General features: G+C 52.4%; 2 protein-coding genes across 6 annotated transcripts; both read right to left on the bottom strand.

The window, feature by feature from the left end:
* Positions 1-39,374: 39,374 nt before the first annotated feature.
* On the bottom strand, positions 39,375-52,634 carry SRRT (serrate, RNA effector molecule). 2 transcript variants are annotated; one of them, XM_069767531.1, is made up of 20 exons: positions 52,554-52,634; positions 50,491-50,612; positions 48,336-48,464; positions 47,931-48,077; positions 47,667-47,855; positions 44,490-44,659; positions 44,228-44,379; positions 44,037-44,153; positions 42,494-42,614; positions 42,270-42,409; positions 42,089-42,150; positions 41,939-42,017; positions 41,685-41,861; positions 41,009-41,182; positions 40,761-40,914; positions 40,360-40,553; positions 40,127-40,283; positions 39,955-40,044; positions 39,785-39,878; positions 39,375-39,719 (listed from the first exon to the last, which is right to left on the bottom strand). In XM_069767531.1, the coding sequence occupies exons 2-20, from the start codon at positions 50,607-50,609 to the stop codon at positions 39,644-39,646; spliced, it is 2,541 nt and encodes an 846-aa protein (XP_069623632.1). In that variant the 5' UTR covers positions 50,610-50,612; positions 52,554-52,634; the 3' UTR covers positions 39,375-39,643. The 2 variants fall into 2 exon arrangements, with proteins under 2 accessions (XP_069623632.1, XP_069623633.1); XM_069767532.1 differs by lacking the exons at positions 47,667-47,855; positions 47,931-48,077; positions 48,336-48,464; positions 50,491-50,612; positions 52,554-52,634 and adding an exon at positions 45,411-45,633.
* A 977-nt stretch (positions 52,635-53,611) lies between these two features.
* LOC138677421 (TSC22 domain family protein 4-like) lies at positions 53,612-133,803 on the bottom strand. Of its 4 annotated transcripts, none has more exons than XM_069767530.1 (5): positions 133,737-133,803; positions 122,636-123,064; positions 122,363-122,508; positions 121,980-122,028; positions 53,612-54,459 (listed from the first exon to the last, which is right to left on the bottom strand). In XM_069767530.1, exons 2-5 carry the CDS (start codon positions 123,050-123,052, stop codon positions 54,271-54,273), a joined length of 801 nt encoding a protein of 266 aa, XP_069623631.1. In that variant the 5' UTR covers positions 123,053-123,064; positions 133,737-133,803; the 3' UTR covers positions 53,612-54,270. The 4 variants fall into 4 exon arrangements, with proteins under 4 accessions (XP_069623631.1, XP_069623629.1, XP_069623628.1 ...); XM_069767528.1 differs by having other exon boundaries at positions 133,612-133,775; XM_069767527.1 differs by having other exon boundaries at positions 122,636-123,067; positions 133,612-133,745.
* Positions 133,804-142,229: the final 8,426 nt, after the last annotated feature.

Genomic DNA, 142,229 nt, shown 5'->3' with positions numbered 1-142,229 from the left:
TGTCAGTCTGTCTGTGTCCGTGTGCGCACGTAGGCCATCCGTGTGTATCGTCCGTGTGCTGTCCGTTTGTCAGTGTCCGTGTGCGCACGTAGGCCATCCGTGTGTATCGTTCATGTGCTGTCTGTCTGTGTCCGTGTGCGCACGTAGGCCATCCGTGTGTATCGTCCGTGTGCTGTCCATCTGTCTGTGTCCGTGTGCGCACGTAGGCCATCCGTGTGTATCGTCCATCTGTGTGTCCGTGTGCGCACGTAGGCCATCCGTGTGTATCGTTCATGTGCTGTCCGTCTGTCTGTGTCCGTGTGCGCACATAGGCCATCCGTGTGTATCGTTCATGTGCTGTATGTGTGTCCGTGTGCGCACGTAGGCCATCCGTGTGTATCGTCCATCTGTGTGTCCGTGTGCGCACGTAGGCCATCCGTGTGCATCGTTCATGTGCTGTCCGTCTGTCTGTGTCCGTGTGCGCACATAGGCCATCCCTGTGTATCGTTCATGTGCTGTCTGTGTGTCCGTGTGCGCACGTAGGCCATCCGTGTGTATCGTCCGTGTGCTGTCCGTCTGTCTGTGTCCGTGTGCGCACGTAGGCCATCCGTGTGTATCGTCCGTGTGCTGTCCGTCTGTCAGTGTCCGTGTGCGCACGTAGGCCATCCGTGTGTATCGTCCATCTGTCTGTGTCTGTGTGCGCACATAGGCCATCCGTGTGTATCGTTCATGTGCTGTCCGTCTGTCTGTGTCCGTGTGCGCACGTAGGCCATCCGTGTGTATCGTCCGTGTGCTGTCCGTCTGTCTGTGTCCGTGTGCGCACGTAGGCCATCCGTGTGTATCGTCCGTGTGCTGTCCGTCTGTCAGTGTCCGTGTGCGCACGTAGGCCATCCGTGTGTATCGTCCATCTGTCTGTGTCCGTGTGCGCACGTAGGCCATCCGTGTGTATCGTTCAAGTAACCCCCGGATAAGGCACGGAGGGTCCGAAAGGAGGGGGCCATGTGCGCACGTAGGCCATCCGTGTGTATCGTCCGTGTGCTGTCCGTCTGTCTGTGTCCGTGTGCGCACGTAGGCCATCCGTGTGTATCGTTCATGTGCTGTCCGTCTGTCTGTGTCCGTGTGCGCACGTAGGCCATCCGTGTGTATCGTCCGTGTGCTGTCCGTCTGTCTGTGTCCTTGTGCGCACGTAGGCCATCCGTGTGTATCGTCCGTGTGCTGTCCGTCTGTCAGTGTCCGTGTGCGCACGTAGGCCATCCGTGTGTATCGTCCATCTGTCTGTGTCCGTGTGCGCACGTAGGCCATCCGTGTGTATCGTTCATGTGCTGTCCGTCTGTCTGTGTCCGTGTGCGCACGTAGGCCATCCGTGTGTATCGTCCGTGTGCTGTCCGTCTGTCTGTGTCCGTGTGCGCACGTAGGCCATCCGTGTGTATCGTCCGTGTGCTGTCCGTCTGTCAGTGTCCGTGTGCGCACGTAGGCCATCCGTGTGTATCGTCCATCTGTCTGTGTCCGTGTGCGCACGTAGGCCATCCGTGTGTATCGTTCATGTGCTGTCCGTCTGTCTGTGTCCGTGTGCGCACGTAGGCCATCCGTGTGTATCGTCCGTGTGCTGTCCATCTGTCTGTGTCCGTGTGCGCACGTAGGCCATCCGTGTGTATCGTCCGTGTACTGTCCGTCAGTGTCCGTGTGCGCACATAGGCCATCCGTGTGTATCGTCAGTGTGCTGTCCGTCTGTATCGTTCATGTGCTGTCCGTCTGTCTGTGTCCGTGTGCGCACGTAGGCCATCCGTGTGTATCGTCCGTGTGCTGTCCGTCTGTCAGTGTCCATGTGCGCACGTAGGCCATCCGTGTGTATCGTCCGTGTGCTGTCAGTCTGTCTGTGTCCGTGTGCGCACGTAGGCCATCCGTGTGTATCGTCCGTGTGCTGTCCGTCTGTCAGTGTCCGTGTGCGCACGTAGGCCATCCGTGTGTATCGTTCATGTGCTGTCTGTCTGTGTCCGTGTGCGCACGTAGGCCATCCGTGTGTATCGTCCGTGTGCTGTCCATCTGTCTGTGTCCGTGTGCGCACGTAGGCCATCCGTGTGTATCGTCCGTGTGCTGTCCGTCTGTCAGTGTCCGTGTGCGCACGTAGGCCATCCGTGTGTATCGTCCATCTGTGTGTCCGTGTGCGCACGTAGGCCATCCGTGTGTATCGTTCATGTGCTGTCCGTCTGTCTGTGTCCGTGTGCGCACATAGGCCATCCGTGTGTATCGTTCATGTGCTGTCTGTGTGTCCGTGTGCGCACGTAGGCCATCCGTGTGTATCGTCCATCTGTGTGTCCGTGTGCGCACGTAGGCCATCCGTGTGCATCGTTCATGTGCTGTCCGTCTGTCTGTGTCCGTGTGCGCACATAGGCCATCCCTGTGTATCGTTCATGTGCTGTCTGTGTGTCCGTGTGCGCACGTAGGCCATCCGTGTGTATCGTCCGTGTGCTGTCCGTCTGTCTGTGTCCGTGTGCGCACGTAGGCCATCCGTGTGTATCGTCCGTGTGCTGTCCGTCTGTCAGTGTCCGTGCGCGCACGTAGGCCATCCGTGTGTATCGTCCATCTGTCTGTGTCTGTGTGCGCACATAGGCCATCCGTGTGTATCGTTCATGTGCTGTCCGTCTGTCTGTGTCCGTGTGCGCACGTAGGCCATCCGTGTGTATCGTCCGTGTGCTGTCCGTCCGTCTGTCTGTCTCCGTGTGCGCACGTAGGCCATCCGTGTGTATCGTCCGTGTGCTGTCCGTCTGTCAGTGTCCGTGTGCGCACGTAGGCCATCCGTGTGTATCGTCCGTGTGCTGTCCGTCAGTGTCCGTGTGCGCACATAGGCCATCCGTGTGTATCGTCCGTGTGCTGTCCGTCTGTATCGTTCATGTGCTGTCCGTCTGTCTGTGTCCGTGTGCGCACGTAGGCCATCCGTGTGTATCGTCCGTGTGCTGTCCGTCTGTCAGTGTCCATGTGCGCACGTAGGCCCCCGTGTGTATCGTCCGTGTGCTGTCCGTCTGTATCGTTCATGTGCTGTCCGTCTGTCTGTGTCCGTGTGCGCACGTAGGCCATCCGTGTGTATCGTCCGTGTGCTGTCCGTCTGTCAGTGTCCGTGTGCGCACATAGGCCATCCGTGTGTATCGTCCGTGTGCTGTCCATCTGTGTCCGTGTGCGCACGTAGGCCATCCGTGTGTATCGTCCGTGTGCTGTCCGTCTGTATCGTTCATGTGCTGTCCGTCTGTCTGTGTCCGTGTGCGCACGTAGGCCATCCGTGTGTATCGTCCGTGTGCTGTCCGTCTGTCAGTGTCCGTGTGCGCACGTAGGCCATCCGTGTGTATCGTCCATCTGTCTGTGTCCGTGTGCGCACGTAGGCCATCCGTGTGTATCGTTCATGTGCTGTCCGTCTGTCTGTGTCCGTGTGCGCACATAGGCCATCCGTGTGTATCGTCCGTGTGCTGTCCGTCTGTATCGTTCATGTGCTGTCCGTCTGTCTGTGTCCGTGTGCGCACGTAGGCCATCCGTGTGTATCGTCCGTGTGCTGTCCGTCTGTATCGTTCTTGTGCTGTCCGTCTGTGTCCGTGTGCGCACGTAGGCCATCCGTGTGTATCGTCCGTGTGCTGTCCGTCTGTCAGTGTCCGTGTGCGCACGTAGGCCATCCGTGTGTATCGTCCATCTGTCTGTATCGTTCATGTGCTGTCCGTCTGTCTGTGTCCGTGTGCGCACATAGGCCATCCGTGTGTATCGTCCGTGTGCTGTCCATCTGTCTGTGTCCGTGTGCGCACGTAGGCCATCCGTGTGTATCGTCCGTGTGCTGTCCGTCAGTGTCCGTGTGCGCACATAGGCCATCCGTGTGTATCGTCCGTGTGCTGTCCGTCTGTATCGTTCATGTGCTGTCCGTCTGTCTGTGTCCGTGTGCGCACGTAGGCCATCCGTGTGTATCGTCCGTGTGCTGTCCGTCAGTGTCCGTGTGCGCACATAGGCCATCCGTGTGTATCGTCCGTGTGCTGTCCGTCTGTCTGTGTCCGTGTGCGCACGTAGGCCGTCCGTGTGCTGTCCGTCTGTCATTGTCCGTGTGCGCACGTAGGCCATCCGTGTGTATCGTTCATGTGCTGTCAGTCTGTGTCCGTGTGCGCACGTAGGCCATCCGTGTGTATCGTCCGTGTGCTGTCCGTCTGTCGGTGTCCGTGTGCGCACATAGGCCATCCGTGTGTATCGTCCGTGTGCTGTCCATCTGTCTGTGTCCGTGTGCGCACGTAGGCCATCCGTGTGTATAGTCCGTGTGCTGTCCGTCAGTGTCCGTGTGCGCACATAGGCCATCCGTGTGTATCGTCCGTGTGCTGTCCGTCTGTCTGTGTCCGTGTGCGCACGTAGGCCATCTGTGTGTATCGTCCGTGTGCTGTCCGTCTGTCAGTGTCCATGTGCGCACGTAGGCCATCCGTGTGTATCGTCCGTGTGCTGTCCGTCTGTCAGTGTCCGTGTGCGCAAGTAGGCCATCCGTGTGTATCGTCCGTGTGCTGTCAGTCTGTGTCCGTGTGCGCACGTAGGCCATCCGTGTGTATCGTCCGTGTGCTGTCCGTCTGTCAGTGTCCGTGTGCGCACGTAGGCCATCCGTGTGTATCGTCCGTGTGCTGTCAGTGTCCGTGTGCGCACGTAGGCCATCCGTGTGTATCGTCCGTGTGCTGTCCGTCTGTCAGTGTCCGTGTGCGCACGTAGGCCATCCGTGTGTATCGTCCGTGTGCTGTCCGTCTGTCAGTGTCCGTGTGCGCACGTAGGCCATCCGTGTGTATCGTCCGTGTGCTGTCAGTCTGTGTCCGTGTGCGCACGTAGGCCATCCGTGTGTATCGTCCGTGTGCTGTCCGTCTGTATCGTTCATGTGCTGTCCGTCAATGTCCGTGTGCGCACGTAGGCCATCCGTGTGTATCGTCCATCTGTGTGTCCGTGTGCGCACGTAGGCCATCCGTGTGTATCGTTCATGTGCTGTCCGTCTGTCTGTGTCCGTGTGCGCACATAGGCCATCCGTGTGTATCGTTCATGTGCTGTCTGTGTGTCCGTGTGCGCACGTAGGCCATCCGTGTGTATCGTCCGTGTGCTGTCCGTCTGTCAGTGTCCGTGTGCGCACGTAGGCCATCCGTGTGTATCGTCCGTGTGCTGTCAGTCTGTCTGTGTCCGTGTGCGCACGTAGGCCATCCGTGTGTATCGTCCGTGTGCTGTCCGTCTGTCAGTGTCCGTGTGCGCACGTAGGCCATCCGTGTGTATCGTTCATGTGCTGTCTGTCTGTCTGTGTCCGTGTGCGCACGTAGGCCATCCGTGTGTATTGTCCGTGTGCTGTCCATCTGTCTGTGTCCGTGTGCGCACGTAGGCCATCCGTGTGTATCGTCCGTGTGCTGTCCGTCTGTCAGTGTCCGTGTGCGCACGTAGGCCATCCGTGTGTATCGTCCATCTGTGTGTCCGTGTGCGCACTTAGGCCATCCGTGTGTATCGTTCATGTGCTGTCCGTCTGTCTGTGTCCGTGTGCGCACGTAGGCCATCCGTGTGTATCGTCCGTGTGCTGTCCGTCTGTCAGTGTCCGTGTGCGCACGTAGGCCATCCGTGTGTATCGTCCATCTGTCGGTGTCTGTGTGCGCACATAGGCCATCCGTGTGTATCGTTCATGTGCTGTCCGTCTGTCTGTGTCCGTGTGCGCACGTAGGCCATCCGTGTGTATAGTCCGTGTGCTGTCCGTCAGTGTCCGTGTGCGCACATAGGCCATCCGTGTGTATCGTCCGTGTGCTGTCCGTCTGTCTGTGTCCGTGTGCGCACGTAGGCCATCTGTGTGTATCGTCCGTGTGCTGTCCGTCTGTCAGTGTCCATGTGCGCACGTAGGCCATCCGTGTGTATCGTCCGTGTGCTGTCCGTCTGTCAGTGTCCGTGTGCGCAAGTAGGCCATCCGTGTGTATCGTCCGTGTGCTGTCAGTCTGTGTCCGTGTGCGCACGTAGGCCATCCGTGTGTATCGTTCATGTGCTGTCCGTCTGTCTGTGTCCGTGTGCGCACGTAGGCCATCCGTGTGTATCGTCCGTGTGCTGTCCGTCAGTGTCCGTGTGCGCACATAGGCCATCCGTGTGTATCGTCCGTGTGCTGTCCGTCTGTATCGTTCATGTGCTGTCCGTCTGTCTGTGTCCGTGTGCGCACGTAGGCCATCCGTGTGTATCGTCCGTGTGCTGTCCGTCTGTCAGTGTCCATGTGCGCACGTAGGCCATCCGTGTGTATCGTCCGTGTGCTGTCCGTCTGTATCGTTCATGTGCTGTCCGTCTGTCTGTGTCCGTGTGCGCACGTAGGCCATCCGTGTGTATCGTCCGTGTGCTGTCCGTGTCCATGTGCGCACGTAGGCCATCCGTGTGTATCGTCCGTGTGCTGTCCGTCTGTCTGTGTCCGTGTGCGCACGTAGGCCATCCGTGTGTATCGTCCGTGTGCTGTCCGTCTGTCAGTGTCCGTGTGCGCACGTAGGCCATCCGTGTGTATCGTCCATCTGTGTGTCCGTGTGCGCACGTAGGCCATCCGTGTGTATCGTTCATGTGCTGTCTGTCTGTGTCCGTGTGCGCACGTAGGCCATCCGTGTGTATCGTCCATCTGTCTGTGTGCGCACGTAGGCCATCCGTGTGTATCGTCCATCTGTCTGTGTCTGTGTGCGCACGTAGGCCATCCGTGTGTATCGTTCATGTGCTGTCCGTCTGTCTGTGTCCGTGTGCGCACGTAGGCCATCCGTGTGTATCGTCTGTGTGCTGTCCATCTGTCTGTGTCCGCACGTAGGCCATCTGTGTGTATCGTCCGTGTGCTGTCCGTCAGTGTCCGTGTGCGCACATAGGCCATCCGTGTGTATCGTCCGTGTGCTGTCCGTCTGTATCGTTCATGTGCTGTCCGTCTGTCTGTGTCCGTGTGCGCACGTAGGCCATCCGTGTGTATCGTCCGTGTGCTGTCCGTCTGTCAGTGTCCGTGTGCGCACGTAGGCCATCCGTGTGTATCGTCCATCTGTGTGTCCGTGTGCGCACGTAGGCCATCCGTGTGTATCGTTCATGTGCTGTCTGTCTGTGTCCGTGTGCGCACGTAGGCCATCCGTGTGTATCGTCCGTGTGCTGTCCGTCAGTGTCCGTGTGCGCACATAGGCCATCCGTGTGTATCGTCCGTGTGCTGTCCGTCTGTCAGTGTCCATGTGCGCACGTAGGCCATCCGTGTGTATCGTCCGTGTGCTGTCAGTCTGTCTGTGTCCGTGTGCGCACGTAGGCCATCCGTGTGTATCGTCCGTGTGCTGTCCGTCTGTCAGTGTCCGTGTGCGCACGTAGGCCATCCGTGTGTATCGTTCATGTGCTGTCTGTCTGTGTCCGTGTGCGCATGTAGGCCATCCGTGTGTATTGTCCGTGTGCTGTCCATCTGTCTGTGTCCGTGTGCGCACGTAGGCCATCCGTGTGTATCGTCCGTGTGCTGTCCGTCTGTCAGTGTCCGTGTGCGCACGTAGGCCATCCGTGTGTATCGTCCATCTGTGTGTCCGTGTGCGCACGTAGGCCATCCGTGTGTATCGTTCATGTGCTGTCCGTCTGTCTGTGTCCGTGTGCGCACATAGGCCATCCGTGTGTATCGTTCATGTGCTGTCTGTGTGTCCGTGTGCGCACGTAGGCCATCCGTGTGTATCGTCCATCTGTGTGTCCGTGTGCGCACGTAGGCCATCCGTGTGTATCGTCCATCTGTCTGTGTCTGTGTGCGCACATAGGCCATCCGTGTGTATCGTTCATGTGCTGTCCGTCTGTCTGTGTCCGTGTGCGCACGTAGGCCATCCGTGTGTATCGTCTGTGTGCTGTCCATCTGTCTGTGTCCGTGTGCGCACGTAGGCCATCCGTGTGTATCGTCCGTGTGCTGTCCGTCAGTGTCCGTGTGCGCACATAGGCCATCCGTGTGTATCGTCCGTGTGCTGTCCGTCTGTATCATTCATGTGCTGTCCGTCTGTCAGTGTCCATGTGCGCACGTAGGCCATCCGTGTGTATCGTCCGTGTGCTGTCCGTCTGTCTGTGTCCGTGTGCGCACGTAGGCCATCCGTGTGTATCGTCCGTGTGCTGTCCGTCTGTCAGTGTCCGTGTGCGCACGTAGGCCATCCATGTGTATCGTCCATCTGTCTGTGTCCGTGTGCGCACGTAGGCCATCCGTGTGTATCGTTCATGTGCTGTCCGTCTGTCTGTGTCCGTGTGCGCACGTAGGCCATCCGTGTGTATCGTCCGTGTGCTGTCCATCTGTCTGTGTCCGTGTGCGCACGTAGGCCATCCGTGTGTATCGTCCGTGTGCTGTCCATCAGTGTCCGTGTGCGCACATAGGCCATCCGTGTGTATCGTCCGTGTGCTGTCCGTCTGTATCGTTCATGTGCTGTCCGTCTGTCTGTGTCCGGGTGCGCACGTAGGCCATCCGTGTGTATCGTCCGTGTGCTGTCCGTCTGTCAGTGTCCATGTGCGCACGTAGGCCATCCGTGTGTATCGTCCGTGTGCTGTCAGTCTGTCTGTGTCCGTGTGCGCACGTAGGCCATCCGTGTGTATCGTCCGTGTGCTGTCCGTCTGTCAGTGTCCGTGTGCGCACGTAGGCCATCCGTGTGTATCGTTCATGTGCTGTCTGTCTGTCTGTGTCCGTGTGCGCACGTAGGCCATCCGTGTGTATTGTCCGTGTGCTGTCCATCTGTCTGTGTCCGTGTGCGCACGTAGGCCATCCGTGTGTATCGTCCGTGTGCTGTCCGTCTGTCAGTGTCCGTGTGCGCACGTAGGCCATCCGTGTGTATCGTCCATCTGTGTGTCCGTGTGCGCACTTAGGCCATCCGTGTGTATCGTTCATGTGCTGTCCGTCTGTCTGTGTCCGTGTGCGCACATAGGCCATCCGTGTGTATCGTTCATGTGCTGTCTGTGTGTCCGTGTGCGCACGTAGGCCATCCGTGTGTATCGTCCATCTGTGTGTCCGTGTGCGCACGTAGGCCATCCGTGTGTATCGTTCATGTGCTGTCCGTCTGTCTGTGTCCGTGTGCGCACATAGGCCATCCCTGTGTATCGTTCATGTGCTGTCTGTGTGTCCGTGTGCGCACGTAGGCCATCCGTGTGTATCGTCCGTGTGCTGTCCGTCTGTCAGTGTCCGTGTGCGCACGTAGGCCATCCGTGTGTATCGTCCATCTGTCTGTGTCTGTGTGCGCACATAGGCCATCCGTGTGTATCGTTCATGTGCTGTCCGTCTGTCTGTGTCCGTGTGCGCACGTAGGCCATCCGTGTGTATCGTCCGTGTGCTGTCCGTCAGTGTCCGTGTGCGCACATAGGCCATCCGTGTGTATCGTCCGTGTGCTGTCCGTCTGTATCGTTCATGTGCTGTCCGTCTGTCTGTGTCCGTGTGCGCACGTAGGCCATCCGTGTGTATCGTCCGTGTGCTGTCCGTCTGTCAGTGTCCATGTGCGCACGTAGGCCATCCGTGTGTATCGTCCGTGTGCTGTCCGTCTGTATCGTTCATGTGCTGTCCGTCTGTCTGTGTCCGTGTGCGCACGTAGGCCATCCGTGTGTATCGTCCGTGTGCTGTCCGTGTCCATGTGCGCACGTAGGCCATCCGTGTGTATCGTCCGTGTGCTGTCCGTCTGTCTGTGTCCGTGTGCGCACGTAGGCCATCCGTGTGTATCGTCCGTGTGCTGTCCGTCTGTCAGTGTCCGTGTGCGCACGTAGGCCATCCGTGTGTATCGTCCATCTGTCTGTGTCCGTGTGCGCACGTAGGCCATCCGTGTGTATCGTTCATGTGCTGTCCGTCTGTCTGTGTCCGTGTGCGCACATAGGCCATCCGTGTGTATCGTCCGTGTGCTGTCCATCTGTCTGCGTCCGTGTGCGCACGTAGGCCATCCGTGTGTATCGTCCATCTGTCTGTGTCCGTGTGCGCACGTAGGCCATCCGTGTGTATCGTCCGTGTGCTGTCCGTCAGTGTCCGTGTGCGCACATAGGCCATCCGTGTGTATCGTCCGTGTGCTGTCCGTCTGTCTGTGTCCGTGTGCGCACGTAGGCCGTCCGTGTGCTGTCCGTCTGTCAGTGTCCGTGTGCGCACGTAGGCCATCTGTGTGTATCGTCCGTGTGCTGACCGTCTGTCAGTGTCCATGTGCGCACGTAGGCCATCCGTGTGTATCGTCCGTGTGCTGACCGTCTGTCAGTGTCCATGTGCGCACGTAGGCCATCCGTGTGTATCGTCCGTGTGCTGTCCGTCTGTCAGTGTCCGTGTGCGCACGTAGGCCATCCGTGTGTATCGTCCGTGTGCTGTCAGTCTGTGTCCGTGTGCGCACGTAGGCCATCCGTGTGTATCGTCCGTGTGCTGTCCGTCTGTCAGTGTCCGTGTGCGCACGTAGGCCATCCGTGTGTATCGTCCGTGTGCTGTCAGTCTGTGTCCGTGTGCGCACGTAGGCCATCCGTGTGTATCGTCCGTGTGCTGTCCGTCTGTCAGTGTCCGTGTGCGCACGTAGGCCATCCGTGTGTATCGTCCGTGTGCTGTCCGTCTGTCAGTGTCCGTGTGCGCACGTAGGCCATCCGTGTGTATCGTCCGTGTGCTGTCAGTCTGTGTCCGTGTGCGCACGTAGGCCATCCGTGTGTATCGTCCGTGTGCTGTCCGTCTGTCAGTGTCCGTGTGCGCACGTAGGCCATCCGTGTGTATCGTCCGTGTGCGCACGTAGGCCATCCGTGTGTATCGTCCGTGTGCTGTCCGTCAGTGTCCGTGTGCGCACATAGGCCATCCGTGTGTATCGTCCGTGTGCTGTCCGTCTGTATCATTCATGTGCTGTCCGTCTGTCTGTGTCCGTGTGTGCACGTAGGCCATCCGTGTGTATCGTCCGTGTGCTGTCAGTCTGTCTGTGTCCGTGTGCGCACGTAGGCCATCCGTGTGTATCGTCCGTGTGCTGTCCGTCTGTCAGTGTCCGTGTGCGCACGTAGGCCATCCGTGTGTATCGTTCATGTGCTGTCCATCTGTCTGTGTCCGTGTGCGCACGTAGGCCATCCGTGTGTATCGTCCATCTGTGTGTCCGTGTGCGCACGTAGGCCATCCGTGTGTATCGTCCGTGTGCTGTCCGTCTGTCTGTGTCCGTGTGCGCACGTAGGCCATCCGTGTGTATCGTCCGTGTGCTGTCCGTCTGTCAGTGTCCGTTTGCGCACGTAGGCCGTCCGTGTGCGCACGTAGGCCATCCGTGTGTATCGTTCATGTGCTGTCCGTCTGTCTGTGTCCGTGTGCGCACGTAGGCCATCCGTGTGTATCGTCCGTGTGCTGTCCGTCAGTGTCCGTGTGCGCACATAGGCCATCAGTGTGTATCGTCCGTGTGCTGTCCGTCTGTATCGTTCATGTGCTGTCCGTCTGTCTGTGTCCGTGTGCGCACGTAGGCCATCCGTGTGTATCGTCCGTGTGCTGTCCGCCTGTCAGTGTCCGTGTGCGCACATAGGCCATCCGTGTGTATCGTCCGTGTGCTGTCCGTCTGTCAGTGTCCGTGCGCGCACGTAGGCCATCCGTGTGTATCGTCCGTGTGCTGTCCGTCAGTGTCCGTGTGCGCACATAGGCCATCCGTGTGTATTGTCCGTGTGCTGTCCGTCTGTCTGTGTCCGTGTGCGCACGTAGGCCATCCGTGTGCATCGTCCGTGTGCTGTCCGTCTGTCTGTGTCCGTGTGCGCACGTAGGCCATCCGTGTGTATCGTCCGTGTGCTGTCCATCTGTCTGTGTCCGTGTGCGCACGTAGGCCATCCGTGTGTATCGTCCATCTGTGTGTCCGTGTGCGCACGTAGGCCATCCGTGTGTATCGTTCATGTGCTGTCCGTCTGTCTGTGTCCGTGTGCGCACATAGGCCATCCGTGTGTATCGTTCATGTGCTGTCTGTGTGTCCGTGAACGCACGTAGGCCATCCGTGTGTATCGTCCGTGTGCTGTCCGTCTGTCTGTGTCCGTGTGCGCACGTAAGCCATCCGTGTGCGCACGTAGGCCATCCGTGTGTATCGTCCGTGTGCTGTCCATCTGTATGTGTCCGTGTGCGCACGTAGGCCATCTGTGTGTATCGTCCGTGTGCTGTCCGTCAGTGTCCGTGTGCGCACATAGGCCATCCGTGTGTATCGTCCGTGTGCTGTCCGTCTGTATCGTTAATGTGCTGTCCGTCTGTCTGTGTCCGTGTGCGCACGTAGGCCATCCGTGTGTATCGTCCGTGTGCTGTCCATCTGTCTGTGTCCGTGTGCGCACGTAGGCCATCCGTGTGTATCGTCCGTGTGCTGTCCGTCAGTGTCCGTGTGCGCACATAGGCCATCCGTGTGTATCGTCCGTGTGCTGTCCGTCTGTCAGTGTCCATGTGCGCACGTAGGCCATCCGTGTGTATCGTCCGTGTGCGCACATAGGCCATCCATGTGTATCGTCCGTGTGCTGTCCGTCTGTCAGTGTCCGTGTGCGCACGTAGGCCATCCGTGTGTATCGTCCGTGTGCTGTCCATCTGTCTGTGTCCGTGTGCGCACGTAGGCCATCCGTGTGTATCGTCCGTGTGCTGTTTATCTGTCTGTGTCCGTGTGCGCACGTAGGCCATCCGTGTGTATCGTTCATGTGCTGTCCGTCTGTGTGTCCGTGTGCGCACGTAGGCCATCCGTATCGTCCGTGTGCTGTCCGTCTGTCAGTGTCCGTGTGCGCACATAGGCCATCCGTGTGTATCGTCCGTGTGCTGTCCGTCTGTCAGTGTCCATGTGCGCACGTAGGCCATCCGTGTGTATCGTCCGTGTGCGCACGTAGGCCATCCATGTGTATCGTCCGTGTGCTGTCCGTCTGTCAGTGTCCGTGTGCGCACGTAGGCCATCCGTGTGTATCGTCCATCTGTCTGTGTCCGTGTGCGCACGTAGGCCATCCGTGTGTATCGTTCATGTGCTGTCCGTCTGTCAGTGTCCGTGTGCGCACGTAGGCCATCTGTGTGTCATCCATGTGCTATCCATGTTTATCGTCCGTGTGCTGTCCGTCTGTCAGTGTCCGTGTGCGCACGTAGGCCATCCGTGTGTATCGTTCATGTGCTGTCCGTCTGTCTGTGTCCGTGTGCGCACGTAGGCCATCCGTGTGTATCGTCCGTGTGCTGTCCATCTGTCTGTGTCCGTGTGCGCACGTAGGCCATCCGTGTGTATCGTCCATGTGCTGTCCGTCAGTGTCCGTGTGCGCACATAGGCCATCCGTGTGTATCGTCCGTGTGCTGTCCGTCTGTATCGTTCATGTGCTGTCCGTCTGTCTGTGTCCGTGTGCGCACGTAGGCCATCCGTGTGTATCGTCCGTGTGCTGTCCGTCTGTCAGTGTCCATGTGCGCACGTAGGCCATCCGTGTGTATCGTCCGTGTTCTGTCCGTCTGTCAGTGTCCGTGTGCGCACGTAGGCCATCCGTGTGTATCGTTCATGTGCTGTCCGTCTGTCTGTGTCCGTGTGCGCACATAGGCCATCCGTGTGTATCGTTCATGTGCTGTCTGTGTGTCCGTGTGCGCACGTAGGCCATCCGTGTGTATCGTCCGTGTCCTGTCCGTCTGTCAGTGTCCGTGTGCACACGCAGGCCATCCGTGTGTATCGTCCATCTGTCTGTGTCTGTGTGCGCACATAGGCCATCCGTGTGTATCGTTCATGTGCTGTCCGTCTGTCTGTGTCCGTGTGCGCACGTAGGCCATCCGTGTGTATCGTCCGTGTGCTGTCCGTCTGTCTGTGTCCGTGTGCGCACGTAGGCCATCCGTGTGTATCGTCCATGTGCTGTCCGTCAGTGTCCGTGTGCGCACATAGGCCATCCGTGTGTATCGTCCGTGTGCTGTCCGTCTGTATCGTTCATGTGCTGTCCGTCTGTCTGTGTCCGTGTGCGCACGTAGGCCATCCGTGTGTATCGTCCGTGTGCTGTCCGTCTGTCAGTGTCCATGTGCGCACGTAGGCCATCCGTGTGTATCGTCCGTGTGCTGTCAGTCTGTCTGTGTCCGTGTGCGCACGTAGGCCATCCGTGTGTATCGTCCGTGTGCTGTCCGTCTGTCAGTGTCCGTGTGCGCACGTAGGCCATCCGTGTGTATCGTTCATGTGCTGTCTGTCTGTGTCCGTGTGCGCACGTAGGCCATCCGTGTGTATTGTCCGTGTGCTGTCCATCTGTCTGTGTCCGTGTGCGCACGTAGGCCATCCGTGTGTATCGTCCGTGTGCTGTCCGTCTGTCAGTGTCCGTGTGCGCACGTAGGCCATCCGTGTGTATCGTCCATCTGTGTGTCCGTGTGCGCACGTAGGCCATCCGTGTGTATCGTTCATGTGCTGTCCGTCTGTCTGTGTCCGTGTGCGCACATAGGCCATCCGTGTGTATCGTTCATGTGCTGTCTGTGTGTCCGTGTGCGCACGTAGGCCATCCGTGTGTATCGTCCGTGTGCTGTCCGTCTGTCAGTGTCCGTGTGCGCACGTAGGCCATCCGTGTGTATCGTCCATCTGTCTGTGTCTGTGTGCGCAAATAGGCCATCCGTGTGTATCGTTCATGTGCTGTCCGTCTGTGTGTCCGTGTGCGCACGTAGGCCATCCGTGTGTATCGTCCGTGTGCTGTCCGTCAGTGTCCGTGTGCGCACATAGGCCATCCGTGTGTATCGTCCGTGTGCTGTCCGTCTGTATCGTTCATGTGCTGTCCGTCTGTCTGTTTCCGTGTGCGCACGTAGGCCATCCGTGTGTATCGTCCGTGTGCTGTCAGTCTGTATCGTTCATGTGCTGTCCGTCTGTGTCCGTGTGCGCACGTAGGCCATCCGTGTGTATCGTCCGTGTGCTGTCCGTGTCCATTTGCGCACGTAGGCCATCCGTGTGTATCGTCCGTGTGCTGTCCGTCTGTCAGTGTCCGTGTGCGCACGTAGGCCATCCGTGTGTATCGTCCATCTGTCTGTGTCCGTGTGCGCACGTAGGCCATCCGTGTGTATCGTTCATGTGCTGTCCGTCTGTCTGTGTCCGTGTGCGCATAGGCCATCCGTGTGTATCGTCCGTGTGCTGTCCATCTGTCTGCGTCCGTGTGCGCACGTAGGCCATCCGTGTGTATCGTTCATGTGCTGTCTGTCTGTGTCCGTGTGCGCACGTAGGCCATCCGTGTGTATTGTCCGTGTGCTGTCCATCTGTCTGTGTCCGTGTGCGCACGTAGGCCATCCGTGTGTATCGTCCGTGTGCTGTCCGTCTGTCAGTGTCCGTGTGCGCACGTAGGCCATCCGTGTGTATCGTCCATCTGTGTGTCCGTGTGCGCACGTAGGCCATCCGTGTGTATCGTTCATGTGCTGTCCGTCTGTCTGTGTCCGTGTGCGCACATAGGCCATCCGTGTGTATCGTTCATGTGCTGTCTGTGTGTCCGTGTGCGCACGTAGGCCATCCGTGTGTATCGTCCGTGTGCTGTCCGTCTGTCAGTGTCCGTGTGCGCACGTAGGCCATCCGTGTGTATCGTCCATCTGTCTGTGTCTGTGTGCGCAAATAGGCCATCCGTGTGTATCGTTCATGTGCTGTCCGTCTGTGTGTCCGTGTGCGCACGTAGGCCATCCGTGTGTATCGTCCGTGTGCTGTCCGTCAGTGTCCGTGTGCGCACATAGGCCATCCGTGTGTATCGTCCGTGTGCTGTCCGTCTGTATCGTTCATGTGCTGTCCGTCTGTCTGTTTCCGTGTGCGCACGTAGGCCATCCGTGTGTATCGTCCGTGTGCTGTCAGTCTGTATCGTTCATGTGCTGTCCGTCTGTGTCCGTGTGCGCACGTAGGCCATCCGTGTGTATCGTCCGTGTGCTGTCCGTGTCCATGTGCGCACGTAGGCCATCCGTGTGTATCGTCCGTGTGCTGTCCGTCTGTCAGTGTCCGTGTGCGCACGTAGGCCATCCGTGTGTATCGTCCATCTGTCTGTGTCCGTGTGCGCACGTAGGCCATCCGTGTGTATCGTTCATGTGCTGTCCGTCTGTCTGTGTCCGTGTGCGCATAGGCCATCCGTGTGTATCGTCCGTGTGCTGTCCATCTGTCTGCGTCCGTGTGCGCACGTAGGCCATCCGTGTGTATCGTCCGTGTGCTGTCCGTCTGTATCGTTCATGTGCTGTCCGTCTGTCTGTGTCCGTGTGCGCACGTAGGCCATCCGTGTGTATCGTCCGTGTGCTGTCAGTCTGTGTCCGTGTGCGCACGTAGGCCATCCGTGTGTATCGTCCGTGTGCTGTCCGTCTGTCAGTGTCCGTGTGCGCACGTAGGCCATCCGTGTGTATCGTCCGTGTGCTGTCAGTCTGTGTCCGTGTGCGCACGTAGGCCATCCGTGTGTATCGTCCGTGTGCTGTCCGTCTGTCAGTGTCCGTGTGCGCACGTAGGCCATCCGTGTGTATCGTCCATCTGTCTGTGTCTGTGTGCGCACATAGGCCATCCGTGTGTATCGTTCATGTGCTGTCCGTCTGTCTGTGTCCGTGTGCGCACGTAGGCCATCCGTGTGTATCGTCCGTGTGCTGTCCATCTGTCTGTGTCCGTGTGCGCACGTAGGCCATCCGTGTGTATCGTCCGTGTGCTGTCCGTCAGTGTCCGTGTGCGCACATAGGCCATCCGTGTGTATCGTCCGTGTGCTGTCCGTCTGTATCATTCATGTGCTGTCCGTCTGTCAGTGTCCATGTGCGCACGTAGGCCATCCGTGTGTATCGTCCGTGTGCTGTCCGTCTGTCTTTGTCCGTGTGCGCACGTAGGCCATCCGTGTGTATCGTCCGTGTGCTGTCCGTCTGTCTTTGTCCGTGTGCGCACGTAGGCCATCCGTGTGTATCGTCCATCTGTCTGTGTCCGTGTGCGCACGTAGGCCATCCGTGTGTATCGTCCGTGTGCTGTCCATCTGTCTGTGTCCGTGTGCGCACGTAGGCCATCCGTGTTTATCGTCCGTGTGCTGTCCGTCAGTGTCCGTGTGCGCACATAGGCCATTCGTGTGTATCGTCCGTGTGCTGTCCGTCTGTATCGTTCATGTGCTGTCCGTCTGTCTGTGTCCGTGTGCGCACGTAGGCCATCCGTGTGTATCGTCCGTGTGCTGTCCGTCTGTCAGTGTCCATGTGCGCACGTAGGCCATCCGTGTGTATCGTCCGTGTGCTGTCAGTCTGTGTCCGTGTGCGCACGTAGGCCATCCGTGTGTATCGTCCGTGTGCTGTCCGTCTGTCAGTGTCCGTGTGCGCACGTAGGCCATCCGTGTGTATCGTCCGTGTGCTGTCCGTCTGTCAGTGTCCGTGTGCGCACGTAGGCCATCCGTGTGTATCGTTCATGTGCTGTCCGTCTGTCTGTGTCCGTGTGCGCACATAGGCCATCCGTGTGTATCGTTCATGTGCTGTCTGTGTGTCCGTGTGCGCACGTAGGCCATCCGTGTGTATCGTCCGTGTGCTGTCCGTCTGTCAGTGTCCGTGTGCGCACGTAGGCCATCCGTGTGTATCGTCCGTGTGCTGTCAGTCTGTGTCCGTGTGCGCACGTAGGCCATCCGTGTGTATCGTCCGTGTGCTGTCCGTCTGTCAGTGTCCGTGTGCGCACGTAGGCCATCCGTGTGTATCGTCCGTGTGCTGTCAGTCTGTGTCCGTGTGCGCACGTAGGCCATCCGTGTGTATCGTCCGTGTGCTGTCCGTCAGTGTCCGTGTGCGCACATAGGCCATCCGTGTGTATCGTCCGTGTGCTGTCCGTCTGTCTGTGTCCGTGTGCGCACGTAGGCCGTCCGTGTGCTGTCCGTCTGTCAGTGTCCGTGTGCGCACGTAGGCCATCCGTGTGTATCGTCCGTGTGCTGTCCGTCTGTCTGTGTCCATGTGCGCACGTAGGCCATCCGTGTGTATCGTCCGTGTGCTGTCCATCTGTCTGTGTCCATGTGCGCACGTAGGCCATCCGTGTGTATCGTCCGTGTGCTGTCCGTCAGTGTCCGTGTGCGCACATAGGCCATCCGTGTGTATCGTCCGTGTGCTGTCCGTCTGTCTGTGTCCGTGTGCGCACGTAGGCCATCTGTGTGTATCGTCCGTGTGCTGTCCGTCTGTCAGTGTCCATGTGCGCACGTAGGCCATCCGTGTGTATCGTCCGTGTGCTGTCCGTCTGTCAGTGTCCGTGTGCGCACGTAGGCCATCCGTGTGTATCGTCCGTGTGCTGTCCGTCAGTGTCCGTGTGCGCACATAGGCCATCCGTGTGTATCGTCCGTGTGCTGTCCGTCTGTATCATTCATGTGCTGTCCGTCTGTCTGTGTCCGTGTGCGCACGTAGGCCATCCGTGTGTATCGTTCATGTGCTGTCTGTCTGTGTCCGTGTGCGCACGTAGGCCATCCGTGTGTATCGTCCGTGTGCTGTCCATCTGTCTGTGTCCGTGTGCGCACGTAGGCCATCCGTGTGTATCGTCCATCTGTGTGTCCGTGTGCGCACGTAGGCCATCCGTGTGTATCGTTCATGTGCTGTCCGTCTGTCTGTGTCCGTGTGCGCACGTAGGCCATCCGTGTGTATCGTCCGTGTGCTGTCCATCTGTCTGTGTCCGTGTGCGCACGTAGGCCATCCGTGTGTATCGTCCGTGTGCTGTCCGTCAGTGTCCGTGTGCGCACATAGGCCATCAGTGTGTATCGTCCGTGTGCTGTCCGTCTGTATCGTTCATGTGCTGTCCGTCTGTCTGTGTCCGTGTGCGCACGTAGGCCATCCGTGTGTATTGTCCGTGTGCTGTCCGTCTGTCAGTGTCCATGTGCGCACGTAGGCCATCCGTGTGTATCGTCCGTGTGCTGTCAGTCTGTCTGTGTCCGTGTGCGCACGTAGGCCATCCGTGTGTATCGTCCGTGTGCTGTCCGTCTGTCAGTGTCCGTGTGCGCACGTAGGCCATCCGTGTGTATCGTTCATGTGCTGTCTGTCTGTGTCCGTGTGCGCACGTAGGCCATCCGTGTGTATCGTCCGTGTGCTGTTCATCTGTCTGTGTCCGTGTGCGCACGTAGGCCATCCGTGTGTATCGTCCGTCTGTGTGTCCGTGTGCGCACGTAGGCCATCCGTGTGTATCGTTCATGTGCTGTCCGTCTGTCTGTGTCTGTGTGCGCACATAGGCCATCCGTGTGTATCGTTCATGTGCTGTCTGTGTGTCCGTGTGCGCACGTAGGCCATCCGTGTGTATCGTCCATCTGTGTGTCCGTGTGCGCACGTAGGCCATCCGTGTGTATCGTTCATGTGCTGTCCGTCTGTCTGTGTCCGTGTGCGCACATAGGCCATCCGTGTGTATCGTTCATGTGCTGTCTGTGTGTCCGTGTGCGCACGTAGGCCATCCGTGTGTATCGTCCGTGTGCTGTCCGTCTGTCTGTGTCCGTGTGCGCACGTAGGCCATCCGTGTGTGCACGTAGGCCATCCGTGTGTATCGTCCGTGTGCTGTCCGTCTGTCAGTGTCCGTGTGCGCACGTAGGCCATCCGTGTGTATCGTCCATCTGTCTGTGTGCGCACGTAGGCCATCCGTGTGTATCGTCCATCTGTCTGTGTCTGTGTGCGCACGTAGGCCATCCGTGTGTATCGTTCATGTGCTGTCCGTCTGTCTGTGTCCGTGTGCGCACGTAGGCCATCCGTGTGTATCGTCTGTGTGCTGTCCATCTGTCTGTGTCCGCACGTAGGCCATCTGTGTGTATCGTCCGTGTGCTGTCCGTCAGTGTCCGTGTGCGCACATAGGCCATCCGTGTGTATCGTCCGTGTGCTGTCCGTCTGTATCGTTCATGTGCTGTCCGTCTGTCTGTGTCCGTGTGCGCACGTAGGCCATCCGTGTGTATCGTCCGTGTGCTGTCCGTCTGTCAGTGTCCGTGTGCGCACGTAGGCCATCCGTGTGTATCGTCCATCTGTGTGTCCGTGTGCGCACGTAGGCCATCCGTGTGTATCGTTCATGTGCTGTCTGTCTGTGTCCGTGTGCGCACGTAGGCCATCCGTGTGTATCGTCCGTGTGCTGTCCGTCAGTGTCCGTGTGCGCACATAGGCCATCCGTGTGTATCGTCCGTGTGCTGTCCGTCTGTCAGTGTCCATGTGCGCACGTAGGCCATCCGTGTGTATCGTCCGTGTGCTGTCAGTCTGTCTGTGTCCGTGTGCGCACGTAGGCCATCCGTGTGTATCGTCCGTGTGCTGTCCGTCTGTCAGTGTCCGTGTGCGCACGTAGGCCATCCGTGTGTATCGTTCATGTGCTGTCTGTCTGTGTCCGTGTGCGCATGTAGGCCATCCGTGTGTATTGTCCGTGTGCTGTCCATCTGTCTGTGTCCGTGTGCGCACGTAGGCCATCCGTGTGTATCGTCCGTGTGCTGTCCGTCTGTCAGTGTCCGTGTGCGCACGTAGGCCATCCGTGTGTATCGTCCATCTGTGTGTCCGTGTGCGCACGTAGGCCATCCGTGTGTATCGTTCATGTGCTGTCCGTCTGTCTGTGTCCGTGTGCGCACATAGGCCATCCGTGTGTATCGTTCATGTGCTGTCTGTGTGTCCGTGTGCGCACGTAGGCCATCCGTGTGTATCGTCCATCTGTGTGTCCGTGTGCGCACGTAGGCCATCCGTGTGTATCGTCCATCTGTCTGTGTCTGTGTGCGCACATAGGCCATCCGTGTGTATCGTTCATGTGCTGTCCGTCTGTCTGTGTCCGTGTGCGCACGTAGGCCATCCGTGTGTATCGTCTGTGTGCTGTCCATCTGTCTGTGTCCGTGTGCGCACGTAGGCCATCCGTGTGTATCGTCCGTGTGCTGTCCGTCAGTGTCCGTGTGCGCACATAGGCCATCCGTGTGTATCGTCCGTGTGCTGTCCGTCTGTATCATTCATGTGCTGTCCGTCTGTCAGTGTCCATGTGCGCACGTAGGCCATCCGTGTGTATCGTCCGTGTGCTGTCCGTGTGCGCACGTAGGCCATCCGTGTGTATCGTCCGTGTGCTGTCCGTCTGTCAGTGTCCGTGTGCGCACGTAGGCCATCCGTGTGTATCGTCCATCTGTCTGTGTCCGTGTGCGCACGTAGGCCATCCGTGTGTATCGTTCATGTGCTGTCCGTCTGTCTGTGTCCGTGTGCGCACGTAGGCCATCCGTGTGTATCGTCCGTGTGCTGTCCATCTGTCTGTGTCCGTGTGCGCACGTAGGCCATCCGTGTGTATCGTCCGTGTGCTGTCCGTCTGTATCGTTCATGTGCTGTCCGTCTGTCTGTGTCCGGGTGCGCACGTAGGCCATCCGTGTGTATCGTCCGTGTGCTGTCCGTCTGTCAGTGTCCATGTGCGCACGTAGGCCATCCGTGTGTATCGTCCGTGTGCTGTCAGTCTGTCTGTGTCCGTGTGCGCACGTAGGCCATCCGTGTGTATCGTCCGTGTGCTGTCCGTCTGTCAGTGTCCGTGTGCGCACGTAGGCCATCCGTGTGTATCGTTCATGTGCTGTCTGTCTGTCTGTGTCCGTGTGCGCACGTAGGCCATCCGTGTGTATTGTCCGTGTGCTGTCCATCTGTCTGTGTCCGTGTGCGCACGTAGGCCATCCGTGTGTATCGTCCGTGTGCTGTCCGTCTGTCAGTGTCCGTGTGCGCACGTAGGCCATCCGTGTGTATCGTCCATCTGTGTGTCCGTGTGCGCACTTAGGCCATCCGTGTGTATCGTTCATGTGCTGTCCGTCTGTCTGTGTCCGTGTGCGCACATAGGCCATCCGTGTGTATCGTTCATGTGCTGTCTGTGTGTCCGTGTGCGCACGTAGGCCATCCGTGTGTATCGTCCATCTGTGTGTCCGTGTGCGCACGTAGGCCATCCGTGTGTATCGTTCATGTGCTGTCCGTCTGTCTGTGTCCGTGTGCGCACATAGGCCATCCCTGTGTATCGTTCATGTGCTGTCTGTGTGTCCGTGTGCGCACGTAGGCCATCCGTGTGTATCGTCCGTGTGCTGTCCGTCTGTCAGTGTCCGTGTGCGCACGTAGGCCATCCGTGTGTATCGTCCATCTGTCTGTGTCTGTGTGCGCACATAGGCCATCCGTGTGTATCGTTCATGTGCTGTCCGTCTGTCTGTGTCCGTGTGCGCACGTAGGCCATCCGTGTGTATCGTCCGTGTGCTGTCCGTCAGTGTCCGTGTGCGCACATAGGCCATCCGTGTGTATCGTCCGTGTGCTGTCCGTCTGTATCGTTCATGTGCTGTCCGTCTGTCTGTGTCCGTGTGCGCACGTAGGCCATCCGTGTGTATCGTCCGTGTGCTGTCCGTCTGTCAGTGTCCATGTGCGCACGTAGGCCATCCGTGTGTATCGTCCGTGTGCTGTCCGTCTGTATCGTTCATGTGCTGTCCGTCTGTCTGTGTCCGTGTGCGCACGTAGGCCATCCGTGTGTATCGTCCGTGTGCTGTCCGTGTCCATGTGCGCACGTAGGCCATCCGTGTGTATCGTCCGTGTGCTGTCCGTCTGTCTGTGTCCGTGTGCGCACGTAGGCCATCCGTGTGTATCGTCCGTGTGCTGTCCGTCTGTCAGTGTCCGTGTGCGCACGTAGGCCATCCGTGTGTATCGTCCATCTGTCTGTGTCCGTGTGCGCACGTAGGCCATCCGTGTGTATCGTTCATGTGCTGTCCGTCTGTCTGTGTCCGTGTGCGCACATAGGCCATCCGTGTGTATCGTCCGTGTGCTGTCCATCTGTCTGCGTCCGTGTGCGCACGTAGGCCATCCGTGTGTATCGTCCATCTGTCTGTGTCCGTGTGCGCACGTAGGCCATCCGTGTGTATCGTCCGTGTGCTGTCCGTCTGTCAGTGTCCATGTGCGCACGTAGGCCATCCGTGTGTATCGTCCGTGTGCTGTCCGTCTGTCAGTGTCCGTGTGCGCACGTAGGCCATCCGTGTGTATCGTCCGTGTGCTGTCAGTCTGTGTCCGTGTGCGCACGTAGGCCATCCGTGTGTATCGTCCGTGTGCTGTCCGTCTGTCAGTGTCCGTGTGCGCACGTAGGCCATCCGTGTGTATCGTCCGTGTGCTGTCCGTCTGTCAGTGTCCGTGTGCGCACGTAGGCCATCCGTGTGTATCGTCCGTGTGCTGTCAGTCTGTGTCCGTGTGCGCACGTAGGCCATCCGTGTGTATCGTCCGTGTGCTGTCCGTCTGTCAGTGTCCGTGTGCGCACGTAGGCCATCCGTGTGTATCGTCCGTGTGCGCACGTAGGCCATCCGTGTGTATCGTCCGTGTGCGCACGTAGGCCATCCGTGTGTATCGTCCGTGTGCTGTCCGTCAGTGTCCGTGTGCGCACATAGGCCATCCGTGTGTATCGTCCGTGTGCTGTCCGTCTGTATCATTCATGTGCTGTCCGTCTGTCTGTGTCCGTGTGCGCACGTAGGCCATCCGTGTGTATCGTCCGTGTGCTGTCCGTCTGTCTGTGTCCGTGTGCGCACGTAGGCCATCCGTGTGTATCGTCCATGTGCTGTCCGTCAGTGTCCGTGTGCGCACGTAGGCCATCCGTGTGTATCGTCCGTGTGCTGTCCGTCTGTCAGTGTCCGTGTGCGCACGTAGGCCATCCGTGTGTATCGTTCATGTGCTGTCCATCTGTCTGTGTCCGTGTGCGCACGTAGGCCATCCGTGTGTATCGTCCATCTGTGTGTCCGTGTGCGCACGTAGGCCATCCGTGTGTATCGTCCGTGTGCTGTCCGTCTGTCAGTGTCCGTTTGCGCACGTAGGCCGTCCGTGTGCGCACGTAGGCCATCCGTGTGTATCGTTCATGTGCTGTCCGTCTGTCTGTGTCCGTGTGCGCACGTAGGCCATCCGTGTGTATCGTCCGTGTGCTGTCCGTCAGTGTCCGTGTGCGCACATAGGCCATCAGTGTGTATCGTCCGTGTGCTGTCCGTCTGTATCGTTCATGTGCTGTCCGTCTGTCTGTGTCCGTGTGCGCACGTAGGCCATCCGTGTGTATCGTCCGTGTGCTGTCCGCCTGTCAGTGTCCGTGTGCGCACATAGGCCATCCGTGTGTATCGTCCGTGTGCTGTCCGTCTCCGTGCGCGCACGTAGGCCATCCGTGTGTATCGTCCGTGTGCTGTCCGTCAGTGTCCGTGTGCGCACATAGGCCATCCGTGTGTATTGTCCGTGTGCTGTCCGTCTGTCTGTGTCCGTGTGCGCACGTAGGCCATCCGTGTGCATCGTCCGTGTGCTGTCCGTCTGTCTGTGTCCGTGTGCGCACGTAGGCCATCCGTGTGTATCGTCCGTGTGCTGTCCATCTGTCTGTGTCCGTGTGCGCACGTAGGCCATCCGTGTGTATCGTCCATCTGTGTGTCCGTGTGCGCACGTAGGCCATCCGTGTGTATCGTTCATGTGCTGTCCGTCTGTCTGTGTCCGTGTGCGCACATAGGCCATCCGTGTGTATCGTTCATGTGCTGTCTGTGTGTCCGTGAACGCACGTAGGCCATCCGTGTGTATCGTCCGTGTGCTGTCCGTCTGTCTGTGTCCGTGTGCGCACGTAAGCCATCCGTGTGCGCACGTAGGCCATCCGTGTGTATCGTCCGTGTGCTGTCCATCTGTCTGTGTCCGTGTGCGCACGTAGGCCATCTGTGTGTATCGTCCGTGTGCTGTCCGTCAGTGTCCGTGTGCGCACATAGGCCATCCGTGTGTATCGTCCGTGTGCTGTCCGTCTGTATCGTTAATGTGCTGTCCGTCTGTCTGTGTCCGTGTGCGCACGTAGGCCATCCGTGTGTATCGTCCGTGTGCTGTCCATCTGTCTGTGTCCGTGTGCGCACGTAGGCCATCCGTGTGTATCGTCCGTGTGCTGTCCGTCAGTGTCCGTGTGCGCACATAGGCCATCCGTGTGTATCGTCCGTGTGCTGTCCGTCTGTCAGTGTCCATGTGCGCACGTAGGCCATCCGTGTGTATCGTCCGTGTGCGCACATAGGCCATCCATGTGTATCGTCCGTGTGCTGTCCGTCTGTCAGTGTCCGTGTGCGCACGTAGGCCATCCGTGTGTATCGTCCGTGTGCTGTCCATCTGTCTGTGTCCGTGTGCGCACGTAGGCCATCCGTGTGTATCGTCCGTGTGCTGTTTATCTGTCTGTGTCCGTGTGCGCACGTAGGCTATCCGTGTGTATCGTTCATGTGCTGTCCGTCTGTGTGTCCGTGTGCGCACGTAGGCCATCCGTATCGTCCGTGTGCTGTCCGTCTGTCAGTGTCCGTGTGCGCACATAGGCCATCCGTGTGTATCGTCCGTGTGCTGTCCGTCTGTCAGTGTCCATGTGCGCACGTAGGCCATCCGTGTGTATCGTCCGTGTGCTGTCCATCTGTCTGTGTCCGTGTGCGCACGTAGGCCATCCGTGTGTATCGTTCATGTGCTGTCCGTCTGTCAGTGTCCGTGTGCGCACGTAGGCCATCTGTGTGTCATCCATGTGCTATCCATGTTTATCGTCCGTGTGCTGTCCGTCTGTCAGTGTCCGTGTGCGCACGTAGGCCATCCGTGTGTATCGTTCATGTGCTGTCCGTCTGTCTGTGTCCGTGTGCGCACGTAGGCCATCCGTGTGTATCGTCCATGTGCTGTCCGTCAGTGTCCGTGTGCGCACATAGGCCATCCGTGTGTATCGTCCGTGTGCTGTCCGTCTGTATCGTTCATATGCTGTCCGTCTGTCTGTGTCCGTGTGCGCACGTAGGCCATCCGTGTGTATCGTCCGTGTGCTGTCCGTCTGTCAGTGTCCATGTGCGCACGTAGGCCATCCGTGTGTATCGTCCGTGTTCTGTCCGTCTGTCAGTGTCCGTGTGCGCACGTAGGCCATCCGTGTGTATCGTTCATGTGCTGTCCGTCTGTCTGTGTCCGTGTGCGCACATAGGCCATCCGTGTGTATCGTTCATGTGCTGTCTGTGTGTCCGTGTGCGCACGTAGGCCATCCGTGTGTATCGTCCGTGTCCTGTCCGTCTGTCAGTGTCCGTGTGCACACGCAGGCCATCCGTGTGTATCGTCCATCTGTCTGTGTCTGTGTGCGCACATAGGCCATCCGTGTGTATCGTTCATGTGCTGTCCGTCTGTCTGTGTCCGTGTGCGCACGTAGGCCATCCGTGTGTATCGTCCGTGTGCTGTCCGTCTGTCTGTGTCCGTGTGCGCACGTAGGCCATCCGTGTGTATCGTCCATGTGCTGTCCGTCAGTGTCCGTGTGCGCACATAGGCCATCCGTGTGTATCGTCCGTGTGCTGTCCGTCTGTATCGTTCATGTGCTGTCCGTCTGTCTGTGTCCGTGTGCGCACGTAGGCCATCCGTGTGTATCGTCCGTGTGCTGTCCGTCTGTCAGTGTCCATGTGCGCACGTAGGCCATCCGTGTGTATCGTCCGTGTGCTGTCAGTCTGTCTGTGTCCGTGTGCGCACGTAGGCCATCCGTGTGTATCGTCCGTGTGCTGTCCGTCTGTCTGTGTCCGTGTGCGCACGTAGGCCATCCGTGTGTATCGTCCGTGTGCTGTCCGTCTGTCAGTGTCCGTGTGCGCACGTAGGCCATCCGTGTGTATCGTCCATCTGTCTGTGTCCGTGTGCGCACGTAGGCCATCCGTGTGTATCGTTCATGTGCTGTCCGTCTGTCTGTGTCCGTGTGCGCACATAGGCCATCCGTGTGTATCGTCCGTGTGCTGTCCATCTGTCTGCGTCCGTGTGCGCACGTAGGCCATCCGTGTGTATCGTCCATCTGTCTGTGTCCGTGTGCGCACGTAGGCCATCCGTGTGTATCGTCCGTGTGCTGTCAGTCAGTGTCCGTGTGCGCACATAGGCCATCCGTGTGTATCGTCCGTGTGCTGTCCGTCTGTCTGTGTCCGTGTGCGCACGTAGGCCGTCCGTGTGCTGTCCGTCTGTCAGTGTCCGTGTGCGCACGTAGGCCATCTGTGTGTATCGTCCGTGTGCTGACCGTCTGTCAGTGTCCATGTGCGCACGTAGGCCATCCGTGTGTATCGTCCGTGTGCTGTCCGTCTGTCAGTGTCCGTGTGCGCACGTAGGCCATCCGTGTGTATCGTCCGTGTGCTGTCAGTCTGTGTCCGTGTGCGCACGTAGGCCATCCGTGTGTATCGTCCGTGTGCTGTCCGTCTGTCAGTGTCCGTGTGCGCACGTAGGCCATCCGTGTGTATCGTCCGTGTGCTGTCAGTCTGTGTCCGTGTGCGCACGTAGGCCATCCGTGTGTATCGTCCGTGTGCTGTCCGTCTGTCAGTGTCCGTGTGCGCACGTAGGCCATCCGTGTGTATCGTCCGTGTGCTGTCCGTCTGTCAGTGTCCGTGTGCGCACGTAGGCCATCCGTGTGTATCGTCCGTGTGCTGTCAGTCTGTGTCCGTGTGCGCACGTAGGCCATCCGTGTGTATCGTCCGTGTGCTGTCCGTCTGTCAGTGTCCGTGTGCGCACGTAGGCCATCCGTGTGTATCGTCCGTGTGCGCACGTAGGCCATCCGTGTGTATCGTCCGTGTGCTGTCCGTCAGTGTCCGTGTGCGCACATAGGCCATCCGTGTGTATCGTCCGTGTGCTGTCCGTCTGTATCATTCATGTGCTGTCCGTCTGTCTGTGTCCGTGTGTGCACGTAGGCCATCCGTGTGTATCGTCCGTGTGCTGTCAGTCTGTCTGTGTCCGTGTGCGCACGTAGGCCATCCGTGTGTATCGTCCGTGTGCTGTCCGTCTGTCAGTGTCCGTGTGCGCACGTAGGCCATCCGTGTGTATCGTTCATGTGCTGTCCATCTGTCTGTGTCCGTGTGCGCACGTAGGCCATCCGTGTGTATCGTCCATCTGTGTGTCCGTGTGCGCACGTAGGCCATCCGTGTGTATCGTCCGTGTGCTGTCCGTCTGTCAGTGTCCGTTTGCGCACGTAGGCCGTCCGTGTGCGCACGTAGGCCATCCGTGTGTATCGTTCATGTGCTGTCCGTCTGTCTGTGTCCGTGTGCGCACGTAGGCCATCCGTGTGTATCGTCCGTGTGCTGTCCGTCAGTGTCCGTGTGCGCACATAGGCCATCAGTGTGTATCGTCCGTGTGCTGTCCGTCTGTATCGTTCATGTGCTGTCCGTCTGTCTGTGTCCGTGTGCGCACGTAGGCCATCCGTGTGTATCGTCCGTGTGCTGTCCGCCTGTCAGTGTCCGTGTGCGCACATAGGCCATCCGTGTGTATCGTCCGTGTGCTGTCCGTCTGTCAGTGTCCGTGCGCGCACGTAGGCCATCCGTGTGTATCGTCCGTGTGCTGTCCGTCAGTGTCCGTGTGCGCACATAGGCCATCCGTGTGTATTGTCCGTGTGCTGTCCGTCTGTCTGTGTCCGTGTGCGCACGTAGGCCATCCGTGTGCATCGTCCGTGTGCTGTCCGTCTGTCTGTGTCCGTGTGCGCACGTAGGCCATCCGTGTGTATCGTCCGTGTGCTGTCCATCTGTCTGTGTCCGTGTGCGCACATAGGCCATCCGTGTGTATCGTCCATCTGTGTGTCCGTGTGCGCACGTAGGCCATCCGTGTGTATCGTTCATGTGCTGTCCGTCTGTCTGTGTCCGTGTGCGCACATAGGCCATCCGTGTGTATCGTTCATGTGCTGTCTGTGTGTCCGTGAACGCACGTAGGCCATCCGTGTGTATCGTCCGTGTGCTGTCCGTCTGTCTGTGTCCGTGTGCGCACGTAAGCCATCCGTGTGCGCACGTAGGCCATCCGTGTGTATCGTCCGTGTGCTGTCCATCTGTCTGTGTCCGTGTGCGCACGTAGGCCATCTGTGTGTATCGTCCGTGTGCTGTCCGTCAGTGTCCGTGTGCGCACATAGGCCATCCGTGTGTATCGTCCGTGTGCTGTCCGTCTGTATCGTTAATGTGCTGTCCGTCTGTCTGTGTCCGTGTGCGCACGTAGGCCATCCGTGTGTATCGTCCGTGTGCTGTCCATCTGTCTGTGTCCGTGTGCGCACGTAGGCCATCCGTGTGTATCGTCCGTGTGCTGTCCGTCAGTGTCCGTGTGCGCACATAGGCCATCCGTGTGTATCGTCCGTGTGCTGTCCGTCTGTCAGTGTCCATGTGCGCACGTAGGCCATCCGTGTGTATCGTCCGTGTGCGCACATAGGCCATCCATGTGTATCGTCCGTGTGCTGTCCGTCTGTCAGTGTCCGTGTGCGCACGTAGGCCATCCGTGTGTATCGTCCGTGTGCTGTCCATCTGTCTGTGTCCGTGTGCGCACGTAGGCCATCCGTGTGTATCGTCCGTGTGCTGTTTATCTGTCTGTGTCCGTGTGCGCACGTAGGCCATCCGTGTGTATCGTTCATGTGCTGTCCGTCTGTGTGTCCGTGTGCGCACGTAGGCCATCCGTATCGTCCGTGTGCTGTCCGTCTGTCAGTGTCCGTGTGCGCACATAGGCCATCCGTGTGTATCGTCCGTGTGCTGTCCGTCTGTCAGTGTCCATGTGCGCACGTAGGCCATCCGTGTGTATCGTCCGTGTGCGCACGTAGGCCATCCATGTGTATCGTCCGTGTGCTGTCCGTCTGTCAGTGTCCGTGTGCGCACGTAGGCCATCCGTGTGTATCGTCCATCTGTCTGTGTCCGTGTGCGCACGTAGGCCATCCGTGTGTATCGTTCATGTGCTGTCCGTCTGTCAGTGTCCGTGTGCGCACGTAGGCCATCTGTGTGTCATCCATGTGCTATCCATGTTTATCGTCCGTGTGCTGTCCGTCTGTCAGTGTCCGTGTGCGCACGTAGGCCATCCGTGTGTATCGTTCATGTGCTGTCCGTCTGTCTGTGTCCGTGTGCGCACGTAGGCCATCCGTGTGTATCGTCCATGTGCTGTCCGTCAGTGTCCGTGTGCGCACATAGGCCATCCGTGTGTATCGTCCGTGTGCTGTCCGTCTGTATCGTTCATGTGCTGTCCGTCTGTCTGTGTCCGTGTGCGCACGTAGGCCATCCGTGTGTATCGTCCGTGTGCTGTCCGTCTGTCAGTGTCCATGTGCGCACGTAGGCCATCCGTGTGTATCGTCCGTGTTCTGTCCGTCTGTCAGTGTCCGTGTGCGCACGTAGGCCATCCGTGTGTATCGTTCATGTGCTGTCCGTCTGTCTGTGTCCGTGTGCGCACATAGGCCATCCGTGTGTATCGTTCATGTGCTGTCTGTGTGTCCGTGTGCGCACGTAGGCCATCCGTGTGTATCGTCCGTGTCCTGTCCGTCTGTCAGTGTCCGTGTGCACACGCAGGCCATCCGTGTGTATCGTCCATCTGTCTGTGTCTGTGTGCGCACATAGGCCATCCGTGTGTATCGTTCATGTGCTGTCCGTCTGTCTGTGTCCGTGTGCGCACGTAGGCCATCCGTGTGTATCGTCCGTGTGCTGTCCGTCTGTCTGTGTCCGTGTGCGCACGTAGGCCATCCGTGTGTATCGTCCATGTGCTGTCCGTCAGTGTCCGTGTGCGCACATAGGCCATCCGTGTGTATCGTCCGTGTGCTGTCCGTCTGTATCGTTCATGTGCTGTCCGTCTGTCTGTGTCCGTGTGCGCACGTAGGCCATCCGTGTGTATCGTCCGTGTGCTGTCCGTCTGTCAGTGTCCATGTGCGCACGTAGGCCATCCGTGTGTATCGTCCGTGTGCTGTCAGTCTGTCTGTGTCCGTGTGCGCACGTAGGCCATCCGTGTGTATCGTCCGTGTGCGCACGTAGGCCATCCGTGTGTATCGTTCATGTGCTGTCTGTCTGTGTCCGTGTGCGCACGTAGGCCATCCGTGTGTATTGTCCGTGTGCTGTCCATCTGTCTGTGTCCGTGTGCGCACGTAGGCCATCCGTGTGTATCGTCCGTGTGCTGTCCGTCTGTCAGTGTCCGTGTGCGCACGTAGGCCATCCGTGTGTATCGTCCATCTGTGTGTCCGTGTGCGCACGTAGGCCATCCGTGTGTATCGTTCATGTGCTGTCCGTCTGTCTGTGTCCGTGTGCGCACATAGGCCATCCGTGTGTATCGTTCATGTGCTGTCTGTGTGTCCGTGTGCGCACGTAGGCCATCCGTGTGTATCGTCCGTGTGCTGTCCGTCTGTCAGTGTCCGTGTGCGCACGTAGGCCATCCGTGTGTATCGTCCATCTGTCTGTGTCTGTGTGCGCAAATAGGCCATCCGTGTGTATCGTTCATGTGCTGTCCGTCTGTGTGTCCGTGTGCGCACGTAGGCCATCCGTGTGTATCGTCCGTGTGCTGTCCGTCAGTGTCCGTGTGCGCACATAGGCCATCCGTGTGTATCGTCCGTGTGCTGTCCGTCTGTATCGTTCATGTGCTGTCCGTCTGTCTGTTTCCGTGTGCGCACGTAGGCCATCCGTGTGTATCGTCCGTGTGCTGTCAGTCTGTATCGTTCATGTGCTGTCCGTCTGTGTCCGTGTGCGCACGTAGGCCATCCGTGTGTATCGTCCGTGTGCTGTCCGTGTCCATGTGCGCACGTAGGCCATCCGTGTGTATCGTCCGTGTGCTGTCCGTCTGTCAGTGTCCGTGTGCGCACGTAGGCCATCCGTGTGTATCGTCCATCTGTCTGTGTCCGTGTGCGCACGTAGGCCATCCGTGTGTATCGTTCATGTGCTGTCCGTCTGTCTGTGTCCGTGTGCGCATAGGCCATCCGTGTGTATCGTCCGTGTGCTGTCCATCTGTCTGCGTCCGTGTGCGCACGTAGGCCATCCGTGTGTATCGTTCATGTGCTGTCTGTGTCCGTGTGCGCACGTAGGCCATCCGTGTGTATTGTCCGTGTGCTGTCCATCTGTCTGTGTCCGTGTGCGCACGTAGGCCATCCGTGTGTATCGTCCGTGTGCTGTCCGTCTGTCAGTGTCCGTGTGCGCACGTAGGCCATCCGTGTGTATCGTCCATCTGTCTGTGTCCGTGTGCGCACGTAGGCCATCCGTGTGTATCGTTCATGTGCTGTCCGTCTGTCTGTGTCCGTGTGCGCACATAGGCCATCCGTGTGTATCGTTCATGTGCTGTCTGTGTGTCCGTGTGCGCACGTAGGCCATCCGTGTGTATCGTCCGTGTGCTGTCCGTCTGTCAGTGTCCGTGTGCGCACGTAGGCCATCCGTGTGTATCGTCCATCTGTCTGTGTCTGTGTGCGCAAATAGGCCATCCGTGTGTATCGTTCATGTGCTGTCCGTCTGTGTGTCCGTGTGCGCACGTAGGCCATCCGTGTGTATCGTCCGTGTGCTGTCCGTCAGTGTCCGTGTGCGCACATAGGCCATCCGTGTGTATCGTCCGTGTGCTGTCCGTCTGTATCGTTCATGTGCTGTCCGTCTGTCTGTTTCCGTGTGCGCACGTAGGCCATCCGTGTGTATCGTCCGTGTGCTGTCAGTCTGTATCGTTCATGTGCTGTCCGTCTGTGTCCGTGTGCGCACGTAGGCCATCCGTGTGTATCGTCCGTGTGCTGTCCGTGTCCATGTGCGCACGTAGGCCATCCGTGTGTATCGTCCGTGTGCTGTCCGTCTGTCAGTGTCCGTGTGCGCACGTAGGCCATCCGTGTGTATCGTCCATCTGTCTGTGTCCGTGTGCGCACGTAGGCCATCCGTGTGTATCGTTCATGTGCTGTCCGTCTGTCTGTGTCCGTGTGCGCATAGGCCATCCGTGTGTATCGTCCGTGTGCTGTCCATCTGTCTGCGTCCGTGTGCGCACGTAGGCCATCCGTGTGTATCGTCCGTGTGCTGTCCGTCTGTATCGTTCATGTGCTGTCCGTCTGTCTGTGTCCGTGTGCGCACGTAGGCCATCCGTGTGTATCGTCCGTGTGCTGTCAGTCTGTGTCCGTGTGCGCACGTAGGCCATCCGTGTGTATCGTCCGTGTGCTGTCCGTCTGTCAGTGTCCGTGTGCGCACGTAGGCCATCCGTGTGTATCGTCCGTGTGCTGTCAGTCTGTGTCCGTGTGCGCACGTAGGCCATCCGTGTGTATCGTCCGTGTGCTGTCCGTCTGTCAGTGTCCGTGTGCGCACGTAGGCCATCCGTGTGTATCGTCCATCTGTCTGTGTCTGTGTGCGCACATAGGCCATCCGTGTGTATCGTTCATGTGCTGTCCGTCTGTCTGTGTCCGTGTGCGCACGTAGGCCATCCGTGTGTATCGTCCGTGTGCTGTCCATCTGTCTGTGTCCGTGTGCGCACGTAGGCCATCCGTGTGTATCGTCCGTGTGCTGTCCGTCAGTGTCCGTGTGCGCACATAGGCCATCCGTGTGTATCGTCCGTGTGCTGTCCGTCTGTATCATTCATGTGCTGTCCGTCTGTCAGTGTCCATGTGCGCACGTAGGCCATCCGTGTGTATCGTCCGTGTGCTGTCCGTCTGTCTTTGTCCGTGTGCGCACGTAGGCCATCCGTGTGTATCGTCCGTGTGCTGTCCGTCTGTCTTTGTCCGTGTGCGCACGTAGGCCATCCGTGTGTATCGTCCATCTGTCTGTGTCCGTGTGCGCACGTAGGCCATCCGTGTGTATCGTCCGTGTGCTGTCCATCTGTCTGTGTCCGTGTGCGCACGTAGGCCATCCGTGTTTATCGTCCGTGTGCTGTCCGTCAGTGTCCGTGTGCGCACATAGGCCATTCGTGTGTATCGTCCGTGTGCTGTCCGTCTGTATCGTTCATGTGCTGTCCGTCTGTCTGTGTCCGTGTGCGCACGTAGGCCATCCGTGTGTATCGTCCGTGTGCTGTCCGTCTGTCAGTGTCCATGTGCGCACGTAGGCCATCCGTGTGTATCGTCCGTGTGCTGTCAGTCTGTGTCCGTGTGCGCACGTAGGCCATCCGTGTGTATCGTCCGTGTGCTGTCCGTCTGTCAGTGTCCATGTGCGCACGTAGGCCATCCGTGTGTATCGTCCGTGTGCTGTCAGTCTGTGTCCGTGTGTGCACGTAGGCCATCCGTGTGTATCGTCCGTGTGCTGTCCGTCTGTCAGTGTCCGTGTGCGCACGTAGGCCATCCGTGTGTATCGTCCGTGTGCTGTCCGTCTGTCAGTGTCCGTGTGCGCACGTAGGCCATCCGTGTGTATCGTTCATGTGCTGTCCGTCTGTCTGTGTCCGTGTGCGCACATAGGCCATCCGTGTGTATCGTTCATGTGCTGTCTGTGTGTCCGTGTGCGCACGTAGGCCATCCGTGTGTATCGTCCGTGTGCTGTCCGTCTGTCAGTGTCCGTGTGCGCACGTAGGCCATCCGTGTGTATCGTCCGTGTGCTGTCAGTCTGTGTCCGTGTGCGCACGTAGGCCATCCGTGTGTATCGTCCGTGTGCTGTCCGTCTGTCAGTGTCCGTGTGCGCACGTAGGCCATCCGTGTGTATCGTCCGTGTGCTGTCAGTCTGTGTCCGTGTGCGCACGTAGGCCATCCGTGTGTATCGTCCGTGTGCTGTCCGTCTGTCTGTGTCCGTGTGCGCACGTAGGCCGTCCGTGTGCTGTCCGTCTGTCAGTGTCCGTGTGCGCACGTAGGCCATCCGTGTGTATCGTCCGTGTGCTGTCCGTCTGTCTGTGTCCATGTGCGCACGTAGGCCATCCGTGTGTATCGTCCGTGTGCTGTCCATCTGTCTGTGTCCATGTGCGCACGTAGGCCATCCGTGTGTATCGTCCGTGTGCTGTCCGTCAGTGTCCGTGTGCGCACATAGGCCATCCGTGTGTATCGTCCGTGTGCTGTCCGTCTGTCTGTGTCCGTGTGCGCACGTAGGCCATCTGTGTGTATCGTCCGTGTGCTGTCCATCTGTCAGTGTCCATGTGCGCACGTAGGCCATCCGTGTGTATCGTCCGTGTGCTGTCCGTCTGTCAGTGTCCGTGTGCGCACGTAGGCCATCCGTGTGTATCGTCCGTGTGCTGTCCGTCAGTGTCCGTGTGCGCACATAGGCCATCCGTGTGTATCGTCCGTGTGCTGTCCGTCTGTATCATTCATGTGCTGTCCGTCTGTCTGTGTCCGTGTGCGCACGTAGGCCATCCGTGTGTATCGTTCATGTGCTGTCTGTCTGTGTCCGTGTGCGCACGTAGGCCATCCGTGTGTATCGTCCGTGTGCTGTCCATCTGTCTGTGTCCGTGTGCGCACGTAGGCCATCCGTGTGTATCGTCCATCTGTGTGTCCGTGTGCGCACGTAGGCCATCCGTGTGTATCGTTCATGTGCTGTCCGTCTGTCTGTGTCCGTGTGCGCACGTAGGCCATCCGTGTGTATCGTCCGTGTGCTGTCCATCTGTCTGTGTCCGTGTGCGCACGTAGGCCATCCGTGTGTATCGTCCGTGTGCTGTCCGTCAGTGTCCGTGTGCGCACATAGGCCATCAGTGTGTATCGTCCGTGTGCTGTCCGTCTGTATCGTTCATGTGCTGTCCGTCTGTCTGTGTCCGTGTGCGCACGTAGGCCATCCGTGTGTATTGTCCGTGTGCTGTCCGTCTGTCAGTGTCCATGTGCGCACGTAGGCCATCCGTGTGTATCGTCCGTGTGCTGTCAGTCTGTCTGTGTCCGTGTGCGCACGTAGGCCATCCGTGTGTATCGTCCGTGTGCTGTCCGTCTGTCAGTGTCCGTGTGCGCACGTAGGCCATCCGTGTGTATCGTTCATGTGCTGTCTGTCTGTGTCCGTGTGCGCACGTAGGCCATCCGTGTGTATCGTCCGTGTGCTGTCCATCTGTCTGTGTCCGTGTGCGCACGTAGGCCATCCGTGTGTATCGTCCGTCTGTGTGTCCGTGTGCGCACGTAGGCCATCCGTGTGTATCGTTCATGTGCTGTCCGTCTGTCTGTGTCTGTGTGCGCACATAGGCCATCCGTGTGTATCGTTCATGTGCTGTCTGTGTGTCCGTGTGCGCACGTAGGCCATCCGTGTGTATCGTCCATCTGTGTGTCCGTGTGCGCACGTAGGCCATCCGTGTGTATCGTTCATGTGCTGTCCGTCTGTCTGTGTCCGTGTGCGCACATAGGCCATCCGTGTGTATCGTTCATGTGCTGTCTGTGTGTCCGTGTGCGCACGTAGGCCATCCGTGTGTATCGTCCGTGTGCTGTCCGTCTGTCTGTGTCCGTGTGCGCACGTAGGCCATCCGTGTGTGCACGTAGGCCATCCGTGTGTATCGTCCGTGTGCTGTCCGTCTGTCAGTGTCCGTGTGCGCACGTAGGCCATCCGTGTGTATCGTTCATGTGCTGTCCGTCTGTCTGTGTCCGTGTGCGCACGTAGGCCATCCGTGTGTATCGTCTGTGTGCTGTCCATCTGTCTGTGTCCGCACGTAGGCCATCTGTGTGTATCGTCCGTGTGCTGTCCGTCAGTGTCCGTGTGCGCACATAGGCCATCCGTGTGTATCGTCCGTGTGCTGTCCGTCTGTATCGTTCATGTGCTGTCCGTCTGTCTGTGTCCGTGTGCGCACGTAGGCCATCCGTGTGTATCGTCCGTGTGCTGTCCGTCTGTCAGTGTCCGTGTGCGCACGTAGGCCATCCGTGTGTATCGTCCATCTGTCTGTGTCTGTGTGCGCACGTAGGCCATCCGTGTGTATCGTTCATGTGCTGTCCGTCTGTCTGTGTCCGTGTGTGCACGTAGGCCATCCGTGTGTATCGTCTGTGTGCTGTCCATCTGTCTGTGTCCGCACGTAGGCCATCTGTGTGTATCGTCCGTGTGCTGTCCGTCAGTGTCCGTGTGCGCACGTAGGCCATCCGTGTGTATCGTCCGTGTGCTGTCCGTCTGTCAGTGTCCATGTGCGCACGTAGGCCATCCGTGTGTATCGTCCGTGTGCTGTCCGTCAGTGTCCGTGTGCGCACATAGGCCATCCGTGTGTATCGTCCGTGTGCTGTCCGCCTGTATCGTTCATGTGCTGTCCGTCTGTCTGTGTCCGTGTGCGCACGTAGGCCATCCGTGTGTATCGTCCGTGTGCTGTCCGTCTGTCAGTGTCCATGTGCGCACGTAGGCCATCCGTGTGTATCGTCCGTGTGCTGTCAGTCTGTCTGTGTCCGTGTGCGCACGTAGGCCATCCGTGTGTATCGTCCGTGTGCTGTCCGTCTGTCAGTATCCGTGTGCGCACGTAGGCCATCCGTGTGTATCGTCCATCTGTGTCCGTGTGCGCACGTAGGCCATCCGTGTGTATCGTTCATGTGCTGTCTGTCTGTGTCCGTGTGCGCACGTAGGCCATCCGTGTGTATCGTCCGTGTGCTGTCCATCTGTCTGTGTCCGTGTGCGCACGTAGGCCATCCGTGTGTATCGTCCGTGTGCTGTCCATCTGTCTGTGTCCGTGTGCGCACATAGGCCATCCGTGTGTATCGTCCATCTGTGTCCGTGTGCGCACGTAGGCCATCCGTGTGTATCGTTCATGTGCTGTCTGTCTGTGTCCGTGTGCGCACGTAGGCCATCCGTGTGTATCGTTCATGTGCTGTCCGTCTGTCTGTGTCCGTGTGCGCACATAGGCCATCCGTGTGTATCGTTCATGTGCTGTCTGTGTGTCCGTGTGCGCACGTAGGCCATCCGTGTGTATCGTTCATGTGCTGTCTGTGTGTCCGTGTGCGCACGTAGGCCATCCGTGTGTATCGTCCGTGTGCTGTCCGTCTGTCTGTGTCCGTGTGCGCACGTAGGCCATCCGTGTGTATCGTCCATCTGTCTGTGTCCGTGTGCGCACGTAGGCCATCCGTGTGTATCGTCCGTGTGCTGTCCGTCAGTGTCCGTGTGCGCACATAGGCCATCCGTGTGTATCGTCCGTGTGCTGTCCGTCTGTATTGTTCATGTGCTGTCCGTCTGTCTGTGTCCGTGTGCGCACGTAGGCCATCCGTGTGTATCGTCCGTGTGCTGTCCGTCTGTCAGTGTCCATGTGCGCACGTAGGCCATCCGTGTGTATCGTCCGTGTGCTGTCCGTCTGTCAGTGTCCATGTGCGCACGTAGGCCATCCGTGTGTATCGTCCGTGTGCTGTCCGTCTGTCTGTGTCCGTGTGCGCACGTAGGCCATCCGTGTGTATCGTCCGTGTGCTGTCCGTCTGTCAGTGTCCGTGTGCGCACGTAGGCCATCCGTGTGTATCGTCCGTGTGCTGTCCGTCAGTGTCCGTGTGCATCGTCCGTGTGCTGTCCGTCTGTCGCTGTCCGTGTGCGCACGTAGGCCATCCGTGTGTATCGTCCGTGTGCTGTCCGTCTGTCAGTGTCCGTGTGCGCACATAGGCCATCCGTGTGTATCGTCCGTGTGCTGTCCGTCTGTCAGTGTCCGTGTGCGCACGTAGGCCATCCGTGTGTATCGTCCGTGTGCTGTCCGTCTGTCAGTGTCCGTGTGCGCACGTAGGCCGTCCGTGTGCTGTTCGTCAGTGTCCGTGTGCGCACATAGGCCATCCGTGTGTATCGTCCGTGTGCTGTCCGTCTGTATCGTTCATGTGCTGTCCGTCTGTATCGTTCATGTGCTGTCCGTCTGTCTGTGTCCGTGTGCGCACGTAGGCCATCCGTGTGTATCGTCCATCTGTCTGTGTCCGTGTGCGCACGTAGGCCATCCGTGTGTATCGTCCGTGTGCTGTTCATCTGTCTGTGTCCGTGTGCGCACGTAGGCCATCCGTATCGTCCGTGTGCTGTCCGTCTGTCAGTGTCCGTGTGCGCACGTAGGCCATCCATGTTTATCGTCCGTGTGCTGTCCATCTGTGTCCGTGTGTGCACGTAGGCCATCCATGTTTATCGTCCGTGTGCTGTCCATCTGTGTCCGTGTGTGCACGTAGGCCATCCGTGTGTATCGTTCATGTGCTGTCCGTCTGTCAGTGTCCATGTGCGCACGTAGGCCATCCGTGTGTCATCCATGTGCTATCCATGTTTATCGTCCGTGTGCTGTCCATCTGTCTGTGTCTCGAAACAATCTGCTTCAATTTTAACCCCATGACTTTAAAAAAGCACACGGAGCGCACATGGACGGCATCCGTGTGCGGTACGTGTTTACACGCACCCATTGACTTTAATAGGTCCGTGTGATCCGTGCGCTCCCACGAACACGTCTCCATGTTTTGCACACAGACACACGGTCCATGAAAATACACAGACATGTGCAGAGACACATTTATGTTTATGTGTCTACGTGTGTCAGTGTCTCCGGTACGTGAGGAAGCTGTCACCACACGTACCGGAGCCACCGCCGTGTGACAGACGTCCATCACATCTCACCCAGTGACGACGCAATCTATAAGATATTGCCGAGATGGAGAAAAGATCAAGAAAAACTGATTACTGCCGACGATTGTAAGAAGATCCGATGCAGGAGTACAAGAGACGAGCAAAAACCGTGATTAGACGATTTACTTACTGGAATTGTTAGTAATGTTCCTCTAAATAAATATAAAAAAAAAAAAAACTGGCACAAAATATTCTGCATCTTTATATCTGCAAAAATAATACATGTTCCAAAGTGCTGAAACATTTATGTAGCAGGAAAAAGAAAACGGATCTGACAGAAACAAGATTCTCATTGAATTCAGGAGTGAAAATCATTAAGAAACTGCTGATCGCATGACCTGACAACTTGTCATAACTGACCCTGACAACCCGGGAAAACATGTGGAAGTGTCACTGGCCTGGTCTTTATCGCCATCTTGTGGTGGTTACTAGTACTCGCCCTCCTCTCTGCTGCCCTCTGGTGGCTCAGTGCAGGATCGCTCTGACACGATTATCCTTTAGATAATAAGACGTCACACCGCGCCAATAGTTACAAGGTTTATTATAAAATATTCCACGTTCAGTGTCTACAGCCGCCATAACCTCCTCCCCCATCATAATACCGCCATAACCTCCTCCCCCATCACAATACATCCAACATTAGGGGGGAAAAAAAAAAAAAGTCAAAGAACCAACAGCAGGTGAAGTCCTGAAAAGTCACTAAAAAGCCAGCAGGTATTGATGGAGGAAGTGGTGGGAATACCTGGCGGCAGGCAGCGCTGACAGGGGCCGTGTCTATTAACTAGCACAGGAGCTAAAAGAAATCCACGTCGTCCGGCGCGTCCAGGTCTCGGTACTCGATGATAGAGCGGGGGTCTCCTCTCATCAGCCTGTGGGCGAGGGTGGTCAGTACTGTGTGCGGGGGAGAAGGCAGCGATGGCGGATCAGTACTCACCGGTTTCGGGGTTTCCCTGGGTAGACGCCGCCCTGACCCCTGAATGCGTCGTATCCTCGCCCTGCGCCGTAAGGATTGGGAGGGAACTGGGGCGCTGCCGGACAAGAGGTCGACCGTTACATGGCTGTAAGCCACCAGAAGAGATCGCCGACTAACCAAACCCAACCTACCTCCGTAACCCAGGACCGGCGGGCGAGGCTGCCCGTATGGCAGGAGGGCCTGGGGGCCCTGGTGAGGGTACAGCAGCCCAGGGGCCAAACCTGCAGGAGAAGCCAAGAATCAGACACCACCGCCCCGAGCAGCAGCCCCCTGTAGGGTGCGGCCCCCCGGCAGTGGACCTACCTTGCCCAGCTACGGGGGCCTGGATGGGCTTGACCTCGGGCAGGGCAGGCCGCTTGCTGTCCATCAAGAAGTTGTTGAAGAACACAACCTCCTTCTTCACCTCCTCGATCTTCTCGGCGTGCTTATTGTAGATGTGTTTCCGTACAAACTCGGGCCCCTGCGGAGGACGGGTGGTTAGTGCCGCCGGGGCCCCTGGTGCCCGGCCTCGACCCCGGGACCCTCCTCCCCGGTACCTTGAACTTCTTTCCGCTCAGCGGGCACAGCCACTTCTCCTTGCCCAGCTCCTGGGTGTTCGCCGTCACAAACTTCTCCACCTCCTGCTCCGGATCCTTCTTCCCGACCTTCACGGCCTCCTCCTCGGACAGCGTCTCCCGCACGGCGAACAGCGGGGCCAGCTTCTCCTCAAACGTCTTCTGCCAGTCCGCCACTGCCGGGAGGAGAGGGTCACGTGACTGCCAGCTCTCTGCTTCCCGTCAGTGACCGGACGCCTTCCCTGCTGACACTTTGTTACAGTGTGTCAGTGTCAGAGCTGCTGCCTTTACTCCGCATGGGACAGTAACAAACCCTCAGCTGTGAGTAATCTCCATTGACAGGAAGCAGAGATACTGAAAATGCAGGATTCGAGGAGACTCACCTTCTCTGTGGGAGACGCGATTCGGCGGGATGGGTCCTCGCACGTGCATGATCCCGCAGCGCGTCGGCATCTCGTCCTCGCTGGCGTAGTCGCAGTTGATGTAGTAGTCGACAGAGTGAACGATGCGCAGATACAGGAGCAGCTTGTCCAGGACCTAGGGTGTGAAGGGTTAAGTGTCACGGCCCCCTATATCCACATATAACCTAAGCTACCTAAGAGCAGAGGGTGAAGCTCTCCGGGGTCCGCACCTTAATCAGCTTGTCGTCCCTCTCCACGCTGATCTCCGTGGGGTTCCCCTCCTTAGGGGGCTCCGTTCCGGCCGTCCTCCCGGCCCCCCACAGCAGGTCCTCCTCTTCAGCGCTGACCTCATCGATCAGATAATCGGTGATATTTTTCAGTATTGGATTCTGAGCGGAGACTTCCTGGCAGGAAGGAACAAACGAAACGTCAAAACCAGCAGCTGCCGATGATCCGACCCACAGGGACAAATGGGCAAGCAGCCGCCCCCAGAGGTCACCAGCCACCCCCCAGGGACCCATAGGCCAGCAGCCACCCCCCACAGGACACCAGCCGCCCCCCAGGGACCCATAGGCCAGCAGCCGCCCCCCAGGGACCCATAGGCCAGCAGCCACCCCCCATAGGACACCAGCCGCCCCCCAGGGACCCATAGGCCAGCAGCCACCCCCCATAGGACACCAGCCGCCCCCCAGGGACCCTTAGGCCAGCAGCCACCCCCCCATAGGACACCAGCTGGCCCCCAGGGACCCATAGGCAAGCAGCTGCCTCCGCCCCCCAGGAACCCAGACGACACCAGCTGCCTCCCAGGGACCCATAGGACACCATCTGCCCCCTAGGGACCTACAGGTCACCAGCCCCCTCCCCCCCCCAGGCACCCATAGATCACCAGCCGCACCACCGCCTCACCTCCCCGTCCTGCGGCTCCTTCCACAGCTGCCCGCGCTCGTCCAGGGCGTGGATGAGCCTGGCCGCCAGCTTGATGTCGTTGCGCAGGATGGGCCGGTGCTGCGTGATGCCGCTGACGTGCCGGATCCTCCAGGACAGCTCTCTGTTCACCACTGGGCTCAGCTCACACTCGCGAAGCTGCAAGACACACATAGAGGGGCGAGCAAAAGAAGGGGCGGTACAGCTTTAACCCTAGGAGTCCGGACGGACCGTACCCGGATATTCTGCAGGTTCCAGCAGATCTCCTTGATGTTCACCCCACGGTCGAACGTCACGTATCCTTTCCGCAGAAACCTAAAGGAGACGCCGAGAAAGGTCACCGATAAGGAAAGACGGCACACAACCCCACCGAGAAAGTCACCCACCTCCTCTCAGGCTGAGGGTCAGACAGCGCCACCCGCAGGAAACCGGTATATCTCTTACACAGCTGCAGGGAGAGAGAGTGGTTAGGTGTAGCAGAGCTGCAGAGTAAAGCATTCAGGGGGAAGAAGAGCACTTGTGTTACACTCCAGAGCTGCGCTCACTGTTCTGCTGGCTGACACTCACTGCAGTGATTTCGGCCTTGGAGATGTTGGGGGCGACGTTCCTGATGAAGAGCGAGCAGGTCTTGTGCAGCGGTCGAGGCTTCACGATCTCCTCCTTCGGCTTTTCTTTAGGTTTTTCCTCTTCCTCTTTGGGAGATGCTTCTATCGGGAGACACCGGGGGTCACGATCTACAGAGCTCATCATGGCGAGGGTCCCGTGACCGTATCCCCCGCTGCAGGACTCACCGCGGCCGTTTGGGGTCTCTTCTTTCTCTGGTTTGGGACTTCCAGGCTCAGAGCCAGATCCAGACTCCGAGTCACTGCCGTCATCACTGTCTCCGCTCCGCTTCCTCTTTCTTTTGGTGGACTGTGAGAGACAAGGAGGATGCCCGCAATGGGGCGAGTTCAGCCTAAAGGGACAGGACCCTTATCTTTAAGAATGATAATTCCGCCAGGGAGGGCAGCCGCAAATCAGGAGAGGGCCGCGCAGCGGGAGGGGAGGCCGTAAATCAGGAGAGGGCCGGGAGGGCAGCCGCAAATCAGGAGAGGGCCGCGCACCGGGAGGAGGGCAGTCGCAAATCAGGAGAGGGCCGCGCATCGGGAGGAGGGCAGTCGCAAATCAGGAGAGGGCCGCGCACCGGGAGGAGGGCAGTCGCAAATCAGGAGGGCCGCGCACCGGGAGGAGGGCAGTCGCAAATCAGGAGAGGGCCGCGCACCGGGAGGAGGACAGTCGCAAATCAGGAGCGGGCTGCCGCAAATCAGGAGAGGGCCGCGCACCGGGAGGAGGGCAGTCGCAAATCAGGAGCGGGCTGCCGCAAATCAGGAGAGGGCCGCGCACTGGGAGGAGGGCAGTCGCAAATCAGGAGAGGGCCGCGCATCGGGAGGAGGGCAGTCGCAAATCAGGAGAGGGCCGCGCACCGGGAGGGGGGGGCCGCAAATCAGGAGAGGGCCGGGAGGGCAGCCGCAAATCAGGAGAGGGCCGCGCACCAGGAGGGCAGTCGCAAATCGGGAGAGGGCCGCGCAAAGGCAGGGCAGTCGCAAATCAAGGAGAGGGCCGCGCACCGGGAGGAGGGCAGTCGCAAATCAGGAGAGGGCCGCGCACCGGGAGGAGGGCAGTCGCAAATCAGGAGCGGGCTGCCGCAAATCAGGAGAGGGCCGCGCACTGGGAGGAGGGCAGTCGCAAATCAGGAGAGGGCCGCGCATCGGGAGGAGGGCAGTCGCAAATCAGGAGAGGGCCGCGCACCGGGAGGAGGGCAGTCGCAAATCAGGAGAGGGCCGCGCACCGGGAGGAGGACAGTCGCAAATCAGGAGCGGGCAGTCGCAAATCAGGAGAGGGCCGCGCACCGGGAGGAGGGCAGTCGCAAATCAGGAGAGGGCCGCGCACCGGGAGGAGGGCAGTCGCAAATCAGGAGAGGGCCGCGCACCGGGAGGAGGGCAGTCGCAAATCAGGAGAGGGCCGCGCACCGGGAGGAGGGCAGTCGCAAATCAGGAGAGGGCCGCGCACCGGGAGGAGGGCAGTCGCAAATCAGGAGAGGGCCGCGCACCGGGAGGAGGGCAGTCGCAAATCAGGAGAGGGCCGCGCACCGGGAGGAGGGCAGTCGCAAATCAGGAGAGGGCCGCGCACCGGGAGGGCAGTCGCAATCAGGGGAGGGCAGTCGCAATCAGGAGAGGGCAGCGCACCGGGAGGAGGGCAGTCGCAGTCAGGAGAGGGCCGCGCACCGGGAGAGCTGTTAAAGTAGAGGCAGCTACCGGGAAGGTGGCTACAATCAGGAGCAGCGCGATCACTTACTTTCCTACTTTCGCGCTCTTCGCGCTCCGGCTCCTCCACCTTTTTTTCTTCCTCCTCCTCCTCCTCCTCCGGTTTTGGTGGTTTTGCCTCTTCTTCAGGCTCCTTCTCCGGCTCCACCTGTACACAGGCCCAACAACTGTGAGCACCGCCCCTCCGCCCGCCCGCGTCCCGCCCCAGTGTCACCGCCTCACCTTAGCTGGCGCTTCCTTCTCTTCTGGGGGCTTGCTCTGCCCCTCAGTGGTCCGGGCCTCCTCTTTCTTTGCGGCCTCACGCTTTGCCTGCTCTTCCTCCTCGTCCAGGATTTTTAGGTCCACCTCTGTTCCTCCTTCCATCTTTATAACAGCTGCAACCAGAAAAAAAAAAAGAATCTGACAAAGGGTCGACGGCTCCCACTGCGGACATTGGGGGGTGGTCGTTCTGGGCTTGTGGCCCCCACGTCTGCCGTCTCCTTACCCGCGTCCAGCAGTTTGATGATGGACGGCGCCTTCTCCATGTCCAGCTGGATCTCGTTTAACCAGCTGTTCTCCATTAAGTAGAGGAAGGAGTTCAGTCTGTTGCGCAGCGCCGCCTGCGACTCCTGCCGGTGGCGGCCAACTTCATCGGGGTGATACTTCGACCTGAACCTGAGAAGGAGCCGCGGGCGACAAATGGAAGGAGGATGGATGGGGGAGGGATGGCGATGGGGAGAGAGGAGACAATGAGACAGCGTGCAGGAGGTCACAGTCACCAGCCCCATCACTACGGCCCTGACACTGCCCATGGCAGGACCCACAGGACCGGGTGCACTCCCAGGTGACACCAGGCTGCAGAAGGGCGCAACACATCTACACCTGCAATCACAACACTGACTACTGCCCCCACTAACCAGCGCACAGCCCCCCGAATCCAAGAGGAACCGTTATACTCCAGTCAGAGCCAGAGCTGCCTCCAAAACTCTGCTGGTGACCTGGAGTACCAGTGCCGACCTGCTGCCTCTGCACAGCGCATGACGGGCTCGCCGCAGCTCCGGTCATAACTAGAGCTCAGACGATGTAACTGCAGAACAGTGACCACAGCTCTGTCTGTGACTGGAGGATAACACAGAAAGTGACCGCCGCTGTGACTGGAGAATAAGACACAAAGTGACCGCAGCTCTGGATGTGACTGGAGGACAAGACAAGATGCGGCTGCAGCTCTGGCTGTGACTGCAGGATAAGACATGATGCGGCTGCAGCTCTGGCTGTGACTGCAGGATAAGACATGATGCGGCTGCAGCTCTGGCTGTGACTGGAGTATACCACACTTGCTCCCGCCACACCCTGTGGCCCCGCCCCCAGCAGCCCCACCCCCGTACACAGCGGCTGATCAGACAGCAGGCTCCACCCCCAGCGTTACCTGCTCGGCAGCGGGCAGACGTTTCGGTATATAACATTTCCTGGAGATTTGGGGGTTACGGGCTCTGACTTTCTAACCTCAGACATCAGAAACTAAAGAAAACAACAAATCCTGACTGACTACGAGCGGAAAAAGTGCGAACCGGAGGGAAAAAAAAAAAAAAAAAAGAAAAGAAAAAAACAACGCGACGCCAGAAGGAGGACGGCGGCTGCACCTGGAGCGTCTTCAGAGAAGGAGAAAAGTGGAGAAAACAGCCAACATCAAATCACAGGTATCATCATGTCATCACACATGGGGGCCACACAGAGGGGTCCGACAGCAGGGGAGGGGGCGACAGAAAGCCACGGAGAGGAGAGAGGGGGACGAGCGAAGAGGAGGAGCCACGGAGAGGAGAGAGGGGGACGAGCGCCGAGGAGGAGCCACGGAGAGGAGAGAGGGGGACGAGCGCCGAGGAGGAGCCACGGAGAGGAGAGAGGGGGGACGAGCGAAGAGGAGCCACGGAGAGGAGAGAGGGGGACGAGCGCCGAGGAGGAGCCATGGAGAGGAGAGAGGGACGACCGCCGAGGAGGAGCCACGGAGGAGAGAGGGGGGACGAGCGAAGAGGAGGAGCCACGGAGGAGAGAGGGGGGACGAGCGAAGAGGAGGAGCCACAGAGAGGAGAGAGGGGGACGAGCGAAGAGGAGGAGCCACAGAGAGGAGAGAGGGGGACGAGCGAAGAGGAGGAGCCCCGGAGAGGAGAGAGGGGGACGAGCGAAGAGGAGGAGCCCCGGAGAGGAGAGAGGGGGACGACCGAAGAGGAGGAGCCACGGAGAGGAGAGAGGGGGACGACCGAAGAGGAGCCACGGAGAGGAGAGAGGGGGACGAGCGAAGAGGAGGAGCCACGGAGAGGAGAGAGGGGGACGAGCGAAGAGGAGGAGCCACGGAGGAGAGGGGGATGACCGAAGAGGAGCCACGGAGAGGAGAGAGGGGGACGACCGAAGAGGAGGAGCCACGGAGAGGAGAGAGGGGGACGACCGAAGAGGAGGAGCCACGGAGAGGAGAGAGGGGGACGACCGAAGAGGAGGAGCCACGGAGGAGAGAGGGGACACGACCGAAGAGGAGGAGCCACGGAGGAGAGAGGGGACACGACCGAAGAGGAGGAGCCACGGAGAGGAGAGAGGGGGGACGACCGAAGAGGAGGAGCCACGGAGAAAAGAGAGGGGGACAACCGAAGAGGAGGAGCCACAGAGAGAAGAGAGGGGGGACGTCCGAAGAAGAGGAGGAGCCACGGAGAGGAGGAGAGAGGGACGTCCGAAGAGGAGGAGGAGCCACGGAGAGGAGGAGAGAGGGGGACGTCCGAAGAGGAGGAGGAGCCACGGAGAGGAGGAGAGAGGGGGACGTCCGAAGAGGAGGAGGAGCCACGGAGAGGAGGAGAGAGGGGGGATGTACGAAGAGGAGGGACGTCCGAAGAGGAGGAGGAGCCACGGAGAGGAGAGAGGGGGCCGTCCGAAGAGGAGGAGCCACGGAGAGGAGAGAGGGGGACGACGGCTGAGGAGGAGCAGGGGAGGGGTGACAGAAAAAGAGCCAGAGAGAGGGGGGCGACAGCAGAGAAGCCGGAGAGGAGGGGGCCCACAAAGGCACAGAGAAAAGATGGGGGTTCGACAACTGAGGAGGAACCGGAAAGGGTGAATGACAGCAAACGAGGCGGTGGAGAGGAGAGACAACGACCGAGGAGCAGAAATGACGGCCGAGGAGGTTGTGCCGGAGAGGGACGATGACCGAGGAATGAGGAAAGGGGGGTGGACGAGAAGAAGGAGCAGCCAGGGGAGGGTGGCAGCCAAGAAGGAGCCAGAGCGGATGGGGGACGACGGCGAGAAGGAGGAGCCGGAGAGGAGGGGGGAATGCGGGTGAGGAAGAGAAGGAGGAGCTGGAGAGAAGGGGGGACGGCAGCCGAGAAGGAAGAGCCAGAGAGGAGGACCTGGGGGGGGATTGATGACCGAGCAGGAGCTGGAGAGGATGGGGGAGGAAATGACGACCAAGGAGGAGCCGGAGAGGATGGGAGGGGGGGGGGGGGGGGGGGGGTACGACAAAAAAAGGAGGCAGAGAGAGGAAGGAGAAGGACCGAAGAGGAGGCAGAGGGACAAGAGATGGTAAAAGCACACCAGTAAGTAGAAATTGAGACTGGTGGCAGAATAGGGAGAAGCGACAACACTGGAGGGGGAGGGGAAGAGGGCGACACCATAGGATAGGCTGACACATTACTCGGGGGTCACATACCACTCCTCGTCTTTATGTGCCAGGAAGAAGTCCTGCATCTGCTGCCGCCTGAACTCCATCTTGTACTCGTTGTAGCGGCGCACTGCCTCAGTCTCATCCACCGTGTCCTCCAGGGACAGCAGGAACTCCTTAAAGGTCTTCATAACCGGCACTGGAGTGCCCATGTCCACGTCATGTAGGTTCCCCAGCCTGAGGGAGGATACATAGAAGGCATATTCTATACATACAGGGGGCACCCCACTGGTGACGAGGTCGGGGATCTACCTGGCCTGTATGGGGATCCCATGATGTTGCATGACATGCATTTCTGGATGAGCCCACGGCTGTGGGGGGCCGTACGTGGGGGCCCCCGACGAGCCAGAGTACTGCATGTCATAGCCGCTGTGGTATGGGTCCGAATTATGGTCATCCCTGAAAGAGAAAACATCCTATCAACGTGAGGCAAGAGCCCGCCGGGGCAGGTATGCACAGGCCACCGCCGCTGGAGTACAGGACCCTCCCGCCACCAGCGCAGGTGCCGGCGCACAGGACGCTCCCGCCACCAGCGCAGGTGCCGGCGCACAGGACCCTCCCGCCACCACCGCAGGTGCCGGCGCACAGGACCCTCCCGCCACCACCGCAGGTGCCAGCACACAGGACCCTCCTGCCAGTCAGTGGCTCCGCTCTCACCAGTCTCTCCTCATGCGTTTCTGTGGGGGGCTCATCTCATGTCGCGGTGGGGTGAACCTCTCTCTTCGGCTGCGGTCGTAGTCTCTGTATTCTCCGCGGCTTCTCCTCTCTCGCCCGCGGTCCCATTCCCTGAATGAAGCAGAGTGGCACCCCGTTAGTCACGCAGCACAGACGCTGCAGATAACCGACATTAACAAATACCATATTTTTTGGACTATAAGACGCACCTTTTTCCTCCAAAAATGTGGAGGAAAATGGGGGGTGCGTCTTATAGTCCAGATGTACAGGCTCTGGCTGTGGCGGGGGAGCGGTATTGGAGGAGCACCGGGTCACAGAGGCAGGAGCCGGCAGCTGTGGCCAACTCCTGTGCCTGCTGCTGAAGACAAATGAATATTCACCTCTCTCCACGCCCATGGAAAGCAACAAATATTCATTTCTCTTTAATAATGTCTTGGTATGATTGGCCCCCACCTCCATCCTGGTATGCATGGCCCTGTGATACAAATGGGACAAGATTGATTGTATGGATGGAATAGATCGGTATCCAGACACATATAGTGATCAATATGGTTTCCTGCTAGAGAATATGAGTACGAAGTTATTATAGGACAAACTATGGCTGCAGAAGGAGGATAGTCTACTGTAGTTGGAACTAGCTGTTATTACTCACAAAACAGGAGTGGAATAACCTTGAAAAATAACAAAATAGTTGATAAGACCCTCGGAAAAACAACCGCGCATGATCTTATAAGGTAATCACACGCTAGAAGGTTCTGGAAGTCTTCATTGCGCAGAACAGTGTGTGATTAATTATATAACGATGATTTACAGGTGTATGTGTGTGTATACACAGGTGTGTGTATGTGTGTGTATACACAGGTGTACAGATGTATATATACAGGTGTACGTGTACAGGTGTGTGTGTGTGTATATACAGGTGTGTGTGTGTATACACACCTGTACACACACACCTGTATTCAGACGCGTGTGTGTGTGACCTGTACACACACACACACACACACAACTGTATTCAGGCGCGCGTGCGTGTGTATACAGGCGCTCCCCAGATGTGATGACCTCGTGGTTTTGTTACCTGCACGGACCCGTGTACAGTGATGTGGCGCCCTCTTGTGGTTTCCCACTTTTTATACTTTTTTTAATTAATGTGATGTTTTACGTTATAAATAAAATGATATTTGCTTTATAAATCCGGCTCTGCTCTGCATTTATTTTATATCAATAACAAAAGAAAAAAAAAATGGACATTTGAGCAATAATGGAAATTTGTTTAATATTCAAGTTTATTTCCACATCTAAATATAAGGATCGCACAGACGACACCGGAGAACAGGTAAAAATACCAGGTAGAGATTAAAGGGGCGGTGACAGCTCAGTGGCCGGTCCAGGGAGGCCGTATACGGGTCTGTATGAGTCTAGTGAAGGTTTAGGAATAACATATTGATGTCACATAAGCAGATTGTGCCCGAATCCGTCATACTGCAACGTTTCCCGTCCGCGGAGCCGATACAAGCTGCGCAGTGCAGGACGCCGGCTGTCGCTCTGCTGCACAGTCTCCATGCGGTAACTGAATATTTTATTCCTGAACCTTCACTAGACTGATATAGACCCGTATACGGCCTCCCAGGACCGGGCACTAAGCTGTCACCGCCCCTTTAAACTCTACTTGGTGTTTTTCCTTTTCTCCGGTGTCGTCTGTGCGTTCTTGCGTGGATGACCCGGCTCGTTCACACTGTGCGGATGACCCGGCTCGTTCACACTGTGCGGATGACCCGGCTCGCTCACACTGTGCGGATGACCTGGCTCGCTCACACTGTGCGGATGACCCGGCTCGCTCACACTGTGCGGATGACCCGGCTCGCTCACACTGTGCGGATGACCCGGCTCGCTCACACTGTGCGGATGACCCGGCTCGCTCACACTGTGCGGATGACCCGGCTCGCTCACACTGTGCGGATGACCCGGCTCGCTCACACTGTGCGGATGACCCGGCTCGCTCACATTGTGTGGATGACCCGGCTCGCTCACATTGTGTGGATGACCCGGCTCGCTCACATTGTGTGGATGACCCGGCTCGCTCACATTGTGTGGATGACCCGGCTCGCTCCCTCCGATCCTTCCTCTCCGGCGCCCTCACCTGTCGCTCCAGTCATCTCTCCGCCGCTCCTCTCTCTCCCGGGATCGGTCGTAGTCGCTTCTCTCCCGCCTGAACTTGTCCCTGCGCCGGCGATCATACTCATCATCACTGTCCGCCATAATCTGCCGAGAAGACAAGACGGCAAAAGTGAAGGACCCCAAACATGCAACACAGGGGGCACCCAGCCCGATACAGGGGGCTCAACTGCTCCCCTCTTCTCCATCACATGGTATCTCCCGTACCGCTGCTCCCCTCTTCTCCATCACGTGGTATGTCCGAACCACTGCTCCCCCTCTTCTCCATCACGTGGTATGTCCCGTACCACTGCTCCCCCTCTTCTCCATCACGTGGTATCTCCCGCACCGCTGCTCCCCCTCTTCTCGATCACATGGTATCTCCCGTACCGCTGCTCCCCCTCTTCTCCATCACAAGGTATCTCCCATACCGCTGCTCCCTCTTCTCCATCACATGGTATCTTCCATACCGCTGCTGACCTCTTCTCCATCACGTGGTATCTCCCATACCGCTGTGCCCCCTCTTCTCCATCACGTGGTATCTCCCATAGCGCTGTGCCCCCTCTTTCTCCATCACGTGGTATCTCCCATAGCGCTGTGCCCCCTCTTTCTCCATCACGTGGTATCTCCCATACCGCTGTGCCCCCTCTTCTCCATCACGTGGTATCTCCCATAGCGCTGTGCCCCCTCTTTCTCCATCACGTGGTATCTCCCATACCGCTGCTCCCCCTCTTCTCCATCACATGGTATCTCCCATATCGCTACTCCCCCTCTTCTCCATCACATGGTATCTCCCATTCCGCTGCTCCCCCTCTTCTCCATCACGTGGTATCTCCCATACCGCTGCTCCCCCTCTTCTCCATCACATGGTACCTCCCATACCGCTGTTCCCCCCTCTCTATCATGTGGTATCTCCTATACCGCTGTTCCCCCCTCTCTATCACATGGTATCTCCCATACAGCTGTTCCCCCCTCTTCTCCATCACATGGTATCTCCCATACAGCTGTTCCCCCCTCTCTATCACATGGTATCTCCCATACCGCTGTTCCCCTCTCTATCACATGGTATCTCCCATACAGCTGTTCCTCCCTCTCTATCATGTGGTATCTCCCATACAGCTGTTCCTCCCTCTCTATCATGTGGTATCTCCCATACCGCTGTTCCCCTCTCTATCACATGGTATCTCCCATACAGCTGTTCCTCCCTCTCTATCATGTGGTATCTCCCATACAGCTGTTCCCCCCTCTCTATCACGTGGTATCTCCCATACCGCTGTTCCCCCCTCTCTATCACATGGTATCTCCCATACCGCTGTTCCTCCCTCTCTATCACATGGTATCTCCCATACCGCTGTTCCCCCCTCTCTATCACATGGTATCTCCCATACCGCTGTTCCCCCCTCTCTATCACATGGTATCTCCCATACAGCTGTTCCCCCCTCTCTATCACATGGTATCTCCCATACAGCTGTTTCCCCCCTCTTCTCCATCACATGGTATCTCCCATACAGCTGTTCCCCCCTCTTCTCCATCACATGGTATCTCCCATACAGCTGTTCCCCCCTCTCTATCACATGGTATCTCCCATACAGCTGTTTCCCCCCTCTTCTCCATCACATGGTATCTCCCATACCGCTGTTCCCCCCTCTCTATCACATGGTATCTCCCATACCGCTGTTCCCCCCTCTCTATCACATGGTATCTCCCATACAGCTGTTCCCCCCTCTCTATCACATGGTATCTCCCATACAGCTGTTTCCCCCCTCTTCTCCATCACATGGTATCTCCCATACAGCTGTTCCCCCTCTCTATCACATGGTATCTCCCATACCGCTGTTCCCCCTCTCTATCATGTGGTATCTCCCATACAGCTGTTCCTCCCTCTCTATCATGTGGTATCTCCCATACCGGTCCTTCCCGGTAACGGCCGCCTGGACGTCCATTATTCCGGGTCTCCGGCACTCTGCTCCCTCCCCTCTGTCACTGCCTCTTCCCTGATGACGCGGGGTTTCCCAGGCCCCTGCTTCTCACAGTTGCACACAATCTCACCTTTCCACACGGTCCGGCCCGTATGTCTGCAGCAGAAAGAAAGCTGGAGGCGGGAAGATAACAATTACGTCACTTCCCGTCACTGCCGGATATACGTCATCTGGGAGGAGTCAATGCTAAGAAGGCGGGAGGGAGGACGGCGCCGCCATATTGTGTAAGGGCAAAACTGAAAGACGGATACTAGGTTGTCCGAGAGACCGCGCAGTGAGGTAACAACCTAACCTGGTGGGAGGCATGAAGGCTGCCCTACACAAAGATGGCGGAGGCGGCGTCACCACAGAGCCATGACACTGTGGGATGGGATAGAATAGATTTCTACCAGATGTGACCTGAGGTAAAGTGTGTGTGTGAGTCCTGTCCGTCCATTTACACGACGCCCCGCTCCATCTTCAGGCAGCTGTGTGTCTCATCCCCTCAGCCAATATGGCCGGCACTGCGGTTACCACTAGCGCAAATAACGGAAGTTGTCGTGTAGAACACCACTAAAAGGTGATAAATTACTGTAAATGACAGGACGCCATCACGTCGGGATGTCATGGATCTCGCAGGTATGAGTCTGAATATAACACTGAGGTAAAGTATGGAGCCGCCATCAAGGTCCGTGCCGGCCGTCGATGAAGAACATTCGCTTTATTATTGTGCTTGCTCTGGAGTTGCCATAGTAGCATCATCCCTACATGAGCTTCCTGTCATGTGACCAAACACCACATCTGTGAAGAAAAGCTGACAGGAAGTCTGATGGTGCTCCCATTGCAACCCCAGAGCGAGCACAACACTTCCACTATGGCGGCAGAGGGAAGATGTATGGTGGCGTCCCTCGTCTGTCTCCATTTTCAGGGGTAATTTTCCAGGTTTCACACACGGTAAAGTATATTACTAGCAGTGATGGGTAGTGTCCTGTATAACGAGTGCGGCACGACAACAACTATGGCAGCTCTTCTGTGACGCTCACCGAGAGCAATGGAAATGGAGGAAGAGAAGAACCAGGACCTGGCGAACGACACACAATAAGGAGCCAACATGGCCACCAGGAGACAAATCTGACTAAAGACCAAGGCTCTGTGGTAGAAAAATAATTTTATTTATCAGTACAGTTACATTGCTTCACACGTTGCGTCTAACGAACATCCCGTGAAACGCGCCGGAGTGTAAGCCGGGACCTCGCAGTCCGCCATTAGTAAAGTGTATATCGTACCGTTATAAGATTAACCTGTTGTGTCTCCCAATGATCCACCATGACGACAGCGGCTATACCAATCGTGCAGATGCCGCGTCCATGGACTGGAAACCACCATTTACGTGGCGTCGTTTATGTAGCGTTAGTTCATTAATCACATTCATTAAAATGGTTAAGGCATCCCCTCCCCCACGCAGGAGCGCTGAAGACATGACTGGTGCTGGCGATCCAGCCTGGTAGGAAGCGGAGAAATGGCAGCTAAAATTTGGAAAATGGCGCGTTGCGAGAGGGGCATTTTTATGGCAGTGTTGTCTGTGAGGCAGAATTCTGGAAGTGAGCAGTTCCCCGGATCAACGCGTTGCATCCAGTCTGAATACGGTGACCGTAACGTAACCTCGGTGAGGAGATGGCGTCATTAGGCCCCTCATTTTTATTCCCTTTTGTGGAGTGTCTGCGGTCTATTCTCCACCTTCATGTCTCCAATCTTCAGACTCCGTAGACATCACAGAATCTCACTTTCTGTCTTGCCGACCATGAGGTTCACAGCGGTTTTCTAGACATCTGTATGCGGACATTCACTTCGGATAGTTGCTGTGGAGTGGCGAGTGTGCGCAGGAGGCTGTTCTCATGCTCCAGGACAACGTTCCTCTCTGTCAGGTCTTTAATTTGTTCACGTAACGCCTCCACCTCCTCACGGACAGCAAAAAGAAGGTGAGTCTTCACCAGATCCTGAGTGGAGAGAACAATAATGTGAACATGGTATATCAACGAGATACAGCACAGGATGGAGGCGAAGTATAGAACTGTGTACAGTACAGGAATAGTAGATACAGGACAGGATGGAGGTGTAGTGTAGAGCTGTGTGTACAGTACAGGAATAGTAGATACAGGACAGGATGGAGGTGTAGTGTAGAGCTGTGTGTACAGTACAGGAATAGTAGATACAGGACAGGATGGAGGTGTAGTGTAGAGCCGTGTACAGTACAGGAATAGTAGATACGGGACAGGATGGAGGTGTAGTGTAGAGCTGTGTGTACAGTACAGGAATAGTAGATACAGGACAGGATGGAGGTGTAGTGTAGAGCTGTGTGTACAGTACAGGAATAGTAGATACAGGACAGGATGGAGGTGTAGTGTAGAGCTGTGTACAGTACAGGAATAGTAGATACAGGACAGGATGGAGGTGTAGTGTAGAGCTGTGTGTACAGTACAGGAATAGTAGATACAGGACAGGATGGAGGTGTAGTGTAGAGCTGTGTGTACAGTACAGGAATAGTAGATACGGGACAGGATGGAGGTGTAGTGTAGAGCTGTGTACAGTACAGGAATAGTAGATACAGGACAGGATGGAGGTGTAGTGTAGAGCTGTGTGTACAGTACAGGAATAGTAGATACAGGACAGGATGGAGGTGTAGTGTAGAGCTGTGTGTACAGTACAGGAATAGTAGATACAGGACAGGATGGAGGTGTAGTGTAGAGCTGTGTACAGTACAGGAATAGTAGATACAGGACAGGATGGAGGTGTAGTGTAGAGCTGTGTGTACAGTACAGGAATAGTAGATACAGGACAGGATGGAGGTGTAGTGTAGAGCTGTGTGTACAGTACAGGAATAGTAGATACGGGACAGGATGGAGGTGTAGTGTAGAGCTGTGTACAGTACAGGAATAGTAGATACAAGACAGGATGGAGGTGTAGCGTAGAGCTGTGTACAGTACAGGAATAGTAGATACAGGACAGGATGGAGGTGTAGTGTAGAACTGTGTACAGTACAGGAATAGTAGATACAGGACAGGATGGAGGTGTAGTGTAGAGCTGTGTGTACAGTACAGGAATAGTAGATACAGGACAGGATGGAGGTGTAGTGTAGAACTGTGTACAGTATAGGAATAGTAGATACAGGACAGGATGGAGGTGTAGTGTAGAGCTGTGTGTACAGGAATAGTAGATACAGGACAGGATGGAGGTGTAGTGTAGCGCTGTGTGTACAGTACAGGAATAGTAGATACAGGACAGGATGGAGGTGTAGTGTAGAGCTGTGTGTACAGTACAGGAATAGTAGATACAGGACAGGATGGAGGTGTAGTGTAGAGCTGTGTGTACAGTACAGGAATAGTAGATACAGGACAGGATGGAGGTGTAGTGTAGAGCTGTGTGTACAGTACAGGAATAGTAGATACAGGACAGGATGGAGGTGTAGTGTAGAGCTGTGTACAGTACAGGAATAGTAGATACAGGACAGGATGGAGGTGTAGTGTAGAGCTGTGTACAGTACAGGAATAGTAGATACAGGACAGGATAGAGGTGTAGTGTAGAGCTGTGTGTACAGTACAGGAATAGTAGATACAGGACAGGATGGAGGTGTAGTGTAGAGCTGTGTACAGTACAGGAATAGTAGATACAGGACAGGATGGAGGTGTAGTGTAGAGCTGTGTACAGTACAGGAATAGTAGATACAGGACAGGATGGAGGTGTAGTGTAGAGCTGTGTGTACAGTACAGGAATAGTAGATACAGGACAGGATGGAGGTGTAGTGTAGAGCTGTGTGTACAGTACAGGAATAGTAGATACAGGACAGGATGGAGGTGTAGTGTAGAGCTGTGTACAGTACAGGAATAATAGATACAGGACAGGATGGAGGTGTAGTGTAGAGCTGTGTACAGTACAGGAATAGTAGATACAGGACAGGATGGAGGTGTAGTGTAGAGCTGTGTGTACAGTACAGGAATAGTAGATACAGGACAGGATGGAGGTGTAGTGTAGAGCTGTGTGTACAGTACAGGAATAGTAGATACAGGACAGGATGGAGGTGTAGTGTAGAGCTGTGTACAGTACAGGAATAATAGATACAGGACAGGATGGAGGTGTAGTGTAGAGCTGTGTACAGTACAGGAATAGTAGATACAGGACAGGATGGAGGTGTAGTGTATAACTGTGTACGGTACAGGAATAGTAGATACAGGACAGGATGGAGGTGTAGTGTAGAGCTGTGTACAGTATAGGAATAGTAGATACAGGACAGGATGGAGGTGTAGTGTAGAGCTGTGTGTACAGTACAGGAATAGTAGATACAGGACAGGATGGAGGTGTAGTGTAGAGCTGTGTGTACAGTACAGGAATAGTAGATACAGGACAGGATGGAGGTGTAGTGTAGAGCTGTGTGTACAGTACAGGAATAGTAGATACAGGACAGGATGGAGGTGTAGTGTAGAGCTGTGTGTACAGTACAGGAATAGTAGATACAGGACAGGATGGAGGTGTAGTGTAGAGCTGTGTACAGTACAGGAATAGTAGATACAGGACAGGATGGAGGTGTAGTGTAGAGCTGTGTACAGTACAGGAATAGTAGATACAGGACAGGATAGAGGTGTAGTGTAGAGCTGTGTGTACAGTACAGGAATAGTAGATAAAGGACAGGATGGAGGTGTAGTGTAGAGCTGTGTGTACAGTACAGGAATAGTAGATACAGGACAGGATGGAGGTGTAGTGTAGAGCTGTGTGTACAGTACAGGAATAGTAGATACAGGACAGGATGGAGGTGTAGTGTAGAGCTGTGTGTACAGTACAGGAATAGTAGATACAGGACAGGATGGAGGTGTAGTGTAGAGCTGTGTACAGTACAGGAATAATAGATACAGGACAGGATGGAGGTGTAGTGTAGAGCTGTGTACAGTACAGGAATAGTAGATACAGGACAGGATGGAGGTGTAGTGTATAACTGTGTACGGTATAGGAATAGTAGATACAGGACAGGATGGAGGTGTAGTGTAGAACTGTGTACGGTACAGGAATAGTAGATACAGGATGGAGGTGTAGTGTAGAGCTGTGTGTACAGTACAGGAATAGTAGATACAGGACAGGATGGAGGTGTAGTGTAGAGCTGTGTGTACAGTACAGGAATAGTAGATACAGGACAGGATAGAGGTGTAGTGTAGAGCTGTGTACAGTACAGGAATAGTAGATACAGGACAGGATGGAGGTGTAGTGTAGCGCTGTGTGTACAGTACAGGAATAGTAGATACAGGACAGGATGGAGGTGTAGTGTAGAGCTGTGTGTACAGTACAGGAATAGTAGATACAGGACAGGATGGAGGTGTAGTGTAGAGCTGTGTACAGTACAGGAATAGTAGATACAGGACAGGATGGAGGTGTAGTGTAGAGCTGTGTGTACAGTACAGGAATAGTAGATACAGGACAGGATGGAGGTGTAGTGTAGAGCTGTGTACAGTACAGGAATAGTAGATACAGGACAGGATGGAGGTGTAGTGTAGAGCTGTGTACAGTACAGGAATAGTAGATACAGGACAGGATAGAGGTGTAGTGTCACGATTCCCCTGACCGCTGTCACCACTGGGTCAGGATTCACACCGTGACCGTCACCCCTACGTCACGGATCAGGGTGACTTTAGGCCAACAGACGGCTATCACATGTGCAGGGGGGCTTATCTTAGTTATCCCTCCACTGCTAACAATGTGATGAAAAACCACACACAAGGCTATTGACCTCTTAGTTTACAGCAGGGGCTTATTCTAGGTATCCCACTGCTTTTCTATATACCACGAACTGCAGGGATTTATGTATATCCCGCTTACAGTTCCACTTAACACTTGCAGCTCTCTGGCGCCCCCTTACTCTCAGGTCAGATTAGGTACTGCACCCTGGGTAATTAGTCGCCAGAAAGGCTGCCTGCTATGTACTGGCTATTGGGCACGCTGCAGCGACGCGATAACTACTCCCACACAGGCAGGAACAATAATTATCAAACCCGCAGTTGCTTCAGCATAATCCAACCGTCAGCACACTTTCGCTGCCACCAGCTTCGATTAAACGGGTCCGAAGCTAACCCAACACAACAGTAACAGTAGCGTATTTTCCCTTCAAGAGACTTAGGGTACGGTTTAGAACAGGAGAACGAACTAATATATAATAGTATATCCCATTCAAAATAACTAGGCAGTGCGTTATTAAAAATAGTTTATAAAGATGTTATACATGAGACAATTGCAAATATGTACAAGGGTAATTATAACATAAAGGGAATAAATGAGAAAAGATAACACTCACATATTAAAAGCATTGCAGGCATCCAGGCTAGTGCAGTTTCCATACATCCCAGTCCATGGGATGTACCAGCTCTTCCAGGACAATAGGACAAAGCAGTCCAGAAGGAGAAATCAGCAAAAAGTGACTCCTCAGAGCCTGCCAGACACTTAAAACATTAAGGCTGTGACATCACAGAAAGGCTGGCTTATCCAGACCCTCCTCTCTCTACATTCTGCCTAAACTTTAAACTATTCTCTCTGATTTCCATAACTTCACTACAAAACATGTCAGCGTCCTAAAAAGCTCATCATTCATCTCAGATTAACGTGAGCATTCTAATGAGATCAAATATGTCCTATCTGGGATACATATTTACAGAGAAAACCCTACTTCTTTACCAGATGGAGTTAGAAACCCGAGTGTCATGAGATGTGTAGCTACACCGAGTGGGACTACGGATATATATTTTCGTATTTCTAGCTTAAATCGTTTGCCTAATATCTAACAAAAACTAAACAAAGAATCTTTCATGGATTTTTGGAGCCATTTTTCCTGTTCTAGCTGGACAAGAGCTTACACAGGAAATGCCAGTCGTAAATTCCGTTCGGCCATAAAACTTCTAACCCCCACACTCTCTGAGGAGGAAAGCCAGGAATTTGCAGCTACAACTGTTACTCCAAGAAGGGGGGGGCTTAGCCCACTCAGGCTAGCAAAAGAACTACTTATGATATTTCATACCATATCGTGACACCTCCCCCTTTTGGCGTGCGCTAGGGAGGCAGTACCCCACGGTATGCCTCCATGGGCACCTCAGTAGGTTCACCCTGGCGGGAGAGTCCATCTGCATTCCCATGCTCTTTGCCCGTTTTATGTTCAATGGTGAAGTCAAACTGCTGAAGGGCAAGGCTCCAGCGTAGCAACCTGCCGTTGGTTCCACACATGGCGCTTAGCCAGCGCAGAGCGTTGTGGTCGGTCACCACAGTGAAGGTGTGACCGTACAAGTAGGGCTGCAAGCGCTGCAGGGCCCAGACTATGGCCAGGCACTCCTTCTCGATGGTGGAGTAGGCCACTTCCCTCGGCAAAAGTTTCCGACTCAGGTATAACACGGGGTGCTCTTGGTCCTCCGAGTCAACCTGGCTGAGTACAGCACCAAGGCCAAACTCGCTGGCGTCGGTCTGCACCAAGAACGGTCGACTGCTGTCGACTGCTTTCAACACAGGGGCGTTGCACAGTGCGGTTTTCAACGCCTTGAAAGCCCCCTCACAGCCATCTGTCCAGTTGACGATGTGGGGTAGCTTCTTCCGGGTGAGGTCCGTCAAAGGTTTTGCCAGGCTACTATAGTGCTGTACGAAGCGCCTATAGTACCCTGCAGTGCCCAAGAAGGACATCACCTGTTTCTTGGTCACGGGAGTGGGCCAGTTCACGATCGCGCCCACTTTCTCCGGCTCTGGCTTCAGGGTGCCTCCGCCTACCCGGTGTCCTAGGTAGTGAACCTCCCTCTTGCCCATCTGACACTTCCCCGGCTTGATAGTCAGTCCTGCTTGGTGAATCCGCCTGAGCACCTCCTCGAGATGCTGCAGGTGTTCCTTCCAGGAGGGACTGAAGATGGCAATGTCATCCAAGTACGCCACGGCGTACGTCTCCAGTCCCTGAAGCAGGCGGTTGACCATCCGCTGGAAAGTGGCAGGGGCATTCTTCATGCCGAAGGGCATGACCGTGGACTCGTACAGTCCAAAGGGTGTGATAAAGGCGGACTTTTCCTGCGCCTCGGGGCTCAGGGGAATCTGCCAGTATCCTCGACTCAGATCCATTATTGTTAGATAATCTGCGACAGCTAACTTCTCAAGCAGGTCCTCCATGCGCGGCATTGGGTGCGCATCCGAGGCGGTGATGGCGTTGAGCCCCCTGTAGTCCACGCAGAACCGGGTGGTCCGGTCCTTCTTTGGCACGAGAACTACAGGCGATGCCCACGCGCTCTTTGACCGTCGAATCACCCCCAGCTGTAACATCTCATCGATCTCTTGGCGCATAGTCTGCTGCACCTGGTCAGAGATTCGATAGGGTGTTCGCCGTAGTGGGGCGTGATTCCCGGTGTCCACCTCGTGGACGGCTAACTCAGTCCTCCCAGGTCGGTTGGAGAATACGACCCGGAAGGGTTCCAGTGTGGTTTGCAACTGCACCCGCTGGGGTTCAGTTAACGAGGCGCTTACCTCCACATCCTCGATGGACCCATTGGCCTTGGCTTGGGCCAGCAAGTCCAGGAGGGTGTCTTCCTCACCGTCTTCGGGCAAGCTGCAGACCGGTAGGACGAAAGGTTCACGTTCGTGATGAGCCTTCATCATGTTGACGTGAAAGGCCTTTCGCCTACCCCGAGCGTGGTCAAGCGTGACCACGTACGTGACCGGGTTGAGCTGTTGGTGGACGACGTACGGGCCCTCCCAGGCTGCCTGAAGCTTATCCGTTGGTACGGGGACCAGCACCCACACCTTTTGACCCACGTGGTAGGTCCGCTCCCGGGCGTTCTGGTCGTACCAGTGCTTCTGATCAGCCTGAGCCTGCGTCATGTTGTCATGCACCAACTGCGTCAAGGTCTGCATCTTGTCACGGAAGCGCATGACATACTCCACTATGGACACTTCAGAAGGGTTCGGCTCCTCTTCCCAGGATTCTCTTACCAACCCAAGGGGTCCCCGAACTCGCCTGCCGTACAGGAGCTCGAAGGGGGAGAACCCCGTCGAGGCCTGCGGAACCTCTCGGTAAGCGAACAGCAGGTGTGGGAGGTACCGCTCCCAGTCGCGCCCTTGAGTCTCAACCAGCATGCGTAGCATCTGTTTGAGGGTACCATTGAAGCGTTCACACAAGCCATTGGTCTGTGGGTGGTACGCACTCGATACCAGGTGCTTCACCTGCATTTTCTTACAGAGAGCCTCCATTAGGCGAGACATAAATTGGGTCCCTTGATCAGTAAGCATTTCCCTGGGAAATCCTACACGTGAAAAGATGGCCAACAGGGCATCCGCCACCTTATCTGCCCTAGTTGACGACAGAGCTACTGCCTCTGGGTACCGGGTAGCATAGTCTACCACAGTAAGGATGTATTGCTTTCCAGAGCTGCTGGGGACGGCCAGCGGGCCCACAATGTCCACCGCGATCCTCTGGAAAGGCTCTTCTATCACTGGCAAAGGGATCAGGGGAGCCTTAAGAGCAGGCCCTGCCTTCCCCACTCTTTGACAGGTGACACAGGAGCGGCAGTAGTTTGACACATCTGTCCCCATCTTAGGCCAATAGAAGTGTTGAGACAGCCGGGCCTTAGTTTTGCTGATCCCCAAGTGTCCAGCTAGCGGGATCTCATGGGCAATCCGCAACAACTCACCCCGGAATTGCTGCGGGACGACCAGCTGTCTTTCCCTCAACCACTCCTTTTGTGATTCTCCGGGTACTGTCTCCCGGTATAACCTTCCTCGTTCCCAGAACACCCTCTCCTTATCAGTCACGGAGGTGGGCGTCTCGGCGAGTTGTCTCAAACTCTCTAGGCTCGCATCTGTGTGCAGAGCGGCCTGAAACTCCTGGCTAGGGGAAGCCAAAAGCGACGTCAGGGTCCCTTCCCCACGGGAACCCTCTTGGACCTGCTCTGGGTCCACCTCTGGTTCAGTCACAGTGGGGACTGAGGAGGGTCCGGAAGGCAGACAGTTATCTGCGTTCCGGGCACTCTGACTGCGGGTGACAGCAGCTACGTAGGCTGTCTCCCCGGGGATTTCTACAGGCCCATCAGCCGGCGCTGCTATGGGCTCTACCTCCCCATCCACCCCCAACACTCCAGGGGCTGGGCTACTTATGGGCCAGTTACCTTCCTCGGTGGCACTGGTCACTTTCATGGCGTCACCTTCCTCACGGTTCCCATGCATCTCCCCATTTCCTGTAGCACCGACTGTCACGATTCCCCTGACCGCTGTCACCACTGGGTCAGGATTCACACCGTGACCGTCACCCCTACGTCACGGATCAGGGTGACTTTAGGCCAACAGACGGCTATCACATGTGCAGGGGGGCTTATCTTAGTTATCCCTCCACTGCTAACAATGTGATGAAAAACCACACCCAAGGCTATTGACCTCTTAGTTTACAGCAGGGGCTTATTCTAGGTATCCCACTGCTTTTCTATATACCACGAACTGCAGGGATTTATGTATATCCCGCTTACAGTTCCACTTAACACTTGCAGCTCTCTGGCGCCCCCTTACTCTCAGGTCAGATTAGGTACTGCACCCTGGGTAATTAGTCGCCAGAAAGGCTGCCTGCTATGTACTGGCTATTGGGCACGCTGCAGCGACGCGATAACTACTCCCACTCAGGCAGGAACAATAATTATTAAAGCCGCAGCCGCTATCACATAACCCAAAAGTCTGCACACTATCAGTTTCACTGCCACCAGCTTCGATTAAACGGGTCCGAAGCTAACCCAACACAACAGTAACAGTAGCGTATTTCACTTCAGAAGACTGGGTAAGTGTAGAGCATGGAGAACTGAACTAACATATAATAGTATGTCCCCTTAAAAATAATTAGGCCGTGCTTTATCAAAAATAGTTTATAAAGATGTTACAAATGAGACAATTGCAAATATGTACATGGGTAATTATAACATAAAGGGAATAAATGAGAAAAGATAACACTCACATATTAAAAGCATTGCAGGCATCCAGGCTAGTGCAGTTTCCATACATCCCAGTCCATGGGATGTACTCAGCTCTTCCAGGACAATAGGACAAAGCCGTCCAGAAGGAGAAATCAGCAAAAAGTGACTCCTCAGAGCCTGCCAGACACTTAAAACATTAAGGCTGTGACATCACAGAAAGGCTGGCTTATCCAGACCCTCCTCTCTCTACATTCTGCCTAAACTTTAAACTATTCTCTCTGATTTCTATAACTTCACTACAAAACATGTCAGCGTCCTAAAAAGCTCATCATTCATCTCAGATTAACGTGAGCAGTCTAATGAGATCAAATATGTCCTATCTGGGATACATATTTACAGAGAAAACCCTACTTCTTTACCAGATGGAGTTAGAAACTCGTGTTTCATGAGATGTGTAGCTACACCGAGTGGGACTACGAATATATATTTTCGTATTTCTAGCTTAAATCGTTTGCCTAATATCTAACAAAAACTAAACAAAGAATCTTTCATGGATTTTTGGAGCCATTTTTCCTGTTCTAGCTGGACAAAGCTTACACAGGAAATGCCAGTCGTAAATTCCGTTCGGCCATAAAACTTCTAACCCCCACACTCTCTGAGAAGGAAAGCCAGGAATTTGCAGCTACAACTGTTACTCCAAGAAGGGGGGCTTAGCCCACACAGGCTAGAGAACTACTTATGATATTTCATACCATATCGTGACACCTCCCCCTTTTGGTGTGCGCTAGGGAGGCAGGACCTGATGGTTCTCCTCCATGCGCACCTCAGCAGGTTCACCCTGGTGGGCCAACCCATCACCATTGCCATGCTCTGGCTCCATGGTGCCTTCGCCTACCCGGTGTCCCAGGTAGTGAACCTCCCTCATGCCCATCTGACACTTTCCCGGCTTGATAGTCAGTCCTGCTTGGTGAATTCGCCTGAGCACCTCCTCGAGATGCTGCAGGTGTTCCTTCCAGGAGGGACTGAAGATGGCAATGTCATCCAAGTACGCCACGGCGTACGTCTCCAGTCCCTGAAGCAGGCGGTTGACCATCCACTGGAAAGTGGCAGGGGCATTCTTCATGCCGAAGGGCATGACCGTGGACTCGTACAGTCCAAAGGGTGTGATAAAAGCGGACTTCTCCTGCGCCTCGGGGCTCAGGGGAATCTGCCAGTATCCTCTACTCAAATCCATTATTGTCAGGTATTTTGCGCCAGCTAACTTCTCAAGCAGCTCCTCGATGCGCGGCATTGGGTGCGCGTCCGAGGCTGTGATGGCGTTGAGCCCCCTGTAGTCCACGCAGAACCGTGTGGTCCGGTCCTTCTTTGGCACGAGAACTACAGGCGATGCCCACGCGCTCTTTGACCGTCGAATCACCCCCAGCTGTAACATCTCATCGATCTCTTGGCGCATAGTCTGCTGCACCTGGTCAGAGATTCGATAGGGTGTTCGCCGTAGTGGGGCGTGATTCCCGGTGTCCACCTCGTGGACTGCTAACTCAGTCCTCCCAGGTCGGTTGGAGAACACGACCCGGAAAGGTTCCAGTGTGGTTTGCAACTGTACCCGCTGGGGTTCAGTTAACGAGGCGCTTACCTCCACATCCTCGATGGACCCATTGGCCTTGGCTTGGGCCAGCATGTCCAGGAGGGTGTCTTCCTCACCGTCTTCGGGCAAGCTGCAGACCGGGAGGACGAAAGGTTCACGTTCGTGATGAGCCTTCATCATGTTGACGTGAAAGGCCTTTCGCCTACCCCGAGCGTGGTCAAGCGTGACCACGTACGTGACCGGGTTGAGCTGTTGGTGGACGACGTACGGGCCCTCCCAGGCTGCCTGAAGCTTATCCGTTGGTACGGGGACCAGCACCCACACCTTTTGACCCACGTGGTAGGTCCGCTCCCGGGCGTTCTGGTCGTACCAGTGCTTCTGATCAGCCTGAGCCTGCGTCATGTTGTCATGCACCAACTGCGTCAAGGTCTGCATCTTGTCACGGAAGTGCATGACATACTCCACTATGGACACTTCAGAAGGGTTCGGCTCCTCTTCCCAGGATTCTCTTACCAACCCAAGGGGTCCCCGAACTCGCCTGCCGTACAGGAGCTCGAAGGGGGAGAACCCCGTCGAGGCCTGCGGAACCTCTCGGTAAGCGAACAGCAGGTGTGGGAGGTACCGCTCCCAGTCGCGCCCTTGAGTCTCAACCAGCATGCGTAGCATCTGTTTGAGGGTACCATTGGAGCGTTCACACAAGCCATTGGTCTGTGGGTGGTACGCACTCGATACCAGGTGCTTCACCTGCATTTTCTTACAGAGAGCCTCCATTAGGCGAGACATAAATTGGGTCCCTTGATCAGTAAGCATTTCCCTGGGAAATCCTACACGTGAAAAGATGGCCAACAGGGCATCCGCCACCTTATCTGCCCTAGTTGACGACAGAGCTACTGCCTCTGGGTACCGGGTAGCATAGTCTACCACAGTAAGGATGTATTGCTTTCCAGAGCTGCTGGGGACGGCCAGCGGGCCCACAATGTCCACCGCGATCCTCTGGAAAGGCTCCTCTATCACTGGCAAAGGGATCAGGGGAGCCTTAAGAGCAGGCCCTGCCTTCCCCACTCTTTGACAGGTGACACAGGAGCGGCAGTAGTTTGACACATCTGTCCCCATCTTAGGCCAATAGAAGTGTTGAGACAGCCGGGCCTTAGTTTTGCTGATCCCCAAGTGTCCCGCTAGCGGGATCTCATGGGCAATCCGCAACAACTCACCCCGGAATTGCTGTGGGACGACCAGCTGTCTTTCCCTCAACCACTCCTTTTGTGATTCTCCGGGTACTGTCTCCCGGTACAACCTTCCTTGTTCCCAGAACACCCTCTCCTTATCAGTCACGGAGGGGGGCGTCTCGGCGAGTTGTCTCAAACTCTCTAGGCTCGCATCTGTGTGCAGAGCGGCCTGAAACTCCTGGCTAGGGGAAGCCAAAAGCGACGTCAGGGTCCCTTCCCCACGGGAACCCTCTTGGACCTGCTCTGGGTCCACCTCTGGTTCAGTCACAGTGGTGACTGAGGAGGGTCCGGAAGGCAGACAGTTATCTGCGTTCCGGGCACTCTGACTGCGGGTGACAGCAGCTACGTAGGCTGTCTCCCCGGGGGTTTCTACAGGCCCATCAGCCGGCGCTGCTATGGGCTCTACCTCCCCATCCACCCCCAACACTCCAGGGGCTGTGCTACTTATGGGCCAGTTACCTTCCTCGGTGGCACTGGTCACTTTCATGGCGTCACCTTCCTCACGGTTCCCATGCATCTCCCCATTTCCTGTAGCACCGACACTTGCCCCTGTTAGGGGTTCCTCAGCCGTCTCACTCCGCAGAGCGACGTGGCTGGGCACACCTGTACCTATGGACACATTAACCTTCACAGAAAAATCATTATCAGGTTCAGCTGGCACAGGTACAACATTTTCACCATCAATCCTAGGGAAAAAATCATTAGTAGATGCATCAACACAAGATAAAGCATGGTCAGGTAACACATGCGATTTCCCATCATCATCATCATCAGGGTTAACTTTACCCTCATTAGTAGATTGGGGAGGGGTGTCAGGAACGTAGTATGCATACATCCTCCCCAAATCAGTCCCCAACAAAACATCAGCGGGCAAATTATCAGACAGCCCCACTTCCTTCACCCCGCTCCCAGCACCCCAATCAATAAAAACCCGGGCCATCGGTAAGGGACAGCTGATGCCCCCAATCCCAGTGACAGTTAGGGTTTTCCCCGGAATGATTTCTTCAGGGGCCGCCAGTTCGGGTCGGATGAGGGTTCGTTCAGCCCCGGTGTCCTTGAGGCCTGTAGCAACATGGCCTCCCACAGTGACGGGCTGTACGTTGTCACACACCCTCCCAACCACACCACCCACAAAAAGAACTGCTGCATTAGGCCCTGGGGCCTTGGCTGGGGGGTTCTTCGGCCTGTCTGGACAGAAGGTACTGATATGCCCAGGCCGCTTGCAGGTGTAACACGCGCGAGGTTCGGTGGTAGGTCTGGTGCTGTTGGCCACAGGGCCAGGACCTCGGGTGTGCTGGCTGGCAGGGGTACGGGCGTTGGTTGCAGGCTTACCCCCTCTCCAGCTGGTGGTGACTGGCTTCCGCACTTCCGATCTACGGTTGGCCTCATAGGCATCGGCAATCTGCGCTGCTTTCGTCACGTCTTTGGGTTCTCTGTCAATCACGAACTGTCGCACCTCAGCTGGGCAAAGATGAAAGAACTGGTCTTTGATCATCAGGTCTCGCAGCTGTGCAAAGGTGGTCACTGACAGTCCTTGGGTCCACTGGTCAAAGTGGGTCCCCAGTCCATGCACCACATCACTGTAACTGTCGTGTGGGCCACGTTGGAGGGTCCGGAACTTTCTACGGTACACCTCGGGTGTAAGCTGGTACTTGGCTATCAGGGCCTGCTTGATGGCCTCATAGTCACCATCTTGTTCTTGAGGGAGGGCAGCAAACGCCTCCAGAGCTTTACCTTTCAGCCCTGGTGTCAGGTATCGGGCCCATTCATCTGTAGGCAGCTGGTACTGCCTGCAGGCTTTCTCAAAGGCCCGCAGAAAAGTGTCCAAATCTCCGTCCTTCTCCATAACAGGAAAGTGATCAGGCCGGGGCTTCGGTGTCTGAGCGCTGCTAGGCTCACGGTTGGTCTGAGACAACCCCTGCATTTGCAGTCGGGCTAACTGCAGCTGGTACTCCCGCTCAGCTTGCCGCTCGGCTCGCTGGGCCTCTCTCTCAGCTCGGGCCTCTCTCTCGGCTCGCTCCTGGTATTGCTGGATCAGCTGCAGACGTCTCTCATGGTCGTCAATGGGGAATTCTTTCAAGGCCGCCTGCAGGTGGGGGTCCAATTCGCCCGGATTGCTAACAGGGCCAGCATTCAGTGGTTGGACCTCTGCTGCAGCACCATGTTCGCTGGTGCTGGCTTCTGCGGCCTCTGAGCTCTGAGATTGGTCTCGAGCGGCTTCCCATTGCACCAGATCTGCGACCAGTTGGGCTTTGTTTTTGCTTGCAAAGTCAATGTGCTGTGTCTTGCATAAGGCAACAAGGGTGTCTCTGGTCTGCTGCTCATAAAAGGTTTCTCCCAGCCCAACCATGGTTGCCAAATAAAAGATAGGATAGAAAAACGAAGAGAAAGGGAGGGGATAATTACCAGTACACAATTGTCTCACAACTAAAAAGCACTGAGTTCGTTCTCCAAACTTATTTGCGCAGAGTCCTCGCAAGAACTTTCTGCAAGTTTTTAGTGAGAGGAATGATTACTCAAACCAAATCACTAATGCTCTAAGATATCCCACCGCCTTGCCACCAATTGTCACGATTCCCCTGACCGCTGTCACCACTGGGTCAGGATTCACACCGTGACCGTCACCCCTACGTCACGGATCAGGGTGACTTTAGGCCAACAGACGGCTATCACATGTGCAGGGGGGCTTATCTTAGTTATCCCTCCACTGCTAACAATGTGATGAAAAACCACACCCAAGGCTATTGACCTCTTAGTTTACAGCAGGGGCTTATTCTAGGTATCCCACTGCTTTTCTATATACCACGAACTGCAGGGATTTATGTATATCCCGCTTACAGTTCCACTTAACACTTGCAGCTCTCTGGCGCCCCCTTACTCTCAGGTCAGATTAGGTACTGCACCCTGGGTAATTAGTCGCCAGAAAGGCTGCCTGCTATGTACTGGCTATTGGGCACGCTGCAGCGACGCGATAACTACTCCCACTCAGGCAGGAACAATAATTATTAAAGCCGCAGCCGCTACCACATAACCCAAAAGTCTGCACACTATCGGTTTCACTGCCACCAGCTTCGATTAAACGGGTCCGAAGCTAACCCAACACAACAGTAACATTAGCGTATTTCACTTCAGAAGACTGGGTAAGTGTAGAGCATGGAGAACTGAACTAACATATAATAGTATGTCCCCTTAAAAATAATTAGGCCGTGCTTTATCAAAAATAGTTTATAAAGATGTTACAAATGAGACAATTGCAAATATGTACATGGGTAATTATAACATAAAGGGAATAAATGAGAAAAGATAACACTCACATATTAAAAGCATTGCAGGCATCCAGGCTAGTGCAGTTTCCATACATCCCAGTCCATGGGATGTACTCAGCTCTTCCAGGACAATAGGACAAAGCCGTCCAGAAGGAGAAATCAGCAAAAAGTGACTCCTCAGAGCCTGCCAGACACTTAAAACATTAAGGCTGTGACATCACAGAAAGGCTGGCTTATCCAGACCCTCCTCTCTCTACATTCTGCCTAAACTTTAAACTATTCTCTCTGATTTCTATAACTTCACTACAAAACATGTCAGCGTCCTAAAAAGCTCATCATTCATCTCAGATTAACGTGAGCATTCTAATGAGATCAAATATGTCCTATCTGGGATACATATTTACAGAGAAAACCCTACTTCTTTACCAGATGGAGTTAGAAACTCGTGTTTCATGAGATGTGTAGCTACACCGAGTGGGACTACGAATATATATTTTCGTATTTCTAGCTTAAATCGTTTGCCTAATATCTAACAAAAACTAAACAAAGAATCTTTCATGGATTTTTGGAGCCATTTTTCCTGTTCTAGCTGGACAAAGCTTACACAGGAAATGCCAGTCGTAAATTCCGTTCGGCCATAAAACTTCTAACCCCCACACTCTCTGAGAAGGAAAGCCAGGAATTTGCAGCTACAACTGTTACTCCAAGAAGGGGGGCTTAGCCCACACAGGCTAGAGAACTACTTATGATATTTCATACCATATCGTGACACCGACACTTGCCCCTGTTAGGGGTTCCTCAGCCGTCTCACTCCGCAGAGCGACGTGGCTGGGCACGCCTGTACCTATGGACACATTAACCTTCACAGAAAAATCATTATCAGGTTCAGTTGGCACAGGTACAACATTTTCACCATCAATCCTAGGGAAAAAATCATTAGTAGATGCATCAACACAAGATAAAGCATGGTCAGGTAACACATGCGATTTCCCATCATCATCATCATCATCAGGGTTAACTTTACCCTCATTAGTAGATTGGGGAGGGGTGTCAGGAACGTAGTATGCATACATCCTCCCCAAATCAGTCCCCAACAAAACATCAGTGGGCAAATTATCAGACAGCCCCACTTCCTTCACCCCGCTCCCAGCACCCCAATCAATAAAAACCCGGGCCATTGGTAAGGGACAGCTGATGCCCCCAATCCCAGTGACAGTTAGGGTTTTCCCCGGAATGATTTCTTCAGGGGCCGCCAGTTCGGGTCGGATGAGGGTTCGTTCAGCCCCGGTGTCCTTGAGGCCTGTAGCAACATGGCCTCCCACAGTGACGGGCTGTACGTTGTCACACACCCTCCCAACCACACCACCCACCAAAAGAACTGCTGCATTAGGCCCTGGGGCCTTGGCTGGGGGGTTCTTCGGCCTGTCTGGACAGAAGGTACTGATATGCCCAGGCCGCTTGCAGGTGTAACACGCGCGAGGTTCGGTGGTAGGTCTGGTGCTGTTGGCCACAGGGACAGGACCTCTGGTGTGTTGGCTGGCAGGGGTACTGGCGTTGGTTGCAGGCTTACCCCCTCTCCAGCTGGTGGTGACTGGCTTCCGCGCTTCCGATCTACGGTTGGCCTCATAGGCATCGGCAATCTGCGCTGCTTTCGTCACGTCTTTGGGTTCTCTGTCCATCACGAACTGTCGCACCTCAGCTGGGCAAAGATGAAAAAACTGGTCTTTGATCATCAGGTCTCGCAGCTGTGCAAAGGTGGTCACTGACAGTCCTTGGGTCCACTGGTCAAAGTGGGTCCCCAGTCCATGCACCACATCACTGTAACTGTCGTGTGGGCCACGTTGGAGGGTCCAGAACTTTCTACGGTACACCTCGGGTGTAAGCTGGTACTTGGCTATCAGAGCCTGCTTGATGGCCTCATAGTCTCCATCTTGTTCTTGAGGGAGGGCAGCAAACGCATCCAGAGCTTTACCTTTCAGCCCTGGTGTCAGGTATCGGGCCCATTCATCTGTAGGCAGCTGGTACTGCCTGCAGGCTTTCTCAAAGGCCCGCAGAAAAGTGTCCAAATCTCCGTCCTTCTCCATAACAGGAAAGTGATCAGGCCGGGGCTTCGGTGTCTGAGCGCTGCTGTGCTCACGGCTGGACTGGGACGACCCCTGCATTTGCAGTTGGGCTAACTGCAGCTGGTACTCCCGCTCCGCTTGCCGCTCGGCTCGCTGGGCCTCTCTCTCAGCTCGGGCCTCTCTCTCAGCTCGGGCCTCTCTCTCGGCTGCCTGGGCCTCCTGTCGGTATTGCTGAATCAGCTGCCGACGTCCCTCATGGTCGTCAATGGGGAATTCTTTCAAGGCCGCCTGCAGGTGGGGGTCCAATTCGCCCGGATTACTAACAGGGCCAGCATTCAGTGGTTGGACCTCTGCTGCAGCACCATGTTCGCTGGTGCTGGCTTCTGCGGCCTCTGAGCTCTGAGATTGGTCTCGAGCGGCTTCCCATTGCACCAGATCTGCGACCAGTTGGGCTTTGTTTTTGCTTGCAAAGTCAATGTGCTGTGTCTTGCATAAGGCAACAAGGGTGTCTCTGGTCTGCTGCTCATAAAAGGTTTCTCCCAGCACAACCATGGTTGCCAAATAAAAGATAGGATAGAAAAACGAAGAGAAAGGGAGGGGATAATTACCAGTACGCAATTGTCTCACAACTAAAAAGCACTGAGTTCGTTCTCCAAACTTATTTGCGCAGAGTCCTCGCAAGAACTTTCTGCAAGTTTTTAGTGAGAGGAATGATTACTCAAACCAAATCACTAATGCTCTAAGATATCCCACCGCCTTGCCACCAATGTCACGATTCCCCTGACCGCTGTCACCACTGGGTCAGGATTCACACCGTGACCGTCACCCCTACGTCACGGATCAGGGTGACTTTAGGCCAACAGACGGCTATCACATGTGCAGGGGGGCTTATCTTAGTTATCCCTCCACTGCTAACAATGTGATGAAAAACCACACACAAGGCTATTGACCTCTTAGTTTACAGCAGGGGCTTATTCTAGGTATCCCACTGCTTTTCTATATACCACGAACTGCAGGGATTTATGTATATCCCGCTTACAGTTCCACTTAACACTTGCAGCTCTCTGGCGCCCCCTTACTCTCAGGTCAGATTAGGTACTGCACCCTGGGTAATTAGTCGCCAGAAAGGCTGCCTGCTATGTACTGGCTATTGGGCACGCTGCAGCGACGCGATAACTACTCCCACACAGGCAGGAACAATAATTATCAAACCCGCAGTTGCTTCAGCATAATCCAACCGTCAGCACACTTTCGCTGCCACCAGCTTCGATTAAACGGGTCCGAAGCTAACCCAACACAACAGTAACAGTAGCGTATTTTCCCTTCAAGAGACTTAGGGTACGGTTTAGAACAGGAGAACGAACTAATATATAATAGTATATCCCATTCAAAATAACTAGGCAGTGCGTTATTAAAAATAGTTTATAAAGATGTTATACATGAGACAATTGCAAATATGTACAAGGGTAATTATAACATAAAGGGAATAAATGAGAAAAGATAACACTCACATATTAAAAGCATTGCAGGCATCCAGGCTAGTGCAGTTTCCATACATCCCAGTCCATGGGATGTACCAGCTCTTCCAGGACAATAGGACAAAGCAGTCCAGAAGGAGAAATCAGCAAAAAGTGACTCCTCAGAGCCTGCCAGACACTTAAAACATTAAGGCTGTGACATCACAGAAAGGCTGGCTTATCCAGACCCTCCTCTCTCTACATTCTGCCTAAACTTTAAACTAATCTCTCTGATTTCCATAACTTCACTACAAAACATGTCAGCGTCCTAAAAAGCTCATCATTCATCTCAGATTAACGTGAGCATTCTAATGAGATCAAATATGTCCTATCTGGGATACATATTTACAGAGAAAACCCTACTTCTTTACCAGATGGAGTTAGAAACCCGAGTGTCATGAGATGTGTAGCTACACCGAGTGGGACTACGGATATATATTTTCGTATTTCTAGCTTAAATCGTTTGCCTAATATCTAACAAAAACTAAACAAAGAATCTTTCATGGATTTTTGGAGCCATTTTTCCTGTTCTAGCTGGACAAGAGCTTACACAGGAAATGCCAGTCGTAAATTCCGTTCGGCCATAAAACTTCTAACCCCCACACTCTCTGAGGAGGAAAGCCAGGAATTTGCAGCTACAACTGTTACTCCAAGAAGGGGGGGGCTTAGCCCACTCAGGCTAGCAAAAGAACTACTTATGATATTTCATACCATATCGTGACATGTAGTGTAGAGCTGTGTGTACAGTACAGGAATAGTAGATACAGGACAGGATGGAGGTGTAGTGTAGAGCTGTGTACAGTACAGGAATAGTAGATACAGGACAGGATGGAGGTGTAGTGTAGAGCTGTGTGTACAGTACAGGAATAGTAGATACAGGACAGGATGGAGGTGTAGTGTAGAGCTGTGTACAGTACAGGAATAATAGATACAGGACAGGATGGAGGTGTAGTGTAGAGCTGTGTACAGTACAGGAATAGTAGATACAGGACAGGATGGAGGTGTAGTGTAGAGCTGTGTGTACAGTACAGGAATAGTAGATACAGGACAGGATGGAGGTGTAGCGTAGAGCTGTGTGTACAGTACAGGAATAGTAGATACAGGACAGGATGGAGGTGTAGTGTAGAGCTGTGTACAGGACAGGAATAGTAGATACAGGACAGGATGGAGGTGTAGTGTAGAGCTGTGTGTACAGTACAGGAATAGTAGATACAGGACAGGATGGAGGTGTAGTGTAGAGCCGTGTGTACAGTACAGGAATAGTAGATACAGGACAGGATGGAGGTGTAGTGTAGAGCCGTGTGTACAGTACAGGAATAGTAGATACAGGACAGGATGGAGGTGTAGTGTAGAGCTGTGTACAGTACAGGAATAGTAGATACAGGACAGGATGGAGGTGTAGTGTAGAGCTGTGTACAGTACAGGAATAGTAGATACAGGACAGGATGGAGGTGTAGTGTAGAGCCGTGTACAGTACAGGAATAGTAGATACAGGACAGGATGGAGGTGTAGTGTAGAGCTGTGTACAGTACAGGAATAGTAGATACAGGACAGGATGGAGGTGTAGTGTAGAGCTGTGTACAGTACAGGAATAGTAGATACAGGACAGGATGGAGGTGTAGTGTAGAGCTGTGTGTACAGTACAGGAATAGTAGATACGGGACAGGATGGAGGTGTAGTGTAGAGCTGTGTACAGTGCATGAATAGTAGATACTGGACAGGATGGAGGTGTAGTGTATAACTGTGTACGGTATAGGAATAGTAGATACAGGACAGGATGGAGGTGTAGTGTAGAGCTGTGTGTACAGTACAGGAATAGTAGATACGGGAAAGGATGGAGGTGTAGTGTAGAGCTGTGTACAGTACAGGAATAGTAGATACAGGACAGGATGGAGGTGTAGTGTAGAGCTGTGTGTACAGTACAGGAATAGTAGATACAGGACAGGATGGAGGTGTAGTGTAGAGCTGTGTGTACAGTACAGGAATAGTAGATACAGGACAGGATGGAGGTGTAGTGTAGAGCTGTGTACAGTATAGGAATAGTAGATACAGGACAGGATGGAGGTGTAGTGTAGAGCTGTGTGTACAGTACAGTAATAGTAGATACAGGACAGGATGGAGGTGTAGTGTAGAGCTGTGTGTACAGTACAGGAATAGTAGATACAGGACAGGATGGAGGGGTAGTGTAGAGCTGTGTACAGTACAGGAATAGTAGATACAGGACAGGATGGAGGTGTAGTGTAGAGCTGTGTGTACAGTACAGGAATAGTAGATACTGGACAGGATGGAGGTGTAGTGTAGAGCTGTGTGTACAGTACAGGAATAGTAGATACAGGACAGGATGGAGGTGTAGTGTAGAGCTGTGTGTACAGTACAGGAATAGTAGATACAGGACAGGATGGAGGTGTAGTGTAGAGCTGTGTGTACAGTACAGGAATAATAGATACAGGGCAGGATGGAGGTGTAGTGTAGAGCTGTGTGTACAGTACAGGAATAGTAGATACAGGACAGGATGGAGGTGTAGTGTAGAGCTGTGTACGGTACAGGAATAGTAGATACAGGACAGGATGGAGGTGTAGTGTAGAGCTGTGTACGGTACAGGAATAGTAGATACAGGACAGGATGGAGGTGTAGTGTAGAGCTGTGTACAGTACAGGAATAGTAGATACAGGACAGGATGGAGGTGTAGTGTAGAGCTGTGTACAGTACAGGAATAGTAGATACAGGACAGGATGGAGGTGTAGTGTAGAGCTGTGTACAGTACAGGAATAGTAGATACAGGACAGGATGGAGGTGTAGTGTAGAGCTGTGTGTACAGTACAGGAATAGTAGATACAGGACAGGATGGAGGTGTAGTGTAGAGCTGTGTGTACAGTACAGGAATAGTAGATACAGGACAGGATGGAGGTGTAGTGTAGAGCTGTGTACAGTATAGGAATAGTAGATACAGGACAGGATGGAGGTGTAGTGTAGAGCTGTGTGTACAGTACAGTAATAGTAGATACAGGACAGGATGGAGGTGTAGTGTAGAGCTGTGTGTACAGTACAGGAATAGTAGATACAGGACAGGATGGAGGGGTAGTGTAGAGCTGTGTACAGTACAGGAATAGTAGATACAGGACAGGATGGAGGTGTAGTGTAGAGCTGTGTACAGTACAGGAATAGTAGATACAGGACAGGATGGAGGTGTAGTGTAGAGCTGTGTGTACAGTACAGGAATAGTAGATACAGGACAGGATGGAGGTGTAGTGTAGAGCTGTGTACAGTACAGGAATAATAGATACAGGACAGGATGGAGGTGTAGTGTAGAGCTGTGTACAGTACAGGAATAGTAGATACAGGACAGGATGGAGGTGTAGTGTAGAGCTGTGTGTACAGTACAGGAATAGTAGATACAGGACAGGATGGAGGTGTAGCGTAGAGCTGTGTGTACAGTACAGGAATAGTAGATACAGGACAGGATGGAGGTGTAGTGTAGAGCTGTGTACAGGACAGGAATAGTAGATACAGGACAGGATGGAGGTGTAGTGTAGAGCTGTGTGTACAGTACAGGAATAGTAGATACAGGACAGGATGGAGGTGTAGTGTAGAGCCGTGTGTACAGTACAGGAATAGTAGATACAGGACAGGATGGAGGTGTAGTGTAGAGCCGTGTGTACAGTACAGGAATAGTAGATACAGGACAGGATGGAGGTGTAGTGTAGAGCTGTGTACAGTACAGGAATAGTAGATACAGGACAGGATGGAGGTGTAGTGTAGAGCCGTGTACAGTACAGGAATAGTAGATACAGGACAGGATGGAGGTGTAGTGTAGAGCTGTGTACAGTACAGGAATAGTAGATACAGGACAGGATGGAGGTGTAGTGTAGAGCTGTGTACAGTACAGGAATAGTAGATACAGGACAGGATGGAGGTGTAGTGTAGAGCTGTGTGTACAGTACAGGAATAGTAGATACGGGACAGGATGGAGGTGTAGTGTAGAGCTGTGTACAGTGCAGGAATATTAGATACTGGACAGGATGGAGGTGTAGTGTATAACTGTGTACGGTATAGGAATAGTAGATACAGGACAGGATGGAGGTGTAGTGTAGAGCTGTGTGTACAGTACAGGAATAGTAGATACGGGAAAGGATGGAGGTGTAGTGTAGAGCTGTGTACAGTACAGGAATAGTAGATACAGGACAGGATGGAGGTGTAGTGTAGAGCTGTGTACAGTACAGGAATAGTAGATACAGGACAGGATGGAGGTGTAGTGTAGAGCTGTGTGTACAGTACAGGAATAGTAGATACAGGACAGGATGGAGGTGTAGTGTAGAGCTGTGTGTACAGTACAGGAATAGTAGATACAGGACAGGATGGAGGTGTAGTGTAGAGCTGTGTACAGTATAGGAATAGTAGATACAGGACAGGATGGAGGTGTAGTGTAGAGCTGTGTGTACAGTACAGTAATAGTAGATACAGGACAGGATGGAGGTGTAGTGTAGAGCTGTGTGTACAGTACAGGAATAGTAGATACAGGACAGGATGGAGGTGTAGTGTAGAGCTGTGTACGGTACAGGAATAGTAGATACAGGACAGGATGGAGGTGTAGTGTAGAGCTGTGTACGGTACAGGAATAGTAGATACAGGACAGGATGGAGGGGTAGTGTAGAGCTGTGTACAGTACAGGAATAGTAGATACAGGACAGGATGGAGGTGTAGTGTAGAGCTGTGTGTACAGTACAGGAATAGTAGATACTGGACAGGATGGAGGTGTAGTGTAGAGCTGTGTGTACAGTACAGGAATAGTAGATACAGGACAGGATGGAGGTGTAGTGTAGAGCTGTGTGTACAGTACAGGAATAGTAGATACAGGACAGGATGGAGGTGTAGTGTAGAGCTGTGTGTACAGTACAGGAATAATAGATACAGGGCAGGATGGAGGTGTAGTGTAGAGCTGTGTGTACAGTACAGGAATAGTAGATACAGGACAGGATGGAGGTGTAGTGTAGAGCTGTGTACGGTACAGGAATAGTAGATACAGGACAGGATGGAGGTGTAGTGTAGAGCTGTGTACGGTACAGGAATAGTAGATACAGGACAGGATGGAGGTGTAGTGTAGAGCTGTGTACAGTACAGGAATAGTAGATACAGGACAGGATGGAGGTGTAGTGTAGAGCTGTGTACAGTACAGGAATAGTAGATACAGGACAGGATGGAGGTGTAGTGTAGAGCTGTGTACAGTACAGGAATAGTAGATACAGGACAGGATGGAGGTGTAGTGTAGAGCTGTGTACAGTACAGGAATAGTAGATACAGGACAGGATGGAGGTGTAGTGTACAGCTGTGTACAGTACAGGAATAGTAGATACAGGACAGGATGGAGGTGTAGTGTAGAGCTGTGTGTACAGTACAGGAATAGTAGATACAGGACAGGATGGAGGTGTAGTGTAGAGCTGTGTGTACGGTACAGGAATAGTAGATACAGGACAGGATGGAGGTGTAGTGTAGAGCTGTGTACAGTACAGGAATAGTAGATACAGGACAGGATGGAGGTGTAGTTGTCACGATATGGTATGAAATATCATAAGTAGTTCTCTAGCCTGTGTGGGCTAAGCCCCCCTTCTTGGAGCAACAGTTTGTAGCTGCAAATTCCTGGCTTTCCTTCTCTGAGAGTATGGGGGAAGAGAGGTTTTATTGCTCTGGGGTCGTAAATTCCAGGCTCAGAGGAAAGTCCCTCACCCCTCCCAGATTCTCTAGTTCAAACTGGAAAAGTGGCTCCAAGATTCAGGAAAGATTCTTTGTTTAGTTTTTGTTAGATATTAGGCAAACGATTTAAGCTAGAAATACGAAAATATATATTTTTATTCTCACTCGGTGTATCTACACAACCCGCGAAACACGAGCTTCTAACTCCATCTGGTAAAGAAGTAGGGTTTTCTCTGCAAATATGTATCCCAGATAGGACATATTTGATCTCATTAGAATGCCCACGTTAATCCGAGATGATTTATGAGTTTGGTATGACTCTGTCATGTTTTGTAGTGAAGTTATAGAAATCAGAGGAAATAGTTTAAAGTTTCCTCAGAATGTAGAGAGAGGAGGGTCTGGATAAGCCAGCCTTTCTGTGATGTCACAGCCTTAATGTTTTAAGTGTCTGGCAGGCTCTGAGGAGTCACTTTTTGCTGATTTCTCCCTCTGGACTGCTTTGTCCTATTGTCCTGGAAGAGCTGGTACATCCCATGGACTGGGATGTATGGAAACTGCACTAGCCTGGATGCCTGCAATGCTTTTAATATGTGAGTGTTATCTTTTCTCATTTATTCCCTTTATGTTATAATTACCCTTGTACATATTTGCAATTGTCTCATGTATAACATCTTTATAAACTATTTTTAATAACGCACTGCCTAGTTATTTTGAATGGGATATACTATTATATATTAGTTCGTTCTCCTGCTCTAAACCGTACCCTAAGTCTCTTGAAGGGAAAATACGCTACTGTTACTGTTGTGTTGGGTTAGCTTCGGACCCGTTTAATCGAAGCTGGTGGCAGCGAAAGTGTGCTGACGGTTGGATTATGCTGAAGCAACTGCGGGTTTTATAATTATTGTTCCTGCCTGTGTGGGAGTAGTTATCGCGTCGCTGCAGCGTGCCCAATAGCCAGTACATAGCAGGCAGCCTTTCTGGCGACTAAATACCCAGGGTGCAGTACCTAATCTGACCTGAGAGTAAGGGGGCGCCAGAGAGCTGCAAGTGTTAAGTGGAACTGTAAGCGGGATATACATAAATCCCTGCCGTTCGTGGTATATAGAAAAGCAGTGGGATACCTAGAATAAGCCCCTGCTGTAAACTAAGAGGTCAATAGCCTTGTGTGTGGTTTTTCATCACATTGTTAGCAGTGGAGGGATAACTAAGATAAGCCCCCCTGCACATGTGATAGCCGTCTGTTGGCCTAAAGTCACCCTGATCCGTGACGTAGGGGTGACGGTCACGGTGTGAATCCTGACTCAGTGGTGACAGCGGTCAGGGGAATCGTGACAAGGACGAGCTCTGAGACGTGGAATCTCTGTAGACTGCAGTACCTGATCTATCCTCACACAACTATAAGCAGCAGTGGATTGCGCCTATCACTACCTATGCAACTCGGCACTGCCTGAGGAGCTGACTAGCCTGAAGATAGAAATACAAGCCTGACTTACCTCAGAGAAATACCCCAAAGGAATAGGCAGCCCCCCACATATAATGACTGTTAGCAAGATGAAAAGACAAACGTAGGAATGAAATAGATTCAGCAAAGTGAGGCCCGATATTCTAGACAGAGCGAGGATAGCAAAGAGAACTATGCAGTCTACAAAAAACCCTAAAACGAAAACCACGCAAAGGGGCAAAAAGACCCACCGTGCCGAACTAACAGCACGGCGGTGCACCCCTTTGCTTCTCAGAGCTTCCAGCAAAAGTTAATAGCAAGCTGGACAGAAAAAACAGAAAACAAACTAGAAGCACTTATCTAGCAGAGCAGCAGGCCCAAGGAAAGATGCAGTAGCTCAGATCCAACACTGGAACATTGACAAGGAGCAAGGAAGACAGACTCAGGTGGAGCTAAATAGCAAGGCAGCCAACGAGCTCACCAAAACACCTGAGGGAGGAAGCCCAGAGACTGCAATACCACTTGTGACCACAGAAGTGAACTCAGCCACAGAATTCACAACAGATTTCTCTGGAAATATGTATCCCAGATAGGACATATTTGATCTCATTAGAATGCCCACGTTAATCTGAGATGAATGAGGAGTTTGGTCTGACTCTGACATGTTTTGTAGTGAAGTTATAGAAATCAGAGAGAATAGTTTAAAGTTTAGGCAGAATGTAGAGAGAGGAGGGTCTGGATAAGCCAGCCTTTCTGTGATGTCACAGCCTTGAAAGTATAACTGGCTGCACACATCCCCAGCTGTCTCTCTGCTAGATTTCTTCCTGACTTCTTGTCCTCTCCTGAAGCCAGCAGCATCCCATGGACTGGGATATATGGAAACTGCCCTAGCCTGGTTGCCTGTCATGCTTTGAACATGTAAGTGTTGCTTTTTCTCATTTATTCCCTTTATGTTATAATTACCCTTGTACATATTGGCAATTGTCTCATTTGTAACTTCTTTATAAAATATTTTTCATAAAGCACTGCCTAATTAATTTCAATGGAATATACTATTATATATTAGTTCGTTCATCCATGCTCTAAACTTACCCTGTCTTCTGAAGTGAAATACGCTACTGTTACTGTTGTGTTGGGTTAGCTTCGGACCCGTTTAATCGAAGCTGGTGGCAGCGAGAAGTGTGCAGACTTTTGGGTTATGTTGTAGCGGCTGCGACGTTAATAATTATTGTTCCTGCCTGAGTGGGAGTAGTTATCGCGTCGCTGCAGCGTGCCCAATAGCCAGTACAGAGCAGGCAGCCTTTCTGGCGACTAATTACCCAGGGTGCAGTACCTAATCTGACCTGAAAGTAAGGGGGCGCCAGAGAGCTGCAAGTGTTAAGTGGAACTGTAAGCGGGATATACATAAATCCCTGCAGTTTGTGGTATATTGAAAGCAGTGGGATACCTAGAATAAGCCCCTGCTGTAAACTAAGAGGTCAATAGCCTTGTGTGTGGTTTTTTTTCATCACATCGTGGAGTGGAGGGATAACTAAGATAAGCCCCCTGCACATGTGATAGCCGTCTGTTGGCCTAAAGTCACCTCAATCCGTGACGTAGGGGTGACGGTCACGGTGTGAATCCTGACCCATTGGTGACAGCGGTCAGGGGGAATCGTGACAATTGGTGGCAAGGCGGTGGGATATCTTAGAGCATTAGTGATTTGGTTTGAGTAATCATTCCTCTCACTAAAAACTTGCAGAAAGTTCTTGCGAGGACTCTGCGCAAATAAGTTTGGAGAACGAACTCAGTGCTCTTTAGTTGTGAGACAATTGCGTACTGGTAATTATCCCCTCCCTTTCTCTTCGTTTTTCTATCCTATCTTTTATTTGGCAACCATGGTTGTGCTGGGAGAAACCTTCTATGAGCAGCAGACCAGAGACACCCTTGTCGCCTTATGCAAGACACAACACATTGACTTTGCGGGCAAAAACAAAGCCCAACTGGTCGCAGATCTGGTGCAATGGGAAGCCGCTCTAGACCAATCTCAGAGGCCGCAGAAGCCAGCACCAGCGAACATGGTGCTGCAGCAGAGGTCCACCCACTGAATGCTGGCCCTGTTAGCAATCCGGGCGAATTGGACCCCCACCTGCAGGCGGCCTTGAAAGAATTCCCCACTGACGACCATGAGGGACGTCGGCAGCTGATTCAGCAATACCGGCAAGAGGCCCGAGCTGAGCGAGAGGCCCGAGCTGAGCGAGAGGCCCAGGCCCAGCAAGCGGAGCGGGAGTACCAGCTGCAGATGGCCCGACTGCAAATGCAGGGGTCGTCCCAGTCCAGCCGTGAGCCCAGCAGCGCTCAGATGCCTAAACCCCGGCCCGATCACTTCCCTGTTTTGGAGAAGGACGGAGACTTGGACACTTTTCTGCGGGCCTTTGAGAAAGCCTGCAGACAGTACCGGCTGCCTACAAATGAATGGGCCCGATACCTGACACCAGGGCTGAGAGGTAAAGCTCTGGAGGCGTTTGCTGCCCTCCCTCAAGAACAAGATGGTGACTATGAGGCCATCAAAAAGGCTCTGATAGCCAAGTACCAGCTTACACCCGAGGTGTACCGTAGAAAGTTCCGGACCCTCCAACGTGGCCCACACGACAGTTACAGTGATGTGGTGCATGGACTGGGGACCCACTTTGACCAGTGGACCCAAGGACTGTCAGTGACCACCTTTGCGCAGCTGCGAGACCTGATGATCAAGGACCAGTTCTTTCATCTTTGCCCAGCTGAGGTGCGACAGTTCGTGATGGACAGAGAACCCAAAGACGTGACGAAAGCAGCGCAGATTGCCGATGCCTATGAGGCCAACCGTAGATCGGAAGTGCGGAAGCCAGTCACCACCAGCTGGAGAGGGGGTAAGCCTGCAACCAACGCCAGTACCCCTGCCAGCCAACACACCCGAGGTCCTGGCCCTGTGGCCAACAGCACCAGACCTACCACCGAACCTCGCGCGTGTTACACCTGCAAGCGGCCTGGGCATATCAGTACCTTCTGTCCAGACAGGCCGAAGAACCCCCCAGCCAAGGCCCCAGGGCCTAATGCAGCAGTTCTTTTGGTGGGTGGTGTGGTTGGGAGGGTGTGTGACAACGTACAGCCCGTCACTGTGGGGGGCCATGTTGCTACAGGCCTCAAGGACACCGGGGCTGAACGAACCCTCATCCGACCCGAACTGGCGGCCCCTGAAGAAATCATTCCGGGGAAAACCCTAACTGTCACTGGGATTGGGGGCATCAGCTGTCCCTTACCGATGGCCCGGGTTTTTATTGATTGGGGTGCTGGGAGCGGGGTGAAGGAAGTGGGGCTGTCGGATAATTTGCCCACTGATGTTTTGTTGGGAACTGATTTGGGGAGGATGTTTGCATACTACGTCCCTGACACCCCTCCCCAATCTACTAATAAGGGTAAAGTTAACCCTGAGGATGATGATGATGGGAAATCGCATGTGTTACCTGACCATGCTTTATCTTGTAATGATGCATCTAATAACCATTTTTTCCCTAGGATTGATGGTGAAAATGTTGTACCTGTGCCAGCTGAACCTGATAATGATTTTTCTGTGAAGGTTAATGTGTCCATAGGTACAGGCGTGCCCAGCCACGTCGCTCTGCGGAGTGAGACGGCTGAGGAACCCCTAACAGGGGCAAGTGTCGGTGCTACAGGAAATGGGGAGATGCATGGGAACCGTGAGGAAGGTGATGCCATGAAAGTGACCAGTGCCACCGAGGAAGGTAACTGGCCCATAAGTAGCACTGCCCCTGGAGTGTTGGGGGTGGATGGGGAGGTAGAGCCCATAGCAGCGCCGGCTGATGGGACTGTAGAAACCCCCGGGGAGACAGCCTACGTAGCTGCTGTCACCCGCAGTCAGAGTGCCCGGAACGCAGATAACTGTCTGCCTTCCGGACCCTCCTCAGTCATCACTGTGACTGAACCAGAGGTGGACCCAGAGCAGGTCCAAGAGGGTTCCCGTGGGGAAGGGACCCTGACGTCGCTTCTGGCTTCCCCTAGCCAGGAGTTTCAGGCCGCTCTGCACACAGATGCGAGCCTAGAGAGTTTGAGACAACTTGCCGGGACGCCCTTCTCCGAGACTGATAAGGAGAAGGTGTTCTGGGAACAAGGAAGGTTGTACCGGGAGACAGTACCCGGAGAATCACAAAAGGAGTGGTTGAGGGAAAGACAGCTGGTCGTCCCACAGCAATTCCGGGGTGAGTTGTTGCGGATTGCCCATGAGATCCCGCTAGCTAGACACTTGGGGATCAGCAAAACTAAGGCCCGGCTGTCTCAACACTTCTATTGGCCTAAGATGGGGACAGATGTGTCAAACTACTGCCGCTCCTGTGTCACCTGTCAAAGGGTGGGGAAAGCGGGGCCTGCTATTAAGGCTCCCCTGATCCCTTTGCCAGTGATAGAGGAGCCTTTCCAGAGGATCGCGGTGGACATTGTGGGCCCGCTGGCCGTCCCCAGCAGCTCTGGAAAGCAATACATCCTTACTGTGGTAGACTATGCTACCCGGTACCCAGAGGCAGTAGCTCTGTCGTCAACTAGGGCAGATAAGGTGGCGGATGCCCTGTTGGCCATCTTTTCACGTGTAGGATTTCCCAGGGAAATGCTTACTGATCAAGGGACCCAATTTATGTCTCGCCTAATGGAGGCTCTCTGTAAGAGAATGCAGGTGAAGCACCTGGTATCGAGTGCGTATCACCCACAGACCAATGGCTTGTGTGAACGCTTCAATGGTACCCTCAAACAGATGCTACGCATGCTGGTTGAGACTCAAGGGCGCGACTGGGAGCGGTACCTCCCACACCTGCTGTTCGCTTACCGAGAGGTTCCACAGGCCTCGACGGGGTTCTCCCCCTTCGAGCTCCTGTACGGCAGGCGAGTCCGGGGACCCCTTGGGTTGGTAAGAGAATCCTGGGAAGAGGAGCCGAACCCTTCTGAAGTGTCCATAGTGGAGTATGTCATGCGCTTCCGTGACAAGATGCAGACCTTGACGCAGTTGGTGCATGACAACATGACGCAGGCTCAGGCTGATCAGAAGCACTGGTACGACCAGAACGCCCGGGAGCGGACCTACCACGTGGGTCAAAAGGTGTGGGTGCTGGTCCCCGTACCAACGGATAAGCTTCAGGCAGCCTGGGAGGGCCCGTACGTCGTCCACCAACAGCTCAACCCGGTCACTTACGTGGTCACGCTTGACCACGCTCGGGGTAGGCGAAAGGCCTTTCACGTCAACATGATGAAGGCTCATCACGAACGTGAACCTTTCGTCCTCCCGGTCTGCAGCTTGCCCGAAGACGGTGAGGAAGACACCCTCCTGGACTTGCTGGCCCAAGCCAAGGCCAATGGGTCCATTGAGGACGTGGAGGTAAGCGCCTCGTTAACTGAACCCCAGCGGTTGCGGTTGCAAACCACACTGGAACCTTTCCGGGTCGTGTTCTCCAACCGACCTGGGAGGACTGAGTTAGCAGTCCACGAGGTGGACACCGGGAATCACGCCCCACTACGGCGAACACCCTATCGAATCTCGGACCAGGTGCAGCAGACTATGCGCCAAGAGATCGATGAGATGTTACAGCTGGGGGTGATTCGACGGTCAAAGAGCGCGTGGGCATCACCTGTAGTTCTCGTGCCAAAGAAGGACCGGACCACCTGGTTCTGCGTGGACTACAGGGGGCTCAACGCCATCACAGCCTGGGATGCGCACCCAATGCCGCGCATGGAGGAGCTGCTTGAGAAGTTAGCTGGCGCAGAATACCTAACAATAATGGATCTGAGTCGAGGATACTGGCAGATTCCCCTGAGCCCCGAGGCGCAGGAAAAGTCCGCCTTTATCACACCCTTTGGGCTGTACGAGTCCACGGTCATGCCCTTCGGCATGAAGAATGCCCCTGCCACTTTCCAGCGGATGGTCAACCTCCTGCTTCAGGGACTGGAGACGTACGCCGTGGCGTACTTGGATGACATTGCCATCTTTAGTCCCTCCTGGAAGGAACACCTGCAGCATCTCGAGGAGGTGCTCAGGCGAATTCACCAAGCAGGACTGACTATCAAGCCGGGAAAGTGTCAGATGGGCATGAGGGAGGTTCACTACCTGGGGCACCGGGTAGGCGGGAACACCCTGAAGCCAGAGCCTGACAAAGTGGGAGTGATCGTGAACTGGCCCACTCCCGTGACCAAGAAACAGGTGATGTCCTTCTTGGGCACTGCAGGGTACTATAGGCGCTTCGTAAAGCACTATAGTAGCCTGGCAAAACCTTTGACGGACCTCACCAGGAAGAAGCTACCTCACATTGTCAACTGGACAGATGGCTGTGAGGGGGCCTTCCAGGCGTTGAAAACCGCACTGTGCAACGCCCCTGTGTTGAAAGCAGTCGACAGCAGTCGACCGTTCTTGGTGCAGACCGACGCCAGCGAGTTTGGCCTTGGTGCTGTGCTCAGCCAGGTTGACTCGGAGGACCAAGAGCACCCCGTGTTATACCTGAGCCGGAAACTTTTGCCGAGGGAAGTGGCCTACTCCACAATTGAGAAGGAGTGCCTGGCCATAGTCTGGGCCCTGCAGCGCTTGCAGCCCTACTTGTATGGTCACACTTTCACTGTGGTGACCGATCACAACCCTCTTCGCTGGCTAAACGCCATGTGTGGAACCAACGGCAGGTTGCTACGCTGGAGCCTTGCCCTTCAGCAGTTTGACTTCACCATTGAACATAAAACGGGCAAAGAGCATGGGAATGCAGATGGACTCTCCCGCCAGGGTGAACCTACTGATGTGCCCATGGAGGCATACCGTGGGGTACTGCCTCCCTAGCGCACACCAAAAGGGGGAGGTGTCACGATATGGTATGAAATATCATAAGTAGTTCTCTAGCCTGTGTGGGCTAAGCCCCCCTTCTTGGAGCAACAGTTTGTAGCTGCAAATTCCTGGCTTTCCTTCTCTGAGAGTATGGGGGAAGAGAGGTTTTATTGCTCTGGGGTCGTAAATTCCAGGCTCAGAGGAAAGTCCCTCACCCCTCCCACATTCTCTAGTTCAAACTGGAAAAGTGGCTCCAAGATTCAGGAAAGATTCTTTGTTTAGTTTTTGTTAGATATTAGGCAAACGATTTAAGCTAGAAATACGAAAATATATATTTTTATTCTCACTCGGTGTATCTACACAACCCGCGAAACACGAGCTTCTAACTCCATCTGGTAAAGAAGTAGGGATTTCTGTTATGGCCGGCAATCAGGCAACACAGCGTGCAGTAATCAACGCACATACAGAGATCTGGCAATAACCAAAAACAATAGGACGAGCTCTGAGACGTGGAATCTCTGTAGACTGCAGTACCTGATCTATCCTCACACAACTATAAGCAGCAGTGGATTGCGCCTATCACTACCTATGCAACTCGGCACTGCCTGAGGAGCTGACTAGCCTGAAGATAGAAATACAAGCCTGACTTACCTCAGAGAAATACCCCAAAGGAATAGGCAGCCCCCCACATATAATGACTGTTAGCAAGATGAAAAGACAAACGTAGGAATGAAATAGATTCAGCAAAGTGAGGCCCGATATTCTAGACAGAGCGAGGATAGCAAAGAGAACTATGCAGTCTACAAAAAACCCTAAAACGAAAACCACGCAAAGGGGCAAAAAGACCCACCGTGCCGAACTAACAGCACGGCGGTGCACCCCTTTGCTTCTCAGAGCTTCCAGCAAAAGTTAATAGCAAGCTGGACAGAAAAAACAGAAAACAAACTAGAAGCACTTATCTAGCAGAGCAGCAGGCCCAAGGAAAGATGCAGTAGCTCAGATCCAACACTGGAACATTGACAAGGAGCAAGGAAGACAGACTCAGGTGGAGCTAAACAGCAAGGCAGCCAACGAGCTCACCAAAACACCTGAGGGAGGAAGCCCAGAGACTGCAATACCACTTGTGACCACAGAAGTGAACTCAGCCACAGAATTCACAACAGTACCCCCCCCTTGAGGAGGGGTCACCGAACCCTCACCAGAACCCCCAGGCCGACCAGGATGAGCCACATGAAAGGCACGAACAAGATCTGGGGCATGGACATCAGAGGCAAAAACCCAGGAATTATCTTCCTGAGCATAACCCTTCCATTTGACCAGATACTGGAGTTTCCGTCTAGAGACACGAGAATCCAAAATCTTCTCCACAATATACTCCAATTCCCCCTCCACCAAAACAGGGGCAGGAGGCTCCACAGATGGAACCATAGGTGCCACGTATCTCCTCAACAACGACCTATGGAATACATTATGTATGGAAAAGGAGTCTGGGAGGGTCAGACGAAAAGACACCGGATTGAGAATCTCAGAAATCCTATACGGACCAATAAAACGAGGTTTAAATTTAGGAGAGGAAACCTTCATAGGAATATGACGAGAAGATAACCAAACCAGATCCCCAACACGAAGTCGGGGTCCCACACGGCGTCTGCGATTAGCGAAAAGCTGAGCCTTCTCCTGGGACAAGGTCAAATTGTCCACTACCTGAGTCCAGATCTGCTGCAACCTGTCCACCACAGAATCCACACCAGGACAGTCCGAAGACTCAACCTGTCCTGAAGAGAAACGAGGATGGAACCCAGAATTGCAGAAAAATGGAGAGACCAAGGTAGCCGAGCTGGCCCGATTATTAAGGGCGAACTCAGCCAACGGCAAAAATGACACCCAATCATCCTGGTCAGCGGAAACAAAACATCTCAGATATGTTTCCAAGGTCTGATTGGTTCGTTCGGTCTGGCCATTAGTCTGAGGATGGAAGGCCGAGGAGAAAGATAGGTCAATGCCCATCCTACCACAAAAGGCTCGCCAGAACCTCGAGACAAACTGGGAACCTCTGTCAGAAACAATATTCTCAGGAATGCCATGTAAACGAACCACATGCTGGAAGAACAAAGGCACCAAATCAGAGGAGGAAGGCAATTTAACCAAGGGCACCAGATGGACCATTTTAGAAAAGCGATCACAGACCACCCAAATGACCGACATTTTTTGAGAAACGGGAAGGTCAGAAATGAAATCCATCGAAATATGTGTCCAAGGCCTCTTCGGGACCGGCAAGGGCAAAAGCAACCCACTGGCACGTGAACAGCAGGGCTTAGCCCTAGCACAAATTCCACAGGACTGCACAAAAGCACGCACATCCCGTGACAGAGATGGCCACCAGAAGGATCTAGCAACCAACTCCCTGGTACCAAAGATTCCTGGATGACCGGCCAGCACCGAACAATGAAGTTCAGAGATAACTTTACTAGTCCACCTATCAGGGACGAACAGTTTCTCGGCCGGACAACGATCAGGTTTATTAGCCTGAAATTTCTGCAACACTCTCCGCAAATCAGGGGAGATGGCAGACACAATGACTCCTTCCTTGAGGATACTCGCCGGCTCAGATAACCCCGGAGAGTCGGGCACAAAACTCCTAGACAGAGCATCCGCCTTCACATTTTTAGAGCCCGGAAGGTATGAAATCACAAAATCAAAACGAGCAAAAAATAACGACCAACGGGCCTGTCTAGGATTCAAGCGCTTGGCAGACTCAAGATAAGTAAGGTTCTTATGATCAGTCAATACCACCACGCGATGCTTAGCACCCTCAAGCCAATGACGCCACTCCTCGAATGCCCACTTCATGGCCAGCAACTCTCGGTTGCCCACATCATAATTACGCTCAGCAGCAGAAAATTTCCTGGAAAAGAAAGCACATGGTTTGAACACTGAGCAACCAGAACCTCTCTGTGACAAAACCGCCCCTGCACCAATCTCAGAAGCATCAACCTCGACCTGGAACGGAAGAGAAACATCAGGTTGACACAACACAGGGGCACAGCAAAAACGACGCTTCAACTCCTGAAAAGCTTCCACGGCAGCAGAAGACCAATTAACCAAATCAGCACCCTTCTTGGTCAAATCGGTCAATGGTCTGGCAATGCTAGAAAAATTACAGATGAAGCGACGATAAAAATTAGCAAAGCCCAGGAATTTCTGCAGACTTTTTAGAGATGTCGGCTGAGTCCAATCCTGGATGGCCTGAACCTTAACCGGATCCATCTCGATAGTAGAAGGGGAAAAGATGAACCCCAAAAATGAAACTTTCTGCACACCGAAGAGACACTTTGATCCCTTCACGAACAAGGAATTAGCACGCAGTACCTGGAAAACCATTCTGACTTGCTTCACATGAGACTCCCAATCATCTGAGAAGATCAAAATGTCATCCAAGTAAACAATCAAGAATTTATCCAGATACTCACGGAAAATGTCATGCATAAAAGACTGAAAAACAGATGGAGCATTGGCAAGTCCGAACGGCATCACCAGATACTCAAAATGACCCTCGGGCGTATTAAATGCCGTTTTCCATTCATCTCCCTGCCTGATTCTCACCAGATTATACGCACCACGAAGATCAATCTTAGTAAACCAACTAGCCCCCTTAATCCGAGCAAACAAGTCAGAAATCAATGGCAAGGGATACTGAAACTTAACAGTAATCTTATTAAGAAGGCGGTAATCAATACACGGTCTTAGCGAACCATCCTTCTTGGCTACAAAAAAGAACCCTGCTCCCAATGGTGACGACGATGGGCGAATATGTCCCTTCTCCAGGGACTCCTTCACATAACTGCGCATAGCGGTGTGTTCAGGTACGGACAAATTAAATAAACGACCCTTAGGGAATTTACTACCAGGAATCAAATCGATAGCACAATCACAATTCCTATGCGGAGGTAGGGCATCAGACTTGGACTCTTCAAATACATCCTGAAAGTCCGACAAGAACTCTGGGATGTCAGAAGGAATGGATGACGAAATAGACAAAAATGGAACATCACCATGTACTCCCTGACAACCCCAGCTGGTTACCGACATAGAGTTCCAATCCAATACTGGATTATGGGTTTGTAGCCATGGCAACCCCAACACGACCACATCATGCAGATTATGCAGTACCAGAAAGCGAATAACTTCCTGATGTGCAGGAGCCATGCACATGGTCAGCTGGGCCCAGTATTGAGGCTTATTCTTGGCCAAAGGTGTAGCATCAATTCCTCTCAACGGAATAGGACACCGCAAAGGCTCCAAGAAAAATCCACAACGTTTAGCATAATCCAAATCCATCAGATTCAGGGCAGCGCCTGAATCCACAAACGCCATGACAGAATACGATGACAAAGAGCACATTAAGGTAATGGACAAAAGGAATTTGGACTGTACAGTACCAATAACGGCAGAGCTATCGAACCGCCTAGTGCGTTTAGGACAATTAGAAATAGCATGAGTAGAATCACCACAATAGAAACACAGCCTGTTCAGACGTCTGTGTTCTTGCCGTTCTACTTTAGTCATAGTCCTGTCGCACTGCATAGGCTCAGGTTTACTCTCAGACAATACCGCCAGATGGTGCACAGATTTACGCTCGCGCAAGCGACGACCGATCTGAATGGCCAAGGACATAGACTCATTCAAACCAGCAGGCATAGGAAATCCCACCATTACATCCTTAAGAGCTTCAGAGAGACCCTTTCTGAACAAAGCCGCTAGTGCAGATTCATTCCACAGAGTGAGTACTGACCACTTCCTATATTTCTGACAATATACTTCTACATCATCCTGACCCTGGCATAAAGCCAGCAGATTTTTCTCAGCCTGATCCACTGAATTAGGCTCATCGTAAAGCAATCCCAGCGCCTGGAAAAATGCATCAACATTACTCAATGCAGAATCTCCTGGTGCAAGAGAAAACGCCCAGTCCTGTGGGTCGCCGCGCAAAAAAAGAAATAATAATCAAAACCTGTTGAATAGGATTACCAGAAGAATGAGGTTTCAAGGCCAAAAATAGCTTACAATTATTTCTGAAGCTCAGGAACTTAGTTCTGTCACCAAAAAACAAATCAGGAATCGGAATTCTTGGTTCTAGCATCGATTTCTGATCAATAGTATCTTGAATCTTTTGTACATTTACAACGAGATTATCCATTGAGGAGCACAGAGCCTGAATATCCATGTCCACAGCTGTGTCCTGAAGCACTCTAATGTCTAGGGGAAAAAAAAGACTGAAGACAGAGCTAAGAAGAAAAAAAAATGATGTCAGGATTTCTTTTTTCCCTCTATTGGGAATCATTGGTGTGGCTCCTTGTACTGTTATGGCCGGCAATCAGGCAACACAGCGTGCAGTAATCAACGCACATACAGAGATCTGGCAATAACCAAAAACAATAGGACTGTCACGATATGGTATGAAATATCATAAGTAGTTCTTTTGCTAGCCTGAGTGGGCTAAGCCCCCCTTCTTGGAGTAACAGTTGTAGCTGCAAATTCCTGGCTTTCCTTCTCAGAGAGTGTGGGGGTTAGAAGTTTTATGGCCGAACGGAATTTACGACTGGCATTTCCTGTGTAAGCTCTTGTCCAGCTAGAACAGGAAAAATGGCTCCAAAAATCCATGAAAGATTCTTTGTTTAGTTTTTGTTAGATATTAGGCAAACGATTTAAGCTAGAAATACGAAAATATATATTCGTAGTCCCACTCGGTGTAGCTACACATCTCATGACACTCGGGTTTCTAACTCCATCTGGTAAAGAAGTAGGGTTTTCTCTGTAAATATGTATCCCAGATAGGACATATTTGATCTCATTAGAATGCCCACGTTAATCCGAGATGATTTATGAGTTTGGTATGACTCTGTCATGTTTTGTAGTGAAGTTATAGAAATCAGAGGAAATAGTTTAAAGTTTCCTCAGAATGTAGAGAGAGGAGGGTCTGGATAAGCCAGCCTTTCTGTGATGTCACAGCCTTAATGTTTTAAGTGTCTGGCAGGCTCTGAGGAGTCACTTTTTGCTGATTTCTCCCTCTGGACTGCTTTGTCCTATTGTCCTGGAAGAGCTGGTACATCCCATGGACTGGGATGTATGGAAACTGCACTAGCCTGGATGCCTGCAATGCTTTTAATATGTGAGTGTTATCTTTTCTCATTTATTCCCTTTATGTTATAATTACCCTTGTACATATTTGCAATTGTCTCATGTATAACATCTTTATAAACTATTTTTAATAACGCACTGCCTAGTTATTTTGAATGGGATATACTATTATATATTAGTTCGTTCTCCTGCTCTAAACCGTACCCTAAGTCTCTTGAAGGGAAAATACGCTACTGTTACTGTTGTGTTGGGTTAGCTTCGGACCCGTTTAATCGAAGCTGGTGGCAGCGAAAGTGTGCTGACGGTTGGATTATGCTGAAGCAACTGCGGGTTTGATAATTATTGTTCCTGCCTGTGTGGGAGTAGTTATCGCGTCGCTGCAGCGTGCCCAATAGCCAGTACATAGCAGGCAGCCTTTCTGGCGACTAATTACCCAGGGTGCAGTACCTAATCTGACCTGAGAGTAAGGGGGCGCCAGAGAGCTGCAAGTGTTAAGTGGAACTGTAAGCGGGATATACATAAATCCCTGCCGTTCGTGGTATATAGAAAAGCAGTGGGATACCTAGAATAAGCCCCTGCTGTAAACTAAGAGGTCAATAGCCTTGTGTGTGGTTTTTCATCACATTGTTAGCAGTGGAGGGATAACTAAGATAAGCCCCCCTGCACATGTGATAGCCGTCTGTTGGCCTAAAGTCACCCTGATCCGTGACGTAGGGGTGACGGTCACGGTGTGAATCCTGACTCAGTGGTGACAGCGGTCAGGGGAATCGTGACAAATTGGTGGCAAGGCGGTGGGATATCTTAGAGCATTAGTGATTTGGTTTGAGTAATCATTCCTCTCACTAAAAACTTGCAGAAAGTTCTTGCGAGGACTCTGCGCAAATAAGTTTGGAGAACGAACTCAGTGCTTTTTAGTTGTGAGACAATTGTGTACTGGTAATTATCCCCTCCCTTTCTCTTCGTTTTTCTATCCTATCTTTTATTTGGCAACCATGGTTGGGCTGGGAGAAACCTTTTATGAGCAGCAGACCAGAGACACCCTTGTTGCCTTATGCAAGACACAGCACATTGACTTTGCAAGCAAAAACAAAGCCCAACTGGTCGCAGATCTCGTGCAATGGGAAGCCGCTCGAGACCAATCTCAGAGCTCAGAGGCCGCAGAAGCCAGCACCAGCGAACATGGTGCTGCAGCAGAGGTCCAACCACTGAATGCTGGCCCTGTTAGCGATCCGGGCGAATTGGACCCCCACCTGCAGGCGGCCTTGAAAGAATTCCCCACTGACGACCATGAGGGACGTCGGCAGCTGATTCAGCAATACCGGCAAGAGGCCCGAGCTGAGAGAGAGGCCCGAGCTGAGAGAGAGGCCCAGCGAGCCGAGCGGCAAGCTGAGCGGGAGTACCAGCTGCAGATGGCCCGGCTGCAAATGCAGGGGTCGTCCCAGTCCAGCCGTGAGCACAGCAGCGCTCAGATACCTAAGCCCCGACCCGATCACTTCCCTGTTATGGAGAAGGACGGGGACTTGGACACTTTTCTGCGGGCCTTTGAGAAAGCCTGCAGACAGTACCGGCTGCCTACAGATGAATGGGCCCGATACCTGACACCAGGGCTGAAAGGTAAAGCTCTGGAGGCGTTTGCTGCCCTCCCTCAAGAACAAGATGGAGACTATGAGGCCATCAAGCAGGCTCTGATAGCCAAGTACCAGCTTACACCCGAGGTGTACCGTAGAAAGTTCCGGACCCTCCAACGTGGCCCACACGACAGTTACAGTGATGTGGTGCATGGACTGGGGACCCACTTTGACCAGTGGACCCAAGGACTGTCAGTGACCACCTTTGCGCAGCTGCGAGACCTGATGATCAAAGACCAGTTCTTTCATCTTTGCCCAGCTGAGGTGCGACAGTTCGTGATGGACAGAGAACCCAAAGACGTGACGAAAGCAGCGCAGATTGCCGATGCCTATGAGGCCAACCGTAGATCGGAAGTGCGGAAGCCAGTCACCACCAGCTGGAGAGGGGGTAAGCCTGCAACCAACGCCAGTACCCCTGCCAGCCAACACACCCGAGGTCCTGGCCCTGTGGCCAACAGCACCAGACCTACCACCGAACCTCGCGCGTGTTACACCTGCAAGCGGCCTGGGCATATCAGTACCTTCTGTCCAGACAGGCCGAAGAACACCCCAGCCAAGGCCCCAGGGCCTAATGCAGCAGTTCTTTTTGTGGGTGGTGTGGTTGGGAGGGTGTGTGACAACGTACAGCACGTCACGGTGGGAGGCCATGTTGCTACAGGCCTCAAGGACACCGGGGCTGAACGAACCCTCATCCGACCCGAACTGGCGGCCCCTGAAGAAATCATTCCGGGGAAAACCCTAACTGTCACTGGGATTGGGGGCATCAGCTGTCCCTTACCAATGGCCCGGGTTTTTATTGATTGGGGTGCTGGGAGCGGGGTGAAGGAAGTGGGGCTGTCGGATAATTTGCCCACTGATGTTTTGTTGGGAACTGATTTGGGGAGGATGTTTGCATACTACGTCCCTGACACCCCTCCCCAATCTACTAATGAGGGTAAAGTTAACCCTGATGATGATGATGGGAAATCGCATGTGTTACCTGACCATGCTTTATCTTGTGTTGATGCATCTACTAATGATTTTTTCCCTAGGATTGATGGTGAAAATGTTGTACCTGTGCCAGCTGAACCTGATAATGATTTTTCTGTGAAGGTTAATGTGTCCATAGGTACAGGCGTGCCCAGCCACGTCGCTCTGCGGAGTGAGACGGCTGAGGAACCCCTAACAGGGGCAAGTGTCGGTGCTACAGGAAATGGGGAGATGCATGGGAACCGTGAGGAAGGTGACGCCATGAAAGTGACCAGTGCCACCGAGGAAGGTAACTGGCCCATAAGTAGCCCAGCCCCTGGAGTGTTGGGGGTGGATGGGGAGGTAGAGCCCATAGCAGCGCCGGCTGATGGGCCTGTAGAAATCCCCGGGGAGACAGCCTACGTAGCTGCTGTCACCCGCAGTCAGAGTGCCCGGAACGCAGATAACTGTCTGCCTTCCGGACCCTCCTCAGTCCCCACTGTGACTGAACCAGAGGTGGACCCAGAGCAGGTCCAAGAGGGTTCCCGTGGGGAAGGGACCCTGACGTCGCTTTTGGCTTCCCCTAGCCAGGAGTTTCAGGCCGCTCTGCACACAGATGCGAGCCTAGAGAGTTTGAGACAACTCGCCGAGACGCCCACCTCCGTGACTGATAAGGAGAGGGTGTTCTGGGAACGAGGAAGGTTATACCGGGAGACAGTACCCGGAGAATCACAAAAGGAGTGGTTGAGGGAAAGACAGCTGGTCGTCCCGCAGCAATTCCGGGGTGAGTTGTTGCGGATTGCCCATGAGATCCCGCTAGCTGGACACTTGGGGATCAGCAAAACTAAGGCCCGGCTGTCTCAACACTTCTATTGGCCTAAGATGGGGACAGATGTGTCAAACTACTGCCGCTCCTGTGTCACCTGTCAAAGAGTGGGGAAGGCAGGGCCTGCTCTTAAGGCTCCCCTGATCCCTTTGCCAGTGATAGAAGAGCCTTTCCAGAGGATCGCGGTGGACATTGTGGGCCCGCTGGCCGTCCCCAGCAGCTCTGGAAAGCAATACATCCTTACTGTGGTAGACTATGCTACCCGGTACCCAGAGGCAGTAGCTCTGTCGTCAACTAGGGCAGATAAGGTGGCGGATGCCCTGTTGGCCATCTTTTCACGTGTAGGATTTCCCAGGGAAATGCTTACTGATCAAGGGACCCAATTTATGTCTCGCCTAATGGAGGCTCTCTGTAAGAAAATGCAGGTGAAGCACCTGGTATCGAGTGCGTACCACCCACAGACCAATGGCTTGTGTGAACGCTTCAATGGTACCCTCAAACAGATGCTACGCATGCTGGTTGAGACTCAAGGGCGCGACTGGGAGCGGTACCTCCCACACCTGCTGTTCGCTTACCGAGAGGTTCCACAGGCCTCGACGGGGTTCTCCCCCTTCGAGCTCCTGTACGGCAGGCGAGTCCGGGGACCCCTTGGGTTGGTAAGAGAATCCTGGGAAGAGGAGCCGAACCCTTCTGAAGTGTCCATAGTGGAGTATGTCATGCGCTTCCGTGACAAGATGCAGACCTTGACGCAGTTGGTGCATGACAACATGACGCAGGCTCAGGCTGATCAGAAGCACTGGTACGACCAGAACGCCCGGGAGCGGACCTACCACGTGGGTCAAAAGGTGTGGGTGCTGGTCCCGGTACCAACGGATAAGCTTCAGGCAGCCTGGGAGGGCCCGTACGTCGTCCACCAACAGCTCAACCCGGTCACTTACGTGGTCACGCTTGACCACGCTCGGGGTAGGCGAAAGGCCTTTCACGTCAACATGATGAAGGCTCATCACGAACGTGAACCTTTCGTCCTACCGGTCTGCAGCTTGCCCGAAGACGGTGAGGAAGACACCCTCCTGGACTTGCTGGCCCAAGCCAAGGCCAATGGGTCCATCGAGGATGTGGAGGTAAGCGCCTCGTTAACTGAACCCCAGCGGGTGCAGTTGCAAACCACACTGGAACCTTTCCGGGTCGTGTTCTCCAACCGACCTGGGAGGACTGAGTTAGCAGTCCACGAGGTGGACACCGGGAATCACGCCCCACTACGGCGAACACCCTATCGAATCTCTGACCAGGTGCAGCAGACTATGCGCCAAGAGATCGATGAGATGTTACAGCTGGGGGTGATTCGGCGGTCAAAGAGCGCGTGGGCATCACCTGTAGTTCTCGTGCCAAAGAAGGACCGGACCACCCGGTTCTGCGTGGACTACAGGGGGCTCAACGCCATCACAGCCTCGGATGCGCACCCAATGCCGCGCATGGAGGACCTGCTTGAGAAGTTAGCTGTCGCAGATTATCTAACAATAATGGATCTGAGTCGAGGATACTGGCAGATTCCCCTGAGCCCCGAGGCGCAGGAAAAGTCCGCCTTTATCACACCCTTTGGACTGTACGAGTCCACGGTCATGCCCTTCGGCATGAAGAATGCCCCTGCCACTTTCCAGCGGATGGTCAACCGCCTGCTTCAGGGACTGGAGACGTACGCCGTGGCGTACTTGGATGACATTGCCATCTTCAGTCCCTCCTGGAAGGAACACCTGCAGCATCTCGAGGAGGTGCTCAGGCGGATTCACCAAGCAGGACTGACTATCAAGCCGGGGAAGTGTCAGATGGGCAAGAGGGAGGTTCACTACCTAGGACACCGGGTAGGCGGAGGCACCCTGAAGCCAGAGCCGGAGAAAGTGGGCGCGATCGTGAACTGGCCCACTCCCGTGACCAAGAAACAGGTGATGTCCTTCTTGGGCACTGCAGGGTACTATAGGCGCTTCGTACAGCACTATAGTAGCCTGGCAAAACCTTTGACGGACCTCACCCGGAAGAAGCTACCCCACATCGTCAACTGGACAGATGGCTGTGAGGGGGCTTTCAAGGCGTTGAAAACCGCACTGTGCAACGCCCCTGTGTTGAAAGCAGTCGACAGCAGTCGACCGTTCTTGGTGCAGACCGACGCCAGCGAGTTTGGCCTTGGTGCTGTACTCAGCCAGGTTGACTCGGAGGACCAAGAGCACCCCGTGTTATACCTGAGTCGGAAACTTTTGCCGAGGGAAGTGGCCTACTCCACCATCGAGAAGGAGTGCCTGGCCATAGTCTGGGCCCTGCAGCACTTGCAGCCCTACTTGTACGGTCACACCTTCACTGTGGTGACCGACCACAACCCTCTGCGCTGGCTAAACGCCATGTGTGGAACCAACGGCAGGTTGCTACGCTGGAACCTTTCCCTTCAGCAGTTTGACTTCACCATTGAACATAAAACGGGCAAAGAGCATGGGAATGCAGATGGACTCTCCCGCCAGGGTGAACCTACTGAGGTGCCCATGGAGGCATACCGTGGGGTACTAACTCCCTAGCGCACACCAAAAGGGGGAGGTGTCACGATATGGTATGAAATATCATAAGTAGTTCTTTTGCTAGCCTGAGTGGGCTAAGCCCCCCTTCTTGGAGTAACAGTTGTAGCTGCAAATTCCTGGCTTTCCTTCTCAGAGAGTGTGGGGGTTAGAAGTTTTATGGCCGAACGGAATTTACGACTGGCATTTCCTGTGTAAGCTCTTGTCCAGCTAGAACAGGAAAAATGGCTCCAAAAATCCATGAAAGATTCTTTGTTTAGTTTTTGTTAGATATTAGGCAAACGATTTAAGCTAGAAATACGAAAATATATATTCGTAGTCCCACTCGGTGTAGCTACACATCTCATGACACTCGGGTTTCTAACTCCATCTGGTAAAGAAGTAGGGTTTTCTCTGTAAATATGTATCCCAGATAGGACATATTTGATCTCATTAGAATGCCCACGTTAATCCGAGATGATTTATGAGTTTGGTATGACTCTGTCATGTTTTGTAGTGAAGTTATAGAAATCAAAGGAAATAGTTTAAAGTTTCCTCAGAATGTAGAGAGAGGAGGGTCTGGATAAGCCAGCCTTTCTGTGATGTCACAGCCTTAATGTTTTAAGTGTCTGGCAGGCTCTGAGGAGTCACTTTTTGCTGATTTCTCCCTCTGGACTGCTTTGTCCTATTGTCCTGGAAGAGCTGGTACATCCCATGGACTGGGATGTATGGAAACTGCACTAGCCTGGATGCCTGCAATGCTTTTAATATGTGAGTGTTATCTTTTCTCATTTATTCCCTTTATGTTATAATTACCCTTGTACATATTTGCAATTGTCTCATGTATAACATCTTTATAAACTATTTTTAATAACGCACTGCCTAGTTATTTTGAATGGGATATACTATTATATATTAGTTCGTTCTCCTGCTCTAAACCGTACCCTAAGTCTCTTGAAGGGAAAATACGCTACTGTTACTGTTGTGTTGGGTTAGCTTCGGACCCGTTTAATCGAAGCTGGTGGCAGCGAAAGTGTGCTGACGGTTGGATTATGCTGAAGCAACTGCGGGTTTTATAATTATTGTTCCTGCCTGTGTGGGAGTAGTTATCGCGTCGCTGCAGCGTGCCCAATAGCCAGTACATAGCAGGCAGCCTTTCTGGCGACTAATTACCCAGGGTGCAGTACCTAATCTGACCTGAGAGTAAGGGGGCGCCAGAGAGCTGCAAGTGTTAAGTGGAACTGTAAGCGGGATATACATAAATCCCTGCCGTTCGTGGTATATAGAAAAGCAGTGGGATACCTAGAATAAGCCCCTGCTGTAAACTAAGAGGTCAATAGCCTTGTGTGTGGTTTTTCATCACATTGTTAGCAGTGGAGGGATAACTAAGATAAGCCCCCCTGCACATGTGATAGCCGTCTGTTGGCCTAAAGTCACCCTGATCCGTGACGTAGGGGTGACGGTCACGGTGTGAATCCTGACTCAGTGGTGACAGCGGTCAGGGGAATCGTGACAAGGACGAGCTCTGAGACGTGGAATCTCTGTAGACTGCAGTACCTGATCTATCCTCACACAACTATAAGCAGCAGTGGATTGCGCCTATCACTACCTATGCAACTCGGCACTGCCTGAGGAGCTGACTAGCCTGAAGATAGAAATACAAGCCTGACTTACCTCAGAGAAATACCCCAAAGGAATAGGCAGCCCCCCACATATAATGACTGTTAGCAAGATGAAAAGACAAACGTAGGAATGAAATAGATTCAGCAAAGTGAGGCCCGATATTCTAGACAGAGCGAGGATAGCAAAGAGAACTATGCAGTCTACAAAAAACCCTAAAACGAAAACCACGCAAAGGGGCAAAAAGACCCACCGTGCCGAACTAACAGCACGGCGGTGCACCCCTTTGCTTCTCAGAGCTTCCAGCAAAAGTTAATAGCAAGCTGGACAGAAAAAACAGAAAACAAACTAGAAGCACTTATCTAGCAGAGCAGCAGGCCCAAGGAAAGATGCAGTAGCTCAGATCCAACACTGGAACATTGACAAGGAGCAAGGAAGACAGACTCAGGTGGAGCTAAATAGCAAGGCAGCCAACGAGCTCACCAAAACACCTGAGGGAGGAAGCCCAGAGACTGCAATACCACTTGTGACCACAGAAGTGAACTCAGCCACAGAATTCACAACAGATTTCTCTGGAAATATGTATCCCAGATAGGACATATTTGATCTCATTAGAATGCCCACGTTAATCTGAGATGAATGAGGAGTTTGGTCTGACTCTGACATGTTTTGTAGTGAAGTTATAGAAATCAGAGAGAATAGTTTAAAGTTTAGGCAGAATGTAGAGAGAGGAGGGTCTGGATAAGCCAGCCTTTCTGTGATGTCACAGCCTTGAAAGTATAACTGGCTGCACACATCCCCAGCTGTCTCTCTGCTAGATTTCTTCCTGACTTCTTGTCCTCTCCTGAAGCCAGCAGCATCCCATGGACTGGGATATATGGAAACTGCCCTAGCCTGGTTGCCTGTCATGCTTTGAACATGTAAGTGTTGCTTTTTCTCATTTATTCCCTTTATGTTATAATTACCCTTGTACATATTGGCAATTGTCTCATTTGTAACTTCTTTATAAAATATTTTTCATAAAGCACTGCCTAATTAATTTCAATGGAATATACTATTATATATTAGTTCGTTCATCCATGCTCTAAACTTACCCTGTCTTCTGAAGTGAAATACGCTACTGTTACTGTTGTGTTGGGTTAGCTTCGGACCCGTTTAATCGAAGCTGGTGGCAGCGAGAAGTGTGCAGACTTTTGGGTTATGTTGTAGCGGCTGCGACGTTAATAATTATTGTTCCTGCCTGAGTGGGAGTAGTTATCGCGTCGCTGCAGCGTGCCCAATAGCCAGTACAGAGCAGGCAGCCTTTCTGGCGACTAATTACCCAGGGTGCAGTACCTAATCTGACCTGAAAGTAAGGGGGCGCCAGAGAGCTGCAAGTGTTAAGTGGAACTGTAAGCGGGATATACATAAATCCCTGCAGTTTGTGGTATATTGAAAGCAGTGGGATACCTAGAATAAGCCCCTGCTGTAAACTAAGAGGTCAATAGCCTTGTGTGTGGTTTTTTTTCATCACATCGTGGAGTGGAGGGATAACTAAGATAAGCCCCCTGCACATGTGATAGCCGTCTGTTGGCCTAAAGTCACCTCAATCCGTGAAGTAGGGGTGACGGTCACGGTGTGAATCCTGACCCATTGGTGACAGCGGTCAGGGGGAATCGTGACAGTAGCGTAGAGCTGTGTGTACAGTACAGGAATAGTAGATACGGGACAGGATGGAGGTGTAGTGTAGAGCTGTGTGTACGGTACAGGAATAGTAGATACAGGACAGGATGGAGGTGTAGTGTAGAGCTGTGTGTACAGTACAGGAATAGTAGATACGGGACAGGATGGAGGTGTAGTGTAGAGCTGTGTGTACAGTACAGGAATAGTAGATACAGGACAGGATGGAGGTGTAGTGTAGAGCTTTGTGTACAGTACAGGAATAGTAGATACAGGACAGGATGGAGGTGTAGTGTAGAGCTGTGTACAGTACAGGAATAGTAGATACAGGACAGGATGGAGGTGTAGTGTAGAGCTGTGTACAGTACAGGAATAGTAGATACAGGACAGGATGGAGGTGTAGTGTAGAGCTGTGTGTACAGTACAGGAATAGTAGATACAGGACAGGATGGAGGTGTAGTGTAGAGCTGTGTGTACAGTACAGGAATAGTAGATACAGGACAGGATGGAGGTGTAGTGTAGAGCTGTGTGTACAGTACAAGACTAGTAGATACAGGACAGGATGGAGGTGTAGTGTAGAGCTGTGTACAGTACAGGAATAGTAGATACAGGACAGGATGGAGGTGTAGTGTAGAGCTGTGTATACAGTACAGGAATAGTAGATACAGGACAGGATGGAGGTGTAGTGTAGAGCTGTGTACAGTACAGGAATAGTAGATACGGGACAGGATGGAGGTGTAGTGTAGAGCTGTGTACAGTACAGGAATAGTAGATACTGGACAGGATGGAGGTGTAGTGTAGAGCTGTGTACAGTACAGGTATAGTAGATACAGGACAGGATAGCGGTGTAGTGTAGAGCTGTGTGTACAGTACAGGAATAGTAGATACAGGACAGGATGGAGGTGTAGTGTAGAGCTGTGTGTACAGTACAGGAATAGTAGATACAGGACAGGATGGAGGTGTAGTGTAGAGCTGTGTGTACAGTACAGGAATAGTAGATACAGGACAGGATGGAGGTGTAGTGTAGATCTGTGTACAGTACAGGAATAGTAGATACAGGACAGGATGGAGGTGTAGTGTAGAGCTGTGTACAGTACAGGAATAGTAGATACAGGACAGGATGGAGGTGTAGTGTAGAGCTGTATGCACAGTACAGGAATAGTAGATACAGGACAGGATGGAGGTGTAGTGTAGAGCTGTGTGTACAGTACAGGAATAGTAGATACAGGACAGGATGGAGGTGTAGTGTAGAGCTGTGTACAGTACAGGAATAGTAGATACAGGATAGGATGGAGGTGTAGTGTAGAGCTGTATACAGTACAGGAGTAGTAGATACAGGACAGGATGGAGGTGTAGTGTAGAGCTGTGTGTACAGTACAGGAATAGTAGATACAGGACAGGATGGAGGTGTAGTGTAGAGCTGTGTGTACAGTACAGGAATAGTAGATACAGGACAGGATGGAGGTGTAGTGTAGATCTGTGTACAGTACAGGAATAGTAGATACAGGACAGGATGGGGGTGTAGTGTAGAGCTGTGTACAGTACAGGAATAGTAGATACAGGACAGGATGGAGGTGTAGTGTAGAGCTGTATGCACAGTACAGGAATAGTAGATACAGGACAGGATGGAGGTGTAGTGTAGAGCTGTGTGTACAGTACAGGAATAGTAGATACAGGACAGGATGGAGGTGTAGTGTAGAGCTGTGTACAGTACAGGAATAGTAGATACAGGATAGGATGGAGGTGTAGTGTAGAGCTGTATACAGTACAGGAGTAGTAGATACAGGACAGGATGGAGGTGTAGTGTAGAGCTGTGTGTACAGTACAGGAATAGTAGATACAGGACAGGATGGAGGTGTAGTGTAGAGCTGTGTACAGTACAGGAATAGTAGATACAGGACAGGATGGAGGTGTAGTGTAGAGCTGTGTGTGCAGTACAGGAATAGTAGATACAGGACAGGATAGAGGTGTAGTGTAGAGCTGTGTGTACAGTACAGGAATAGTAGATACTGGACAGGATGGAGGTGTAGTGTAGAGCTGTGTGTACAGTACAGGAATAGTAGATACAGGACAGGATGGAGGTGTAGTGTAGAGCTGTGTGTACAGTACAGGAATAGTAGATACAGGACAGGATGGAGGTGTAGTGTAGAGCTGTGTACAGTACAGGAATAGTAGATACAGGACAGGATGGAGGTGTAGTGTAGAGCTGTGTGTACAGTACAGGAATAGTAGATACAGGACAGGATGGAGGTGTAGTGTAGCGCTGTGTACAGTACAGGAATAGTAGATACAGGACAGGATGGAGGTGTAGTGTAGAGCTGTGTACAGTACAGGAATAGTAGATACAGGACAGGATGGAGGTGTAGTGTAGAGCTGTGTACAGTACAGGAATAGTAGATACAGGACAGGATGGAGGTGTAGTGTAGAGCTGTGTACAGTACAGGAATAGTAGATACAGGACAGGATGGAGGTGTAGTGTAGGGCTGTGTGTACAGTACAGGAATAGTAGATACAGGACAGGATGGAGGTGTAGTGTAGAGCTGTGTACAGTACAGGAATAGTAGATACAGGACAGGATGGAGGTGTAGTGTAGAGCTGTGTACAGTACAGGAATAGTAGATACAGGACAGGATGGAGGTGTAGTGTAGAGCTGTGTGTACGGTACAGGAATAGTAGATACAGGACAGGATGGAGGTGTAGTGTAGAGCTGTGTACAGTACAGGAATAGTAGATACGGGACAGGATGGAGGTGTAGTGTAGAGCTGTGTACAGTACAGGAATAGTAGATACAGGACAGGATGGAGGTGTAGTGTAGAGCTGTGTACAGTACAGGAATAGTAGATACAGGACAGGATGGAGGTGTAGTGTAGAGCTGTGTGTACGGTACAGGAATAGTAGATACAGGACAGGATGGAGGTGTAGTGTAGAGCTGTGTACAGTACAGGAATAGTAGATACGGGACAGGATGGAGGTGTAGTGTAGAGCTGTGTACAGTACAGGAATAGTAGATACGGGACAGGATGGAGGTGTAGTGTAGAGCTGTGTACAGTACAGGAATAAACCCAAGAAGAACAAACAATCAGCCAAACAAGTCCCATAAAAAAGATTTTATTAGATATAATGTAAAAACATGAAACAGAATAGTAGTGCTAACAGGGGAATGGATACACAGCACAAATGGCCGCAGCACACACACAGGTACAGACCAAACAGGTCTACCAGATCAGCCCGCCATACGTGTACCACCAGGGACTGTCATAATAGAAAAACCCCCGAGCTATAACTAAATGCAGGTATACGGACAATGCCCATAGCATGGGGCGTATCACAAAATCAGTACATACCTGGTGGATACAACTAACAGCGGGGACCTGCGGCTGAACCTGACCCCTACGCGCGTTTCAGAGCGCCAGCTCCTTCATCAGGGGGTAAGTGTAAGCGGCACCAGATCCCATTAAATACTCAACCGTGATTAAAAGAGGAGGGGCTCCTCCATCCAGCACACCTGCGACTAGACGCCGTGCACACGCGCAAGCTCCAAGATGAACGCCGACACCGGAAACAGATGGGGCCCCATGTGATCCGGCGTCAGACAGACAAAGAAGCAGAGCGGCGCACAGCAGACCAGCGCATGCGCACTCGAGAAAGGATACATCTCGGCCATTGATAGATAGGGCAAGCAGGAGCAATAATATACAGAAGATACTGGCAAACATAGAAGAAGGGACTATAGTCTATATACATAAACACATCGTATGGCAGCAAAATATATCAATAGGGCATGTAATAATAGTAACCAGATATTAATATATAAGTAAATACTTCCCCATACCAATATTCAAATTACTGTTACATACAGCTAGGCATATGAAATATATAGTCCACATCAAAGAGCATGCCAAATGAAAACACATGCCATGCCTCAAACCCATATTTACAACAATATACCCCATACATAAAAACAGCATAACATATGGATAAAGCAGTAGTCTTGACAACTTGCTAGATGGAAATATCCTTCCCAGAAGAAGATGGATACATAAATATTTCCTCTTCCGTTCATATAGATGACACTATCGATATCCTCATGTATCTTCAATCAATATGTATCTCCAGACAATATAATAAACAACGACATTGCAGACTGCCCAATACACCGAAATGGCCCTAAAGACAAATAATACAAGTAAAAACAGAGAACCGACAACCACATAACATATATGCAAAATGCTAAAAATATAAAAACAATGAATAGCCGGACCAGAAGGTACCAGCATCCTAAATGGCGTGCAGACATCAAGTGGATCAAAGAAATGGGGCGAATGAGATATTCTCATTCAACCCATCTGGATGGATCGTACGTAAAGTCCATATCCACCTTGTCTCCATTTGAGCAAGGCGTTTGGACATAGAACCTCCCCTGATGTTAATATTTAGCAAATCAATGCCCCTAACCCTCAGTAGCGTCGAGTCACAAGAGTGGAATTCCTTAAAATGTTTAGGTATTGTTTTTAACATAGTGGTATCAATACATCCAGCAGCCGCCTGTATTCCCAGGACGTGCTCTCTCACTCGAACTTTCAATTGCCTTGTTGTTAGGCCGATATATATCAAGCCGCAAGGGCAAGTGGCATAATAAATGACATATCTGGAAACGCACGATATGCGTTTCCTAATTTCAAAATTTTTAGTGCCAGCAGAGTTCGAGAAAGAAGAGCAGCGTTCGATGTTTGGGCAGGCGACGCATTTTCCACATGGTGTACATCCACCCCTCGTGACGACCCCACTGAGGAATGTGGGCACCGACTGACCGGTATAGGACTTGCACTTGTTTGCTAGGTCGTTGCTGTTCAAGAGACATTTCTATAATGATGAATTTTACAAACTTTTTCCAACAGAGGAGGAACAAGAAACAATAAACATTCTGGAGGAATTGGCTGAGGAACATAACAATGTAGGAGGTAAGATCCCTCCATCCATCCGCCCGCGCTCGATGAGGTTCCCCCCTTTTCACACCTGTCCTAGTATCGATCTCTTTGTGCGGGTGGTTTCTGATGCATTTCTTGGTATTCCTAAATTCTCTTCCAGATATGTCATATATTATGCCACTTGCCCTTGCGGCTTGATATATATCGGCCTAACAACAAGGCAATTGAAAGTTCGAGTGAGAGAGCACGTCCTGGGAATACAGGCGGCTGCTGGATGTATTGATACCACTATGTTAAAAACAATACCTAAACATTTTAAGGAATTCCACTCTTGTGACTCGACGCTACTGAGGGTTAGGGGCATTGATTTGCTAAATATTAACATCAGGGGAGGTTCTATGTCCAAACGCCTTGCTCAAATGGAGACAAGGTGGATATGGACTTTACGTACGATCCATCCAGATGGGTTGAATGAGAATATCTCATTCGCCCCATTTCTTTGATCCACTTGATGTCTGCACGCCATTTAGGATGCTGGTACCTTCTGGTCCGGCTATTCATTGTTTTTATATTTTTAGCATTTTGCATATATGTTATGTGGTTGTCGGTTCTCTGTTTTTACTTGTATTATTTGTCTTTAGGGCCATTTCGGTGTATTGGGCAGTCTGCAATGTCGTTGTTTATTATATTGTCTGGAGATACATATTGATTGAAGATACATGAGGATATCGATAGTGTCATCTATATGAACGGAAGAGGAAATATTTATGTATCCATCTTCTTCTGGGAAGGATATTTCCATCTAGCAAGTTGTCAAGACTACTGCTTTATCCATATGTTATGCTGTTTTTATGTATGGGGTATATTGTTGTAAATATGGGTTTGAGGCATGGCATGTGTTTTCATTTGGCATGCTCTTTGATGTGGACTATATATTTCATATGCCTAGCTGTATGTAACAGTAATTTGAATATTGGTATGGGGAAGTATTTACTTATATATTAATATCTGGTTACTATTATTACATGCCCTATTGATATATTTTGCTGCCATACGATGTGTTTATGTATATAGACTATAGTCCCTTCTTCTATGTTTGCCAGTATCTTCTGTATATTATTGCTCCTGCTTGCCCTATCTATCAATGGCCGAGATGTATCCTTTCTCGAGTGCGCATGCGCTGGTCTGCTGTGCGCCGCTCTGCTTCTTTGTCTGTCTGACGCCGGATCACATGGGGCCCCATCTGTTTCCGGTGTCGGCGTTCATCTTGGAGCTTGCGCGTGTGCACGGCGTCTAGTCGCAGGTGTGCTGGATGGAGGAGCCCCTCCTCTTTTAATCACGGTTGAGTATTTAATGGGATCTGGTGCCGCTTACACTTACCCCCTGATGAAGGAGCTGGCGCTCTGAAACGCGCGTAGGGGTCAGGTTCAGCCGCAGGTCCCCGCTGTTAGTTGTATCCACCAGGTATGTACTGATTTTGTGATACGCCCCATGCTATGGGCATTGTCCGTATACCTGCATTTAGTTATAGCTCGGGGGTTTTTCTATTATGACAGTCCCTGGTGGTACACGTATGGCGGGCTGATCTGGTAGACCTGTTTGGTCTGTACCTGTGTGTGTGCTGCGGCCATTTGTGCTGTGTATCCATTCCCCTGTTAGCACTACTATTCTGTTTCATGTTTTTACATTATATCTAATAAAAAATTTTTTATGGGACTTGTTTGGCTGATTGTTTGTTCTTCTTGGGTTTGGTTTATAGTTATCGGCTGGTCCCTAATACATATGTCCGTATGCATATTTAGTATCGTTTTCATATGTACATTTATTATATGATTCTGTTGGTGATAGAATATGCTTGCCTCAATAATATTTCTACAGTACAGGAATAGTAGATACAGGACAGGATGGAGGTGTAGTGTAGAGCTGTGTGTACAGTACAGGAATAGTAGATACAGGACAGGATGGAGGTGTAGTGTAGAGCTGTGTGTACAGTACAGGAATAGTAGATACAGGACAGGATGGAGGTGTAGCGTAGAGCTGTGCGTACAGTACAGGAATAGTAGATACAGGACAGGATGGAGGTGTAGTGTAGAGCTGTGTGTACAGTACAGGAATAGTAGATACAGGCCAGGATGGAGGTGTAGTGTAGGGCTGTGTGTACAGTACAGGAATAGTAGATACAGGACAGGATGGAGGTGTAGTGTAGAGCTGTGTACAGTACAGGAATAGTAGATACAGGACAGGATGGAGGTGTAGTGTAGAGCCGTGTGTACAGTACAGGAATAGTAGATACAGGACAGGATGGAGGTGTAGTGTAGAGCCGTGTGTACAGTACAGGAATAGTAGATACAGGACAGGATGGAGGTGTAGTGTAGAGCTCTGTGTACAGTACAGGAATAGTAGATATGGGACAGGATGGAGGTGTAGTGTAGAGCTGTGTACAGTACAGGAATAGTAGATACAGGACAGGATGGAGGTGTAGTGTAGAGCTGTGTACAGTACAGGAATAGTAGATACAGGACAGGATGGAGGTGTAGTGTAGAGCTGTGTACAGTACAGGAATAGTAGATACAGGACAGGATGGAGGTGTAGTGTAGAGCTGTGTACAGTACAGGAATAGTAGATACAGGACAGGATCGAGGTGTAGTGTAGAGCTGTGTGTACGGTACAGGAATAGTAGATACAGGACAGGATGGAGGTGTAGTGTAGAGCTGTGTACAGTAAAGGAATAGTAGATACGGGACAGGATGGAGGTGTAGTGTAGAGCTGTGTGTACAACACAGGAATAGTAGATACAGGACAGGATGGAGGTGTAGTGTAGAGCTGTGTGTACGGTACAGGAATAGTAGATACAGGACAGGATGGAGGTGTAGTGTAGAGCTGTGTACAGTACAGGAATAGTAGATACAGGACAGGATGGAGGTGTAGTGTAGAGCTGTGTGTACAGTACAGGAATAGTAGATACAGGACAGGATGGAGGTGTAGGGTAGAGCTGTGTGTACAGTACAGGAATAGTAGATACAGGACAGGATGGAGGTGTAGTGTAGAGCTGTGTACAGTACAGGAATAGTAGATACAGGACAGGATGGAGGTGTAGTGTAGAGCTGTGTGTACAGTACAGTGTCACGATATGGTATGAAATATCATAAGTAGGTCTCTTGCTAGCCTGAGTGGGCTAAGCCCCCTTCTTGGAGTAACAGTTGTAGCTGCAAATTCCTGGCTGTCCTTCTCAGAGAGTGTGGGGGTTAGAAGTTTTATGGCCGAACGGAATTTACGACTGGCATTTCCTGTGTAAGCTCTTGTCCAGCTAGAACAGGAAAAATGGCTCCAAAAATCCATGAAAGATTCTTTGTTTAGTTTTTGTTAGATATTAGGCAAACGATTTAAGCTAGAAATACGAAAATATATATTCGTAGTCCCACTCGGTGTAGCTACACATCTCATGACACTCGGGTTTCTAACTCCATCTGGTAAAGAAGTAGGGTTTTCTCTGTAAATATGTATCCCAGATAGGACATATTTGATCTCATTAGAATGCTCACGTTAATCTGAGATGAATGATGAGCTTTTTAGGACGCTGACATGTTTTGTAGTGAAGTTATAGAAATTAGAGAGAATAGTTTAAAGTTTAGGCAGAATGTAGAGAGAGGAGGGTCTGGATAAGCCAGCCTTTCTGTGATGTCACAGCCTTAATGTTTTAAGTGTCTGGCAGGCTCTGAGGAGTCACTTTTTGCTGATTTCTCCTTCTGGACTGCTTTGTCCTATTGTCCTGGAAGAGCTGGTACATCCCATGGACTGGGATGTATGGAAACTGCACTAGCCTGGATGCCTGCAATGCTTTTAATATGTGAGTGTTATCTTTTCTCATTTATTCCCTTTATGTTATAATTACCCTTGTACATATTTGCAATTGTCTCATGTATAACATCTTTATAAACTATTTTTAATAACGCACTGCCTAGTTATTTTGAATGGGATATACTATTATATATTAGTTCGTTCTCCTGCTCTAAACCGTACCCTAAGTCTCTTGAAGGGAAAATACGCTACTGTTACTGTTGTGTTGGGTTAGCTTCGGACCCGTTTAATCGAAGCTGGTGGCAGCGAAAGTGTGCTGACGGTTGGATTATGCTGAAGCAACTGCGGGTTTGATAATTATTGTTCCTGCCTGTGTGGGAGTAGTTATCGCGTCGCTGCAGCGTGCCCAATAGCCAGTACATAGCAGGTAGCCTTTCTGGCGACTAATTACCCAGGGTGCAGTACCTAATCTGACCTGAGAGTAAGGGGGGCGCCAGAGAGCTGCAAGTGTTAAGTGGAACTGTAAGCGGGATATACATAAATCCCTGCAGTTCGTGGTATATAGAAAAGCAGTGGGATACCTAGAATAAGCCCCTGCTGTAAACTAAGAGGTCAATAGCCTTGTGTGTGGTTTTTCATCACATTGTTAGCAGTGGAGGGATAACTAAGATAAGCCCCCTGCACATGTGATAGCCGTCTGTTGGCCTAAAGTCACCCTGATCCGTGGCGTAGGGGTGACGGTCACGGTGTGAATCCTGACCCAGTGGTGACAGCGGTCAGGGGAATCGTGACAATTGGTGGCAGCGGTGGGATATCTTAGAGCATTAGTGATTTGGTTTGAGTAATCATTCCTCTCACTAAAAACTTGCAGAAAGTTCTTGCGAGGACTCTGCGCAAATAAGTTTGGAGAACGAACTCAGTGCTTTTTAGTTGTGAGACAATTGCGTACTGGTAATTATCCCCTCCCTTTCTCTTCGTTTTTCTATCCTATCTTTTATTTGGCAACCATGGTTGGGCTGGGAGAAACCTTTTATGAGCAGCAGACCAGAGACACCCTTGTTGCCTTATGCAAGACACAGCACATTGACTTTGCAAGCAAAAACAAAGCCCAACTGGTCGCAGATCTGGTGCAATGGGAAGCCGCTCGAGACCAATCTCAGAGCTCAGAGGCCGCAGAAGCCAGCACCAGCGAACATGGTGCTGCAGCAGAGGTCCAACCACTGAATGCTGGCCCTGTTAGCGATCCGGGCGAATTGGACCCCCACCTGCAGGCGGCCTTGAAAGAATTCCCCACTGACGACCATGAGGGACGTCGGCAGCTGATTCAGCAATACCGGCAAGAGGCCCGAGCTGAGAGAGAGGCCCGAGCTGAGAGAGAGGCCCAGCGAGCCGAGCGGCAAGCTGAGCGGGAGTACCAGCTGCAGATGGCCCGGCTGCAAATGCAGGGGTCGTCCCAGTCCAGCCGTGAGCACAGCAGCGCTCAGATACCTAAGCCCCGACCCGATCACTTCCCTGTTATGGAGAAGGACGGGGACTTGGACACTTTTCTGCGGGCCTTTGAGAAAGCCTGCAGACAGTACCGGCTGCCTACAGATGAATGGGCCCGATACCTGACACCAGGGCTGAAAGGTAAAGCTCTGGAGGCGTTTGCTGCCCTCCCTCAAGAACAAGATGGAGACTATGAGGCCATCAAGCAGGCTCTGATAGCCAAGTACCAGCTTACACCCGAGGTGTACCGTAGAAAGTTCCGGACCCTCCAACGTGGCCCACACGACAGTTACAGTGATGTGGTGCATGGACTGGGGACCCACTTTGACCAGTGGACCCAAGGACTGTCAGTGACCACCTTTGCGCAGCTGCGAGACCTGATGATCAAAGACCAGTTCTTTCATCTTTGCCCAGCTGAGGTGCGACAGTTCGTGATGGACAGAGAACCCAAAGACGAGACGAAAGCAGCGCAGATTGCCGATGCCTATGAGGCCAACCGTAGATCGGAAGTGCGGAAGCCAGTCACCACCAGCTGGAGAGGGGGTAAGCCTGCAACCAACGCCAGTACCCCTGCCAGCCAACACACCCGAGGTCCTGGCCCTGTGGCCAACAGCACCAGACCTACCACCGAACCTCGCGCGTGTTACACCTGCAAGCGGCCTGGGCATATCAGTACCTTCTGTCCAGACAGGCCGAAGAACACCCCAGCCAAGGCCCCAGGGCCTAATGCAGCAGTTCTTTTTGTGGGTGGTGTGGTTGGGAGGGTGTGTGACAACGTACAGCACGTCACGGTGGGAGGCCATGTTGCTACAGGCCTCAAGGACACCGGGGCTGAACGAACCCTCATCCGACCCGAACTGGCGGCCCCTGAAGAAATCATTCCGGGGAAAACCCTAACTGTCACTGGGATTGGGGGCATCAGCTGTCCCTTACCAATGGCCCGGGTTTTTATTGATTGGGGTGCTGGGAGCGGGGTGAAGGAAGTGGGGCTGTCTGATAATTTGCCCACTGATGTTTTGTTGGGGACTGATTTGGGGAGGATGTATGCATACTACGTTCCTGACACCCCTCCCCAATCTACTAATGAGGGTAAAGTTAACCCTGATGATGATGATGATGGGAAATCGCATGTGTTACCTGACCATGCTTTATCTTGTGTTGATGCATCTACTAATGATTTTTTCCCTAGGATTGATGGTGAAAATGTTGTACCTGTGCCAGCTGAACCTGATAATGATTTTTCTGTGAAGGTTAATGTGTCCATAGGTACAGGCGTGCCCAGCCACGTCGCTCTGCGGAGTGAGACGGCTGAGGAACCCCTAACAGGGGCAAGTGTCGGTGCTACAGGAAATGGGGAGATGCATGGGAACCGTGAGGAAGGTGACGCCATGAAAGTGACCAGTGCCACCGAGGAAGGTAACTGGCCCATAAGTAGCACAGCCCCTGGAGTGTTGGGGGTGGATGGGGAGGTAGAGCCCATAGCAGCGCCGGCTGATGGGCCTGTAGAAATCCCCGGGGAGACAGCCTACGTAGCTGCTGTCACCCGCAGTCAGAGTGCCCAGAACGCAGATAACTGTCTGCCTTCCGGACCCTCCTCAGTCCCCACTGTGACTGAACCAGAGGTGGACCCAGAGCAGGTCCAAGAGGGTTCCTGTGGGGAAGGGACCCTGACGTCGCTTTTGGCTTCCCCTAGCCAGGAGTTTCAGGCCGCTCTGCACACAGATGCGAGCCTAGAGAGTTTGAGACAACTCGCCGAGACGCCCACCTCCGTGACTGATAAGGAGAGGGTGTTCTGGGAACAAGGAAGGTTATACCGGGAGACAGTACCCGGAGAATCACAAAAGGAGTGGTTGAGGGAAAGACAGCTGGTCGTCCCGCAGCAATTCCGGGGTGAGTTGTTGCGGATTGCCCATGAGATCCCGCTAGCTGGACACTTGGGGATCAGCAAAACTAAGGCCCGGCTGTCTCAACACTTCTATTGGCCTAAGATGGGGACAGATGTGTCAAACTACTGCCGCTCCTGTGTCACCTGTCAAAGAGTGGGGAAGGCAGGGCCTGCTCTTAAGGCTCCCCTGATCCCTTTGCCAGTGATAGAAGAGCCTTTCCAGAGGATCGCGGTGGACATTGTGGGCCCGCTGGCCGTCCCCAGCAGCTCTGGAAAGCAATACATCCTTACTGTGGTAGACTATGCTACCCGGTACCCAGAGGCAGTAGCTCTGTCGTCAACTAGGGCAGATAAGGTGGCGGATGCCCTGTTGGCCATCTTTTCACGTGTAGGGTTTCCCAGGGAAATGCTTACTGATCAAGGGACCCAATTTATGTCTCGCCTAATGGAGGCTCTCTGTAAGAGAATGCAGGTGAAGCACCTGGTATCGAGTGCGTATCACCCACAGACCAATGGCTTGTGTGAACGCTTCAATGGTACCCTCAAACAGATGCTACGCATGCTGGTTGAGACTCAAGGGCGCGACTGGGAGCGGTACCTCCCACACCTGCTGTTCGCTTACCGAGAGGTTCCGCAGGCCTCGACGGGGTTCTCCCCCTTCGAGCTCCTGTACGGCAGGCGAGTTCGGGGACCCCTTGGGTTGGTAAGAGAATCCTGGGAAGAGGAGCCGAACCCTTCTGAAGTGTCCATAGTGGAGTATGTCATGCGCTTCCGTGACAAGATGCAGACCTTGACGCAGTTGGTGCATGACAACATGACGCAGGCTCAGGCTGATCAGAAGCACTGGTACGACCAGAACGCCCGGGAGCGGACCTACCACGTGGGTCAAAAGGTGTGGGTGCTGGTCCCCGTACCAACGGATAAGCTTCAGGCAGCCTGGGAGGGCCCGTACGTCGTCCACCAACAGCTCAACCCGGTCACTTACGTGGTCACGCTTGACCACGCTCGGGGTAGGCGAAAGGCCTTTCACGTCAACATGATGAAGGCTCATCACGAACGTGAACCTTTCGTCCTACCGGTCTGCAGCTTGCCCGAAGACGGTGGGGAAGACACCCTCCTGGACTTGCTGGCCCAAGCCAAGGCCAATGGGTCCATCGAGGATGTGGAGGTAAGCGCCTCGTTAACTGAACCCCAGCGGGTGCAGTTGCAAACCACACTGGAACCCTTCCGGGTCGTATTCTCCAACCGACCTGGGAGGACTGAGTTAGCCGTCCACGAGGTGGACACCGGGAATCACGCCCCACTACGGCGAACACCCTATCGAATCTCTGACCAGGTGCAGCAGACTATGCGCCAAGAGATCGATGAGATGTTACAGCTGGGGGTGATTCGGCGGTCAAAGAGCGCGTGGGCATCACCTGTAGTTCTCGTGCCAAAGAAGGACCGGACCACCCGGTTCTGCGTGGACTACAGGGGGCTCAACGCCATCACAGCCTCGGATGCGCACCCAATGCCGCGCATGGAGGAGCTGCTTGAGAAGTTAGCTGGCGCCGATTACCTAACAATAATGGATCTGAGTCGAGGATACTGGCAGATTCCCCTGAGCCCCGAGGCGCAGGAAAAGTCCGCCTTTATCACACCCTTTGGACTGTACGAGTCCACGGTCATGCCCTTCGGCATGAAGAATGCCCCTGCCACTTTCCAGCGGATGGTCAACCTCCTGCTTCAGGGACTGGAGACGTACGCCGTGGCGTACTTGGATGACATTGCCATCTTCAGTCCCTCCTGGAAGGAACACCTGCAGCATCTCGAGGAGGTGCTCAGGCGAATTCACCAAGCAGGACTGACTATCAAGCCGGGAAAGTGTCAGATGGGCATGAGGGAGGTTCACTACCTGGGAAACCGGGTAGGCGAAGGCACCATGGAGCCAGATCATGGCAATGGTGATGGGTTGGCCCACCAGGGTGAACCTGCTGAGGTGCGCATGGAGGAGAACCATCAGGTCCTGCCTCCCTAGCGCACACCAAAAGGGGGAGGTGTCACGATATGGTATGAAATATCATAAGTAGGTCTCTTGCTAGCCTGAGTGGGCTAAGCCCCCTTCTTGGAGTAACAGTTGTAGCTGCAAATTCCTGGCTGTCCTTCTCAGAGAGTGTGGGGGTTAGAAGTTTTATGGCCGAACGGAATTTACGACTGGCATTTCCTGTGTAAGCTCTTGTCCAGCTAGAACAGGAAAAATGGCTCCAAAAATCCATGAAAGATTCTTTGTTTAGTTTTTGTTAGATATTAGGCAAACGATTTAAGCTAGAAATACGAAAATATATATTCGTAGTCCCACTCGGTGTAGCTACACATCTCATGACACTCGGGTTTCTAACTCCATCTGGTAAAGAAGTAGGGTTTTCTCTGTAAATATGTATCCCAGATAGGACATATTTGATCTCATTAGAATGCTCACGTTAATCTGAGATGAATGATGAGCTTTTTAGGACGCTGACATGTTTTGTAGTGAAGTTATAGAAATTAGAGAGAATAGTTTAAAGTTTAGGCAGAATGTAGAGAGAGGAGGGTCTGGATAAGCCAGCCTTTCTGTGATGTCACAGCCTTAATGTTTTAAGTGTCTGGCAGGCTCTGAGGAGTCACTTTTTGCTGATTTCTCCTTCTGGACTGCTTTGTCCTATTGTCCTGGAAGAGCTGGTACATCCCATGGACTGGGATGTATGGAAACTGCACTAGCCTGGATGCCTGCAATGCTTTTAATATGTGAGTGTTATCTTTTCTCATTTATTCCCTTTATGTTATAATTACCCTTGTACATATTTGCAATTGTCTCATGTATAACATCTTTATAAACTATTTTTAATAACGCACTGCCTAGTTATTTTGAATGGGATATACTATTATATATTAGTTCGTTCTCCTGCTCTAAACCGTACCCTAAGTCTCTTGAAGGGAAAATACGCTACTGTTACTGTTGTGTTGGGTTAGCTTCGGACCCGTTTAATCGAAGCTGGTGGCAGCGAAAGTGTGCTGACGGTTGGATTATGCTGAAGCAACTGCGGGTTTGATAATTATTGTTCCTGCCTGTGTGGGAGTAGTTATCGCGTCGCTGCAGCGTGCCCAATAGCCAGTACATAGCAGGCAGCCTTTCTGGCGACTAATTACCCAGGGTGCAGTACCTAATCTGACCTGAGAGTAAGGGGGGGCGCCAGAGAGCTGCAAGTGTTAAGTGGAACTGTAAGCGGGATATACATAAATCCCTGCAGTTCGTGGTATATAGAAAAGCAGTGGGATACCTAGAATAAGCCCCTGCTGTAAACTAAGAGGTCAATAGCCTTGTGTGTGGTTTTTCATCACATTGTTAGCAGTGGAGGGATAACTAAGATAAGCCCCCTGCACATGTGATAGCCGTCTGTTGGCCTAAAGTCACCCTGATCCGTGGCGTAGGGGTGACGGTCACGGTGTGAATCCTGACCCAGTGGTGACAGCGGTCAGGGGAATCGTGACATACAGGAATAGTAGATACAGGACAGGATGGAGGTGTAGTGTAGAGCTGTGTGTACAGTACAGGAATAGTAGATACAGGACAGGATGGAGGTGTAGTGTAGAGCTGTGTACAGTACAGGAATAGTAGATACAGGACAGGATGGAGGTGTAGTGTAGAGCTGTGTGTACAGTACAGGAATAGTAGATACAGGACAGGATGGAGGTGTAGTGTAGAGCTGTGTACAGTACAGGAATAGTAGATACAGGACAGGATGGAGGTGTAGTGTAGAGCTGTGTGTACAGTACAGGAATAGTAGATACAGGACAGGATGGAGGTGTAGTGTAGAGCTGTGTACAGTACAGGAATAGTAGATACAGGACAGGATGGAGGTGTAGTGTAGAGCTGTGTGTACAGTAAAGGAATAGTAGATACAGGACAGGATGGAGGTGTAGTGTAGAGCTGTATGTACAGTACAGGAATAGTAGATACAGGACAGGATGGAGGTGTAGTGTAGAGCTGTGTACAGTACAGGAATAGTAGATACAGGACAGGATGGAGGTGTAGTGTAGAGCTGTGTGTACGGTACAGGAATAGTAGATACAGGACAGGATGGAGGTGTAGTGTAGAGCTGTGTACAGTACAGGAATAGTAGATACAGGACAGGATGGAGGTGTAGTGTAGAGCTGTGTACAGTACAGGAATAGTAGATACGGGACAGGATGGAGGTGTAGTGTAGAGCTGTGTGTACAGTACAGGAATAGTAGATACGGGACAGGATGGAGGTGTAGTGTAGAGCTGTGTGTACAGTACAGGAATAGTAGATACAGGACAGGATGGAGGTGTAGGGTAGAGCTGTGTGTACAGTACAGGAATAGTAGATACAGGACAGGATGGAGGTGTAGTGTAGAGCTGTGTACAGTACAGGAATAGTAGATACAGGACAGGATGGAGGTATAGTGTAGAGCTGTGTGTACAGTACAGGAATAGTAGATACAGGACAGGATGGAGGTGTAGTGTAGAGCTGTGTACAGTACAGGAATAGTAGATACAGGACAGGATGGAGGTATAGTGTAGAGCTGTGTGTACAGTACAGGAATAGTAGATACAGGACAGGATGGAGGTGTAGTGTAGAGCTGTGTACAGTACAGGAATAGTAGATACGGGACAGGATGGAGGTGTAGTGTAGAGCTGTGTGTACAGTACAGGAATAGTAGATACAGGACAGGATGGAGGTGTAGTGTAGAGCTGTGTACAGTACAGGAATAGTAGATACGGGACAGGATGGAGGTGTAGTGTAGAGCTGTGTGTACAGTACAGGAATAGTAGATACAGGACAGGATGGAGGTGTAGTGTAGAGCTGTGTGTACAGTACAGGAATAGTAGATACAGGACAGGATGGAGGTGTAGTATAGAGCTGTGTGTACAGTACAGGAATAGTAGATACAGGACAGGATGGAGGTGTAGTGTAGAGCTGTGTACAGTACAGGAATAGTAGATACAGGACAGGATGGAGGTGTAGTGTAGAGCTGTGTGTACAGTACAGGAATAGTAGATACAGGACAGGATGGAGGTGTAGTATAGAGCTGTGTGTACAGTACAGGAATAGTAGATACAGGACAGGATGGAGGTGTAGTGTAGAGCTGTGTGTACAGTACAGGAATAGTAGATACGGGACAGGATGGAGGTGTAGTGTAGAGCTGTGTACAGTACAGGAATAGTAGATACAGCACAGGATGGAGGTGTAGTGTAGAGCTGTGTACAGTACAGGAATAGTAGATACAGGACAGGATGGAGGTGTAGTATAGAGCTGTGTACAGTACAGGAATAGTAGATACAGGACAGGATGGAGGTGTAGTGTAGAGCCGTGTGTACAGTACAGGAATAGTAGATACAGGACAGGATGGAGGTGTAGTGTAGAGCTGTATGTACAGTACAGGAATAGTAGATACAGGACAGGATGGAGGTGTAGTGTAGAGCTGTGTGTACAGTACAGGAATAGTAGATACAGGACAGGATGGAGGTGTAGTGTAGAGCTGTGTGTACAGTACAGGAATAGTAGATACAGGACAGGATGGAGGTGTAGTGTAGAGCTGTGTACAGTACAGGAATAGTAGATACAGGACAGGATGGAGGTGTAGTGTAGAGCTGTGTACAGTACAGGAATAGTAGATACAGGACAGGATGGAGGTGTAGTGTAGAGCTGTGTACAGTACAGGAATAGTAGATACAGGACAGGATGGAGGTGTAGTGTAGAGCTGTGTACAGTACAGGAATAGTAGATACAGGACAGGATGGAGGTGTAGTGTAGAGCTGTGTACAGTACAGGAATAGTAGATACAGGACAGGATGGAGGTGTAGTGTAGAGCTGTGTGTACAGTACAGGAATAGTAGATACAGGACAGGATGGAGGTGTAGTGTAGAGCTGTGTGTACAGGAATAGTAGATACAGGACAGGATGGAGGTGTAGTGTAGAGCTGTGTACAGTACAGGAATAGTAGATACAGGACAGGATGGAGGTGTAGTGTAGAGCTGTGTGTACAGTACAGGAATAGTAGATACAGGACAGGATGGAGGTGTAGTGTAGAGCTGTGTACAGTACAGGAATAGTAGATACAGGACAGGATGGAGGTGTAGTGTAGAGCTGTGTGTACAGTAAAGGAATAGTAGATACGGGACAGGATGGAGGTGTAGTGTAGAGCTGTGTGTACAGTACAGGAATAGTAGATACAGGACAGGATGGAGGTGTAGTGTAGAGCTGTGTGTACAGTACAGGAATAGTAGATACAGGACAGGATGGAGGTGTAGTGTAGAGCTGTGTGTACAGTACAGGAATAGTAGATACAGGACAGGATGGAGGTGTAGTGTAGAGCTGTGTGTACAGTACAGGAATAGTAGATACAGGACAGGATGGAGGTGTAGTGTAGAGCTGTGTGTACAGTACAGGAATAGTAGATACAGGACAGGATGGAGGTGTAGTGTAGAACTGTGTACAGTACAGGAATAGTAGATACAGGACAGGATGGAGGTGTAGTGTAGAGCTGTGTGTACAGTACAGGAATAGTAGATACAGGACAGGATGGAGGTGTAGTGTAGAGCTGTGTACAGTACAGGAATAGTAGATACAGGACAGGATGGAGGTGTAGTGTAGAGCTGTGTACAGTACAGGAATAGTAGATACAGGACAGGATGGAGGTGTAGTGTAGAGCTGTGTACAGTACAGGAATAGTAGATACAGGACAGGATGGAGGTGTAGTGTAGAGCTGTGTGTACAGTACAGGAATAGTAGATACAGGACAGGATGGAGGTGTAGTGTAGAGCTGTGTGTACAGTACAGGAATAGTAGATACAGGACAGGATGGAGGTGTAGTGTAGAGCTGTGTACAGTACAGGAATAGTAGATACAGGACAGGATGGAGGTGTAGTGTAGAGCTGTGTACAGTACAGGAATAGTAGATACAGGACAGGATGGAGGTGTAGTGTAGAGCTGTGTGTACAGGAATAGTAGATACAGGACAGGATGGAGGTTTAGTGTAGAGCTGTGTGTACAGTACAGGAATAGTAGATACAGGACAGGATGGAAGTGTAGTGTAGAGCTGTGTACAGTACAGGAATAGTAGATACAGGACAGGATGGAGGTGTAGTGTAGAGCTGTGTACAGTACAGGAATAGTAGATACAGGACAGGATGGAGGTGTAGTGTAGAGCTGTGTGTACAGTACAGGAATAGTAGATACAGGACAGGATGGAGGTGTAGTGTAGAGCTGTGTGTATAGTACAGGAATAGTAGATACAGGACAGGATGGAGGTGTAGTGTAGAGCTGTGTGTACAGTACAGGAATAGTAGATACAGGACAGGATGGAGGTGTAGTGTAGAGCTGTGTACAGTACAGGAATAGTAGATACAGGACAGGATGGAGGTGTAGTGTAGAGCTGTGTACAGTACAGGAATAGTAGATACAGGACAGGATGGAGGTGTAGTATAGAGCTGCGTGTACAGGAATTGGAGTTCTCAGAATCTTACCATCGCCTGTTCAATCTTGTTGTCTATCGCGCCTGTGCTGTTGGAGGTGCTGGATGGGAAAGACAGTGAGAGTCGTTAGATTGATGTAACACTTGGTATGGTGACACAAAGATGTGCAGTGTGAGTAGCTCTTGCATTCATGTATTGGTGTGAATTTCTCTGCTCACATTCCTCATAAACCTTCCAAATCCTGGTTTCTTCATCATGTCCAGTACAATATGGTTTATTATCCTGAGTGAACTGACCTGCTTTCTTAAAGGGAACCCTTCCCAATGCTCCTGTCTCCCTCTTCCCATGTTGCGGTGAGCTCTTTTCCTGCCCATACCTGATGTCCAATGTTGAAGGCATGAGATGTTGGTGCAGTTTGGGTTTTGGCCACTTACCTGTCACCGTCATTCTCGTCTCCTATGCTGAACACAGATCTAGCCAAGAGAAGACGTTCGTTGAATACGTCAGAGACCGGTCGGCTAGGACGCACTTCATTCTGCGCGGATATAGGTGGCGACACAGGAAGCTGGGGAGGAGACAGCTGCACATGGGAGGGACAATGAGAACATGACACAATGAAATGATACATAGTATACAGCTGATTGTTTGTATCTGACTAGTAATATTTTACAGGTTTCTATTTCCATGGCAATGGAGGGGGGTCTCACCTGAGCTGTTGGCTCTTTTTCTGGCACGGCACCAAATATAGGGGCCCCTTGTGACCTGGGAGCTTGTTGTCCTTTGCCCCCTGCTCCTGGTGAGAGTAATAAGGGGCTGGTTGGAGTAGACCTAGGGAGGCCAGAGTCCAAGGAGTGTCCGGCACCAGCTCTGTGCTGGACCCCCACCTCGAGGTTGTAAAAGTCCACACATGTCCAGCGCCCTTTCTGATACCGGCGCCCACCACCCAATGGATCCTGGTCTAACCGTACCAGTCGGAAGCGGGAAGTAGGAGGAGAGCGAAGACCATTGGGCGGTGATGGGGACAGAGATCGCTCTAGAGGAACTGGGGAGACGGGGGAGGACGGCTGGTAGTCAGTGGTCACACTCGTGATCTGGAAACCACTCCGCTTCTTCCCTCCACTCATAATGTGGAGTTCCTGCTGGAGAGAAAGATTATGTCACTATATTACCATGTGGCTCTGCTATGTTTGAAATATACTCCACTATTCTGCTACTCACACATCACACACTCATGATACTACTCTGTGTATGTGTGCTATTTCCACTATACATTTACTATCACTTTCACTACAGCACCCCATACACCCACATCATACACCACCGTGACACTAAACTATGTACGTGTGTTATTCAACTGAACAAAGGTTATATACTATCATCTTACTATAACATCCACATCGTACACCTACACTACAGGACACTACACCATGTAGCAAGTATTCTACTAAACACACAAGTTATCTACTAACATGTCGCTATGCACCTCAGCTACACTCGCATCATACATCACTGTCACGATAATATAAATAAGCCATATTCTGAGTTTACTTCCAGAAGGTTCCATGGCTTTCCAGACACACGCTGTGGGCTCTCTGACCCCTCCACCCCCCCCCCCCCCTCAGCTGCATAGGAAACTCTTCTCACTACACACTCTATGCAACTTGATACCAATGTGCAGCAGCCCCCACTGAGTAGTTTATGGCTGTAAGCTGGCCAAAGGCAGCTGTAATAACATGTGCTCTTTTGTCCATGGAAAAACTTAATAGAAAGGCATAACTTGACCCTAATTGGGGACAGAGATATACAAGCTACATATTCTTAATGCCCACCGAGAGATCTATACCCCACTGAAATCACTAGGATTAAAACCCAACAAAAGTCAAGGAAGGATTTCTCTGTAAGCAGATCATGTATCCACTGCGTGTTTATACTTAATTAACCCCCCACATCACGCTGAGCATAATGATAATTGTGTCGTTCTTCTACGAGGTTCATACGGCGAGATATATCTAGGGATGGTTTTGCATAACTTTGGAAAAGGGGAGTATTCAGCCTCCTAGTGGGGCCACCACAGGGGGAGTGCCTTGGTTTTGGGCACTAGTATAAGAGAGTGAGACCTCTTTTTGCAGTAGTCTTTGCCCAGGAAGCTAGCTGAGAGACACATCTTTGATGCAGTGGGACATATGCTCCTCCCCCCAGCCGCATGGTCAGCCATGATATAAAAGAACTGTAAGTCTATTTTCTATCGTTAATCCTTTTTTATTTTGTAAATGTCTTAATATAAATAATTGTCTCATTCTATCATATCTTTTATACTTTTGTGTACCTTTTGGAGTAAAATATATAAAATTACTAACGTCATTTCTCCTTCCTCTATAACGTACTTTCACGTCTTCTGAAGTAAATTACGCTACTAATTGGGTTGGCTCCTGAACCGTCATTGATTAAGGAATATTAGCTGGTGGCAGCGAACCACACTGAGCTTGTTGGGTAAAGCTGGCAGCGAGAGAACAGGGTTTAGAAGTGTATTGCTCAGCTCTGGCTGGGAATAATTATATCGCCCTTGCTGCAGTGTGCCCAATAGCCAGTACATAGCAGGCAGCCTTTCTGGTGACTAGTTATCCTAGGTGCAGTACACTGTCTGACCTGAGGGTAAGGGGGAACCAGAGAACTGCAAGTTCCAAACCGGGACTGGGAAGTGGGATATAGATAAAGAAAGAAGTGGGGCAACCAAACAACCCCGGTTCATGACATATTCGTGTGAGCGGTAGAGATGATAAGAATATCCCCCCTGTGATTCATGACAATCACCATTAAATTACTCCATATATCCATATACTGCTATGCACAGGTTATATACTACCATGTCACTACATCTACTACATCTTACACCACCATGACACTACACCATATAATAACTATACTGCTAAACACTCAGGTTATGTTTTACCATGTCACTACACCACTCACCTACACCCACAACGTACACCGTCATGAAACTACCCCCTACATCAATATAACGGCTATACTGCGATGCACAGGTGATAAACTACCACATCACTACAACACCCACATAATACACCACCATGACACTATATTATATAATAACTATACTGCTAAACACACAGGTTATATATTACAATGTCACTACCTAACACTCACCCACATCATATACCAACATGACACTATACCATATACGCACATAACTACTATACTGCCATATACAGATTATATACTACCATGTCACTACAACACCAACATCATACACCAACATGACACTACAACACATAACTACACCACTACACACAACGTATATTACGGTACATGTCCAAACCTTATATTTTAATGTCGTTGGCTTACCTTAAAAAAATGATTAGTCAGGGATTGATTGAAAATCAAAAATGATGGCATACTCACCTTCTGCCGGCCAATCCAGAGGTCTCCGCCAGCTCGGGAAGTGGTTCCTGCCTCATTCATAAGCCAAGCACTGCTGTAACCTGTAACTGGCTACAGAGGTCAGCTGACTAGACAAGTGTGGCAAACAGTGGATCCGCATGAGAATCCAAAAAAGTGCGTATGCCATTGTTTATTATCTTCAATCAATCCAAGACTCAAACCTTTTTTTTTCTTTTACAGAAGAGAACAACCACTGCCAGAGGTGTCTAGATCTGACAGAGCTGTCTGGTAGTAGTTTTTTCCTCTCTCCCTATTGAAATCAGGTGAGCTTCGCTCATAGTGGAGATGGGATAGTTGTCTGCTTGATGACTGTTCACCCGACAGCTGCTTTGTGTAATGCCAGTTTTCTCAAAGCTGTGAGTTTTTAGTACATGTGCTAGTGCTAGGCCGAGCTGTGAGTGTCCAGTGCACCTTGCTAGGCTGAGCTGTGAGAGCCTCCTGCGCACCTTGCTAAGCTGAGCTGTGAGAGCGTCCTGTGCACCTTGCTGGGCTGAGCTGTGAGAGTGTCCTGTGCACCTTGCTAAGCTGAGCTGTAAGAGTGTCCTGTGCACCTTGCTAAGCTGAGCTGTGAGTGTCCTGTGCACCTTGCTAAGCTGAGCTGTGAGAGTGTCCTGTGCACCTTGCTATGCTGAGCTGTGAGAGCATCCTGCGCACCTTGCTAAGCTGAGCTGTGAGAGTGTCCTGTGCACCTTGCTAAGCTGAGCTGTGAGTGTCCTGTGCACCTTGCTAGGCTGAGCTGTCAGAGTGTCCTGTGCACCTTGCTATGCTGAGCTGTGAGAGCATCCTGCGCACCTTGCTAAGCTGAGCTGTGAGAGTGTCCTGTGCACCTTGCTAGGCTGAGCTGTGAGAGTGTCCTGCGCACCTTGCTTAGCTGAGCTGTGAGAGTGTCCTGTGCACCTTGCTAGGCCGAGCTGGGAGAGTGTCCTGTTGTGACGATAATGTATAATATTATTTTTAGTTTTCCTTGTTATCACACACGCTGTGGGCTATTCCGACCCCCCCCCTCTCTTCGCCTCTGCGTGTGTGTGTGTGTGTGTGTGTGTGTGTGTGTGTGTGTGTGTGTGTGTGTGTGTGTGTGTGTGTGTGTATCCCAAACCTCTCATTCCCTCTTACCAAAATAATGTTTATTGCCCCTGTAGCTGTGGTAGATAATTCTCCCATCTAGTTCCAGCTAAAACTAGTATAGTCTCTCTCAAAAGACATGAGCTTCTTTGTTCTATTATAGTAAGATATTGGGCCACCGATTTGGGCTAGAAAAATAAGGAGTACATATTGCGAATTTCCATCGGTAGATCAGTCAACCACTGTAAGTGGTAGCAGCTAAACACAACGAGTACAAAGTGCGGATTTCTCCTGAACCGTGTGGAACATCTAGTACAAATTTGGTACCATTAGAAAGCTAATTTCAAAATAAAATGAGTGAGGTGTGTGCCGTTACTCTGCTAGATTCGCTAGCCAAGTTATGAGAATTATAAGTATTGCTGGTAAAATCTGTAACTTTGAGGAGAGAGGAGGGTGCAGGTAAACCAGCCCCTTTAGTGATCCCACAAGCCTGCAAGTATAAGGCAGGGCACTCAACCCAACCTTCAGTCTTGCCTGAGGAGCTGTTACAGCAGGTCCCTCTGATGAACTGGGACACTTGGCTCCGCCCATCGGCCTGGTTAGCTGAAATGATCTGAGCACATGTGAGTGTTAAGCTAGGTTCACACGTGCATTGTGCAGTCCGTTCAACAAATCCGTTAAACGGACTGCACTAACGCAAGTGCCAACTTTGGCACTGCGCTAGCGCAGATGGAGCATCTGCTAGCTCCATCTGCGCTAGCAGTGCGCTACTAGTGACGGACCCGGAAACGCTGCAGCCCGCGTCTCGGGTCCGTCACTCAATGATGGCACATCGCTAGCGCACGCCCATTGTGGGCGTGCGCTAGCGATGCGTGCGCCATTGCCAGTAATGGCGGCATTAACGGACTACGTTACACCGCGTTATGCCGCAGTGTAACGTAGCCGTTAAACGGGTTCACACAACGCAGTCTGAACCCAGCCTTACTTTCTGTTTTAATCCCTATTTTTTTTATAACTGCTGTACATACTTTAAATTGTCTCATCTTGTAAAATCTTGATATATCTTTTATAAACACTGCCTAATCTTTTTATGGAGTAAAAGTTATAATATTTACTAGCTTTGTTCCCTTGCTCTAAAACGTACCCTAAGTCTTCTGAAGTTAATTACGCTACTAATTTGGGTTGGCTCTGAACCCGTCTGTGGAGAAATCTGAGCTGGTGGCAGCGAAGTGTGTTCTGGGTAGGTTGGTACAGCTGGCAGCGACGGAACACGGTTTTATAAGCTATTGTCTGGCTGCGGCCTGAGCATTTATAATTCCCTCGCTGCAGCGTGCCTGCTAGCCAGTCAACAGTGAAGCAGCCCATCCGCTGACCAATTATACTAGGTGTAGTTCCCTCACTGATCTGAGGGCAAGGGGGCGCCGGAGAGCTGCAAGTTCCGAAGCGGAACTGGAAAGCCGGATATACATAAATCCCTGCAGTTCTTGATATATTGTAGCAGCAGTGGGATAACTAAAATAAGCCCATGCAGTAAATTGATAGGTCAATAGCCTTGGTTGTGTTTTCATCACATGTTAGCAGTGGTGGGATAACTAAGATAAGCCCCCCTGCACATGGATAGCCGTGTGCTGGCCAAAGATCACCCCTGATCCGTGACATATTGGTGGCAGCACGGTGGGATTCGTGACACATTCGTGCACCTTGCTAGGCCGAACTGTGAGAGAGTCCCGTGCACAGTCCTGTACTGAGCTGTGAGTGTCCTGTGCTGAGCTGTGAGTGTCCTGTGCACAGTCCTGTACTGAGCTGTGAGTGTCCTGTGTACAGTCTTCTGCTGATCTGTGAGTGTTCTGTGCACAGTCCTGTGCTGAGATGTGAGTGTCCTGTGCTGAGCTGTGAGTGTCCTGTGCACAGTCCTGTACTGAGCTGTGAGTGTCCTGTGTACAGTCTTCTGCTGATCTGTGAGTGTTCTGTGCACAGTCTTGTGCTGAGATGTGAGTGTCCTGTGCTGAGCTGTGAGTGTCCTGTGCACAGTTCTGTGCTGATCTGTGAGTGTCCCGTGCACAGTCCTGTGCTGAGCTGTGAGTGTCCCGTGCACAGTCCTGTGCTGAGCTGTGAGTGTCCCGTGCACAGTCCTGTGCTGAGCTGTGAGTGTCCTGAGCACAGTCTTCTGCTGATCTGTGAGTGTCCTGTACACAGTCTTGTGCTGAGATGTGAGTGTCCTGTACACAGTCCTGTGCTGAGCTGTGAGTGTCCTGTGCACAGTCCTGTGCTGAGCTGTGAGTGTCCTGTGCACAGTTCTGTGCTGATCTGTGAGTGTCCCGTGCACAGTCCTGTGCTGAGCTGTGAGTGTCCCGTGCACAGTCCTGTGCTGAGCTGTGAGTGTCCTGAGCACAGTCTTCTGCTGATCTGTGAGTGTCCTGTACACAGTCTTGTGCTGAGATGTGAGTGTCCTGTACACAGTCTTGTGCTGAGATGTGAGTGTCCTGTGCACAGTCTTGTGCTGAGATGTGAGTGTCCTGTGCACAGTCCTGTGCTGAGCTGTGAGTGTCCTGTGCACAGTCTTCTGCTGAGCTGTGAGTGTCCTGTGCACAGTCCTGTGCTGATCTGTGAGTGTCCTGTGCACAGTCCTGTGCTGATCTGTGAGTGTCCTGTGCACAGTCCTGTGCTGAGCTGTGAGTGTCCTGTGCACAGTCTTCTGCTGAGCTGTGAGTGTCCTGTACACAGTCTTGTGCTGAGATGTGAGCGTCCTGTACACAGTCTTGTGCTGAGATGTGAGTGTCCTGTGCACAGTCCTGTGCTGAGATGTGAGTGTCCTGTGCACAGTCCTGTGCTGAGCTGTGAGTGTCCTGTGCACAGTCTTCTGCTGAGCTGTGAGTGTCCTGTGCACAGTCCTGTGCTGATCTGTGAGTGTCCTGTGCACAGTCCTGTGCTGATCTGTGAGTGTCCTGTGCACAGTCCTGTGCTGAGCTGTGAGTGTCCTGTACACAGTCTTGTGCTGAGATGTGAGTGTCCTGTACACAGTCTTGTGCTGAGATGTGAGCGTCCTGTGCACAGTCCTGTGCTGAGATGTGAGCGTCCTGTGCACAGTTCTGTGCTGATCTGTGAGTGTCCTGTGCACAGTCCTGTGCTGAGCTGTGAGTGTCCTGTGCACAGTCTTCTGCTGAGCTGTGAGTGTCCTGTGCACAGTCCTGTGCTGATCTGTGAGTGTCCTGTGCACAGTCCTGTGCTGAGCTGTGAGTGTCCTGTGCACAGTCTTCTGCTGATCTGTGAGTGTCCTGTACACAGTCTTGTGCTGAGATGTGAGTGTCCTGTACACAGTCTTGTGCTGAGATGTGAGTGTCCTGTGCACAGTTCTGTGCTGATCTGTGAGTGTCCTGTGCACAGTCCTGTGCTGAGCTGTGAGTGTCCTGTGCACAGTCTTGTGCTGAGATGTGAGTGTCCTGTGCACAGTCTTGTGCTGAGATGTGAGTGTCCTGTGCACAGTTCTGTGCTGATCTGTGAGTGTCCTGTGCACAGTCCTGTGCTGAGCTGTGAGTGTCCTGTGCACAGTCTTGTGCTGAGATGTGAGTGTCCTGTGCACAGTCTAGTGCTGAGATGTGAGTGTCCTGTACACAGTCTTGTGCTGAGATGTGAGTGTCCTGTGCACAGTCTAGTGCTGAGATGTGAGTGTCCTGTGCACAGTCCTGTACTGAGCTGTGAGTGTCCTGTGTACAGTCTTGTGCTGAGCTGTGAGTGTCCTGTGCACAGTCCTGTACTGAGCTGTGTGTCCTGTGCACAGTCCTGTACTGAGCTGTGTGTCCTGTGCACGGTCCTGTACTGAGCTGTGTGTCCTGTGCACGGTCCTGTACTGAGCTGTGTGTCCTGTGCACGGTCTTGTACTGAGCTGTGCACGGTGCTGTACTGAGCTGTGTCCTCTACTGAGCTGTGTCCTCTACGGAGCTGTGTCCTGTACGGAGCTGTGTCCTGTACTGAGCTGTGTGTCCTGTGCACGGTGCTGTACTGAGCTGTGTCCTGTACTGAGCTGTGTCCTCTACTGAGCTGTGTCCTGTTCGGAGCTGTGTCCTGTACTGAGCTGTGTCCTGTACTGAGCTGTGTGTCCTGTGCACGGTGCTGTACTGAGCTGTGTCCTGTACTGAGCTGTGCTGTACTGAGCTGTGTCCTGTACTGAGCTGTGCCCTGTGCTGTACTGAGCTGTGTCCTGTACTGAGCTGTGCCCTGTCCTGTACTGAGCTGTGTCCTGTGCACGGTGCTGTACTGAGCTGTGCTGTACTGAGCTGTGTCCTGTGCACGGTGCTGTACTGAGCTGTGCCCTGTACTGTACTGTACTGAGCTGTGTCCTGTACTGAGCTGTGTCCTGTGCTGTACTGAGCTGTGTCCTGTGCACGGTGCTGTACTGAGCTGTGTCCTGTACTGAGCTGTGTCCTGTGCACGGTGCTGTACTGAGCTGTGTCCTGTACTGAGCTGTGTCCTGTGCACGGTGCTGTACTGAGCTGTGCCCTGTACTGTACTGAGCTGTGTCCTGTACTGAGCTGTGTCCTGTGCTGTACTGAGCTGTGTCCTGTGCACGGTGCTGTACTGAGCTGTGCCCTGTACTGTACTGAGCTGTGTCCTGTACTGAGCTGTGTCCTGTGCTGTACTGAGCTGTGTCCTGTGCACGGTGCTGTACTGAGCTGTGCTGTACTGAGCTGTGTCCTGTGCACGGTGCTGTACTGAGCTGTGCTGTACTGAGCTGTGTCCTGTGCCCTGTCCTGTACTGAGCTGTGTCCTGTGCTGTACTGAGCTGTGTCCTGTGCACGGTGCTGTACTGAGCTGTGTCCTGTACTGAGCTGTGTCCTGTGCCCTGTCCTGTACTGAGCTGTGTCCTGTGCTGTACTGAGCTGTGTCCTGTGCACGGTGCTGTACTGAGCTGTGTCCTGTACTGAGCTGTGTCCTGTGCCCTGTACTGTACTGAGCTGTGTCCTGTGCTGTACTGAGCTGTGTCCTGTGCACGGTGCTGTGCTGTACTGAGCTGTGTCCTGTGCCCTGTCCTGTACTGAGCTGTGTCCTGTGCACGGTGCTGTACTGAGCTGTGCTGTACTGAGCTGTGTCCTGTGCCCTGTGCTGTACTGAGCTGTGTCCTGTGCTGTACTGAGCTGTGTCCTGTGCACGGTGCTGTGCTGAGCTGTGTCCTGTACTGAGCTGTGTCCTGTGCCCTGTCCTGTACTGAGCTGTGTCCTGTGCTGTACTGAGCTGTGTCCTGTGCACGGTGCTGTACTGAGCTGTGCTGTACTGAGCTGTGTCCTGTGCCCTGTCCTGTACTGAGCTGTGTCCTGTGCACGGTGCTGTACTGAGCTGTGCTGTACTGAGCTGTGTCCTGTGCCCTGTCCTGTACTGAGCTGTGTCCTGTGCACGGTGCTGTACTGAGCTGTGCTGTACTGAGCTGTGTCCTGTGCCCTGTCCTGTACTGAGCTGTGTCCTGTGCTGTACTGAGCTGTGTCCTGTGCACGGTGCTGTACTGAGCTGTGCCCTGTACTGAGCTGTGTTCTGTGCACGGTGCTGTACTGAGCTGTGCTGTACTGAGCTGTGTCCTGTGCACGGTGCTGTACTGAGCTGTGCTGTACTGAGCTGTGTCCTGTGCCCTGTCCTGTACTGAGCTGTGTCCTGTGCTGTACTGAGCTGTGTCCTGTGCACGGTGCTGTACTGAGCTGTGCCCTGTACTGAGCTGTGTCCTGTGCACGGTGCTGTACTGAGCTGTGCTGTACTGAGCTGTGTCCTGTGCACGGTGCTGTACTGAGCTGTGTCCTGTACTGAGCTGTGTCCTGTGCACGGTGCTGTACTGAGCTGTGCTGTACTGAGCTGTGTCCTGTGCCGTACTGAGCTGTGTCCTGTGCTGTACTGAGCTGTGTCCTGTGCACGGTGCTGTACTGAGCTGTGTCCTGTACTGAGCTGTGTCCTGTACTGAGCTGTGCCCTGTGCTGTACTGAGCTGTGTCCTGTGCTGTACTGAGCTGTGTCCTGTGCACGGTGCTGTACTGAGCTGTGCTGTACTGAGCTGTGTCCTGTGCACGGTGCTGTACTGAGCTGTGCCCTGTACTGAGCTGTGTCCTGTGCCCTGTCCTGTACTGAGCTGTGTCCTGTGCTGTACTGAGCTGTGTCCTGTGCTGTACTGAGCTGTGTCCTGTGCACGGTGCTGTACTGAGCTGTGCCCTGTACTGAGCTGTGTCCTGTGCCCTGTCCTGTACTGAGCTGTGTCCTGTGCTGTACTGAGCTGTGTCCTGTGCACGGTGCTGTACTGAGCTGTGCTGTACTGAGCTGTGTCCTGTGCACGGTGCTGTACTGAGCTGTGTCCTGTACTGAGCTGTGCCCTGTGCTGTACTGAGCTGTGTCCTGTGCACGGTGCTGTACTGAGCTGTGCTGTACTGAGCTGTGTCCTGTGCACGGTGCTGTACTGAGCTGTGCTGTATTGAGCTGTGTCCTGTACTGAGCTGTGTGTACTGAGCTGTGTGCTGTGTGTACTGAGCTGTGTCCTGTACTGAGCTGTGTCCTGTGCTGTACTGAGCTGTGTCCTGTGCACGGTGCTGTACTGAGCTGTGTCCTGTACTGAGCTGTGTCCTGTGCCCTGTCCTGTACTGAGCTGTGTCCTGTGCACGGTGCTGTACTGAGCTGTGCTGTATTGAGCTGTGTCCTGTACTGAGCTGTGTGTACTGAGCTGTGTGCTGTGTGTACTGAGCTGTGTCCTGTACTGAGCTGTGTCCTGTGCACGGTGCTGTACTGAGCTGTGCTGTACTGAGCTGTGTCCTGTGCACGGTGCTGTACTGAGCTGTGCTGTACTGAGCTGTGTCCTGTGCACGGTGCTGTACTGAGCTGTGCTGTATTGAGCTGTGTCCTGTACTGAGCTGTGTGTACTGAGCTGTGTGCTGTGTGTACTGTGCTGTACTGAGCTGTGCCCTGGGCACGGTGCTGTACTGAGCTGTGCTGTACTGAGCTGTGTCCTGTGCACGGTGCTGTACTGAGCTGTGTGTACTGAGCTGTGCACAGTTTTGTACTGAGCTGTGTGTACTGAGCTGTGTGCTGTGTGTACTGAGCTGTGTGCTGTGCTGCTCCGCACCTCTGCCAGGTCAGTACACGCAGGCTGTGAGCTCCTCACAGCAGTGATTCTCCCCTGTAGTGAGGAGGTGTCTTCTCACCTGCGGTGACCTGCAGAGCCGGGCAGATGTGGCAGGGGAGCTCCTCAGTGAAGTTGTGCAGGGTGGTCGGTGTCCCCTGTGCCCCTCATCCTCCGCTCGTCCCCTTCTTGCCTGTCTATGCTCACCCTGTTGACATCTCGGCTGTCAGGAAGTCCTGCCTCTTCTCTGTCCCTCAGTGCTTCCTTCCCTGTTCCTCCCTCTCCTCCCCTTTCTGCTGTCTCTCTAACACCCTGGCTGCTCTCTAGTAGTCTCTACCCTCCTCCTGTGTCTTCCAGTCTCTTCACAAACTCCTCACAGCTCTGTCTCCCGAACTCACACAAGTTTCTGTTCTTTTTTTTCTGTCTCTTCTGCTGCTGTTGACTCTCGCAGTCTCTTAGGTCTCCATTTCTTGGTGACTCTGTCACTCTTTGGCTACGTTCACATTAGTGTTTCCCGACGCAGCGTCGGGAAACGCAGCGTCGGGAAACGCAGCAGCGACGCATGCGTCATGCACCCCTATATTTAACATGGGGGACGCATGGACATGCGTTGTGCTGCGTTGTGCGACGCATGCGTTTTTTTTTGCCGCAAGCGTCGGGCAAAGAAAACGCAACAAGTTGCATTTTTTTTTTTGCGTCAAAATTTCGGCAAAAAACGACGCATGCGTCGCAAAACGCAGCGTTTTTGCGTGCGTTTTGGTGCGTGTTAATTTGCGTTGTGCGTTGCGTCGCCGACGCAGCGGCGCACAACGCAAATGTGAATGTAGCCTTTCTTCGCCCTGACACCGTCTTGCCCTTTCTCTCCTTTTCAGTGTCAGTGCTTGAATCCCCTTAATGATTTTTGGGTCCGTGTAAAGCCACCTGCACACATTACATAGCCCCCTACACACATTAGATTCATGTCGGCTGAACCTGCGGATGATGACCGGTACAGCCAGCAGTCCAGTGCAGGGACGGTTTTAGGCAAAATGGGGCCCCAAATGCTGACATATTGCCCATCACACAGAAGCATTTCTGTTGTATTTACATGCGCTGATCTCAGGCCACTAAACGAGTGTGATCGACAATACTGAAGTCGTTCGCTCGTTTCCCGGCCTCTTTACACCAACTGAGAAAGACTGAAGGGAACAGAACAATCACAGTAGATCAATCTGTGCCCATACAGCATCATGTTATCAGCAGCACAGTGTACACCGGCGATGTGCTGCCGAGAACAAGGATTTCTGTTCCCACATAAACAATCCAATCACTCGATGAATAGGCAGCATTTTGCTTGTTTAGTATAATACACCCATAGTCCTCCATATATTATAATGTGCACCTCAGTCCTCCATATAGTATAATACACTCCCTATAGTCCTCCATATAGTATAATACACTCCTCAGTCCTCCATATAGTATAATACACCCATAGTCCTCCATATAGTATAATACACTCCCCATAGTCCTCCATATAGTATAATCCACTCCCCATAGTCCTCCATATAGTATAATACACTCCTCAGTCCTCCATATAGTATAATACACCCCATAGTCCTCCATATATTAAAATACACTCCTCAGCCATCCATATAGTATAATACACTCCCCATAGTCCTCCATATAGTATAATACACTCCTCATAGTCCTCCATATAGTATAATACACTCCCTATAGTCCTCCATATATTAAAATACACTCCTCAGTCATCCATATAGTATAATACACTCCCCATAGTCCTCAATCTACTATATAATTGTCTAAGGGTCACTTCCGTCTGTCTGTCTGTCCTTCTGTCACGGTTATTCATTCGCTGATTGGTCTCGCCAGCTGCCTGTCATGGCTGCCGCGACCAATCAGCGACGGCCACAGTCCGGAAGAAAATGGCAGCTCCTTACTCCCCCCAGTCAGTGCCCAGCGTCCGCATACTCCCCTCCGGTCACCGCTAACACAGGGTTAATGCCGGCGGTAACGGACCGCGTTATGCCACGGGTAACGCACTTCGGTACCGCCGCTATTAACCCTGTGTGTCCCCAACTTTTTACTATTGACGCTGCCTATGCGGCATCAATAGTAAAAAATGTAATGTTAAAAATAATTTAAAAAAAAACAAAACCTGCTATACTCACCCTCCGTTGCAGCTCGCGCCGGCCACCATTTTCCGTTGCAGGTTCCAGTGGCAGAAGGACCTGCCATGACGTCACAGTCATGTGACCATGACATCATCACAGGCCCTGCGCGCCTTCGCTACAAACACCTGCCATGACGTCACGGTCATGTGACCGCGACGTCATCACAGGTCCTGCGCTAATACCAACCCTGGGACCAGAACCTGCCGTGGACTACAAGGGGCCCTCGGAAAGGTGAGTGTATGTTTATTTTTTATTTTTTCACCTGTGACAAACCTGGCTGGGCAATATACTACGTGACTGGGCAATATACTACTTCGCTGTGCAATATACTACGTGGCTGGGCAATATATTACGTGGCTGGGCAATATACTACGTGACTGGGCAATATACTACATGACTGGGCAATATACTACGTGGCTCTGTGCTGTATACTACGTCACTGGGCAATATACTACGTCACTGGGTGTCACGATATGGTATGAAATATCATATAAGTAGTTTCTCTTGTTAGCAGGCTGCGGGCTAAAAAGCCCCCCTTCCCTTTCACTCAGCCAAGAGCTGCCTTGCCAATGTACATGGGGGAAGAGTGTTTTATTGCCTAAAGGAATTTTTACGACCAGGTTAGAATCTTCCTCCAGCAAGAACTGGACTCTAAGTCTCTAGAATACATGGAAGTTCTTTGTTTTGTTTTTGTAAGATATTACGCAAACCGTTTACGTTAAGAACACGAAAATATATATTCTTAATCTCCCTCGGTGGATCTACCCATCCCTCGAAACACGGGCTTCTAACTCCATCTGGTAAAGAAGTAGGGATTTCTCTGTAAATATGTATCACAGACAGGACATATTTGATCTCATTAGAATGCCCACGTTAATCCGAGATGAATGCTGGGTTTGTTATGACTATGACATGTTTTGTAGCGGAGTTATAGAAATTAGATATAGGTTAGGGTAAAATTAGTTAACTGAGGAGGTAGCAGGGACGAGGTGATCCAACCCCTTTCTGGGATGTTACAGGCTGGAGCTATAACTGTCTGCCCAGATCCCCAGGAGTTTCTTCTTGTCTTTTTCCTGGAGAGCCCTGAGCACGTCCAATGAACTGGGACGTATGGAAACTTCACTAGCCTTGTTGTCTGCAATGCTTTGAACATGTGAGTGTTATCTTTTCTCCTGTAATCCCTTTATGTTGTAATTACCTTGTACATATTTGCAATTGTCTCATTTGTAACATCCTTGTAAAACAGTTTGATAAAACACTGCCTAAACTTTATGGAGTATAATAATTAATATACTAGATTCTTTCTCCATGCTCTAAACGTACCCTGTCTCCTGAAGGGAATTACGCTACTGTGTTGGGTTAGCTTCGGACCCGTTTAATCGAAGCTGGTGGCAGCGACCGTGTGCAGGCTTTTGGATGATGTTGTAGCGACTGCGGCGTTGATAATTATTGTTCCTGCCTGAGTGGGAGTAGGTTATCGCGTCGCTGCAGTGTGCCCAATAGCCAGTACATAGCAGGCAGCCTGTCTGGCGACTAATTACCCAGGGTGCAGTACCTAATCTGACCTGAGAGTAAGGGGGCGCCAGAGAGCTGCAAGTGTTAAGTGGAACTGTAAGCGGGATATACATAAATCCCTGCAGTTCGTGGTATAGTTAAGAGCAGTGGGATACCTAAAATAAGCCCCTGCTGTAAACTAAGAGGTCAATAGCCTTGTGTGTGTTGTTTCATCACATTGCCAGCAGTGGAGGGATAACTAAGATAAGCCCCCCTGCACATGTGATAGCCGTCTGTTGGCCTAAAGTCACCCCGATCCGTGACGTAGGGGTGACGGTCACGGTGTGAATCGTGACACTGGGCAATATACTATGTGGCTGGGCAATATACTACGTCACTGGGCAATATACTACGTGGCTCTGTGCTGTATACTACGTCACTGGGCAATATACTACGTCATTGGGCAATATACTACGTGGCTGCGCAATATACTACGTAACTGGGCAATATACTACGTCACTGGGCAATATACTACGTGGCTGGGCAATATGCTACGTGGCTGCGCAATATACTACGTCACTGGGCAATATACTACGTCACTGGGCAATATACTACGTGGCTGGGCAATATGCTACGTGGCTGGGCAATATACTACATCACTAGGCAATATACTACGTGGCTGGGCAATATACTACGTAACTGGGCAATATACTACGTGGCTGGGCAATATACTACATGGCTGGGCAATATACTACGTAACTGGGCAATATACTACATCACTAGGCAATATACTACATGGCTGGGCAATATACTACGTGGCTGGGCAATATACTACGTCACTGGGCAATATACTACGTGGCTGGGCAATATACTATGTGGCTGGGCAATATACCATGTAGCTGGGCAATATACTACGTGGCTGGGCAATATACTACATCACTAGGCAATGTACTACGTGGCTGGGCAATATACTACGTCACTACGCAATATACTACGTGGCTGGGCAATATACTACGTCACTGGGCAATATACTACGTGACTGGGCAATATACTACGTAGCTCGGCAATATACTACGTAACTGGGCAATATACTACGTGGCTGGGCAATATACTACGTGGGCTGGGCAATATACTATGTCACTGGGCAATATACTACGTGGCTGTGTTATATACTATGTGGACATGCATATTCTAGAATACCCGATGCGTTAGAATCGGGCCACCATCTAGTATAGTATAATACACTACCCATAGTCCTCCATAAATGTAATATACATAGAATATAATGTACCCCCATAGGATATAATACAGCCCACCTCTCCATAGAATATAATGTAACCCCATAAAAGAGTATGATGCAATCCTCCCTCATAGAATATAATACATCCCCCATAGAATGCAATGTAGCCCCACAGAGAATATAATACAGCCCACCTCCCCAAATAATATAATGTAGCCCCCCATAGAATGTAATACAGCCCCCCATAGAGTGCAATACAGCCCCGCATAGAATATACTACAGCCCCCCATAGAATATAATGTAGCTGACCTCCACACCCGAGAATGGCCCCACAGTCCAGTAATCGCTCATTGATGGATTTAAAATAAAAAATTTAAAAAAAACACACAATCCTCACCTCTCCTCTGCCCTGCGCTGCTTTTGGCTCCGGTCTCAGCGGCTGCAGTCTGCCCGGGACTCAGCAGGTATGTGATGATGTGATGTCATCGCGCACCCGCAGTGTCAGAGGCAGAGGGGAATGATGGGAGAGGGAGCGTCAGCTGATGCTCTCCTCCATCATTGCATTGCATAGTTGAATGCGCCGGCGGCGTTGACGGGGGGCAGTCGGAGCTGGCGGAGGGAGTTGGCGCTGGCGGCAGGCCACTGGCTGGGGGCCCCTGGGGGAGCAGGAGCCCTAGGCAGCTGCCTGGTCTGCCTGCTGCTAACGTCGGCCCTGTTCTAGTGGGTATGGGAGTCCTCAACCATTGATTGTGTCTGGCAGCGACTCTGTCATAGAGAACACAGTGTATGGGAGAAATGGACGAGAACCGCCAGTCTGCTAGGGCCATCTAGTGTGTATGGGCTTTAACAGCGCTAAGAGAGATATACAATTACTGAGAGCGTTAACGACTTGTCAGCCATCACTGTCGCTGTAGCAATCGTCCCACTTATAACGTCTCTTACCCTATTTTTCTCCACAACCCTATTACTCCTCTATTGCATGTCACTCTCTTACTCCTCTATTTCTGTCTGTCACTCTCTTCTCAGTCTGTCACTCTGTTGCTCCTCTCTTTCTGTCACGCTCTTACTCTTCTATTTCTGTCTGTAATTCTCTTACTCCTCTATTTCTGTCATTCTCTTCTCTGTCTGTCACTCTGTTATTCCTCTCTTTCTGTCACTCTCTTACTCCTCTCTTTCTGTCACTCTGTTACTCTATTTCTGTCACTCTGTTACTCTATTTCTGTCTGTCATTCTCTTACTCCTCTGTTTCTCTCTGTCACTCTCTTACTCCTCTGTTTCTGTCTGGCACTCTCTTACTCCTCTATTTCTGTCTAGCACTCTTACTCCTCTATTTCTGTCTGACACTCTTGTACTCCTCTATTTCTCTCAAGCACTCTATCACTCCTCTATTTCTGTCTGGCACTCTGTTACTCCTCTATTTCTGTCTGGCACTCTGTTACTCCTCTATTTCTGTCTGGCACTCTGTTACTCCTCTATTTCTGTCTGGCACTCTGTTACTCCTCTATTTCTGTCTGGCACTCTGTTACTACTCTATTTCTGTCTGGCACTCTCTTACTCCTCTATTTCTCTCAAGCACTCTGTCACTCCTCTATTTCTGTCTGGCACTCTGTTACTCCTCTATTTCTGTTTGCCATTCTTTTACTCCTCTATTTCTGTCTGGCACTCCTATTACTACTCTATTTTTGTCTGGCACTCTCTTACTTCTCTATTTCTCTCAAGAATGCTGTTACTCCTCTATTTCTGTCTGGCACTTTTACTCCTCTATTTCTGTCTGGCACTATTACTCCTCTATTTCTGTCTGACACTCTGTTACTCCTCTATTTCTGTCTGGCACTCTTACTCCTCTATTTCTCTCTGGCACTCTCTTACTCCTCTATTTCTGTCTAGCAAGCTTACTCCTCTATTTCTGTCTGGCACTCTGTTACTCCATTATTTCTGTCTGGCACTCTTACTCTATTTCTGTCTGGTACTCTCTTACTCCTCTGTTTCTGTCTGGCACTCTTACTCCTCTATTTCTGTCTGGCACTCTCTTACTCCTCTATTTCTGTCTGTCACTCTCTTACTCCTCTATTTCTGTCTGGCACTCTGTTACTCCATTATTTCTGTCTGGCACTCTTACTCTATTTCTGTCTGGTACTCTCTTACTCCTCTGTTTCTGTCTGGCACTCTTACTCCTCTATTTCTGTCTCGCACTCTCTTACTGCTCTTTTTCTGTCTGGCACTCTTACTCCTCTATTTCTGTCTGGCACTCTGTTACTCCTCTATTTGCGTCTGGCACTCTGTTACTCCTCTTTTTCTGTCTGGCACTCTCTTACTCCTCTATTTCTCTCAAGCACTCTGTTACTCCACTACTTCTGCCTGGCACTCTTACTCCTCTATTTCTGTCTGGCACTCTGTTACTCCTCTATTTCTGTCTGGCACGCTCTTACTCCTCTATTTCTGTCTGGCACTCTGTTACTCCTCTATTTCTTGAAGACACAAAAGCGCACAGAGAGGTCAAAAAATACTCTGTTGTAAAAAAGTCACAGTAAATAAGCAAGTGCTAGTCAAAAAATGAAAAAAATATGCTCCACCAATCGCCAAGGTATACCCATAATAGAGCAGTCCTGTCTAATGTACATAATCCCTATCTGATGTATTTAAAAACCTGATCATCGGTATAGTACCTGTGTGAACAGGGTTCACAGAGAAAATATCCATGCAGAACTTGCAAGATGGAACAGCTACAATGCAAATGACCCACAGAGGAGTGGTGGACTCCCTAGTCTTGTAGAAACAAGAGAACAATTATAAAACCAAAAACACATGGGCTACTTGCACAGTGAACAAGTCTGTAGAAATCTGTTCACACCACCACAGAAATTGAAGACACAAAAGCGCACAGAGAGGTAAAAAAATACTCTGTTGTAAAAAAAGTCACAGTAAATAAGCAAGTGCTAGTCAAAAAATGAAAAAAAAATACAGGGTATTTAGTTAATACATTTTTTTGCAAAAAAAGTATGTTAAGCTGCTCCACCAATCGCCAAGGTATACCCATAATAGAGCAGTCCTGTCTAATGTACATAATCCCTATCTTACGCCTCTATTTCTGGCTGGCACTTTTACTCCTCTATTTCTGTCTGGCACTCTCTTACTCCTCTATTTCTCTCAAGCACTCTGTTACTCCTCTATTTCTGTCTGACATTCTTACTCGTCTATTTCTCTCTGTCATTCTCTTACTCCTCTATTTCTGTCTGTCACTCTCTTACACCTCTATTTCTGGCTGGCATTCTTACTCCTCTGTTTCTGTCTGGCACTCTCTTACTCCTCTTTTTCTGTCTGCCTCTCTTACTCCTCTATTTCTGTCTAGCACTATTACTCCTCTATTTCTGTCTGACACTCTGTTACTCCTCTATTTCTGTCTGGCACTCTTACTCCTCTATTTCTCTCTGGCACTCTCTTACTCCTCTATTTCTGTCTGGCACTCTCTTACTCCTTTTTCTGTCGGGCACTCTTACTCCTCTATTTCTGTCTGGCACTCTTACTCCTCTATTTCTGTCTTGCACACACTTACTCCTCTATTTCTGTCTAGCACTCTTACTCCTCTATTTCTGTCTGGCACTCTTACTCCTCTATTTCTGTCTTGCACACTATTACTTCTCTATTTCTGTCTAGCACTCTTACTCCTCTATTTCTGTCTGGCACTCTTACTCCTCTATTTCTGTCTTGCACACTATTACTCCTCTATTTCTGTCTGGCACTCTTACTCCTCTATTTCTGTCTTGCACACACTTACTCCTCTATTTCTGTCTAGCA

This window comes from Ranitomeya imitator, chromosome 4 (genome assembly GCF_032444005.1).
Source record: "Ranitomeya imitator isolate aRanImi1 chromosome 4, aRanImi1.pri, whole genome shotgun sequence".
In the NCBI taxonomy this organism is placed as follows: domain Eukaryota; kingdom Metazoa; phylum Chordata; class Amphibia; order Anura; family Dendrobatidae; genus Ranitomeya; species Ranitomeya imitator.
The sequence above is the reverse complement of the archived record's forward strand: the minus strand, read 5'-3'. Positions and strand labels throughout refer to the sequence as shown.

Bases quoted from the DNA above. Each gene is read 5' to 3' on its own strand.
- SRRT (XM_069767531.1), bottom strand. From the start codon at position 50,609: ATGGCGGACAGTGATGATGAGTATGATCGCCGGCGCAGGGACAAGTTC. The intron at 44,660-47,666 runs GTATGTGACCCC...GCTCCTTCTCAG, and splicing joins GCACATAAAGACGAGGAGTG to GTTCAGGTCGAAGTATCACC. The intron at 39,879-39,954 runs GTAGGTTGGGTT...CTTGTCCGGCAG, and splicing joins GCCGGTCCTGGGTTACGGAG to CGCCCCAGTTCCCTCCCAAT.
- LOC138677421 (XM_069767530.1), bottom strand. From the start codon at position 123,052: ATGAGTGGAGGGAAGAAGCGGAGTGGTTTCCAGATCACGAGTGTGACC. The intron at 122,509-122,635 runs GTGAGACCCCCC...TCCCATGTGCAG, and splicing joins AAAAAGAGCCAACAGCTCAG to CTGTCTCCTCCCCAGCTTCC. The intron at 122,029-122,362 runs GTAAGTGGCCAA...TTTCCCATCCAG, and splicing joins GACGAGAATGACGGTGACAG to CACCTCCAACAGCACAGGCG.